The following is a 144,179-nucleotide window of genomic DNA, read 5'->3' on the forward strand; positions in this document are numbered from 1 at the left end:
TGGACGGTAGTGTTTTTGTGTATATGTGTGGGTGTTTTAGCTTGTAGTTTGTTTGGTTTTTGCTTAAGTGGTGAATTTTGTATCTCAAAGACGTGAATTTATGATTAAAAAAATATGCCTAGCTTTGTTTTTTAAAAATGTTTTATTTATTTATTATAGATATCCTTATTTATTTATTGAATTCTGACTGTGCTGGGCTTTTGCTGCTGTGTGTGGCTTTGTCTAGCTGTAGCAGGTGGGGTATAAGGGCTCCTTGCTGTGGTGGCCTCTCTTGTGACAGGTCATGGGCTCCAGGTGTGTGAACTTGGTAATTGTGACTCACGGGGTCAGTAGTTGTGGCTTGGGTGCTCTAGTGCACAGGTTCAGTAGTTGTGGCACGTGAGGTTAGGTGCCCCCATGGCATGTGGGATCTTCCTGGGCCAAACCTGTGTCCTCTGCAGTGATAGGCAGATTCTTAACCACTGGACCACCAGGGAAGTCCAAAAATACACCCAGCTTTGTTATAGTGATTTTTCTAACCAAAAAAAAAAAGATGCATTTTGCCTTTATTTGTCCACTTCAATCACTTGCTGCTCCTAAAATGAGCTGTGGACTTTCTTGCCTCTGTGTCCTTGACATGCCCTTTCTCTGCTGTTGATTCACCTCCCATACTCAGTTCAAATACCACCTTCTCTGAGAAACCCTCACCATTTGGTCAGAGTAAATGATTCTGAGCTCTCAAGCCCCACTGAAGAAATTCTTCCATCTCCAGTGAGCCCCAAGGATCCTCCCAAGGAAACACTTTCCCCTTCGAGACATGTGAGGAAACAGGGGTTGGGCTTCAGACCCACGGTAAGGACAAACCTGAGGGATAAGTTGTGTACCTGTCACACCAGCCTGGAGAGGTCACCCTCTGCTCATCAGGTTGTTATGTCCTAGGGAACCTCTTTCATTGATCAGTGGTGTCCGTTCTCTGCAGATGGATAGAAAGGGTTAAGCAGCCAGGCAATTCCCCAGAGGCTTGGTAATTTCTGGAGAATCCTGGCACAAGTAATTTGCATAATGCAGACTTATCTCCTGGACAATGCAGTGCCCTGCAATCCCAATGCAAACGAACTGCAGCTGTATTAACCTCTGAGGCTTGGGGGGCTGTTTGGACTGTTGCTGGGAGCCCTTGCAGGAGATCACCCTTTCCCATCCAGCCCCAGGGAGAGCAAAGTACAGACAGAACTTCATTTGTCTAGGGTTGGAGTTATGCACAAGGTGATTCTCTGCTCACTTCATCTTATAGTAACATCAGCAGTCAGGCTCAGGAGACTGTCTGAGAGCTTGGCCTATGGGATTAGACAGGCCTGGTTTCAAATCCTGCTTCTGTCGCTTAGTGGCCATGTGACCAAGGTCTAGTTGCTTGGTTCCCCTCTGCCCCAGTTTCTCCATCTATAAAATGGGTCCTCAAAGTATTGCCATGAGGATTGGATGAAATAATATAATATAATGCAAAGTACTTAGCCTAGGGTCTGAAGTCTTGAGTGATTCATGGCTGTGAAGATAAGGAAGAAAAGTACTCTCAGAGATTTCTCCCTGAAGCCTGCTATGAGATCTGATGTTCACCCTGCATAGAAGACCATCCGCAGTGTTCTAGAGACAGCAGAAGATTCTTGAGAGTCCCTTGGATAGGAAGGAGATCAAACCAGTCAATTCTAGAGGAAATCAATCCTGAATATTTACTGGAAGGACTGATGCTGAAGCTCCAATACTTTGACCATCTGATGTGAAGAGCCAACTTGTTGGAAAAGACCCTGATGCTTGGAAAGACTGAGGGCAAGAGAAGAAGGGGGCAAAAGAGGATGAGATGGTTGGATAGCATCATCAGCTCAATGAACATGAGTTTGAGAAATTCCGGGAGATGGTGAAGGATGCAGAAGCCTTAGTGCTGCAGTCCATGGGGTTGCAAAGAGTTGGACACGATTGAGTGACTGAACAACAATAGCAAAAGACAGGTGGCCCCCTCTCACTAAACTCTCAGCTCCATAGGAGGTGGCTAGGAGTCCCTCCTGCAGGGGGGCCCTCATCCACTCTGATGATCTGCTGTTTGTTGAGGGGTGAAAGGCAGCAAAGGATGACACTGAGTCGGAAATCCCACCAGAAGAGTCTTAGGACACTGTACAAACAGAAAACTCAGCCCTGTGACTTGTGCTCTGATCAGAGTCACTTCTCTGCCAGGATGAGCAGAAACTCCCCCAGCTCACACCTGCCAGCAGGGCTCCATCCTAGGGAGTTACAAGAACCTAAACTCTCTGCCCTTGTCAATATCTAGCCTTCTTTTATCTATCTGTAGGATCCTTGCCATCAGAAGCAGGAAGCAGGGAGACCCTGCTGGTCTCTGTGAACAAGGAGACCTAGGATGTGGGCTCACCTTCTTCTCATCTCCAAGGGACTGTTTTCTATTCTTGCCTCTTAAAGGGGGTCAGGGATCAGGACAAGAATCTTGAGCATGGAACTGGGGTGTCCCCAGGGAAGACTCAGTAAATAGGCCAGGGCCCTGGATGGTACGGAAGAGTCTGAAGGGCCCCATGTGACCAGGAGGACTTGGCACCCTGGACAAGGATACCACTGCCCCTTCGAGACTTTACTTCAGGCTAAGTCTGGGACTTTTGGACGCCCTCAGAGCAGCAGAGCCTGCTGGTCCCGGGTTGGACAGCCAAGATTTAAACCTGGATTTGGTCCCCCACCGCAGGCAGGGCTCAGCTCTCCGCCCTTCACTCCTCCCCAGTCCTCTGCCAACACCTGCAGGGTATGGCGCTGTAGAAGTTAATGAGTGATTTATTAAGTCCCACAGATGACACTCCTGCTATTCGCCCCCATACTCAGATGGCTGAAGGAGACTTTCCTTTTAGGATTTAAGAGTTCGGAGAACTTCTTTTCCCGAGGAGGGTGGATTCGGATTTTGTATATCCTGAAGCGTCTCCTTTGCGGAGATGGCTCAGGAGAGACGCTAGTGGGCGCGTGGCGTGGGAGCCGAATTCCGTCTTGTGCGCTCCTTCTCCGGGACGGCCTTTTCACGGAAAAGAGATAAGGCAGGTAGAGTTTCGGTTAATATTTAATCAGGGTACACGGATTCAGCTCTGCAAAGGCCACACTTACGACTTCTGTTTGCAGTTTCTAAGTGCCAGGAAAGTATTAGTCCTTCCTGCGCATTTAGGGCAAGATTACAGAGTTCTTTCTCCCAAAGTCAGCGGCAGGAATTCAGATGAATACGCCATCCGGCATAGCAGCCTCAGACCCCTACCTCGTCAAATCCATGCTGGGATTCTCTGCAGGGCCAGGCTGGGAGGGACTGAGCCCTCTCCTCCTAACGGACCTTTCCCGGCCCCATGGGTTGCCCCCACCGGCCCAGTTGACTTTCTCTGCTCAGCCAGTGCTGAGTGTGGTCAACCGCGTGGTCGCCTCGCAGAAAGGAAGAAATGCTGTCTTTAAGTTTTTCTATTTGACGCTCTTTTTTTTTTAAATTTTATTTTATTTTTAAACTTTACAAATTGTATTAGTTTTGCCAAATATCAAAATGAATCCGCCACAGGTATACATGTGTTCCCCATCCTGAAACCTCCTCCCTCCTCCCTCCCCATACCATCCCTCTGGGTTGTCCCAGTGCACTAGCCCCAAGCATCCAGTATCGTGCATCGAACCTGGACTGGCAACTCATTTCATACATGTTTCAATGCCATTCTCCCAAATCTTCCCACCCTCTCCCTCTCCCACAGAGTCCATAAGACTGTTCTATACATCAGTGTCTCTTTTGCTGTCTCATACACAGGGTTACTGTTAGCATCTTTCTAAATTCCATATATATGCATTAGTATACTGTATTGGTGTTTTTCTTTCTGGCTTACTTCACTCTGTATAATAGGCTCCAGTTTCATCCACCTCATTAGAACTGATTCAAATGTATTCTTTTTAAAGGCTGAGTAATACTCCATTGTGTATATGTACCACAGCTTTCTTATCCATTCATCTGCTGATGGACATCTAGGTTGCTTCCATGTCCTGGCTATTATAAACAGTGCTGCGATGAACATTGGGGTACACGTGTCTCTTTCCCTTCTGGTTTCCTCAGTGTGTATGCCCAGCAGTGGGATTGCTGGATCATAAGGCAGTTCTATTTCCAGTTTTTTAAGGAATCTCCACACTGTTCTCCATAGTGGCTGTACTAGTTTGCATTCCCACCAACAGTGTAAGAGGGTTCCCTTTTCTCCACACCCTCTCCAGCATTTATTGCTTGTAGACTTTTGGATGCTCTTTCCAAATGACTTATTCTAAGGATTTGGTTTCCCTGGTGGTGAACTCCTGTCTTCAGAGCGACAGGAGCCTCCGCGAAGTCAGGGATAGGACGGTGGATGCCCTGCGGCTGAGCCCTTGGGTCCTGCCCTGCTTCCATCAGCATCGGCTGATCTCAACAAACAGATGCGTTCACCTGTTCTCCTCCTAACTCTCCTCTTGGATATCGCTTGCCCTCCCATTTCTTCTCCCACAGGGTGTGTGTCCCTGCCTGTGCCTGTGAGCAGGGTAGGGGAGGGGCATGAGCTCTCGCTGTTTCCCTTAGAAATCTGGACTCTTGATGAGGTATTATTACTTGCCAGCGGATCTCTGTGGAGAAGGCAATGGCACCCCACTCCAGTACTTTGCCTGGAAAATCCCATGGATGGAGGAGCCTGGTAGGCTGCAGTCCATGGGGTCGCTAAGAGTCGGACACGACTGAGCGACTTCACTTTCACTTTTCACTTTCATGCATTGGAGAAGGAAATGGCAACCCACTCCAGTGTTCTTGCCTGGAGAATTCCAGGGACGGGGGAGCCTGGTGGGCTGCCGTCTATGGGGTCACACAGAGTGGGACACGACTGAAGTGACTTAGCAGCAGCAGCAGCGGATCTCTGCCAACTCCAAGGTATAAATCACAGCTCCTCACAGATCTTTTAGTTCAGCTCAGTCGCTCAGTTGTGTCTGACTCTTTGCAACACCATGGACTGCAGTATGCCAGGCCTCCCTGTCCATCACCAACTCCCAGAGTTTACTCAAACTCATGTCCATTTAGTCGGTGATGCCATTCAATCATCTCATCCTGTGTCATCCCCTTCTCCTCCCACCTTCAATCTTTCCCAGCATCAGGGTCTCTTCAAATGAGTCAGTTCTTTGCAGCAGGTGGCTAAAGTCTTGGAGTTTCAGCTTCAACATCAATCCTTCCAATGAATATCTAGGACTGATTTCCTTTAGGATGGACTGGTTGGATCTCCTTGCTATCCAAGGGACTCTCAAGAGTCTTCTCCAACACCAGAGTTCAAAAGCATCAATTCTTTGGTGCTCAGCTTTCCTTATGGTCCAACTCTCACATCCATACATGACTACTGGAAAAACCATAGCTTTGACTAGACGGACCTTTGTTGGCAAAGTAATGTCTCTGCTTTTTAATATGCTGTCTAGGTTGGTCATAGCTTTTCTTCCAAGGAGCAAGTGTCTTTTTATTTCATGGCTGCAGTCACCATCTGCATTGATTTTGGAGCCCCCCAAAATAAAGTTTGTCACTGTTTCCACTGTTTCCCCATCTATTTGCCATGAAGTGATGGGTCCAGATGCCATGACCTTAGTTTTCTGAATGTTGAGCTTCAAGCCAAATTTTTCACTCTCCACTTTCACTTTCATCAAAAGGCTCTTTAGTTCCTCTTCACTTTCTGCCATAAGGGTGGTGTCATCTGCATATCTGAGGTTATTGATATTTCTCCTGGCAATCTTGATTCCAGCTTGTGCTTCCTCCAGCCCAGCATTTCTGATGATGTACTCTGCATGTAAGTTAAATAAGCAGGGTGACAGTATACAGCCTTGACGTACTCCTTTTCCTATTTGGAACCAGCTTGTTGTTCCATGTCCAGTTCTAACTCTTGCTTACTGCCCTGCATACAGATTTCTCAGGAATCAGGTCAGGTGGTTTGGTATTCCCATCTCTTTAAGAACTTACCACAGTTTGTGGTGATCCACACAGTCAAAGGCTTTGGCATAGTTTTCTGGAACTCTCTTGCTTTTTTGATAATCCAATGGATGTTGGCAATTTGGTCTTTGGTTCCTCTGCCTTTTATAAAACCAGCTTGAACATCTGCAAGTTCATTGTTCACATACTATTGAAGCCTGGCTTGGAGAATTTTGAGCATTACTTATTAGCATGTGCTGCTGCTGCTGCTAAGTTGCTTCAGTCGTGTCCGACTCTGTGTGACCCCATAGACCGCAGCCCACCAGGCTCCCTCAATCCCTGGGTTCTCCAGGCAAGAACACTGGAGTGGGTTGCCATTTCCTTCTCCAATGCATAAAAGTGAAAAGTGTAAGTGAAGTCGTTCAGTTGTGTCTGACTCTTAGTGACCCCATGGACTGCAGCGAACCCATGGGATTTTCCAGGCAAGAGTACTGGAGTGGGGACTAGCGTGTGAGATGAGTGCAACTGTGTGGCAGTTTGAGCACTCTTTGGCATTGTCTTTCTTTGGGATTGGAATGAAAACACCCTTTCCAGTCCTGTGGCCACTGCTGAGTTTTCCAAATTTGCTGGCATATTGAGTGCAGCACTTTAATAGCATCATCTTTTAAGATTTGAAATAGCTCAACTGGAATTCCATCACCTCCGCTAGCTTTGTTCATAGTGATGCTTCCCAAGGCCCACTTGACTTCATATTCCAGGGTGTCTGGTTCTAGGTGAGTGATCACACCATCGTGATTATCTGGGTAGTGAAGATCTTTTTTGTATAGTTCTTCTGTGTATTCTTGCCGCCTCTTCTTAATATCTCCTGCTTCTGTTAGGTCCATACAATTTCTGTCCTTTATTGAGCCCATCTTTGCATGAAATGTTCCCTTGGTATCTCTAATTTTCTTGAAGAGATCTCTAGTCTTTCCCATTTTATTGTTTTCCTCTATTTCTTTGCACTGATCACTGAGGAAGGATCACATATCTTTACAAGCAACAAAAGTTGCCTTTAGTGGTTAATCACTATGTATGCACAGGGTTAAGAGCTTTATTCATGACCTCATTTAATCCTTCACTACACCTTCTAAGCTAAGTGTGATTATCAACTTCATTTTATAGCTGAGGATAAAGACACACAGAAAGACCTCAAATAACTTATTTAAGGTCACAGAGCTACTGAGTTGTCAAGCTAGGATAGAAGCCCAGATCTGTCTGTGTCTACTGCACCCTTTACCACCACATGCTATAATTTTTAAATGTAAATATTTAAACCAAGTTTATATTAAATTTACTATAATTGCACAGTAACACATGAATGTTATTCTTGTGGAAAATTAAAACTGCCTAGATAGAGCTGGAATCCTCTTTGATCAAATCCCTTATTTTTTGTTACTTTCCCTCATTCAGTGGATAATTATTCTGTTTGGCTAATATAATTTCAGACCTTTTCCTGTATATTTACATATATCTAGATATATGCTTGAGCTTCTCAGGTGGCTCAGTGGTAAAGGATCCACCTGCCAATGAAGATGATCCCTGGGTCGGGAAGATCCCCTGGAGAAGGAAATGGTAACCCACTCCAGTATTCTTGAGTGGGAAATCCTAAGGGTAGATGAGCCTGGTGGGCTATAGTCCTTGGGGTTGCAAAGAGTCAGGCATGACTTAGTGATTAAAAACAACAAACAAAAACAAATATGTGCATAGAAAACATCAGCAACACTTGCTTTTCAACAACTCATGGAATCATGCTTACAAGCACCATTCTGGAGCTGCTTTCTTTTCACAACAGGTCTTGATTCTCTTTCCATGTAAACGTAGCAGATTCATTCATTCCTGTCACAGCCTAAAATTTCATGTTATGTGTATATACCATAGTTTTCTGTTTTGTTGGTCATTCCCCAATCAGTGAACATTTGAGTTGTTATCAAATTTCCATTATCATAATGTTTCAACCAAGATCCTTGGACATAGCTCCTTGTTCAATTTTGTGAGTATTTTTTTTTAGGGCAGAGGAAGTGGGATTGCTGTGTGATAGAGTTTGAAAATTTTAAATTTCAATAGATACAAGCTAATGATCCTCCACAGTGGCTGTGCCAATAGATAACTTCAACAGTTGTTACACACAAGTTGAAGGAAAAATACTGTCTCTCCAGTGAGGACTGCACAAGAGAAAATGGGCTTAAACAGTAATAGGACACACACACAGGTAACAGGCAGTGAGTGATGTGACTTCACAGACTTCTAGTTGGGCAGGTGACAATTTCTTTGAGCCTCAGTCTTCACATCTGCAAAATGGAAACAGTGATTTCAGTAACTCAGAGGGCTATTGTGAGGATTACTTGAGATGATACATGAAAAATTCATTGGGTATGACAGTACACATACTTGATAAGCTAATGTAGTTATTATTAGCTTCAGGGGAAGGAAAAGAGAATGGAGGAGGGTCAGGACTGCCTTTTTCTAGAAAATCTTTAAGGACAGTAAGCTTATGTCTGGGCTGGACCCAGGAGCTATTCCCTTGAGACAGAAAATTGGGTGACAGTGCACTGATGCTCAGCCAATTTAAAAGTAGAGCTAAAGGCCACAAGCCATGACCTTGAGCTTGACAGGCCCAGGAATGGTTGAAGACCATGCAGCATGAACATTCATTACCTTCTTTTAAAAATTACAAATTCATGGGAAATGCTTTTGTTGTTTTTGCCCTTGAAATATCTTGACTTTTAAATCCTAACTTCCTTGATATTCTGTGTGGCAAATATTCAGGATTTTAGTCCATCACGGCAATGTTAGTAAAGTAATAATGCTTTATTTGGTGAGTTTTATTTTCCTATCAGCATGGCATAATCAGCTTGGCTCTGACCTTCACTTGGGACGGGTAACCCTGAGAAAGTTGTGCAAACATTTTAAGTCCCAATCCTTTGAATAACTGCATGATAATACTATTTATAAGAAAAGCTAATGCTTTTTATGGAACACTTAAAATGTACCAGACATCGTGCTAATTAATCACTTAATGTGTGTTACTGGGTTATTATCTAATTTAATGCTCACAATGAGTAGAAGTAGGTGGTGGTCCCACGAGGCAAATCTGGGTTCAAATCCACTATCATTAACTGAGCCCAAGTGCCAGGCTGGGCCCAGTTCTCTTGGGGTGTAGTCTTCTCTTGGGTCTGGTAGGTGAGAGGCAGTTCTTGGCTTGAGAGGAAGCAAAGGTTGTCACGCACTCCTGACCTGCTTCTTGGAAACCTTCATTGGGATTGAAACCAGAGCTCTTGAACCATCTTGAGCTTCCTATCTGTCTATTTATTTTTGGCTGTTCTGGGTCTTCAGTGCTGTGGGGGCTACTCTCTAGCTGAAGAGGACAGGCTCTAGGGTGTGTGGGCTTTGGTAGTTGGGCTCTAGAGCACTGGCTCAGTGATGGTGGTGTGCTGGCTTAGTTGCCCTAAGGCATGGGGAAACTTCCTAGACCAGGGATCAAACCCCTGCATGGGCACATGGACTCTTCACCACTTAACCACCAGGAAAGCCCCATCTTAAGCTTCTTAAACCACCATCTCCCTTCTCCATCTTTCCCTACACCAAACTCTAGATGCCAAAGCAACAATGCCGAGCCCAGTCCCCCTTTTTCCAGCTTCTGAACCTCTGAAACCCAAGTGGCAGGGGGAATACCACAGGAGGAGCAGTACCTCAGCATCTGGGTGCCTTGGAGCCCATCAGAACTGGCTTCCCATCAGACAGGAGTGCTGAGAACAGGCCGGTGAGGGCACGCCAGAGGTCAGGTGTGGTGGTGAAGTTTGGAGACTTGCGCTATGAGGACAAGCCTATGCTTGGAGCCAAAGAGAGATGGAGACAGAGAAAGAAGGGGCTTCTGAAGAAGTCTATATGCTTTGCTTGGTGATCATCCCCACCCTGGTGACTCAGTTGTTCACCCATCGCCCTGGGACCATGAACTCCCTTCTCGGGAGGTGACAGATGTCTTACTGTCCTCATTGGGCAAACTAGCAGCTCATGTGGGAGCTCTGCATGTTCAGGTGCCTCCTGGAAACTCCTGTTCCCTGAGCGAGCAGGACATGGGGGGAGCCGGTCACAGGAACGTGGGTCTCTCTGGGCTTTAGAGGCTCTTTATCTGTAGGAAACCAGACATCCCAGGGCCCTTTCACGGTCATGTCCAACAGCTCTTGGCTCATCGTCATCTTGAAAGGAAACCCATTTCTGGCGGGGGTATGCCTGGGAGCTGTCCCCTTCAAATTCAGCCCAGAGTTCTGGCCCAGGGTATGGCTGACTGAGCACAGGATTGGGAGCCCCAAGACTAGCTTCGATAGTCGGTGACCCTGGGCAGGTCTCTTTGGTGCTGAGCTTCAGTTTTCTTCTCAGTGGAGTGAAGGGCTGGCTGAGTGGGGAGGTGGTTGCCCCACAGTGGGTGAGGTTGAAGGCAGTGAACCAGCTTCAGCAGAGGAGGCGTGTCTCTTCCTTGGTAAAATTGACAAATAGAACTCTCTTTGCACAAAACTGACCTCCTCAGAGGTCCTAACACAAAGCGAGTGAGTCTGAGGGTCTCATACAGTGTGAGGAGCGTCTGGGTTTCCAGACCTCTGTCTTCTCAGGGGAACTGTTTCTAGGGTGCCTAGCTGTCCCAGTTTTCCCAGGACTAAAGGAGTCCCAGGAGGGTGTCGGGGATGCAACAGGCTAGAGGCCAGAGGAAAAATGAGAACATGAAAAGTGAGGCACAGAGAGGTGAAGTGACTTGCCCAAGGCCACACAGCAGTAAGAAGAGCCAAAATTTGAACCCAGGCAATTTTTTTTTTAATTTTTATTTTTTAAAATATAGATTCATTTATTTTAATTGGAGGCTAATTACTTTACAATATTGTATTGGTTTTGCCATACAATTTTTTGAGTGGTAAAATTGGGAAAGACGGGCAAAACGCGTCAGATTGGTCACCCTGACTCTTCCCCATGCTCGCCTCCTAGAGGCCTAGGGCAGGACCCTTCTGCCTTTGGCCTTGGGCTAAGTTCAAACCCACTTGCCCTTGGCTCTGACCCACTGGAGTCTAGCACTGGACCTTGCTTTTCTTACCCACGGGCTTGGTTTCTTTCTCTCCTCTGTACCTGCTCAGTCTCATCTCCATCACCCACTCGAGTCAGACAGTCCTGGATTTCGACCCTTGGAGAAGTTACTTGACCAGGTATTCTCATCCGTACAGCTTAAAATGACACATATTGTGCTCTCATCAGGTGCCAGGAAAAGTGCTAAGAACTTTCCATATCTTAACTCATTATCCCTCACAGCAGTCTCATGAGTGTTATTATTATTTGTGCTATCAGGCATTATTATTATTATCTGTATTAGTCAGAGTTCCCCAGAGAAACAGAACAGACATCTATTTGTCTGTCTGTCTAACTATCTACCTGTCTATCTATCTACTGGAGAGATTTGCCTTAAGGAATTGGCTCTCATGATTAAGGAGACTGGGAAATCCAAAACCTGTAAGGAGGGGGCCGCATGGAGCAGAAGGCTGGAGTCCAGGAAAGAACTGATGAGCTTGGAAAGTGAGGCACAGAGAGGTGAAGTGACTTGCCCAAGGGCACACAGCAGTGAGAGGAGCCAACATTTGAACCCAGGCAGTTTTTCCTTCAGAGCCTAAGCCCCTAATTACTATTGTAAATGGCCTTTGTAATATGGGGCTATGATTGTAACTATTACCTTGCTGAGTTCTTGGGAGGATTAAAATACATACATTATGTACTTGGTGACTGGCAGAAAGGAGAGTCTCAATACTTGCTACTGGCCTTCTCCCTGAACTTTTCTGTTGCACAAAATGAGGCAGGTGGCCACAGATAGTCTAGTTACTATTGCTATTAGACTCAAAAGGCTCAGCTCCGCTGAGGAGTGGGTTTTTAGCCAGGGGCGCATGTGCATTACACGTGCTTATGATGTTGGATGGCTGGAGGCCGCGGGGCTGCTGAGTCAGTGACCTGCATTCTTCTGTGTGTCTTTAAACCAGAGCAGGGCCAAGCCCTCAACTAGCCAGGAGCCTGGAGAAAGATAACAGGGTGTGAGGCAGTTTGTAAAGCCCAGGGCCCTGCAGCCAGCAGGGAGAGAGGGGCCAGGTGGCTTCAGGGCCCTTTGGGAGCCTGCCCTTTGTCCGGGGCTGTGGCCTTGGTATGCGCCCAGCCTGGTCTCTGCTGCCAGACACCGTGTTCATTGGTAGAATGTGGAACTGGTCAGATGGTGATCCCTAAGGCCACCTCACCTGACCTTCCACCCCAGTTATCGGTCCGTTTGACCTGAGACTCAGGATGAAATGATTGAACTGCTGGCTGTGGTATGTGCAGGTAACATTTACACTCCCATCTGCAAGCTGTCGTGCAGACTTGGAGGGGAAGCCACCCAGGCACAGAGGTGAGCTCTGGCGCCAGCAAGTCTGGGCTCAGATTTTGACTCCATTTACTACCTTTGTGACACTGGTCAAGCCAACTGACCTGTCTAAAGCCTTAGACTCTTCTCTAAAGTAGGGGTAATATGACTGATCTCTGAACTGGTTGTTTCAGTTACAAGGGCTCACACGTGTCAAAGGGCCTGGGCTCCTCTGTTGTCTCTGCTTGGAATCACTCCTCATCTGCTTAAAACGCTGCTCTGGGGCCACCTTCTCTGACTATCTGCTTTGTATTCTTTGAGTCTAGAAGCATCAAGAAGGGCTCATAGCACCTTTGGCTGGCCCCATGCTTGGAGCCTAGGTTTAGAGTGATGGACAAACCCAGGCTGGATTCCTGAAAGGGGGACCAAACTTGGCTGGGACCCAGACAGTGGTGACAGTCTCCCTGCGGGGAGAGCACCCCACGCTGCTGGGGTGGATTCTTGTACATTTCAGTTATATCTCCTGGGAACAAGTCCTGGCTGGTTTTGGTTTTTTTTTTTTTTTTTTTTTGACTTTCAAGATATAGCACATGAATTTCTAAATTTCAAAGCCCTCTAGGCAATATGCAAATGGTTTTAATTTGAGGTGTAACAGACAGGTGGAATTGACTCTAGAAAGCCAGCACTTTTTTGATTCCTGCCATATGATCTCTGAAAAGCAAGATGATTCTTTCAGTTTAAAGAATATTTTTTGGCCTCTTCTGTCCTATGATTTCTCTAGTCTGTGGTGTTGAGGAAAACATTTAAGGAGAAGCTTCTAAGAAAAAGGAAGATTCTCCTTGCATTGGGTTATGGCGCATTGTTTCCTGTGTTGGTTTAGCAGGAGCGGGTTAGGGGCTGTGGTCTGCATGGCAGGGTGTCCATCCTGGATCAGAGAGGAAGATGCCAGGCAACTCCGGGCCTTCCCCTAGGACTTGTTTTGATCCTTTCTTGTCACACTTTCCTTTTTCTTTAACTTCTCATGGTTTTGTATGTGTGGTGGGGGGTGGGGGGCTGGAAGGACCATCTGACCCTACAGAACAGACCTTGGCTGAGTAACTGGAATTAAGATAGTGATTAAAAGCATGAGCTTCCGGGATGGAATTTGTGGATTCAAATCCTGACTTTTCCCACTACCTGTTCTTGTGGCTCTGGGTACTTCATTTAACCACCCTAAGGCTTATACCTGTAAAATGGAAATAAAACCAGCATCTGCTTCATTTTGCCAGGGTGAAATACATTCATTAGGTAACGCATACAGTACAGCACATGATACTTAAAAACTCCCTCACAGAATGTTTCCTTCTTGGTTTCATGTATTATTAACCAACTTGGGAGCTCCAACCCAGCAACAAGTCATGGGTCCTGTTGTGACCCCAAATGGTGCTGAGTGCTCTGTGGGGAGACAAGAGAAAGATCAGCCTCATTTCTTGGCTCTAAGGAGCTCTAGGAGAGACAAGACTTATACAAGAATAGAAAATCATGAGCTAAACAGCTAAGCCAGTGTCTAATAAAATGCTAAGCTGAATGAACCTTAGTGATGGGAGAAGTTGAAATTCAGGGAAGGAGGCCTCTATAGAAGCAAGGAGGTGCCCAGCATTTATTGAGCACTTACTATGTGCTGGCTTCACACAACTGGACCCTATTTTACTCACCAAGGGACACTGAGGCTCAGACACACGAAATAACCCACTTCCAGGTAGAATTGGCTGGAGTTGGCACTGGAGTCTGGATGATGGAGAGTGGACCTGAGCTGACCTGGAGAGAGGGGTGGGGTGCAGAGAGGCAGAGGTTGAAGGGGATCTCTATTCCTCGGTTTGCTGCCTTATTCCTTGGTTGCTCCCCTGAAGCTGTGCCCTGCCCCCAGAAAGACATGAGAAGTGCTGCCTGGGGCCCACTGCTGGTCTAGCCATGCTGGGCAGGCTGTGGGCATTGGTGCCAGCCGGTGCTGGCTGGTGGAGACCACATACGGCTCCTACTGTGCCACAGCCCAGCAGTGAAACCCGACATGCATCTTGGCTCCACAAGGTGCTGGGCATTTGCCTTCTTATCAGGCTGGGCACATTCCTTGACCAAGTGACCACCTGGGTTGCCGGTCAGGGTAGGTCTACTTCCGGCTGTGTGTGGATTCGCATTGCTGCCTGTCCTGCAAGGTTAGCATTTTTGAGAGTCTGGCCTGGTGATGTGGGGGCTGGCATTGGGGGTGTGCTGCCTTGATTGCTGTCATTAGTGTGACTGAGGCATCTGGCATCCTGGGACAAGTGTGGTTCTGGTAGAGAGGACCAGGCTTTGAATCCTGCCCACCTTTCTTGATTGTACAAGCTGGAGCAGATCACCTCACCCCTTTAGGCCTCACCTTCCTTTGCCATAAAATGGAAATGGTAAAAAAAAACCCACTCTCAGTTTCATTTTGAGTATCAAATATTATAAGGAGTTTGACCTATCTTGCTAGGTGCTCCATAAAATTAATAATCATTTTTAACGATAATCACTGCCTCTGGAATATTGAGAGCTCTGAGCTCTAAAATAGTGCTCAGAAGGGATTAATACAAGTATGTGGTATGAGGCTGCCTCTGTGTCTTTCTTGTGCAGACTTGGTAGAGACCCAGCTTCTAATCCTCAAATGGGAGAAGGAATTTGAGCCTGTGGAAATCCTGCGCTCCAGCAGATTGCTCAGGAAGATTGTGTGATTGTAATAAAACTTTGCCCCTACAAAGTCTATATTGGGCTGACATGTGTCTTGAGGAGAGTTTAGCTCGATCGCATCACCCAATAGGGTGCTCTAGCGATCATAATGGGCAAATGCCCACTTCTCATCTGTCATATCTGGGGCTCAGTGGAGAGAGAACACTGTAGGTGTCAGAGCACTGGGGTTTCAACTGTGGCTTGCCATCGGGTGACCCAGGGCATGTTCCTCCACTTCTTTTGGTCCCCTTCTCACGTCAGGAGGTCCTCTGCCCTCTCTCATCCTCGGCATTTACAAGAGCCTTGAGAGGTCAGCATTATGATGATGGTTTGTGTGTGCGTGTGTGCGCACGTGTGCTCGGTCATGTCAGATTCTGTGTGACCCCATGGACTGTATCCTGCCAGGCTCCTCTGTCCCTGGGATTCTCCAGGCAAGGATACTGGAGTGGGTTATCGCCTCCTTCTCCAGGGGATCTTCCCAACTCAGGGATCCAACCCGAGTCGCCCATGTGTCCTGTGGACTGGCAGGTGGATTCTTTACCGCTGAGCCACCTGGGAAGCCCACTGTTAGTGAACAATCAAACTCGGGTCACTTAGTGACTTGCCCAAGCACTCCTGTAAGAAACCCAGAGTGAAAACAAGGTGTTGCACCAGGCTTGAGCTTCGTGTTGAAAACTTTATCCAGATTCCCCGGGATCCTCTGGAAGAAGTTCTGGGCCAGTGGTCCAGTTTGAAACCTTTAGTCCTTCCTTTGGCATCTTAATAACTGTGCTTTTCCGAATGAAATTCCTCTTCTCTGGTAACACTAACTGGCTGTTTGCATAGTGTATCTTTGAGAACAATCTCAGGCCCAAACCCTGTCATTTTATGAGAAGTTGGTTAATTATAAGGCGCTGCCAAGCCTGCAGCATGGAACAGATAGGGCAGACTGACTATTTTCGGGGGTTGTAAAAATTCTCTGGATGGTTATTGCCAAAAAAAATTTCTAAAATGGACTGCACGGTGGTTCTAACAGAGACATTTTTGGGGAGGGAAAGTCCAGCTTTATGGAGTCACTAAGAATAGTGCAGGTTGACCTGGGGTTTTGATTCCAATCAGTTCAGTATGAAATCAGCTTTATTCTCAAAAACCTGGCCGATCAGCCTACAGCCCTGAAGTCCCAGTCATGTGAACTCAAGGCACTTTTGGTGAGAGTGTGGAGGTAGTTCGGGTAGATTTAGGCTTATCTTCTGAGTTTTAATAAGTCGAATGACCCCTTAGGCGGCAGACCCACGAATTAAACATAAATTTCATTTTCCTCCAGGAAACAAACAATTCACAGCAGCCGGAGATTCTGTGCTTTTTGTGGGTGCAGCCTTAGCACCATTTTCTCCACCTGGGCCCTACCCTGGTCAGCAGGAGCTCACGGCAGGGCAGCTGAGCAGGAGTGGGGAGGAAGAGGAGCCTCAGGATGGACTGCACTTATCGGGAGGTGACTCTGAGACCTCTGCTCGATCTGAACTCGCTCAGCTCCCAGCTTGGAGAGACAGGGGCAGACAATCCCGACTCCACACGAGGAGATGAGGTTGGCAAAAGAGGCAGCTAATGGCTGCGCGAGTTAGGCCAAGACTGGAGGCACAGTGGTGTGATTGGCAGGTTTTGAGACTGTAACCTGGGAGCTGGCTGACCTCTTAGCTTCAGCCCTCTGGCCCCTAGGTGGGTACCATTCTCCCCCCACACACACTTCATGGAATGTAAGTGAAGGGAACCAGAGGACCAGGAATACTCCTCAAAGTGTTCCTTGAAGCAAAGGTGGCCGAGTTTTGCCCTTCCCAGTCCCTCAAGCTGACGAACCCATCAGTCTCTCTTTGAGTGTCTACCTCTCCTTCCTGGCTTAGGCAGTGGGTTGTCCCTTTTCCAAGAGGCATCCCACAGGGGATGTTCTAATATCCTCACTCTTGTCTCTTTTTCAGTCTTGGAATAGGGTCCTTGTCTTCTCCTCTCCCTCTCCTCCCCTCACTCTCATCGGTTGCTCTCTTTCTCCTCTTCCTTTAACCTCTGTCCCTCTTCTTCTTTATTCTCTTTCCCCAGCCCTTTCTCCTTCCTTGTTTTGATGTGTTGATTTTGCTTCCTACCCCTGACAGTCTTGCCTCCTTAACAGAACTAGGGGCTCCCTGAGGCCAAGGACCACAACTTGAACTTGCATCCTATCCGGCATATGGAGAGACCCTCTTGAACCAATTGTCAGGGTGGTTCTCAGTGAGTCTGTGTTCCTCCTGGCCTGTGACTCCACTTCAGAGTACTTCCTTCCCTCTCCAAGCCCTCCTGGACTGCTTTCCTGGGCTGTGGCTCCTCTGGGGTAGCTTCAGTAGCCGACAGGGGCTTGCCTCTGCCTTGGCTGGCCTGTCCTATCCTCAGCCCCATTTCCATAGCCAGCTGCTGGTCTCCGCTGCACAGACCCCTTTCAGCAGCCGACGAGCTCTTGGACAGCGACTAGGCAAGGCTGAAGTTCCCCATTCTCTGCCATTTCTTTATTCCTCTGCTGGCAACAAGAATTCTCAGTGACTAGGAACACTAAAAAAGATCTGACCCAGCCTGTCTGAAAAAATAATGCAAACAAAATAAAAACTGAATTTGTTGAACTCTACTTATAAGATATTATTGTAGACAAACATATATCATTATCCAGCTTTAACAGTGAAATCTTGGCTTTTCATGGCTGGAGACTGATGGAGACTGAGGCCAAAATGCAGAAGGTGAGTAGCAGTGGCAGTCAGAAAGTCTCCACAGATGGTTTAGTTGAAACCCTAAGGTAAACAGCTCATTGCCAGGCATCTGGTTAGCTGCTTCATGTGCCTTTTCACTGAGTCCTCCAGCAATCCTAGGAGGCAAGTGAGTGTTAATTTTTTTGCCCATCTTATACACCAACTACTGAAGCTTAGGAAGAGTTAAGCAGTTTATCCAAAGTAATGTGCCTAGAGATTTAAATCTGGGGTGACTCGGGTTGGTGCTTACGTTCATAGCCACTATATGGTACTACCTCCAAAAGCAAGCACAGTATCAAGTTTGGAAAGCTTTCAGGAATCAGGCCCTGGAGTGAGGCAATCCAATCCATAATGAGCTCTCAGATGAATAAATCATCATGTTTGCCTCTGTAGATGTTTATATGTTTGGGTCTATTAGACTAGCCCTAAAAAGTATACTGTTTTTACTTTTAGACACTATTACTACGGTTTGTGTAGCTGCCACAGATGAATCAACATCTCAGTCCCTTGCTACTCAGAGTGTGCTTGAAAGACCAGAATTGTCAGCCTCAGCTGGGAGCCTGCTAGAAATGCAGGGTCTCAGACCCCACCCCAGACCTGCCCAAGCACAATCTCCACTCTAGGAGCCCCCAGGGGCCCATATACACACGGGGTGAGCTGGGCTCACAGCTTTGCCCTGTGGGGGTTACCTACGCAGTTGAAGACAGAGCTAGTTGATTTATGATTCAGTCCACCCAGTTTTCCAAAGGAGCACAACATTTTATTATTTAAAAAATATTAAGCCACTTCTGATATAACTGATAACCCTGACTAGCTCATAAAAACTAACCATTTAAAAACATTTCTGTTAAACAGTGGCGTTTACCTGAATCCAAATACCTGGGCATACCTCAAGTACCTCATTCACTGAACATCACCTGCTCTCTTTCTGACAACTTCTGAGTCACTCGACAGGAAGAAGTCCTTGAAAGTGGCTCATTTTAGCCAGCTGCGCACACTATTAGAGAAAAGAATAAGGATAATTACCACTTACTGAGTACTTTCTACTGGGGGTCTATAGTGCGTTATTTGTAATCCTATTATTTTTAGGGGTGGCATGGGACCTCAACTTTTGCATCTCTTCTGGTTTATTTTGTAGAAGAGAATTTCATATAAAATTGTGAGGTTTTATTGGCAGGGACTATCTTAGTCATCCTTCTACCTGCAGAGTGTTGGGTACAGCATTTTATATACAGAAGTTGCACAGTAAGCATTTTTAAAAAATAAAGGACAGTCCAGCAACTCCAAGCTCCTCCTAAGGACGTTTCTTAAAGAGGCCTTTTGATTTTTCTTTAAGACATTAAAAGTAATTCCATGGTATCATTTGAAACAGAGCTCTACTGGAGCAGTTTCCTCGCAGAGACCATGACAATAGCTGACCAAATTCTCTTTGTTCCCTTTCTGTTCTGCATCAAGTTTTAACCACAGCTTTTCATTTCAGCCTTTTATTTTTGTCAGTCAGAGATGCTTTCATTCTGCTGATGCTGTGTCCATGGATGAAGAGTGGGTTAGTGGTATGAACCTCAGGAGAACTCTGTTCCAGAACTCTGTTCTAAGGCCTTTCCTAGGGCAAGGGGGTCATAGACTATGGGCTTAGACAGATTTAGGTTTGAATTATGTTCCTCTAACTTACTGACCTGGTATTTGACTCAAACTTTCTGAACTTTAGTTTTCTCATCTATAAAATGGGATACCACTGCTGCTAAGTCACTTCAGTCGTGTCTGACTCTGTGTGACCCCATAGATGGCAGCCCACCAGGCTCCGCTGTCCCTGGGATTCTCCAGGCAAGAACACTGGAGTGGATTGCCATTTCCTTCTCCAATGCATGAAAGTGAAAAGTGAAAGTGAAGTCGCTCAGTTGTGTCCAACTCTTAGCGACCCCATGGACTGCAGCCTTCCAGGCTCCTCTGTCCATGGGATTTTCCAGGCAGGAGTACTGGAGTGGGGTGCTATTGCCTTCTTCGAAAATGGGATACTAACTTAGTGGCTGGTTTGGGGGACCAAATGAGCTAGTGGCAGGTAGGTAGCCTAGCAGGCACAAAATAACTGGGAGCTCCATCTGCACAATGACCAGCTGAAGTCAGCTAGACCATGATTTTCCCCTAAAGAAGAGAGAGAACAGAAAAACCAGATAGTTAGAAAAGTCTTTCCCAAAGGAATGGATAAAACTCTTCTCAGACCCTGGCAACAATGACAAAGCTCTCACAATCCCCATTCTCTCCAAAAGAATGGATGGCCTCTTGTCTCAGTGTCTTAGGGCATTTGCAAAGATCTTGGATGCTCTGGTCATGCAATGTGACCGGACTTCCTGAGCCTTTTTTAAAATTTTTAATTGAAGTATAATTGACTTATTATGCTGCCAGTCCCAGGTGTACAAACAGTGAGTCTATATTTCTGTACGTTACACGATGATCACTACAGGAAGTCTAGTCACCATACAAAGTTATTGCAGGGTTATTGACTATATTTCTCACGTTGTACATTGCATCCTGGTGACAAATATGAGCTCCTTTTGATCAACTCAAAAAAAAAAAAAAAAGCATTCCACAAGTTGTTCCCAGGACAAAACCAATTTTGAAGAGTTTTTCTGAACGAGTAGGTTTTACTCCATTGGTTTGTGTGCTTGGGTCACTGAAGCCCAGAGGGGTCAAGGCACTTGTCCAATATCTCAGAGCAAATAGTCGGTAGAAGCAGGAATCAAGCCTAGGTCGTTCTGCTCCAGAGGTCGTAAGTCTGGGCTGTATGGAGTGGGGTCTGGGAAACGGGATTCCCACTCCCCTCCTTGTCCTGCAGGAAGAAGACAGATGGCAATCTCCTTTCTTCCCTTGCACAGGTGGGAGGGAACACGGAGGCTCACGCTCCGCATGGCTACCCAGATCAGCAGGCTCAGTTCTGTCCTGCCCAGGTGGCCTCCTCCAGGCAATCAGCCAGCATCCCTGCACCCCCCTCCCCAGCCCCTCTTGGAACAGGGAGGGAATAGGATGGAGGGGGGTAGATTGGGGGGTTCCTCCTCCAGCCATTCCCATCTCATGGAGAGGAAGCCTCAGGGAAGGACAACCAAGCCCATTGTAGCTTTGATCCTTCCTGCAAAACACTGGGAACACAGAAAACCTCAGCCTTTTCATTTTCGTATTCACAAAGCTCAGTGAGTGAGAGCTTAAAAACTTGTGGAGGAGACCTTTAGAGAGGCCACAGGGAGGACACTCCCCACCCCCTCTGCCACCATCTGAGTCTAGCTCTGCTTGCTAAGCCCGTGGCAGAAACAAGTGGCTCAGACGAGCCTGGCTCCTCAGACCCAGCTCAGACTGGCTGCAGCCGATGTGTGCTGCGCTGGAGGGAGGAGATTGGGATCAGGAGCCCCACAGCTCTCACCTGCCACACCCTTCTGCAGGTCCTCAACCCACTGCACTGCCCTGGGCCCGGACTCCAGTGAAAGGTTAGAAGGATGTCCTTGCTGTGTCTTTCTGTTTCAGGTCGAGGGTGGCAGACAGAGTGGTTTACTCAGGCTAGGGAGATGCTCAGGCTGGAGCCCTCTCACTTGATGGGGCCGCTCTCTATGCCCTCCCCTCGCTGGGCTGTTGGAGCAGTTGGAGGCTTGCGGTGTAGGAGCAGGCTACCGCAGAAAGAAGAAACATTCCTGTGGCTTCCTCAGGCCCAAATGTACATGAAATAGAGACCCAGAGCCCCACAGAGAGTAGGTGGGTGTTCCCACCGCCTGGTTCAGTGCCTCAGTGGAGACGCGAGGAAGGTTACCCAGACAGAGCATGGCAGGAGGTCATCTGAACAAGTCTGATTGCATGTCCCAGCCCCCGAAAGTCTTTTTGCAACATGAAGCAAGGAGCCACACAGAGAGAAGTTCAGAGGAAATGAATGTTCACATGATGTCAGGCCCAGATTCCTTCTGGGTTGAAATTCTCTGATAGTATCAACCAGAGTGGGAGATGTTTACTGTTGGCCAGGATCTGTGCTTTTTATGAAATTTTAAAAAGTGCTTTTCAATAACCTTAGGAGTTTTGAAGGGCTACCAAAGGCTGGATTTTCTATTTGTCCTTTAAGGGGAACTAAACAATTAGGCCCATGTCCCTTCTGCCTCTTGCTCCCCGACCCTCCTGCACCCCAAGTCATCTCTTCCTCAGTAGCTCCTTGTTGACCTGTAATGGCTTTTTGTGCAATAAAGAACTTCTCTGCCAGAAGACAGTCCTGTCCTGGGACAAGTCACTTTGCTGCTCTGGACTCAGTTTCCTCGCCTGTGGAATGAGGGTTGATTGGACAAAACCACTGGTTCTCAACACTGACTCTGCATTAGTATCTTCTTGGGAGGAGTCCCGAGAACATCTGAATGCTTACTTCATAGATACCCATACACCATGACACATAAATGCACACATGTATAAAGGGTGAAAGCTGCATAAGATTTGTAGTCTAGTTAACAGCATTGTACCAATATCACCTTCCTGATTTTGCTATTGTACTGTAATAAAAAGATGTCAGTCACCATTGAGAGAAGCTAGGTGAAGGGTGTATAGGACTCCAAGTATTTAGTATTATTTTTGCAACTTCTTGTACTTTGAAAATACAGAGTTGAAAAAATTCCTAATGCCCAAATTCCACCCCAGAGATTATGATTCATTTGTCCAGGGCTTGGATATCAGTGTTTTTCAAAACCTCCTTGGTGACTGTAATATGCAGCCACAGGGTTCAGAGCTCCTGAAATAGATGATATCTGGAATCCTTTCCAGCCCTAAAATATTATCAGCCAAATTAATCTCAACCCTTCCTCAAACTATTTAAATGTTCAACGCGTAGGGGTCATTTTTATTTTTAAGTTTATTACCCACTGCATAAAGGTGTTCTTTAATTTGTCCTAAAGTTACCCCTTGTCTGAGTGACCTACACTTTCATTCTCAAGCACTGTCATCCTCTAGCTGGATCTTGGAACTGCTGCTTCTAACTGATGTCCTTTCCCCAGGTTTCTTGCCTCTGCCATGGTTGACATTCATGGGCAGCAGTTCATTTCTCATTCACCCTAGACCACAAGCCCCTGCTTAGATGTGGCCAGCTCTGCACAGGTCTCACCAGATAAGGGTGAATTAGGCAGGCCTCCATTTAAATTCTCTTTACTTTATTCTCTGTACTTCCACCCAAACCTCTATGGGGAACCAGACTTTCCTGAACCATTGAGGTTAATCAATAGGAATTATAACATGGGAAATGAAAGATTCAAACCTAATGCTGAATGGGACTGTGCTTGGCATTTGAAAAAGAAACAAAAGCACCTCAAAGTTAAATCTCTCACAGGGAGTCCACTTGAGGATTTGCCCCTGTTCTAATGCTAAATCCCCTGTCCTCTGATGAACAGTCTTTTCAGAGAACACACATTTTTTGCACAACCACAGTGAAATTGTTACCCTGTCCACCTTTAGGGAAGGTGTCATCCACGTACAAATTTATCTCTTTCAGTTATAGGGCAATCCTAGTAATTGAGTAACGCCCAGAAGAGCTCTTCTCAAAATCTGGCTTATTCAACCTCGAGTTACACAGCATGGGAGAGATGTGGGCTTCGCTAGGACAGATCTCTGTGGGCTTTGACAGGTCTAGTCCTGACAGGCTAAAGGCGAATGTTTTCTCTTTGCTCCTGATCACCCAGGTGTAAATAAACAGATGTCTCTCTCTCTCTCTCACATACACATATTTTCCAGGGACCAAGTGCACGTTCTCTATCCATATTAAGCAAGAGAAACTGTTTTCTGAATGGACACAGATTCCTGCCCTCAATGAGTTTAGAACTTTATTATTGTGCGAACCTATCTCCTCTCAGATTTGTTCATCTTCCAGCTCCTACATCTTGCCCAGAGGCCTACCGGGAGTAAGAAATGGGTTACGTTCCCTGCCTTTTAAAGCACAGAGCCGCCTAGCCCTGAATACCCTGCACCCCTGTCTTGCTGCACTAAACTCTAGTCTTTAGGGCTTTGTGATACCACCCCCCTGACCAACTCTTGTTTCTCCAGCAGGGCATCTGTATTCTTCATCCATATGAAGAAGCGAGGAAGTGTGAAGGTTAATTTTCTTGAGCAGCCATGCCAACGTTGTGCAGGCATCACAGAGGGTTTGAGGATTTAGAAATCGTTGTAAGTCCATGTTTATTTTAATCTATAATAGTCAGAGTTTTCATTGGCTTTGATTCTAATTTATTTAACCTTCATCTTTCTAGAATGAATAATCACTTTAAAAACCATTTTCTACTGAAAAGAGGCACTGCATGGCCCCTCTCCTCAGCTCTGCCTGGCTCCATCATTCCAGTTATCTTTAATTGTACCTTGCTCTCTGATGTCTACTTGCAGTCTTAGGCCAGCTAACAAATGTCACTGCTCTGGGCCATTGATCGAGGTAATGGTTTCCAAATGTTTACTCCTTTAAACTTTATCTCATCTCTCTCAGGCTTTAAGGTTTGACCCTAATATAAATTTCCTAAGAATTTGAAAATCAGTTCATGCCCATCCTCCCAGTTTTAAATTTTAAAAATCACATCCTTATTTCTTGTGTGTTTTTAAATTTAATTAAAAATTTTTATTAGAGGATAATTGCTTTACAATGTTGTGGAGGTCTCTGATGTACATCAGTGCAAATCAATTATCATCATATTTATATGCCCTTCCCTCTTAAGCCTTCACCATGATTCCGCACCTCTAGATCATTACAGAGTGCCAAACTGGGCTCCCTGTGTTACATAGCGGTTTCCAACTAGCTATCTATTTTACACATCAGAGTGTATACATGTCAATGCTTCTGCCTCTCTGTGCCCACTAGTCCATTCTCTACGTCTCTCTTTTAAATTTTTGACTGAATTTTGAAGGCATGTAATCAGTCTTGCACATGATAAGCACTTAATCAATATTTTGCTTTATTAATGTTCCTAATGGTTCTGAATGGACTTTCCTGGTGGCTCAGACGGTAAAGCATCTGCCTACAATATGGGAGACTCGGGTTCAACCCCTGGGTTGGGAAGATCTCCTGCAGTAGGAAATGGCAACCCACTCCAGTATTCTTGCCTGGAAAATCTCATGGACGGAGGAACCTGGTAGGCTATAGTCCATGGGGTCGCAAAGGGTCGGACACAGCTGAGTGACTTCATTTTCACTTTCAAGGGTTCTGAATAACAAAATTATTCATTCATTTGAACTTATATTTGTAACCTTATTAAATGTCTCTGTGGTATGAGGAACTGGCTACAAATATTCGTGTCCAGATACACATGCAACTTTTAGGGCAAAGATCAAATTCCAAATAGATTATTCCTCCACGTCTAATGCATGGAATGCATGCTGAGACTATTAGAAGGTCTGACTGTGGCATCAGATAAACAGAATTTGAGGACTCTGTCTTGATTTATAGGTTGTGTGACCATGGGCAAGTTATTTCATCTCTCAAAACAGCAATTTTATCATTGAGAAAAATGAGACCATTATAGTGTCTATCTTGTGTGGTTGTTTGAAGATTAATCGAGATAGGGCCCACTGCATTGGCCCACAGAAAGAACTCAGTCCATATAAGCTATTATTAAAGCTTCTGAATTCTTCCAAGTTACAAGGGAACAATCCAGACACGGAACATCAGTGTTATTTCATTTTATTTTTAATTGGAGGATAATTACTTTACAACATTGGTTTCTGCCATACATCCATATCAGTGTTTTAAGTGTAGACAGAGGACCACCTAAATCAGAATCAACCAACGACTTACTGAATGAAAAAAAAAGAATCAACTTAGATACATTTAAACAGGCAGATGCCTGGGCCCTACCACTGACTTACTGATCATGCTTTCTCACACCGAGGTGCTATTGTTCAGTCACTCAGTCCTGCCCAAACCTTTTCGACACCATGGACTGTAGCACGCCAAACTTCCCTGTCCTTCATTATCTCCTTGAGCTTGCTCAAATTTATTTCCATTGAGTCAGTGATGCCATCCAACCATCTCATTCTCTGTTGCCCTCTTCTCCTCTTGTCCTCAATCTTTCTCAGTATCAGGGCCTCTTCCAAAGAGTCTTCACATCAGGTGACCAAAGTATTGGAGCTTTAGCTTCAACATCAGTCTTTCCATTGAATATTCAGAGTTGATTTCCTTTAGGACTGACTGGTTTAATCTTGCTGTCTCAAGGGGCTCGCAACAGTTTTCTCTAGCACCACATTTTGAAAGCATCAATTCTTCGGTGCTCAGCCTTCTTTATTGTCCAACTCTCACAACTGTATGTGAGTGACTATTGGAAAAACCATAGCTTTGACCACGTGGACCTTTGTTGGCAAGATGATGTCTCTGTTTTTTAATACCCCGTCTAGGTGTGTCATAGCAAGGAGCAGGCGTCCTTTAATTTCGTGGCTGCAATCACATCCACAGTGATTTTGGAGCCCCCCAAAATAGAGTCTGTCACTGTTTCCACTTTTTCCCCATCAATTTGCCATGAAGTGATGGGGGTGGATGCCAGATCTTCGTTTTTTGAATGTTGAGTTTCAAGCCAGCTTTTTCACTCTCCTCTTTCACCTTCATCAAGAGGCTCTTTAGTTCCTCTTTGTTTTCTGCCATAAGGGTGGTGTCATCTGCATATCTGAGGTTATTGATATTTCTCCTGGCAATCTTGATTCCAGTTTGTGCTTCATCCAGCCTGTACTCTGCACAGAAGTTAAACAAGCAGGGTGACAGGTTAAACAAGCCTTGACGTACTCCTTTCCCAATTTTGAACCAATCTGTTGTTCCATGTCCGGTTCTAACTGTTGCTTCTTAACCTGCATACAGACTTTTCAGGAGACAGGTAATATGGTCTGGTACTTCCATTTCTGTAAGAATTTTCCACAGTTTGTTGTGATCCACACAGTCAAAAGCTTTAGCATAATCAATGAAGCAGAAGTAGATGTTTTTCTGGAATTCTCTTGATTTTTTTTTATGATCCAACAGATGTGGGCAATTTGATCTCTGGTTCTCTGCCTTTTCTAAATCCTGCTTGAACATCTAGAATTTCTCAGTTCAAATACTGCTGAAGCCTAGCTTTAAGGGTTTTGAACATAATTTTGATAACAATTGTGAAATGAGTGCAATTGTACAGTAATTTGAGCATTCATTGGTATTGTCTTTGGGATTGGAATGAAAACTGACCTTTTCCTGGGCACCTGTATTTTATCCAGCTTCTTAGGCATCTATTGATGAGAAGCGTTCTGGGCTGTCTCAGAGCTGCTGTGCAGCTCCCATGTCACTGTGTGAGCTGCAGTGGGTAAGAGGCTAGGTGGACTGTGTCCATTGACTTTGTAGCGTGTCAGGTGTTCTGTGGCCCCAAATTTTTGCAAAGATCTTAAGGACCATTTTATATGCTTTGTGCTCAGTCATGTCTGACTCTTTGCAAACCCATGGACTGTATATAGTCTGCCAGGCTCCTCTGCCCGTGGGATTTTCCAGGTAAGAATACTGGAGTGGGGTGCCATTTTCTATTCCAGGGGATCTTCCCAACCCAGGGGATTGAACCTGCATCTCTTGCATCTCCTGCATTGGCAGGCGGATATTTATCCACTAGCACCACCTGTGAAGTCCATTTTAAAGTTGGAGTTATTCATCATAATACACAGTAGAGATTTTAGCTCTTGTCTCACATTTTTAAAAAATGAATCTTTTTCCATGTCAGATTTAGGGGAAAAATTAAAGGACATGTGAAGAAAGAACCAGATACAAGGAAGCAGGAAGTGCTCTCAACGCTGCAAGGTCACCGATTCAGAAAGCAGAGGATAGAAGTGGGGAATGAAAAAAAGAATGGCATCCAGGAAAGAGATTTTGGTGCCAACCACTGGACATCTGTGTGTTCTTTGCTCTTTGTCTCTTTGGGGCAGCTGCTGGGGGTGGGTACAAGGTGTGCAGGGGCTTTGGGCTGTGTGCACAGACATTTGTTGACAATAGACCAGTTTCAGTTTGGTTTGAAACTATTAAAATTTTATTTTTATTGGTGTCTCAGAAAGGCAGTGATTGTTCTGTTCCCCTGGCACATCTATCCCAGAGGCAGGTTGTAACTCGTCCTGTTTGCCCAAGCCTTAGTAGAGTCCCCAGGGAAGGGACAGTCAGATGGTGTCAATTTGAAAGCAAATGTGTCTCCTGATCAAAAGAAACCCACTGAGGTGGAGGCTTGTCACCTTCTTCCCCTCCATCTTCCAGCTCTTGTGCTTGGCACCTTTTTTCCTGTGGACAGTCCGACCCAGCTGGAAAGCTCTGACTATTTGTAGGCAGCTGGGAACACAGTTTTGTGTCAACAGGGAGGTTGGGGTTTAATGGAGAATGATTCCTCAGGCTCCTGAGCAGTCTTTCACAAATGGCAGCTCAAACGTTTCACCAGTGGAGAGTAGGGAGCACTTCTTGGTATTTTTCAGACCCAAGCGCAGCCACTTATTGGCTGCGTGACAGTGGGCAGGTGGCTTAACTTCTCTGAACCTCAGACTTCTCATTTTGCTATCAATGTTATTGTGAAGATTGAGATGATGTGTGAGAAGATCAATAGACAATTCTGGCACATAGGAAGGGCTCGGAAAATGGTAGCTGTGGCCAGTACCAGTGGTACCAGTATTGCTTCCATTGTGCTGAACCTCAGGACATGGAAAATGCCCCCAGACCTCACTGTGAAGATGAAGTCCTGTGCCTTCATGCCCTCAACAAACAGGATTCAACAGTATAGTTTAGGACAGATAGCTTTAGTAGCTCCTCTTCACCTTGAAAGGCAGTTGGCCTTGTTCAAACAGATTAATCAGAGGAAGTTCAATTGTAAATAACATGGTCAATCCTATAAATCAATCTGTAAATAAGTGATGCATATTTAAAGACCTAAAGCAGAAATTCAGAAATAGAAAGTAACAAAGAATTCTAACCTTTGTGGTACATCAACTGCATGGCAGCTCTCAAGAGAAAGATTAAGTATTTGCCCTGGAAGTTTACAAAACAGGATTTGGGGTATGAAAAGAATTATCTACAGTTTAACCCTGCTGTAGGTATGATGTGCTTTTGAGGCATCTTAACCTTCCATTGACCACTGATACACGTGAGGAACTAATGATTCATACACGTCTTTCTCTGATGTTACCCCAAGATGTATACACTCGTCTAGCAGTGGAGGCTGAATGTCCCGCTTCAGCCATCACAGCTGTGTCTACCCTCCATGCCCACGGGAGCCAAGGCACCTCACCACATTAAAATAATTTTCAATCTGTGAACAAGTGGGATTAAATACTAAAGAGTAATTCTTGATTTCCAGAATAACTTGATATTATTCATATCAGTTGGGGAATGACTAGTGGAAAATTTAAAAAACAAGCCAACTTTTAGTAATACAAAATTATTTATTAGTTAAAAAATTATCATTTGTTCGTTACACACAAAAAAGTAAAACAACCGAATGTTCCCTACAAAAATTTTAACCGTTAAGCATACAAAGTAGGAGTGGCAGTATGACTGAGCCTAAGGACTCTGTCTTGATGCCTCAATTAGTGTCAGAAAACCAAAAACGGTGACGTGTAAACTGCACCTGTGATATTTTGTTAGCAGGTTGTATATTTTGAGTTGTCATCTAGAGGTGGTCAAAAAAGAAAAAAAAAAAGATGTACACGTCATGTTCCAAATAGGCGTCATTTCTATTAACTGTAGCAAATGTCCCAATTTGTTTCCCTCTTATAGAAATCACTGCTTGCTGCTGCGGAGGGAGCGAAATTCACATAGTCTGTGCTGGGGTAGGAAAAGCAGTCTGAGGCTCTGAAGGCGTCCAAGCGTTCGGCCTCACAGGAGGCACAGCAGCAGATGGAGGCGGGGGAGAAGCTGTCATACTGGGCGTGCGCGGGCGGGTGAGAGTAGGTGTAATCTTCCGACGGGTGGCCGCAGTTCCTGGTGTCCAGCTGCGGGAGAGCGGTGTGGCTCTCCGCGGTGTATGAAGGCAGCTGAGCAGGACAGTAATTGTAGTCTAAGGAGCCAGAGAGAGTGGAGGAATCCGAAGGCGATTCTGGCGTCTAAAGAGATGAAAACCAAGGACCAAAAAGCGTGATAAATTAGACAGGATTAAAAGAACTGAATAGAGCGGATTTATTAACTCAGAGTAAAAGAACATTAGGGGTAAAAAAAAAAAAGCATAACAAAACCATCCGACCCAACCCAAATCTGCAGAAGTAATTTTATTTGCTGGCTGTGTGATTTCATGACACCACATTCTCTATTTACCTATTTCTTTCCCAACAATAAACTGCCCTGCTTCACTGGCTTTCTTTGTTATAAGCATACTTTACAGGATGCTTTGTTCTTGAAACCACAAAATCCCATTGTGCGTGGTCACCTGCACATCAAATATTGCTTGTGCCTTGATGTAAGGGGCAGGTGGCACCCTGGATGTTTCTCCACACCCTTGACTGTGGAGAAGAAGGTGAATACACAGGGAGAGCTGGGATCCTCACAGAGCCAGTGTCTGGGAGGCTCCAAGACTCCAAACTCCTGTTATAGGCACTAAAGTCTTGTCCTCTGTGGAAAAAGGTACTTTCTGCTCCCTCTTAAGCAGGTCCACGATTGTTACTGAGAAAGCCTAACTTGGGAGCTGGAAGAGAAGTGGATATTTGGGGGGCCCTGTGTGTATATCCTGTAGAGTTAATTTCTTATCCCCTTAAAATTCACTTATTTACATGGACTTTTGACAAACCAAAAGCAAGAAAGAATTTACATTAAAAAAACCTGTTTTTAAGGTTTTTAACAGTATCTAAAAGACATCTTCAACAACTGGTAACTACCAATGGAAGCCTCACTCCATTTAAACTGATAACACATTTTCAATAATTTAAGGTCTGATATGAACAGACAATGTAAATGTTTTCAACTATTAGGGCTTCATTTTTTACCAACCATCTCAGACTAAAATGGGCTCTTATGCCTGTACCAGACCAATATGACCAGTTAGGAGAGCCAATTAAGTGTCAAAATAAAACAGAAATAGCTCCTTATCAGATGACAGTTTGCCTTGTTGACACAGCCTTAATTCCATTTTCTAGAACTCAAAAATCCAAGGGCCATTGTTTAAATCAGTAATTTCCAACAGAGAGAAGTCTGAATTTTACAGTTTAAAAACATTAAATGAATATTGCCAGGAAACCTTTTTATGGCCACACACCAATGTACTCTGGGCATAGCTGACTCAGGAAATCATGATTACACGTGTTTCCAGAGGTTTTTGCCCTTCAATATGTGGCTATTTCTACCTCTGTTGGGTTTTACATCAGTCTTTGCTGGCTTCCTGGATGATTTCCTTGTTGATAGCGTTTGTATGATTTCTCACGAGATGATACAAACTCTCTGCCCCATAGTAGGCAATAACAGGTTTTGTAAAGAACAGAGATAAATTACCAGGCTCTGGTTAAAGCAGAAAGGGGCAGCTTGGAAGCTGTCTGGGAAATAGTGTGGAGTACTTTGCATGGAACTGAGCGAAGGATCCGGGTGTGTCTCTGGCTGAAGGTAGGAATCAAATATCTGGTCCAGAAAGCCTGGGTTTTCTTCACAAGAAACACAACTGGAAAATTCTCGGGGTTGGAAATAATTGGGTGTGGAAGGAATTGGTTCAGGCTCAAAATACAGTCCTAGAAGAAAAAGGAACAGGAGAGGTTTTGGTTTAAAAACCGCACTTACATATTTGAATGGAGTTCTAGTCTATATTCTGAATATTTCCTACATCTAGAGGGAAAAGGGGAAAGTTTGAGAAAAGTAAATAGGCAGGCAATTTGGATTTTTAAAGTTGCCTTAGTTAATTCAAGCCCAGTGGAATGAATCTGATTAATAACTTGGAGATTTATTCAGAAGGTGAAAAGAAAAGAACGGTGATCCAATTTTTGTCCAACTGTCACAGCCAAGCTCAAACTTTCACTGTCCACTTTCTTGGACTATAAGCACCAACATCCAGCCCCTATCTGCAGTCCACATGAACCTCATCTCTCAAAAGTAAACTGTAGAGTTGCTTCAGGCTTTAAGAAAACTGATGCCATGGCAAATAATCCTCTTGATCTAGGGTTAATTGTTTTCTAAAAGTTTTCACACTGAGTGACGAACTGAACTGAACTTATATTTTGAGGAGTATTATAAATGGCAACACAAATCATAAAAGGGAGAAACCAGGAATACAGAATACAAACTAGTATTGTTTTATATTACAAAAGGCAAAAATGTTTCCTTAGTGAACACATTACGTTACACGTGATCAAGGAATTAATCTAAGTGCTTAAATACAAAACAAGAATAGCTCCAAAAACATGACTCCTTTTCCATTTTAGTATTAATAGGCCCCAATTCTGATTATTATCCTGAAATGCTCAAAGAAGATAGGCTTAGAGGAATGACGGAACACTGGAGGTTTTGAAGTCTCAAGGCTCCTTTAAGGTTAAGTTAAAGTGGCACATTCAGTGGGGAGTTCCCATAGCGCAGGTTTCCTTATAGATGACCTCCCTCAACTCTGAGCTGCGAGTGGCATGGGTAAGAGTGTTTATGCAATAGCGTTATTCGTAATGGGCTGAGAAAACACACTTGTTTGAACTGCTTTCTGGGAAGAGAGTAAAGGAGGGGAGGGAAGCCCCTGTCGGCTAGAAACTAAGTGAAACAAGAGCAAAGGCATTATTCTAGGACCTCGGGATGTCCGGTTTTCCACCTAATAGTACACTTAAAAGATAACAGGTTTCAGAAAGCAATTCTGATCTTTTAATCAAGATTAGTTACTTGGAAATGAGGACCTGGAACTAATGTGAGGAACAAGCTCTTGGGACAGAGTAGATAGCAGAGAATACAGTTCAGAAATGAGGACAAAATGTTGCACCTGTTTCCTTGCTGGGCTTATATTTGGAGTCACCATGCCTTTTTTTTCACCTTCTGATTGGTTGGATTCCAATTAAATGGTGGTGCCTATCTTAACCCCTGAATCAAGTACTAAAAGCCTTTCGAGATGGACTTTTGCAAGTGTTTTTGAGGGAATTGTAAGGCTGGCTGTACTGACCTGCAGAAGATGGTGGGACTGGGTCTGAAAGGTGGACACTGTTGCCTCCGGACTGCTGCCAAAGCAAGATGACCACAAAGCAAAGTGAAATAAGAGTTCTTTAAAGGGAAAGCTAAAACATTTTGACATGAACTATGTTGCCTTCTACTTTAAGGTAAGCCAGATCCTTTCTTCTAAAAAAACTTGCCGTTGTGAAATACAACCGATGTTATATCGTATTCATATTCAACTTTTATTTTTGCTTGGGGATTTTTTTCTAATGTCTCCCACTTAAATTTTTATTAATTTTGATAAAAATTAATTTAAATTATTTTTATATTACATAAATGAACAATTCAAGAAAACTCAGTAGAGAGTCTATTAAACTATTTAATTTAAAATTAATAAGGACTAACATTTATTTAATCCCAACTAGCTATAACTCAGTCAATCATTTTCCTCAAAATTTTCTTACACTATCTGTTGGCTTAATCTTGGATAGCTTAAAGTAGTCACATGTTCTTCCTAGCTATGATATAACAGAAAATATTTTCTTAAAGTTGTAGTCAGTAACCTGTAGCTTATCTACATTGTAGTTAATGGTTGGGAAATATTTTACTTCTCTGGACTTTTTATGCTATCTTCTATAAAATTTGCTTTTTTTCACTACAATAGATACCTGAAGTTTACGGGTCTGTTCCTTTTAACTATTCAAAGTAAAGCAGCCTGTGTCTTCTGGTTAAATTAATAACTGTACTAATCGAGTAATTTAGGACTTTTTTATTTTAGGTTTCAGGTGGTGGCTTTAAAGTTTAAAGGGACCAGCCAGCCTTGCTCCGAGAGTCTGTGCCAGGAAGCAGAGCTCCGCATGCCTGTCTCCTGTCTCGCGGGGTACACTCACAGCTGTACACTGAGCCCCTGGGAGCCTGCACACTCAGTCGCTGCTGAAATAGGAGGTGGTGTTAATTTTGAAAACGATCCATGCTGTAATGTCATGAACCAGGAAGCTGGAATCCTTCACCAGCTCTTTATGCAAATATTTGGCTGGAGCTTGAGCTCAAGCACTTGGAAGGAGTGGGTTTTAAAAACTCGGCTTCATTGTAGAGCTCTCGTTAACCCCATTCCTCCCCCGGAATGGTCCCTTTGTAGACCTCCCCAGGTTATCTCCCTCAGGTATGTTTACAATATCCTACGTGATATTATCTCGCTAGTCATGGGTTCACTTTCTACTCTGCTCCAAGAAAACAAAGACAGTCTCCTTTCCCTAGATTTCAAACAGCGCAAAAATCCACAATCTATGATTTATAAAAACACATCATCTGTTTAAAAAAATTAATAGTAGAAAAGGGTAAATTATGTTTTTTGGTAAGTACTAATTCAAGTTTCTCTTTATCCTGTAGGTGAGAGAGTTATGTGTGTGTGTGTGTGTGTGTGTATGTGTGTGTGTGTATATGTGTGTAGGGCTGTTTGTAAACGGATTCTGCTGAAGTAAGTTTTTGAAATTGACAAATCTGACATGCATGTGTGTCTCCTGGCACTACTGGATACCTTAACATTTGTCTCAATCTATAACTTCCATCCAGGATTGCCTTCTTAAAATTTCAAATTGTGGATACTACTCTGTTTTTACAACAAATTATGATAAATTTCTTCCTGCTTTACATATTTGATAAAAAAATCAATTCTTTCCTTGGCTTTATGCTTCCCAAAGGTCTCCTTCAACCACTGAACAAATTGGAGATGATCTCTGTTAAACCAGAAGCAGGCATATATACACTATCCCCTTCTATGTGCCATCCATGTCTACTGACTATACCTCCTAGGCTTCCTAGAATCCCAGATCCTTCTGCTGGTTCCCAGTGAGGAATTTTACATCTGACTCTCATAGTTAAATCATCTCTGTGTTACTCCTCCATGCCTGTGAGGACCTGGGTGGATATCATCTTCCAGAAAGCAAAGTTGGGGCCAGCTCTGTCCTGCATGTTCCTGCAAGGCACTGGTTTAGAAGTACTGCTTGATTATTTTTCAGAGAGGAATTCAGAAAAATTTAGATAAGTCAAACTGCTCTAGGGAATAGATACTGGTCAGATACACAAATGAAATGTTTCAGCCTTGCTTTCATTCCAGCAGCTAGCTAACAGGGAAACAGTGGCCAAACCAACCCTGAAGTGGCCAAGAATAATACAGTAGCCATGTGCAAGTGGTGCTTCTCCAGGTTGCAGCTGGAGCAGAACTGTACAAGGTCCCAAAGCCCCCTAATGAAAGATTACATTTTGTTAGGAACATCCTGATGATTTTTTTTTTCTTTTTTGGCATCACTAGTATATCCTAGTTCCTTTGTTCCTGGTTTTATTAATTTTAAAATAATCTCTGAAATAAAGGAGTTGGTAGTTAAGGCTACAAGACTCCTGCTCAGTACAGCTGGATCTGCAGGAATTTAGGGAGCCAACAGGTGGGAAAGTTTTTTTTTTTTTTTTTTCCAAAGAATAAGCAGGTCTTGGTCCCACTTTTTGCTCTACCATTAGCAACTGTAAGGCTTTGAACTTTAGCTGTAATAGAGGCATACAGATCCCTGATCCACTCACCTCTCCTGGTTATTATAAGAACTAAAAGAAATAGTGAGTGTGCAAAAGTGCTTTAAAAGAACCACTGGAAAGCCCTCTACAAATGGAAGAAAGTTTAAAACTTTAGCATGAGCTGAAGTTCTACATATGGAGGTACTGACTTCGCATGCATGCTCACTGGCTCAGAAGTGTCCGACTCTTTGCAACCCCACGGACTTCGCAACCCGCAGGCTCCTCTGTCCATGGGATTATCCAGGCAAGAATACTGGAGTGGGTTGCTATTTCCTCCTCCAGGGGATCTTCTTGATCCAGGGATTGAACCTACATCTCCCGTGTCTCTTACATTGGCAGGTGGATTTTTTTTTTTTTTTTTTTACCACTGAGCTACCTGGGAAGCCCACTGACTTGACATCCAGCAAATATAAAATTTGTGCTGCCCATGCCATATCACAGCAACCTCTAAACTCTGAGCAAAGGGTGTGAGTGAACACTAGTGAATATCTGGCTTTTAACTTCTGATTCTAATTTTATTTTAGCTACTTTTCACAAATAATAATAATGACAGCTAACATGTATTGAGCACTTTCTAAGTGGAAAGTGTTCTTCTAAGTGTTTATGTGTAATAACCCATTTACTCCTCACAAAATCCCATTATCTCCAGCTTAAAGATGAGGAAACCGAGACATGAGAGACTGAGTAACTTGCTCAAGCCTTCACACAATGGAGGAACTGAGGTCTGAACCCAGTTCACTGGTTTCAGAACCTGTGTTCACCACCGCTACAGCATCTGCATCTTCCCTAAAAGGCCCATTTTATGAACTCAGGCATTGCACACAAACAGCACTGGACACAAACACTGTTGTGGGACAGATGCCAATAAGCTGAAGACAGGACCAGTCTTAACACTGGCAATATGGGCCCATCCTTCGTATCTGAATCTACACCCAAACCAACCCAAAGGCAACTGTGTGATCAAGGGCTCTAATTGCCCTCTCTTGGGGGAACCACCCTATTTATTTGGTTCTGCTGCTGAACATTCTTGCTAGTATCTTCTGCTTTAGGATGCACATAAAGTGGTAGGTACCCTTATGACTGCCCAGGTCTATCTCATAACCCGGAACTGCTTAAGGCTTCATCACATATAAGGAGGTGGTTCTATATCCCAAGCTGTCTCCTCTGAGGCTACACAGCCCCTTTCAGCTAGGTAATTTCAGTGCTTGGGATCAGAAAAATGAGGACAGAGAGTGTGGTGGGGGTGGGGGGGGGGGGTAGTGGGGGGGGTTCCATGGAGAATCGTAGGTTCCATGGAGAAGGGCTTCCTAAAAGGACATTTCTGGGAGAGATTTCCTTTGCCTATGTGAGGGCACATACACTATCTTCCTACAGAATAAGAACCTACTTACCTACTGGCTGCTTCTCTCCCTGCATTGGACCAACACGATTGACTATGATCAGTGAGGGCTGGACTCCCCCAGGTCCTGAGCCCTACAACATGTCTGTTCTCTGTGGTGAAGTGGGATGAAGGTGGGCACAGATGTTGTAAGATCAGCTAAAGAAGGCCAGGTCTGGGGATGGTGATGGGCCCAGGGAGGCCTCCTACACTTTCCCAGACACAGGGCAGAATGAAGCAGAACACCATTTGGGAACAAGTGAAGGGTTTATGCTTACGGTTCCCCCTGAGGCTGCCTGGTGTGCCCTTCTCTGCTGCAGCAGCTCCTTCACTGTGATCTTCACCCGGACACCTTGATACACCTTAGGTTTTTCTGGGGAAAGGCAACTGAGTCAGTGGTCAAGGGTAAGGTCTGCAGTGTCAGGCAAGGGTGTAGGGGTCTTTATAAACTATGGCATCTAACGCCAGATCTCTAGGACTGGATAACACAAAGAGAATGCTAAAAGGCAGATGGGAAAGAAACTCAAATTCCTCAAACTTGAAAGGATGAAGAGATTACCATGGGCAGGTTTCAGGGCCCCAGTGGAAACAGAACCTATGGAAATCTGTGGGCCCACCCGCCCCAGGCTGGGCACAGGTTTTTCTGCTCAGGAACGTGGAGACCAGTCTAGGGAAGCTCTCCTCCTTGGCTCAGTTAGGGAAACCCAGGGTTCTGGTCTGAAAGAGAGACCGGGGGAGGGGCTGGATGCATCAGCACTGACCTAGCCCACCCGACTCCCACTCCAGTGGAAGTTCCGAGTCCCTTCCTTTCCCACGGGACCAGTCGTGGCTTCTGGGGAGCCTCTGACTTCAGTGTGCCCCTGGTCTGGAAGCCAGCCCTGGGGCAAGCAGCGAGCGGGTGGGGTTTGGCCGACCCTGGGCCCTTGGATCGGCGAGGAGCTCATTAGGCTGAGCCCAGTAAAGGCACCAGGCTTGAGAACTGCCCCCCTCCCTCCCGTCTTTTTCTCCTGCCTCCTCTCTCCTTGCCCCCTTTCTGCGCCTTCGCCTCTTTCCCGCCTCCCTCCTTAGGCCCCGCTCCTGCTCGCCCCTTTTCCCGTCTCTCCCCACCCCCTCCCTTTCTGAGGCTGGCATTTCCCGGCGGCGCCCAGACTCCAAGTCGAGTCCGCGCAGCGCGAGCCCTGGGGAAGCGTGCGGGGCGGCCCAGGACCGCGCGCTCTCGGCAGGGAAGCCGCCCTCTAGAAGGGGCCGCCCGGGGCTGCCCGGCTGCCGGGAGAGGCCGAGCGCCCGAGGGGTCGGCGGGGAGGGCGTCCTGCGCGCCGGGAGCTCGGGGCAGCCGCGGCCCCGAGTGGCGGGTGGGGGGACTCGGAGCCGCGGTGAGTTGGTCGGGCCGGGCGAGCGTTCGCGGGGAGGTGGGCGAGGGAGTCCGGGCGCGACCCCGGCCCTGACCTCGACCCCGGAGTGCGCGAGCGCGGGACAGGCGCGCGGGGAGGGGGCGGGCCGCGCAATCGGCGGGAGCGCCCGCGACCGTGTCGGGCCGCCAGCGCCTCGCCTGGTCACTGCTGAGACCGCCGCAGGACTGGTGGGAGCCCCCGGGACCCGGCCCCGGGGGCTAGACGTCTCCCCCCGGAAAAGGAGGTCCTGAGTTCGTCGCCCAGACCCAGGGGATCCGCATCTGGCCCGCGGGGCTGGGTGCCGCACCCTTGCCGCCATCCACCGTCTCCCGGAGACTTCCTCCCCGGGTCCGCGGCCCCAGGAGCAGCGAGTGCGGCCCGGGGTCCGCGCAGGAACCGCCACGGCCCGGCTCTGAGCGGCCGGCGCGCGTCCCGGGCTCATCGCGAGCCTCTAGCTCCCCCCGCCGCCGCTGCTGCGCGCGCAGAGTTCGCTCAGCCGACAAGTCCCAGGGTCACATCTGTGGCCAAGTGAGAGGGCCGGTGGTGGACCGCGGGACGCGGACCGCCACGGCGGCCAACTCGGTCTCTGGGCCTCTGCCCTGGGGACCAGGCGCCGAGTGGGAGCGGCCACAGCGTGGCCCGTGCCCTCTCCAGATCCCGGGCTCCTACTTGCATGCCCTGACTTTGTGCCTCTCTGTTCCATGCAGGAAAAGTCGTGGAAATACACCCGTATCAAAACGCCCCTCGCCCTCGTGACCCTACCCCAGAAGAAGCAGTCGAGTTACCCGACATCGTGGTCAGCAGAAGCTGAGGCGGTGGCTGGATGCTGCAGCTGCAGGGACTCAGCGTGGAGGAGGGCTCCTGTGCAGGGGGAGAAGCAGAGATGCAACATTTTTAAAGTTTCACAAAGCATCCAGCTGCACCCAGGTTCCTGGAGCAGGAGACAAACAGAATTAATGTTTTATACCTTCGGGTATAGGTTTGAGTTTTTTCCCCCTCATGCCAAGTATTTAAAACCTCTAGAAACCCATGATTTGACAATCAATGATTGCGCGATACTTTCAATTTGAATATTCAAAGGCTTAACAAAATGGACTATCTTCTGCAGAAATCCTGCACACAGGCACCCCAGGGAGAGTCCAGAGAAACAGGGAGTGAGACCCCTTTGGGTCCTGACCCTTGCTTTTACTGTATTTTGAGCATTTTGCCCACCTCCCCACAGAGAGAGCAGGAATCCTCAAAGATGCTCTGTGTTTCTGCCTCAAAGGGAGCTCTGGGATCCATGAGTGACCTAGGCTGCCCTTCATGTCCACCTGAGCCAGACTGACTGGGCTGACTGGTTTCCATCTCCTCAGTCTCTGTTTTAAGGGAAAATCTCAGGTTTTGGGGAGTGAACATGGCAGCCAGTAGGTATGGCCTGGCAAGGAGTCACTCTGTGCCCAGGTTGCAGGCTGGAGGCCTGCAGAGGCCTTCGCTCTGTGCCTCATCTCCTTCTGGCCCCGCCTGGCCACGTGCCGGCTTCCCTCCCCTTTTCCCCCGCTCTCTGTCTGTGCCCCAGACACTGGGGTTTCAGTTCAGAATACCTGCACATTAAGACCCTTTGCTCCTCCCCACAGAGCTGGGGATGCCTCTGGGGCCTCACCCTCTGGAGAGTGTCTGAGTCTGGTGGTTTTTCACTATGAAGTTCCCTTTTTGTTTTTTTTCCTCTCCTTTTTCCCCTCTGGAACCACCCCTGCCTTTTGGCCACAGGAGCGTGTGTTGAGAAAGGATGATAAGCTTGGCTTCTGCTCACTTTAGCTGAAAGGATATGGATTTGGGTTCAGGCCTTCACACTTTGGGTGAGAGGTGGGAGGGCTTTGAGGTCAGCTGCCCCTTCGGTCCCAGCCTAATCCCCTCACAAATGACCTGAGATTGCGCTGGGTTATGTTCTCCAACCACCTGCTGTACCTTTTCTCTGTGATTTGGAAGCTTGAGAAGATATGAGTGGCCCAGAGAGCGAGTGGGTGCCAGGCCAGATCCTCTCCTAGCCCCCAAGGGGAGGCAGAGTGGAATTCACTTTCCGGGTAAGCCAAGACATTTCCATGTTGCCAGGACAGGCAACACTTATAGGCTCCTGTTCTTTATTCTCTGAAATGCATAAAGTAGATTTGAGCATAAAAATACCCAGATGCTCTGGGATGTGTTGGTTGCAGGGTGGAGCACACAGAGTGGAGAAAGGAGTTCTCTAAGAGTGACAAGACACCAAGAGTGTGATGGGTAAGTTGCCTGACAAGTGGAGCCATGTCTCCGGGAGGAGATCAGGGCTGGGGACCCTTGAGGTGGCCCCTGGCAGTACATTTGTCACGAGTCCACCCGGAATCTGTCAGCTCTGGAGCTTCTTTCTCCAAAGGCACTGAGCCTGTGTTTTCCTGATGGACCTCAGGACCAGCCTGGTGAGGAGGGGAAAGCCACCGGGAGTTTAGAGAGGAGAGCCCCTGTTTCCTTTCTCCATGCCCTGTTGTGCATGGGCATAGCCCTTCTCAGGAAACAGTGAGTCAAGCAGCGTAGAATTAGGGACAGTCTCTTGTCCATCTAGCTTCTTCCATGACTTCTTTTTTGCCCTCCTTTTTATTTTATACTTATTTTCTTTTGGCTTGCTTTAAATAAAATCTTCTCTTGCACCTTTGTGTTATTATTTTTTTTCTGGGTTTCTTTTTTTTCCATCTCTCTTTTTGTCATCACTTTCCTCCATTCCTTATCTGCACTGCTGTTTTTCTCCTGGGCTTTGTGTGTGTGTCTGTTTTCCCGTGTTCTGGGGCACTGTCTCAGTTTTTCAGGCTTAGTCGCCTTCCTAATTTCTCCTTTTATGTGGAGATGGGCGGGGATGGCAGGAGCCATAGAGTGCCCTTAGCGACATCATGGAAACTGATGGTGGTGACTGGTTGCCCTTTGGAGAAGGCAGGCAGGGCTGGGTGAGAGGTGAGTGGTGTGGAGGCCACAGGCTCTGTAGGGACAGCAGAGACTTCTCTGTCCCTTCCTCCAGAAGCCTCTGCGCAAACCAGAGCAGCAATTCTGGGGGCTTCTGCATTGGCCCCTAGCTGAAGTGATGGATGTTCCAGTGCTGTGGCTGGCTAGCAGCTTTGGAAAACTGATTTCCTTAGGCTGGAGCCTTGATTTGAGAAACAAGGCCCCCCTCCCGCCTCAGTTTGTAGCCTAACATTAAGGAGTTTGGTTTCCACTGTTTCTATAATTGCAAAACCCTAGCACAGATACTTAAGAGCCAGATACCACACCTGTAGAGGTGAGGGAGCGTTCTTTCTAACTTGCGTTCGTAAATTCTCCTTGTGGGGCCATGTGAGTCTTGTGGCCTGGAGCAGTGAGCTCGGTTCTGAGACCCCATAGCCTTCAATGTTCCTCATGGACTTTTTAGAGTTTGTTCTTCACTGAGTGTTTGTTGCATGTTACGCACTAAATGGTAGAACCTCCCCAGATCCAAGACGAGGAAACGGGGTCAGAGGGATGAGCAACACGGTCAAGATTACTGAGCAGGTACATGTAGGATTAGGAATCAAAGTTTCATAAATCCCTTACTCTTAACTATTATAGTTATCTCCCTGATCTTTTATAGCAGACGCTTTCAAACTTTTTAGACTTCAACCTACGACTAAGAAATTCATCTTACACGTTCACAAACTATAACAGTATTTATATGTTTATAGAATAAATTTTCGTGGAACAATGTACACCTATGCGTGTAAGATGTTCTGAAATTTTCTGTTTCATCTTTTCCATCTCATATTATTTAGGAAAAATCTATGTTGATTGGGAGTCGCTGAGATAATATAATGATCCGCTGATGAGTTGTGACTAACATTGGAAAATACTGGCTGTGAGACATGCAGACCCACTGGTCAGAGCTTTGAACAGCACATGCTGTTGCGTGTGGACAGTGTGTGTGCTGTCTGCTGTGCTGTTGGCATGTGTGGGGAGGCTGGGGCAGTGCAGATACTGACTGGAGAGTGGTCTGTAAACACTGGGGTCACCGGAACCGAGAAGAGGCTGCCTGGAGGGGAGGAGGAGCTGCTAATTATGCTAATGACAGCTTGTGTGCCTCGGACTGGGAACTCTTCTTTCTTGCTGGGGGCATGTGCTGTGCTTAGTCATTCAGTCGTGTCCAACTGTGTGTGACCCCATGGACTGTAGCCCTCCAGGCTCCTCTGTCCATGGGGATTCTCTAGGCAAGAATACTGGAATAAGTTGCCATGCCCTCCTCCAGGGGATCTTCCCAACCCAGGGATCAAACTCAGGTGTCCCACACTGCAGGTGGATTCTTTACCATCTGAGCCACCAGGGAAGCCCAAGAATACTGGAGTGGGTAGACTATTGCTTCTCCAGGGGAACTTACCAACCCAGGAATTGAACTGGGGTCTCCTTCATTGCAGATGGATTCTTTACCCACTGAGCTACCCTCATGGTTACCTGCTAAGTGTCTGCCCTGAGGTCCTGATCATCCCTTTGGAGTTTTTAGTAAAAGACTGAAAAATAAAATGTTGTGGACTTTAACAGTTTCTCTTGCCTCAAAATGTAACACAGGGTCCTGATGTTTTGATGTTTAAAGGGATCTCTGAGGTACTGAGACAGACTTGGCGTGTTTTTCAAACATCCCTGCTGGTGGTCGTCTGGCCTAGCTCTTGGGGTCAGCTGTAGGCCTGTAAATGAGTCTTAAGGAAATGGGAGCTCACTGCATGTCAGGCAGCCTGTTCCACTGCTGTAAATATAATGATCACTGGCTGAGCAAAATCCAATGTGTTGTGTTAGTCGAGCACCATTTACATGCTTGGCCTGGTATCAAGCACCAGGAATACAAAGACAGATAGTCCTGCTTTCTGCCATCAACTGCTTGGTGAGTAATGTGGATTACCTGTTCTCCCACTTCCACACTGCTGCTCCTTCATTATGGGTCTGTCCAGTACATTCATTGGTTCATTCATTCATTCAACAAGTGTATAATGATGACCTGCTTTGACCAGGCCCAGAGCTAAGCCTGAAGAAGTTATCACACTTCTTCCACTCCTACTGCAAACCTTTTCTTTTTGAGGTTCACCATCCATAGTTTCTCTAAGTCTTCATGTATTGCAATATTTCAGATCTCTGAGCCACTGATCTTAGAAACTCTTAGTTGGTCCTTGACTGTCTTGAAGTCCTGTAGCACCAAAATAATGGGAATAGCATACATTTCTTTTTAAAGTTTTAAGCTGAATATTTTAACTGAAAAGTTTTGCAGGCTTTTGTATGCAAATGACACTGTAAAGCATTATATTTTCCCCCCAAAGTAGGAGATTTTATTAAATTACACACATTTGACACATGGATATGGAAAGACTTTCAGTATAAGAAAAAGAAGGAGTTTATTCCCTCTAAATTTGACTATGGCTGTAAATTCTCTTTATTAATGCAAAGTTCTTTTGTCATTCTTACTGAGGAACACTGTTACCAAACCTGTGGGTAATATCAAGTTCCAGAAATATGGAGGAAACAAGTACTTACTGGGACCAGTGTGAATGCTTGCTTGGTCTGTATGAAAATGACCAGGAAAACTATTATACGAAGGTTATTTAATGATCTGTGGTAAGTGAAACTCTTTCCATAAAAGAGATTCAAAGTTTTTACTTTTAGAGACTTCCATGGGGATGAGCATTGGATAGTTTATCATTTAGGAAGATACCATCAAATTCTTCTTGAAAAGCTCGTCTTTTACTTAAAACATTTTTATTACGCAACATTTAAGACATACAAAAGCATTGAGATTACCACGATAAAAGCCTATGAATATATTATCAAGGTTAAGAAATATTATCAAGGCTAAGAAATAAGTAATCACTCATTTATGTTTAATTTTTTGGATTTTTCCACCTAAGATATTTGATTGAGAGAAGGCTATCGATTTTCCTAAGGTGAAGAGCTAATTCTTAGATATTATTTGTTTTATCCACATTTTTTCCTTTCAGAACTTGGACATTTTTTACCTCTTTTCCTTGTAATATACTGACAATTGCATATTGCAAACCCACATATCTTATTTATCAGAAATTATGAATAAAGGACACTTTAATATCAAAGATCAAATAAGTCTCATCATTTACAAATAAGTATAAAAGATTTTCTTATTTATTTAATCTGATCTTTAGGGATTCTAATTCTTAATCTATTTATCATATTTGTTTTAATCACACCAGATATAATACCAAACATTGAGTAACTTTTATTTCTAAGAATTCTCAGTAATATTTACAGTCTACATAGATCCTAAATGAATTCATAAAACATTATCTGTGCTACTTCAAAGGTTCAGTAATTTTCCTTGTTAAAGACATTTAAAAATACAAAATCAATCATCTTAAATATATTACCAGTAAAACTCAATATCCAGTACTGCCTGGATTTGCAAAGAGTATGACTAAGTTAAACATTAAACCTGGTGAGGATTTTCTTATACATCAGAACTGTCATCCACGGTGTTGGGATCTAAGTTGTTATTCATCTTTGTGGTATCATTTTTGCTCAATTTAACAAAGACTAACGGAACACCTACAGCCCGTTGGACGCTAAGTCAGCTTCTGAGGACACAGAATTGAAACAATTAGGAGTCTTTTCCTTGATGAGTCTAGTTAGAGAAGCCTCTTTAGCCAGAGGGTACAATTTTGCACTTAACCCCTCAAGAGTCAGCATTTATCGAGTATGGTATATAAGAGGAACAGGGTAATATTGTTTTCAACAGAAGGGCTACCTGATAAAGAACTTAGTGACAGAATATAAAGCATGAGTATAGGGACTTCCTTGGCAGTCCAATGGTTAAGAATTCACTTTGCCATGCAAGGGACATGTGTTTGATCCCTGGCCAGGGAACTAAGATCCCACATGCTGCTGGGCAACTAAGCCAGGGTGCCACAACTGAGCCCGCACGCCTAGAGCCCAGGCTCCGCAACAAGAAAAGCCTTTGCAATGGGAAGCCCATGCGACACAGCTAGAGCAGCCCCACTTGCTGCACCTAGAGAAAGCCCACACGCAGCTAGGAAGACTCAGTGGAGCCAAAATAAAGTGAAGGAGTAAATAAAAAAATTTTTAAAAGAGGATAATTTTAGTAATTTTTTTTTGTGTAGAATGACTATAATGTAATGTGACTTAAACCCTGGACACCAATTGTTATTTCAGTTCTTTAAATATAACTAATGTTTTATTTTTATGAATGTATTATTTAGATTTACATAGTAAAAATGGATCACAGAGAAACTACTAATATCTTTATACACACACACATATAAATATACATGCAAATATTTATTTTACTATTGGGGTTAGTAATTCTTTTCCCTTTGTGGAATTTTCTTACAGTACTCTAGTACTAAAATCTCCGCCTTTTCCACTATAGTGCCATCATATTGTATTAAATATTAACTGAGCTGTAGCAAGTCATAATGCTCATTTACAAGAAGTTATTAAATAAATGAGGTAAAGCTATTGTTTTCTTCTCTCATTCTTTGGGATTTGTATAGTATTATAAGAGAAATACAAACACTTTGAACTACATACTATAATATCTGTATTTAGTGATTTATAGGCAATCGCCTCTATTTTAGTTTTTGCATGGGCAAAGTTTGCTTTCCATTTTTTGCGGACATTATCCTTCTAGGGAGATTTCTTAGCTTGAACTTGATATCACCATCTCTGCTTACTTTGTTTATTTTAAAATTGTCATTGGGGTATAATTTATTTACATCATTGTGTTAGTTTCAGGTGTACAGCAAAGTGAACCAGTTATACATATACATATATGTACTCTTTTTTAGATTATTTTCCCAATAGGTCATTACAGAGTATGGAGTAGAGTTTCCTCTGCTATACAGCAAGTTCCTATTAGTTATTTATTTTATATATAGTAGGGTGTATATGTCAATCCCTCTAATCTCTGCTTATTTCACATCTTAAGGGACCTAAAAGGGATGGTGTTTTGAACCTAAGCTCTTAAATTTTCTCTCACTTCCCCAGGAAAGCTGTGAGTCTGAGAAGAGCAGGTCTAATAAGGAGAGGAAAAGGAGAAGGTGTATTTTTTTTTTTTTTTGACATTGTGCATTATTACAGAAAGCACAGTTAGTCTCTGGAGTGCTCTAGGAAACAGAGAGTACTTGAATGGGAAATGGAATAGGGCAATAGAATTAACTTCCCTGACATAAGTTTATATCTTGGTTTCACTTTTTAACAAGTATTGTAAATTCCCAGAGCAATAAAACAGAATTAAATGAAAATATATGCAGTATAGCAATGCATTGTCAAGCTAAATAGGATTCTTAAAAATTATTTACTGTTTGGAATTATTACTGCCATTCCCCACTCCACTTGGCCTTTTAGACTGGGGAACTGAAAAGGACACTAACCAGCCTATGGGCTGGTGCGTGTCTCCTTTTTTATAAATTAAATTTCCCAAACACTATGAAAGGACTTGTGTGCTCTAAGAAGGATGTAGACACCACTGGTCACTGAGCTCTACTTATCTGAGAGCCAGGTTGTGAGAAGAAGAAGATGACAGGTGAGCAGAAAGCAGCAAACCAAAAGAAATAAGCATGCCTAATATTTAGTGTTATAATCAAATCAAAATTAAAGTTACAGGAACATATATTTATGATGTACACATACATGTATAATATCTGTGTTGCGTGATACTTGGTAACACACATAAGCAGTAGATGACTGTAATTATTATCAATTTTATACAGTCGATCTAGAAAAGTGACTTTAAGACCCTTCCTTGTGAAGGCTCCTGTACCTCCAGGGATGGCCAGATCTTCTCCTGATGAGGGGCTTGTCGTCCAGGTATGAGTGAGGCTGGATGACAGATGGCTCTGCCAAAGATACTGGTAATCAGGACTAAGTTCTCCAGTTTGATCAGACTGCAGAAGGGCAGCTCCCTCTCCCATTGTAGAAGCTACCCCCTTCCACAGTGGCTCAAAGTGAATACTGAGTGAAGTAAAGATTAGGCTGTGGGAAGGAGTGTGGGAGGAAAGAGTAGCCAGGGGACCTGGGAGAGTGCAGTCCAGCAGCTAATGACCACCAGTGCTCCTTCCATCAGTGCCTGGTCCTCTGAGGATGCTCTCCCAGGAGTGGGGTGAAGAGTGTGAATAAAAGAGGCTCCTATTCAAGCATTTCTGTGGGGATGCCGCAAATTAATTGTGTGTTTGCTCAACCAGAATATACTCTTGAATGCCCAGAGAAGGAGGAACATCAATTATTCACTTCTAAGTGTGCACTAATATCTGTTTTTGACTTTCTAGACTTCTAAACAGAGCATGGGACCCTGTCACAGAGGATGCAATGGAAACTGTTTTGAGTGGCTTTGGGCCCCTAGGAGATGGAGATGCAGGGAAAAAACATTGGAATAGGATAAACCAGAAGGGTTAGAAAAATGTGATGAAGGGAATAAAGAAAGGAAGATGGTAAGAAGACAAAAGGAAGATTCTGGGTGTAACCTGCGGAGCTTGAGACAGGCTTTGCCAAGTTAAAGTGTGTGCAGGGTGTTTATGATGGGCTTGGCCTGCAGACAGGCATGGTACATGGTGGGAATTACTGTGAGAGCTTAACTGGCAAAGGAATCCAAACCAATCAGACTTATATGAGACAGATTGAGGCTTCAAATGTCCGTTTCTTCATTTATACAAAGTAAGACCTATATATTTCTGACCAATGAGCCACCAGCAAGGTCTCTCTTTAAATAGGAGGTGTGTGTATACCTGACACTGTCCTTCTTCAGAGCCCCTTTGCTTCTGGTGTTCTTGCCGACAGTCCAGGCCTGCTGTCTGTGTTTTCCTTATAATGCATGCATTCTTATTTGATTATAGAATGTCCATTTTACTAATCCACTCTGAGAACTGTTGGTGTATTCCATCAGAGAAACAATATCTAGCTTAATTGCTCAAAGAGGGCATTGGTCAAAGACAGTTTTTGGCCTTTATTGTTTTTTGGATTAGCCTAATTTTTGGACATCTTGGGCTTTAGTGCAGAGTCAAAACCATGTAGTTATGAAGCCAATAGTGTCCTGGCTTCATCCTACTTTAATGACAATAAAGCATTTTTTTTAATGGCATCACATTTGTTACTTGCAAGTTATTATTTGTAAGTCCCTGTAAGGTGAGAAATGTATGTAATACTTCACACTTTATAAAGTCACATGCTATAAAGTGCATTTTGTTTTTTGTGCCCTAATTGATTTTATACCCTATACATTCTCTTTTATTGAGGAACACACATAGTACATAACTAAGAAAAATTAGACAGGAAAATTAGTATGTTTTATGAGCTGCATAAAGTTTTTAATGTAATTTAAGCAAAACTACCAGTCTTAAAATGATACTTCAAAGATAACAAAAGATTCAAAACATAATGGGTTATTAGGCCCCAAAACCTCACTGTCAGGCTGTCTATCCCTGGCACACTGAATTCACATTGTGGTGTGTTTCAGTGGGGTTATGGTGGGTGGATCACAAATAAATGCCGTCGTCTTGTCTTTTCAGGACGACGACTTGTCCTGAAAACCCACTTCTGAAAGAACTGCCACACCACAAGAGTCTGTGAATACAGAGAACTGACTTAAAGCACAGAAGTCCTCCGGTGCCCTCAGTAGGCTCTGCGGCATTCGTATGTCCCCCACGCCAGGCTCCCGTCTTCTTTGGTCCACGGAGAAGTGTCCTGGAGGGCAGAGGTGTCTGCCCCCTCGTCCTGGGAGAAGGGCCCCACCTTGGGCGGTGGGTCATTGGACATCGTCATGAAAGAGGTGAAAGGGTAGGGGGCCGGGGTGGGGTACCCCTGTGTGTGGTACAAATCCTCCAGCGCATGCAGTGAGTAGGACTGAACCCCGGTGAGGGGGCCCCCCCAGCCAGCGCTCCTGTGCTGGGCCGCACCGCCCGACTCCAGCTGCGAGAGGGAGCCGGTGCTGGGTGCCAAGCTCTGCAGGGTGTCCGCCGGCACGGGGTCTGGCTGGCTGAGGCCTTCGGGCACCGTCTGCTCCCACGAGTCCCTCTGAGGAGGATGGAAAGGTCACTGGGGTTAGTCACTAGGTGATGGTCTGACGGGGACACATTTCCTTCCCGACACAGGGGCCCGTGTCTTCCAAAGCAGGCTTGGGGTCCTCCCTGTGCTGTCCAGCGCCTCCTTACAGGCGGCTCTCTCCTCTGCTGTTGGACACTGAACGTTTTAGTGCCTTTCTCAGTCTAGAATTGGGTGTGTGTGTGTGCGTGTGTGTGTGCGTGCGTGTGTGTAAATAGAGTCCTTTCCCCAGAAAACTTTAAATGAGTAAATGTGAAAATGATAAAATGAACATTTAGGCAGCGTTTCATCTACTCCTGGAAGGAGAAGCCTCTAAATTACAGGGTGGGCTTCTAAGGGGGCTGGGACGGCTACCCTGCCCCCCAGGGAGCAAAGACCTGGAGCCTCATAGGTTGGGGGCTGGAAAGGTTTAGGTATGATTCAATGCTAGGCCACTTACTAGCTTCCTAACTCTGAGTGCCTCACTTTGTTCTTCTGTCAAATGGGGCTTTAATAACTATACCCTGAGTTGTTGCCAGTATTAAATGAACATGTACACGTAATTCCCAATCTCTTGAGGCCTGTTTGGTCTAAAACCCCATGTCCACAGATTTATTCCTTTGTGGTCGCGGGCTTTACAGTTTTGTATAAAAAGGTTATTCGTGCTCTTTCTTATGAACTCATCTCCGGAAGGACTGCGAGAGAAGCAGGTTCTAAAGGGTAGAAATACCGTCGGGGAAAGAGGAACGAAGGGGAAGGTCAGAGGCTTCCTGATGGATATGCCCCGGGGACGGCCTCGCTGGGTCTGCGAGGTAAGACAGTGCTGTTTCCTTAAGCGCTGGCGGAATGATGGGGGACCATCTGGCAAAATCTAGAGTGTTAACACAATGGCTGTACATCCCGTCCTATTTAGTCGTCCCGCCTCAACCCCTGGATACACAGAGCCTCCTCCCACGTGGCTGGCCCGAAGCCCCGAGGAAGGCTCTCTGAACGTGGATTCTGGCTTCTCCCTGGGCGAGTAGACCCTTGGCTGCTGGGCGCACGGGCTGTCCAGGGCCGCGGGAACCCGACCTCGGTGACCCCCCCTAAACTAAACCTCTGAGTACTCACCAGCGCGAAATGTGCGGGGTCGCTGGGGAAGGGCGGCGGCAGGAGCGGCGGCAGGCCCGAAGCGCTGAACAGCGTGCCGCTGTTGGGGGTCAGGGCCGTGGGGCGGTGGTCCCCGTAGGGCTCCGGGAAGTAGGGGTCCAGCAGGGCCCCGTGGCCCTGCCCTGCTGAGGACTCGCAGGCAAAGGGCTTGGCCGCGCTTGACGTGCAGGCGTCGTTGGCAAACTGCTTGGTGTTGTGAAAGTCCGGGTCGGAGAGGAAGGCTCTCCTGACACCATAGTAACCTGACATCACCGGTGAGCCTGTTGCCAAAGGGAAAACAGACGGACAAATGTCTCCTCGGAGGAAGTCAAGGCATGTCTATGGCAGCCCGGTCTTTCCACGTGTGACATGGTGTTTCTAACGCAGGCCTGACGCCAAGGCCAACATTTAAATAGATAGATGGCTTGAAAAGCATTCAGTAGGGTGGCATTATGGCTTTTAACTACTCTGGTCCCCCAAACTGGTATGTTTAAGGTCGAGCTGCCTTAGGTAATGAGCTCACTTTACATGGAGTTATTACTGCCCAGTGCCTCTCACATACACATTTTTTTTGTACACCTTCTGTACGTGAGGCACTGTACTAGGAAGGGGCTGGGCTAAAGAGGACAGGATAAGAATCCCCTGGCATTTGCTGTTATCTAATGAAGCATCTTTTTCACAGCTTCTAAGCCTTGCCCCCATAGATTAAGAGGCTGCTTCTGGGGCATGCTATGTGAGATTCAGTTTCTCTAGATAAGGTGACCTCACCCGGAATCAGCGGCAAGTTGTACTCTTCTTTTAATTTTTGTACACTGACGGTGACTTGCACCTAGCAGGCAACCGAAAATGGTTTGCCTTGCTTTGCTTCTGGGAAGCCAAGTTAGAGGACCACGATAAAGGTTTTCTTGGCTTTGAAGAGTCTGGTGTTATTTGCTGCCCTCTCGTGGCCAATTTGAGTCCCCACTCAGCTCCCCTGGGCCCTGCAAGCTTGAGAAGGGAAAATCTGGCACAGAAAGCCCCCTTGGTGGAAACCTGGAGAGGCTGAAACTAAGAATCTCATTTAAGGTAAGGCCAGCGAAATAGTCCCAGACGAGAAGAGATGTGTTTGCTAAACGTTTTCTGAACCTGCAGTTCAATTGTATCAGGGAACCCTGTATCATTTAGAACGTGTTCAGGAGCACAGACTCAAGGACTGTAAAACAGATTTTTTTTTTTTTTTTCTCCTCCAGCTGGTGTTGGGTGTGATCCAGTTAGCTCAGACCTACTCTCTTAGTCACAAAAGAGTTGATCTGAGAGGAAGTTGCAGGTGCTTGTCTTTCTTACTTTCCACAACCGCAGTGCACTGCTTCTGAGCTTTGTCCCTGCCCACCCTGCCCACTCTCTGGGAGAGAAGACAGACTCATGAAGACCCTCCTCCCTGTTACCCTGACTCAGTCTTACACCACTGTCCAGACACAGCGCTTAGATCCCTGCTACCCAAGGCGGCACATTGCATTGTGCTCAACACTCTCTCATCTGAGCGTAGTCCTCTTTCCAGTTGACCCACCAGCCCTACGCGGGCAGAACTTACATCTTATACATTTTCTGTAAACCCAGTAGTATAATACTATGTGCAACAATTCATGTAAATTTATTCATTCATTCAAATCAAAATTCCTCGCAGAAACTTAACAGCACAATTCCACTCACTCCATTTCCATCTTAAATTCTATAGCCCCTGAATTCTAATCTGCTCATGAATTTGAAAGCTGCAGTTAGAGGTTTCGTCATAAGCATACTTCTCTAGAAAAAAATATCTGTGCCCGTGAAAATCAATATCAACAAATAAGGTTTTGTTTCATGCCATGAATCTGTATCTATCGTAGTGGTTAAGGCTACAAACAGCAAGGAGACTAAGTAAAAAAGGCTACCAGGCTCTCCTGTCTGCATTTCCAATTTCCAAATAAAAAACACAGAGAAAAAAATCCTTTGGTGTTTAAACATGTATTTTTTCTATTTAAAAAGAGGAAGAGCCATTCCAGATGATGAGAGAGGCTGCAGAAATTTTCTTCTGTAGAATGGAGCAGATACAGCCAAATTCCAATGACAGTAAATATGATTGGGAAACACGGTATAGAGACATTCAGACATGCGGGATCTTCTTCTGCTCTAATTTCTTTCCCTTATCCAGCTCGGAAGATGACCCAAATTACTGGGAAACCTATGCCGCTTCTGAGCTTGGAAGTGGAATTCTCCAGGCAAGAATACTGGAGTGGGTTGCCATTCCCTTCTCCAGGCGATCTTCCCAACCCAGGGTTTGAACCGGGGTCTCCTGCATTGCAGGCAGGTTCTTTACCATCTGAGTCACTGGGGAAGCTGTACAAACTGTATAAAGGGCCTAATTGCTCTTGCTTTTGCCCAATAAGCTTATACTAGACAAAATGCATTCCAAATTCAGGAACGGCTGCATGAGGTCTGCCTTTACTGATTTTACAGTGATGTATAGAACAGTCTTATGGACTCTGTGGGAGAGGGAGAGGGTGGGAAGATTTGGGAGAATGGCTTTGAAACATGTAAAATATCGTGTATGAAACGAGATGCCAGTCCAGGTTCGATGCACGATACTGGATGCTTGGGGCTAGTGCACTGCGACGACCCAGAGGGATGGTATGGGGAGGGAGGAGGGAGGAGGGCTCAGGATGGGGAACACATGTATACCTGTGGTGGATTCATTTTGATATTTGGCAAAACTAATACAATTTGTAAAGTTTAAAAATAAAATAAAATTAAAAAAAAAGATAAGTAAAGAATACATTTTAAAAACAAGTATTTTAAAGCAGCAAAACGTTCAAAGTCTTGTAAGGCATCTTTGAAAGAATGGAAGCCTAAATGCCTGATTTACTTCAAAAGGGAAGGAATTGACCCCTGTGAACTGCAATACTTACCTGGCACTGGGCCAAATGGAGACTGAGCGGAACCAACACTGCCCTGAAAGATAGAGAGGCATGCGTGTTTTATTCTTTTAAAAAATTTTTAATTGGTGGATAATTGCTTCACAATATTTTGATGGTTTTTGCCATATGTGAGAATGAATTGGCCATAGGCATACACGTGTACCCTCCCTCCGAACCCTCCTCTCTCTTCCTTCCCCCTTTTTTTTCCCTCTACTGTTTGTGTTAATGAAAGTGAAAGCTGCTTAGTCATGTCCAACTCTTTGCAACCCCATGGACTATACAGTTTATGGAATTCTCCAGGCCAGGATACTGGAGTGGGTAGCCTTTCCCTTCTCCAGGGGATCTTCCCAACCCAGGGATCGAACCCACGGTCTCCCACATTGAAGGCGGATTCTTTACCAGCTGAGCCACAATATCCTTTTTCAAATATGTATCAGTGATTTATATAAATGGGTTATGGGCTTCCCAGGTGGCGCTAGTGGTAAACAACCCACCTGCCAATGTGAAGGACATGGGAGATGCAGGTTTGATCCCTGGGTTGGGAAGATCCCCTGGAGGAGGGCATGAAAACCCACTCTAGTATTCTTGCCTGGAGAATTCCATGGAGAGAGGAGCCTGGTGGGCTACAGTCCATGGGGTCTCAAAGAGTTGGACACGACTGAAGCAACTAGGCACGCATGCACCTATGCCAGAAGCTAGGAAGAGGCAAAGAAGGGGGTACCCCTAAAGCCTTCAGAGAACCTGGCTCTCCTGACAACTCGATTTTGGACTTCTAGCCTCCAGATCTGTAAGAAAATAAATAATTATTTTAAGCTGCTTGTTTGCGGTAATTTGTTACTGCAGCCTTAGGACATGCCCTAATACAGAGTGTGATTGATGATGAAACAGAATTCACCTCAGTGTGAGAAGTGGCACTGTAGTAGTAAGATGGGGTGAGGTGGACCTAAGCTGGTGTCCCCCCATTAAGGATGGGGTGGGGAACACATCCTGGAAGAGGAGATGCTCAAGCTGACCGCTGAAGGAAGGGTATCCAGGTGTGTCGAGTCTTAAAATGCAAATTCTGACTCCAAGAGGCCCAGGAACAAACTAAGTGGAAAATGTAGCTGTTGTAAAAGTGAAGAGGTATCAACATCCACGTTTTCGGATTTGAGTTCTTAGTTCTGTCCTGACCCTGATAATCCTACAGACTCTCAAGAGTTGGAGGGATTTTATAGAGTCTTATTCAACCAGCACTCAATGCTGAAATCCTCTCCACTGTTATTAACCCTGGGTGCATTCAGCTTCTAGTGATGGAGAACTCTGCACTCTCTGAGAAAGCCAATTTATTCTTTGGCAACCTCTGTTACAAATGTACTTATTTCTAATCTCCTTGGTCTATACTGAAAAAGTTAAACCCTTCTTCCATAAATAGCTCTTCAAATATCTGAGAGTAACCCATCATTTCCCAACTGTCTTAATCAGACTGGGCTGATATTACAAATACCATAGACTTGGTGGCTTAAACAAAAAACATTTCTCCCAGTTATGGAGGCTGGAAGTTTGAAATCAGGGTGCTAGCATGGTTGGGTCCTTTGAGGGGCTTTCATCCTGACTTGCAGATGGCTGTTTCCTTGCAGTGTCTTCATGCGGCACAAAGAGAGATCATCTTTTCCATATGTCTCTTCTTATGGGAGCACCAGTCCCATTCATATGACTTAACTTTCATGACTTCATTACCACCCCAAAGGCCCCAACTTAAAATACCATCATACTGGGACCAAGGCTTTAACATATGAATTACAAAAGAAGTAGGTGAGGTATACAAACTTTCCATCCATAGGACTAAATTGGAATTCTATCTTCTCTAGGGAAATATCCACCAATTGGCAGATTTTAGTTTTGGAGGCTCCAAAATCCCCGAGAATAGTGATTGCAGCCATGAAACTAAAAGATCCTTCCTCCTTGGAAGGAAAGCTATGAGAAACCTAGACAGCATATTAAAAAGCAGAGACACCACTTTGCCAATAAAGGTCTGGATAGCCAAAACTATGGTTTTTCCAGTAGTCATGTATGGATGTGAGAGTTGGACTATAAAGAAAGCTGAGCACTGAAGAATTTTGAACTCTGGTGCTGGAGAAGAATCTTGAGAGTCCCTTGGACTGCAAGGAGATCCAATCAACCAATACTAAAAAAGAAATCACCCCTGAATGTTTGTTGGAAGGACTGAAGCTGAAGCTCCAATTTTTTGGCCACCTGATGCGAAGAACTGACTCATTGGAAAAGACCCTGTTGCTGGGAAAGATTGAAGGCAGGAGAAGGGGACAACAGAGAATGAGATGGTTGGATGGCATCACTGACTCAATGGACATGAGTTTGAGCAAACTGTGGGAGATAGTGGAGGACAGGGAAGCCTGGCGTGCTGCAGTCCATGGGGTCTCAAAGAGTGGGACGTAACTGAGCATCAGACATGGCTTAGCGACTGAACAACAGCCACTCAGAGGTAGCATGGTATTTGAAAGAGAAGACTCTGGAATGAGTGTCTATATTTGAATCCCAGCTCTGCCTCTTGTTTGCTGTGTGATCTTAGGCACATGAAGATTAAATATGATCTTATATGTCATGCACTGAGAATAGTTCCTAGTTTTGAGTAAGGAAGGCGTAAGTATTAGCTATTATCACTCAGGTGCATTTTTACATTTCTTAAAGTCCATGGTTTATTCCTATAAACATGTCACCGTGTTTGATGTTAAAATTCTTTAAAAAATTATTTTACTGATGTATAGTTGATTTACAATGTTGTGTTAGTTTCTGCTATAGAGCAAAATGATTCAGTTATACACATTCTTTTTCATATTCTTTTCCATTATGGTTTATTACAGGATACTGAATATGATTCCCTGTGCTATACAGTAGGATTTTTTTTTTTTATTTTTACAAAACATCCATTCTACTTATAGTGGTTTGCCTCTGTTAATCCTAAACTTCTTAGTAGGTAAACAGTGTGTGTGGGGTCCAAGGTCAGGATGCTGTGATGTCTTGTACGGGAAGCAAAGGAGGTAATGATTAATTAGAGAAGAGCTTGTGTTCAGGCACATTTTCCCATGTTGCCAGGGCCCATGGTATCTAGTGTTCCCCTCTGCTTTCCATCTCTTTCTTCAAAGGCCTGTGCCAGGGCCCATTCCCCCTGCCTCTTGCCTCAGCCTCCTTCCCTGGGGAAGCAGAGTGTGGCAGGATGGTGGCCATCCCTGGCGCTGCCTTGGGGGGTGTCCTGTTGCCCTCTTGCCTCCTTTTCTCTGCTTGCTCCTCTTTAACTGCTCTGGCCAAGGCTGGAGCCTGGAGTGAGGCTTCCTGTGAAAGGCAGGGTGCACGTCCAGCTGGACAGACAGAATTATGAGCATCTCTCCGTAATGCACCGGTTCATCAGCTGGCCCGGCCCTCCCTGGCCTCTGCCTGAAGCATGAGCAAAGGCTACTCTGGGCTCACACAGTCCCTGCAGCGTCTGCCACCACCAGGGCCACCAACAATCTTCTTCCATTCCTTTTCCTTCTGCCCACTTTTACTTATTACTGTGGAATTGCCAGCCCTGTACTCCCAATCCAGTTTTAATACCTGAGGAACTTTCATAATGACTAGGCTAGTTGATTTTATTTGTTATTTGATGAAAAGAAGCCTCTTGTGTTCATTTCCCCTGTATAATTTTGCCCTTTACCTGCTGTGGAAATTAAACACTCCATTTCCATGCTTTATGATTAGTCATAAAATTTTACCTTGTGTATTTAACAAAGCCTACAAAGAGTATCTTAAGCCTCCCACTGACAGACACGACCCTTAGGACGTTAACTCTTTTGCTCCTCTCCTAATTTACATCAGGGCTTCCCTGGTGGCTCAGGCGGTAAAGCGTCTGCCGCAATGCGGGAGACCTGGGTTCGATCCCTGGGTTGGGAAGATCCCCTGGAGAAGGAAATGGCAACCCACTCCAGTACTCTTGCCTGGAAAATCCCATGGATGGAGGAGCCAGGTAGACTACAGAACACGGGGTCACAAAGAGTCGGACATGGCTGAGCGACCTCACTAATTTACATGAGTATGTATTTTCTTGAATTTTAGCTTAAACCTCCACAAATTAAACATCATGATTATTTTCATCATCATTTTGCCAAGTAAATATGTATTAGACTTACTACATGTTTATCATTTTCTTTTCTTATCTGTCCTCCAAACTTTTTTCTAGGTTCATTTTCCTCCTTCTGAAAGAACCCTTTAGAAAATTCCTTTCCTGTAGGCGGTGGTTTAGCTGCTAAGTTGTGTCTGACTCTTTGTGACCCTATGGACTGCAGCCCACCAGGCTCCTCTATCCATGAGATTTCCCAAGCAAGAATACTGGAGTGGGTTGCCATTTCCTTCCCCAGGGGATCTTCCCAACCCAAGGATCGAACCCACGTCTCTTGCATTGCAGGCGAGTTCTTTACTGACTGAGTCACCTGGGAAGTCAATTTCTAGTCACCTGGGTGGCAATTTCTAGCTTTTATGTAAATAAAAATATAATTCCTTTTGCCTTTGTACTTAAAAGATACTATTTCTGGATTCATAATTGTAATTTTATAAGTATTCTTCTCTCAGCACTTTAAAGATTTCATTTCACTGTCTTGTGGCTTCCATGATTGCTGTTGAGAAGTTTGCTATTAAACTTACAGATATTCTATACAACAATCTTTCTTTCTTTTCTGACTACCCTTTAAAGTATACTCCTTTTGGCTTTAAGAGTTTTCAGCTTCACCTCCTTTTATCTTGAGATAGATTTTTAAAATGTATTCAGCTTGTATAGGATGTACTTCATGTGACTGGGGATGCATGTCTTTTGGAAAAGTTTCAACCATCTTTTTCTTAAATATTATCTTGGCTGTATTATCTGAATTCTCTCCTTCTGAGTCTTTGATATTTGTTAAATCTTTTACTTTTATCCCCAATAAATTCTCAACTTCTTGTTACTTTTCCTCTATCCATGATTCTATGTTCTATATTTTGGAACAGATTGGTATAGATTTCTTCAGCTCTACATCCAGTTCACTAATTCCTTCTTCAACTGTAGCTTATTTGCTATTTAACTCATGCGTTGATTTTTTTTTTTTCAGTATCAATGATTAGATATTTTCTCAGTCCTATAAATTCTGTTTGATCTATTAAAAATATTGGTTGGTCTTTTGTTGAGTGTACACTATTTATTTTTATTATTATTGTTATTTTAAAAAATTTTGTATTTGGTTATGCTAATACCAAAATTCCCGAAAGTCCTGGGAATTTAACTTTATTGTTCATGCTAGGACTCTCATTCCTAGTTATTTGTTTCCTTATGCATTTGGTGATCTCTGATTGAAACATGTATCTGGGTTGATCTTAATCTGTGAAAATCTGAGTTCCTAACGTTGTGTTTCTCCTGAAGATTTATGCTTATATTTCTTGGGAAGAAGCTCCCTTCCAGGTTCCCGAGTCCCAGGTTGAGCTACCCCAAACTTAGCAAAACTAGCTCAAGGACCAGTCAGTCTTCACATAGAAAGCTAGTTTGGACCCCTGTCCTTAGGGGAATCTGCCTTTCTGGGGTGATCATCTTCTCATCATTCAGTGTCTTTACTTCTGCTCAAACATTTCCCCTCCCTTCCATGTCACCCCTCAAATCACCCCACCAAACTGCCTAGCTTTATTGATTTCCCTTACATCCTACCAGCTCAACAAATCAGCAAAAAAATTTTTATGCAGGATCCAGTTTTGTTGTGGGTATAATCTCCCTACCTCCAGACCATTGACTCTGCCTGAAACAAAATCACATCCCCAAGGATTAGAAATAGGAGTATATGCTGTCTTGTCTTTCAAACACCAGATTAAAACATTTTTTTTCTATGACTTCCAACATGTTCCAGCAGAGATATGAATTATAATAAAATTCATAGGCACATACTTGTAGAAATTTTATAAGCACACTATTAGGCACATGACCAAATATGTTATATTGCTATCTCATTAATTATCAAACCACCCCAGAAGGTAAGTAATATTATTTTTATCTTAATGATGAGGAAATTGAAATAGAGAACAACTCAGGTTTCTCTGCAGGTAGGGTTGTTGCTGGTGGTAATGGTGTGATTTCAGGGTCTGTTTCTTTTATTTTTTAAAAAAATTTTTATTGGAGTGTAGTTGATTTATAATGTTATGTTACTTTCAGGTATACAGCAAAGGGAATCAGTTATAGATATACATATATCCACTCTTTTTAAGATTCTTTTCTCATATAGGCCATTATGGAGTATTGAGTAGAATTCCTTGTGCTATACAGTATGTTCTTATTAGTTATCTATTTTATATTTGTAGTATGTATATGTCAATCCCAATCTCCCAATTTATCCCTCCCCCATCCCCTGTGAACCGTAAGTTTGTTTTCTACATCTGTGACTCTACTTCTGTTCAAAACTTATCTCATAACTACCACACCAGACTGCCTTCCCAGAGTTTTAATACCTTGAAAATAAAAGTGGGAAAACGTCATAGTTTAAAAATTTAGTAAAAAAGGAGACTTAGGATATTCAGCGTTACTGACTCAGTGGACCTGAGTTTGAGCAAGCTCTGGGAGCTGGTGATGGACACGGAAGCCTGGTGTGCTGCAGTCTGCTGCTGCTGCTGCTGCTGCTAAGTCGCTTCAGTCGTGTCCGACTCTATGAGACCCATAGATGGCAGCCCACCAGGCTCCCCCGTCCCTGGGATTCTCCAGGCAAGAACACTGGAGTGGGTTGCCATTTCCTTCTCCAATGCATGAAAGTGAAAAGTGAAAGTGAAGTCACTCTTCGAGACCCCATGGACTGCAGCCTACCAGGCTCCTCCATCCATGGGATTTGCCAGGCAAGAATACTGGAGTGGGGTGCCATTGCCTTCTCTGGTGCTGCAGTCTACGGGGTTGCAAAGAATCGGAAACAACTGAGTGACTGAACTGAACTGAACTGACGACATTCAGAGAAACCATATAATTAAATAAATGCTCACAAAGAAGATTCAGTGGGAGGTATATTTCCCTGTGTGTGTGTGTGTGTGTATATATATATATACTTCCATATCTATATGTATATATCTATACATTTTTAGCCTTCAGTAAGTATTCCATTTTGGGGGGAGGAGGTTCAAATTTGATAAAGCATAATTTATGTACAATACAATTTCCAACTTGTAAGCATATAATTTGATCAATTTTGACCATTTCAAAAAACTCCTACATGATCTCCCCCATTGTGATATAAAACATTTCCACATAATTAATTATTTATAGCTATAATCAGTGCTTATGGTGACCTGGGAAATATTTAGATTGGATAAGTCATATAAAAGGCAATGATAGCACACAACTTCTGTTCATCTCACAGAACATAGAAGAGTTCTAAAAGGCCTATTCTGGGACCAGGAGGGGTTTCACTGGACTGATTTCAGAGCTGGTATTCCAGATTCATATGTTGAGAAAGAACAACCTAAGACATGAGCCTTCAACATGCGCACTAAGTATCTTTGCTCATGTGAAGGGAAAACACATTTCTTTTTACCTTGTTCAAGACATTATATTCATTCAGTTGCATCTCACCATATGAATTCTTTAGAAATAATATTGAAATTAATATTGAAAAGCCCATAACTTTTGACCAAACAAGATGGTATATAATTTTTATTTTGCATACAGCAAACAACAGGATCTTGCAATGCCAGGTAGCCAAATTTAGAGGTTTACATTTGAATGAAATTTGCCAGTGTGCAACTTCCTGTAGCTAACACAGCAGCCTCACAGCTGCCCCGAAAGCCCCTCCATGAAAATGAGTTAATTTGAACTAATAGGTCACCATGATAGTAAAGTGATAAGATCAGGAGTTTCCCTTCACTACATTTATTGTCATTTTTATGACCCTATAATATTTTTAGGTGCCAGCCTGAAAACTGAAAGACCATGTGAAGTGTACTAAAGAAGAGGACTGCAAGGAGTGTAAGATTTTTCATGATATATTTAAAAAATTCCAACTATATAGTCTGAAAGTGTCCCTTTAAACTTGAAGATATTGCTGCTAATGCTTAAATAAAAATCATAGCCCCTTCTGAATGGCTGGGATTCCTTTTCAAGGAATTCACAGCATATTTAATTTCTCACGGTCATCATATCTATGATTGGGAGAGAGGTGGAGATGATGATATACTGAACATTTTAAAACCATGTTTTAATATCTGAATTGAGAACAACCATTAGTCAAACAATTTTCTTCCAACTTTGAAATGAATGTAAAGTCAGTGCCAGGTATAATGTTGTTATCCTTTAAATAGGTACCTGTGTTAGGATGGAATACCTTCTTCCTCCACAAGAAAATGGGCATAGAGAATTAGATGCTTAGCTAATGTGACAAGTATATAGTAGAACTGGGGCGTTCTGATTGGTGTGAACTCTTATGCAGTGACTCAGCTATAACAAACCTGTTCTAATAAGTCTTATTAATTTTGCAAAGTTTGAAAAAGGTTTTAATTTATGGACCAGTTATCTGAGTTACCTAGTAATTCAGTCATAAATATGGATAAGAGAAATGCTCCATAATGAATAGGAACTAGAGTTCTAAGCATCTACCATGTGCCAGATGCTTTATGTAATGCTATCTTATTATAAAGTAGATATTATCACCTCAAGTTTATAAAAGAGGAAACCAAGCATCAGAGAAGTTAAGTGATGTGTCCCAAATTGTCTATCTTATAAATTGCAGGACTAGGATTTAAACCCAAACTCTCTAAGATTTATTCCCCCTCAAGCTCTCAGTGACATAACCAGTAGGTTCTGTGCCCTAGCCCTTCCATCAAACCAAAGATATCTCCTGGCACCTCTGATGTGCTAGGCACAATGTTGAATGTCTCAGGTGCTAGAAAAAATGCAACCAAAGGGCTTTGATTAGGATCTACTTAGGGACATAAGCCATTTGCTATAGATTAAATATGGCCACAATTACTTTGCAGCTCTTCCCATCAATAAGTGGCATCTATACTTCTACCTCGGAGAAGGGAATGGCACCCCACTCCAGTAGTCTTGCCTGGAAAATCCCATGGACGGAGGAGCCTGGTGGGCTGCAGTCCATGGGGTCGCTAAGAGTCGGACACGACTGAGCGACTTCACTTTCACTTTTCACTTTTCATGCATTGGAGAAGGAAATGGCAACCCACTCCAGTGTTCTTGCCTGGAGAATCCCAGGGACGGCAGAGCCTGGTGGGCTGCTGTTTATGGGGTCACACAGAATCGGACACAACTGAAGCGACTTAGCAGCAGCAGCAGCAGCATACTTCTACCGTCTTGAATCTGGGATGGTTTTGTGACTTGATTTGGCTAGTAGAATGTGGACTAGCATTTTATGAATACCTGCTTCATGCCAGACTCTGTGCCATGCACTGTATATATATTAGTGTGTTTCATCACTTTTAGTAATTAACATTTGTGTACTTTATATACTCTACATAATGCTAAGTGATTCACATTGTTCCACTAAAGCCTTGCCATTAACCGATGAAATAGACTGCTGTAAGTAATTATCTTTAGATTACAGATCAGAAAATTTATAGGCAGTGTAAAGACTGTCAAGGTCACAGAACTAGTGAGTGACGAGGCCGGATTCTACTAGACCTGCTCGGGCTGTGCACGTAGAGAGGGGAGGTTGGGGTAAGGATGAGAGTAGCAGTGGCCATGAGCTGCTGTCCTGAGGAAGGTGACTGAACACATCACGCTGGAGGCGATATAGGAGTCCTGTTTTGAAGGATGACAGGAAATCAGTAAGCAGATAGGATAAGGGGTCTCGTCGTTGAGAGGCAAAGCAAAGGCTCAAATGTGTGGACAGCATGTCACAGATGTGGAAATATGCAGACAGGAAAGCTGGAGGAAGGAGCAAGGGCCAGGTTATAAAGAGCATTTTTTGAGCCAGGCTGAAGGAACCTGGACTTTGTCCACTAACAGGAAGTGGTTCTTTAGATGGCTATTAGCAGTGTAGATGTATTAAAAGTGGCATTCTAGGAAATTTAATCAGGGGCTGAAAATGATGGTCGGAAATGGTTGGTGTGGTGAGTGTATGGGCTGCTGGAGCTTCCCAGATCCACGATACAGGTCTGATGGGCTCTCGGTGGGGTGGGGTTGGGGAGGCTAGCAGGTGACATTTATATCCACCTCTATTTGGCTTTGTGTTGGAGCCTGGTGAAGGCTGATACCTGCCCTGTGGGTACTAAGGGCTGCTGGCCACCTGTCCTGGTTGTACCGATTCCCAGGGCTCCTTCTCTCTTTTCTTCTTTATCGCCAGCCTCCTCGTTGATACCCATGTGTAAAGAGGGGCCTGGCATGTCTCCCTCATAAGGCCCTATTTACAAAGGAAAAAAACCCTATGTCCTTAAATGATTTAAGAGGTCATTGTATAGGTTCAATCCTAAAGCCTGTAAGAATTTGTGAGGAAGCAATATTGAAACATATATCTTTAAAAACATTTGGCTTGCTTCTATAAAGCCTAGATTATAGAGTATTTATTTCACAAAGAAAGAGTTGATTTGGGGCACCTTAGCTCCAATATCACCATCTCAGGTGGAAGTAGGGACTATGTGATTGATATAAGATGGAGATATGATAGTATGAAGTGCTTTGACTGATGCCTTCAAACATAGAGAGGTAAAATGAAGACTAAAAGAGACCTGTTTAAATTTTCTCTTGGGAGAAGGGAATTCACCACGAGCACACCATGTATTTTTGTAATAGTGCATGTAAATAACATAGATTTTGATATTGATTACCTTGGTGCAACAACTTAATTTCTTTATAATAAAATGTCATAGAGAAATTCTGGAAGATTGCACATGACCCTGGGAAGTAGAACAAGTAGGAAGGGAAGGTCAGTAGACTTAAAAAAAATTTATGCTGTTTTATTAAGCTTGAAATTTTACCATGTGTTATTTTTGTAATTGAAACTAGTTAATATAAATTAAAAACCAGAATTTAGGTCTTCTTATATCTTTATTGTAGATTTCAAAATTAAAAAAAAAATCTGTGGTTCCAACTGTCTTACATTTCTGGTCTATGAACTATTTTATGCCCTTTGGAAAGTAACACTGTTATAGAATTCCAAACTTCTGACAGTTTCTTAAAATTTTACTGTTAAAACTTTCCTGCTTGGCACAAAATTATGTCCAGGCTGCCTCTGTGAGAAAGTTATTTCTGTTGCCTGAGTTACAAAATGAAACATATTTTTTTTTCACCCATGGGTCTTGGCGCGCCTTTGGAATGCTATTTGTATTTATGTAGATCGATAGCTAAGTTAGAATGACAGGAGCTACTGGGATGCACATTAATAAATGGTATTGTACATTTTGGCCAGAACGAAATGTGCAGAACTTCAGCTCTGCCAGATGGACTTGCCATGGCTTGTTTCACTGAAAAACTTGATTACTTTTGCAAGCTGAGTAAAAGAATTCACCACCCGGAAATATTTTAAATTTCATGACATTAGAAACAACCACTACAGAACCAATAAGACAGCTGAAAAAAATAAGGTGCTTGCAAAATGTTTGCCTTTATTAATATTATTTTTTAAAAAGTTTCTGCAATTGTGAAAGAGCAGGTGGTTGGGTGGGGAACATGGACAGCCCTGGAAATCTGGTTCAGTTCTCCGAACAGGCAGGACTGTGGGCTAATTAAAGTCAGACAATGGGCCATTTTGTAATCTTTAGATAAAACATTCATTCAAATGAATGTCAGGGATATAATACGTACTTCTATATTCAAACATTGGCGTTTTGAGTTTACAGGGCAGGCATTGCCTGCTCCGAAAATGTTTCTTTCTTTCTTTTTAAGTTCTTTCTGGGCTCAGAAGGGGGTTAGTTGGCAATGTTAACAAACAATATGCAAAGCACTGTGCTATGAGAGTGAGCGAAAGGTGTGGGGGAGCATTCCCAGGGTAGACACTGATTCCCTTTATCGATAACCATACAAACATTACAAATGAATGGATCCTTTTGCGGGCAACTCAGAAAAAAGTAACAAGGGCAAGTGAGATGTACTCCTTAAGGAAAAAAACCATATTTTCCTCTAAGAATTTAATATTCAAACATGACAAGAACAGGTACTTCTAAAAAAATTTTTTTTTTAAGTAAGAAAAATAAAACATTAGCAAAGCAGGAAGATACACACTGGGCCATCTGATGACCAATTGCAGTGCCTAGGAAAGCATGAAATTCTTACTAAAGCCAGACTACATTATAGGATGGGTTTATAAGAGTTGAAGAGATGAAAACTAATTTTTATGGTAAATTTTTTGAAATCATAGAAGAGCATGAAGATTTCTTGTAATAGCACTGGTCCAGATAATTTGCACTTGTGTTTAGTCATTCAGTCATGTCTGACTCTTTGCAACCTCATGGACTGTAGCCCACCAGGCACCTCTGTCTGTGGGGATTCTGCAGGCAAGAATACTGGAGTGGGTTGCCACGCCCTCCTCCAGGGGATCTATCCAATCCAGGGACTGAACCCAGGTCTCCTGCATTGCAGGTGGATTCTTTACTGTCTGAGCCACCAGGGAAGTCCAGTTTGCACTTACATGTCTTCAAAGCTTGAGATGCCTCTGACCAGAACATGGAATCAACAGATTATGCCTATTCTCTGCTCTTGACTTGACAAGTCCAGAGAGGGCTGCAATGGCTGTGGTGTCTTCCTTGAATTTATGTGTGGCTTCCTTGAATTTATAAATTTAAATTTATATTTAAAGCATGGAGGAGGATAGGTGGGCATGGCAACCCAATATTCCTGTCTGGAGAACCCCATGGATAGAGGAGCCTTAAGGGCTGCAGTCCATAGGGTCGTACAGACTCGGACAGGACTGAAGAGACTTAGCCTACATGCACAAATCAGTTTGTGGGCTTATTCACACTCTGTCTCTTCCTTTCACTTAGAATTTTCATTGTTATTTAATACCACCATTAGAATATCAAAGAGAAATAGCACAATATATATAAATTGCCCAAGTTTTAGAAAAGTTGGGAAATTATATCTTGATTATATCTGTCTTCAGCATGGAATTCTAAGACCCACGCAGGAAATGAGATTCTTGGTAGTCTGTCTCTCTCCATCTTTTACCATATATTCATAAGAAGATAAGAGCAGAAGGAAATTACCCTCCCCTTTCCTTACTAGCTATTTTATTTGTTCAGTGTATGCATATGATTCTTGAGTGTGTACAACTGTGAGAGAGTGCTGGAACACCATGTAGGTTGGCAGAGCATCTAAGAGGTGGATGACCAGAGTGAACTGGTAAGCTCGGCATTTCCCTGAGCCTGGGGTCTCTTCCAGCCTGCAGAAAGGAGCTGAGATGGGTCTCCTCCTCCTTGGGTGGGAGAGTGGCATATTACATCTTGTCCCAGGAGCGAGTCATGTGCTACCAGCCTCTCAGGTCAGGTCAGCAACTTTCAGAAAAAAATCAGACTTCAGCTGAAGGCAGAGCAGAGAAGCAAGCTTCAGGCAAGAAGAGGAGGTCAGAGTGAAATGGGTTGGCTGAGGCAGACCTAGAGAGCTCAAGAAGAGCTGGAGAGAGGCTTCTGTGTGGTCTGTGTGGTGTTCTTGGACTCTGGCTCTGGAAATGCTTTCCTCTTTTACAGGGAGGGCCAGGTGCCATGCAGAGCCCAGGGGAACAAGAGTCCAGGAGAGGTGAGGGATGGCTGAGAGGAATGACACTCGGGTAGCAGGTTCTGGGATGCAGCTAGAGATAGGTTCTATAAGGAAATTAAGTCCAGTTTCTTCCAAGATGTCTGGGTGTCAAAGGAGAGGAAGGTCCTGGCTCTGGTTTGGACTGGGTATGGCATCATCTGAGCAGTATACAGAATCACTGCAGGGACAGGCCGGGAGACAGACTTGTGGCTGAGAAGGGGTGAAAGATACGATGGGCCACGGCCTGTGTGGAGTGTGGAGGGTGGGCGCAGGACTGAGCGAGGACCCGAAGCAAAGTGGTTATTTATTCCCAAAGCTCGTCCTTCCTTGGACCAGAAATGTAAACTTAAGGAGGCAATATGGTGGGTAAAATAAAGACTGTGAAGTCCAACAAACCTGGTTTCAAATCTATGCTCCACTGATTCCTACCCCATTCTTAGTTTCCTCATCTGAAAAATAGATATGAGCATCACCCTCTTAAAGCTATTGTGCTCCTTGTTGATAAGTGACATTTACTCTAAAATGAATAAATTAAAATATTTGTGACGTCTTTACTTTGGAGCCTAGAAGAAATGTTAGCTATTATTATTAAGAATTCTTATTTACCCCAAAGAAAAATTGAGAGGACAGAAGAGGACTCAGGCCCAGAAGTCACCTCAACTGTTCTATCCATGCCAGTCTTTGACTAGATATTTAAGCTAGTGTAGAACATTTGCACTCCATGTAATTGTTCTTGCGCCTCATGTGATTTTTCTATTGCCTATTTCCCTTGCAAACTCAATTTGCAACTCTAGCTGAACTAGAAGAAAGGAGATTTATCTTTCTCAAAATAAAGACGGGATTACAGCTTGGCTTTGGTAGACCCATCAGGTTGGGGGTAGGGTGGAACACATTCTGAGGTCGGGAAAATCTAGCAAAGCAGAAAGATAAACAGCTGTATACCCAGTGGGGAGAAGGGGGACACATCAGAAACACTATGAGTACTGGTCCCCTCCCCACCCGTACCATTCATATGATTATATGATCCTTTGTAATTGAGGAATTGTAGACTCTTGCCTGGAAAATCCCATGGATGGAGGAGCCTGGTAGGCTGCAGTTCATGGGGTTACAAAGAGCTGGACATGGCTAAGTGACTAAGCACATGTATAAGGGAGGAGTGAGTGGTGTAAGGCTGGTGTTGCTGAGTCAGAATAAAAGTAATGTTGCTGACTGTTGCTTCCATTGTTTTGTCGTTTCATTTGCTCACAGTGAATCAATTTTTCGAATCTACAAAAGGCATCCCATGGCCTTTCTAGTAGCCAGTTTATTTATACAGTATTAGGATTTGTAGGAATGATGACAGAAGTGTCTATTCACCCAGGTTGCTGTTCAGAGCTCACCACCACCTATGGATATCTTCCTTTTCACAGCACACTAACATGACAGATAACATTTATCAAATGCTACCATGCTCCAGATACTAGGAAAACCATAAAAGCTGCCATTTTCTGAGCACTTAGAACATACCATGCACCATGTACCAGCCAACCAGAGGCTATGGGCATAGAGGGGAGTGTCTGGGAGTCCTCTGCAGGCAAGACTAGAACTAAATTTTGAAAGGTCACACACCACTTCACTTCTCCACCGTTTGGACCAAGAGGGTCCACCCACTGCATATCACAGAGTCTCTCCTCTCCCTCCGGATGGTCACCCCTCCTCGCGTTCTTTTGAACTCTGCCGCTCCTCACTGCCTATCTAGTTTTCTTCTCTCCCAGCTCAGCTCAAGGCTCACGCTCCTCCAAGAAGTCTTTCACCTACCCTGACCATGGCTTGCTCACCCTCTTTGCAACCTCTGTCCTGCTCTCCAATGGTCACTGTCATGTTTGGCACTTGGATACCAAAGCTGTCTTTTAATTTTTAATCATTTATTTCATGCGTAATTCCTTCTCTCAGCTGGACTGTACATTTCTTCAGTTCAGTGAATTTCTTATATCATTTGAATACTAATGTTCATTAGATGAAGTATTTGATGCTCTAGCATTGATTGAACACATACTATGTGCAAAGCCCTTGACACATGTTAAATCTAACACTTACAATAACTTTGGGAGGCAGATATTATCATCTTCCTTTGACACTAAGATTAAAGTACCTTTACAGTCATCATACAGTTGGCAAATGGCAGTGCTGGGATTTGCATTCAGGTCATCTGGATCCAGAGTCCAAACTCTTCATCATGCTATGCTGCCTGTGCCTCAGATGAGAAACCCCTACGAATCTAAGCACTGAGGGTTCTCAGATGACAGAGTGATCTGAAACTTCAGCTCAAGGATGCTGGAATTGGAATATGAGCTGGTTCTCAGAGATTGAGATATATTTCAAACCATAGCGAGATAGGAACATTTGAAATACAAATAGTAAAGAAGTAAGGGGATGGGATAAACTGTTAAAAATTTGAGTATTAAAATTGAATACTGAAATAGGACCAACCAAATTCTGCTTTTATTGACAAGGACAGAGGCCCAGAGAGGAGAGAGGAATTCCTGGAGACCACTGATGGCCAGAAGGAGGGGATTCAAACAGACCGAGGAGGGAGCAATTTCTTTTTTAACACCAAAGAGAAGTCTCAGATGTGTTTTCCAAAGTTTCAGGGAAATCAAAGAAACTTTGAGATGCTATAACATGCAATTTTTAATTGCCTATTTTCATTTTTTAATACTTCATGAGAAACTCAAATGCAAATCACAGATACGAACATCATGTTTACATTTGGTGGTAACCGAAATGCGCATGTGACTGGTGCCACAAAACAGCAGCTGGGAATAGAACAAAACAAATCTCTAACTAGCAGTCCTGATGGAGAGACAGTTGTTACAGATGGAGCTGGACAATGTGCATCTGTTCTACAGTTAGAGGTCACCGACCTCTTAAGGAAGATCAAACACTTTCATATAATCTATGTCATAAACGTATTATATGACTTCCATTCACCTTCTGTTCTTCCAGTTTTTTCCATCAGTATCTACTATTGTCATGCTTCTTTTTGTGTTTACAATGTTTTACTTTCAAAAATAATCAGGAAAGGGTGATTAACCAAGATACCCAGCTGACAGTGCAGCCTTATCCTGTATGTTCTTGATGTAGAGATTTTAGTAGCTAATTTAAGTGTAAGGATTCAGGAACATATAGAAAAAGAAAATAACTGTAACTATTGATGCTTACTATTTGGAAAGCAGATACTTGAGTTTAATATAAAAAGGATCATGTCGAGTGGAAATAGATTTTGGTCTATGTATGTATATGATATATAATTCAAGGCTGGTCTAATCCAAATATCTTTCTCACTTGGGATATAGCTCCTCAACATTTTTCTCAGTTTGGGTCTTCTAAAAACCACCAGGAGTCATCATTTGTTTTTCCTCTGGTTTATGTAGAATATTAACTTAAAATCACTTTCATATCTATTTCCTTATTGTTCATCACTATAGCATTTTGATGAATGAGCAGAACAGGATAACTACTAGGATGTCCATAAACCAATAAAATAGAGTAAACATCAGACCCTGATTACGAAGCCCATTCATAAACCCCCATACTGCACCATATTCCCCCATTCCACTACTCAGGTTTAACTCCAAGCTGAGCTCCGTTTCCTACTTATCAAGTTTAGAATTTTTCCCCTCATGCAACTTTTGTATATTCAATAATTTTAAATGAATCCTAATCATAGTTTGAGGAAAAATTGATTAGACAGTTCAATAGCCTGCAAACTGTTCAGTGGAGTTCAAAATGAAATGAAAAATTGTGGCTATTAGATTTACTGCCTCTTCTTTTTTAAAAAATATTTGATTATTTTGGTTTTATTTATTTATTTTAGCCAGGTGTACTTTTAAAATTTGATTAATTTTTAATTGGAGGATAATTATTTGCAATGTTGCGTTGGTTTCTGCATATATCAACATGAATCAGCCATAGGTATACATAATATCCGCACGCTCATGAATCTCCCTCCCACCTCCCACCCCATCCTACCCCTCTGGGTTGTCACAGAGCACAGCTTTGAGCTTCCTGTGTCATACAACAAATCCCCACTGGCTCTCTAATTTAAATATGGTAATGTATATGTTTCCATGTTGCTCTCTCAATTCGTCTCACCCTCTCCTTCCCCCGCTGTGTCCACAGTTGGTTCTGTATGTCTGCGTCTCTATTCTGGCCCTGCACATAGGTTCATCAGGGCCATCTTTCTAGATTCCATATATATGCATTAATACACTATATTTGTTTTTCTCTTTCTGGCATTTCATTCTGTATAATCGTCTCTAGGTTCATCCACCTCATTATTATGGCTGAGTATTATTCCATTGTGTATATGTACCACAGTTTCTTTATCCATTCATCTATTGATTCTTCTTCTTCTTTTAAATTTTACTAACGATAACTGAGAGTTACTGAAATTTGTTGATATTGTTAAAAATTTTCAATGAACAGTTTTTATGAAATGTCATTGAAATAGTGTAATTGAAAACAGTGCAATATAAACTTGGTGCTAGGAGGTAGTGAGTGGCTCCTATTTTGAGTGTTCTAGTCGAAAATCTAGTAGTGTAGTAAGGAGTAATCCAGAAAAAATTTGGAAAAAAAAAAAAGGAAGCAATTACTTAAAAACAGATATACATGATAATAGTTATGAAACCACAGGATTATGGCTAAAATGAACAGAAGGGGTTTTAAGTTCAATCTTTGGTGAAAGTCTCTTTTGAGGCAAGAGATTTTTTTTCCTCTTTGATTCCTACTGCAAAAATGTGAAAATATTTCATGGTATCAAAAACAGATGTTCGTGAAGGAAACTGTGGTAAAGATGAGTCAACATAACCCATGTGAACTTATCCAAGGGCTGTCACAGAGAGCAGAAAAGCAATTTGGGCATCAAATAGATGCCTCCTAGAGAGTACTTATCTGAGGGACACAGTTTTCGTATCTGTGTACTAGTTTCCTAGAGTTCCTGGAACAGATTATCACTACCTGGGTGGCTTAAAAACACCAAAATTTATTCTTTCATACTCTGGGGGCCGGAAGTCCAAATCGAGGTCTTGCTGGGACTTGCTTCTTACAGGGCCTCGAGGGGAGCACCCACTCTGGGTCTTCCAGCTTTGGTGTCTGCCTGCCTTCCTTGCTACGTGATCACATGGCTCCAACTCTGCCTACTTGGTCACAAGCCACTTCTTCTCCTGTGTCTCTTCTCTTCTGAGTGTTCCTCGCAAATCTCCCTTCTGTAGAGTACATGGGGTTGCATTTAGGGATCACCTCTTTCCTAAGAGGATAAGTGCCTTCACTCAAGATCCTTTACTTAATCCCATATTTTGCCACTTAAGTGAGCATTCACAGGTTCCACAGGATTTGCTGTAGAATCTTTTGGGTCTGTCTTCTGGCCTGCATGTGTGCTAAGTCACTTCAGTTACATCTGATTCTTTGCAACCCTATGGGCTGTAGCTCACCAGGCTCCTCTGTCCATGGGATTCTGCATGCAAGAATACTGGAGTGGGTTGCTGTGCCCTCATCCAGGGGATCTTCCCAATTCAGGTATGAAACCCACATTTCTTAGATCGCCTGCACTGGCAAGTGGGTTCTTTACCACTATTGACACCTGCAAAGCCCTGTTTTTTGATCTTGGATGATATATACAGTAAAACAGTATGGTAGGGCCCCTGATCTCCTCAAGTTAACCTTTGGTTATTACCCACATTATCAGTAGCAAATTTTGAACACATGTAAGGATGACTTTCCTATCTGAACTTATCTAAGATATCAGACTCATTGTCACCTAGTGAACTGGGATGAAAAAGAGGTTGGAGTGTCAGTATTACTCAAGCCATTAGAGCCCCATAGGTGCTGTCAGTAATGTGATTCTCCATGTTTCCTGCTCATTGAGTTGTGTTTACCACAGGGACAGAAAAAGTTAAGAGTCGGTGATTAATTGTTATGCTATCTTTCTTGGAATATACAGATATTTTGGAAGAGTGATTGAGATGAAATGTGAGCAAGTAGATGGTAAAATTAATTCATGGAGATACCTAAAGTCCAAATAGTCACATATTAGAACTGTGTGCATTTAATTATCCACGTGTAAAATATTTTTGAAATGAAGATGAGAGTAAGTTACTAGCAGTGAGACACTGAGTAATATATGACAACAGGAAATTAGGGCTGAGTTCATAATGCCTGTGTACCTGATGCTTGAGAAGAATGACCAGAGTCAGAGCTGTTTTTGCCCCTTTCCAGTCCTTTCTATATGATATATTCTCTTACGCTTTGATTTCCTTTGCATGTGCTATGGTCTGAATGTTTGTGTCCTCCCCAAACTCACTTTGAAATCCTAAGGTCCCACGTGATTGTATTGTATTAGGAGGTGGGGCCTTTGGGAAGCGACTGCGTCATGAGGGTGGAGCTCTTATGAATAGGATTAGTGCCCTTATAAAAGGGCTCTAAAGTGCTCCCTGTGCTCTTCCACCAAGTGGGGACACAGTGAGAAGTCTGCAACCTGGAAAAGGGATAGGGCCTTCACCAGAGCCTGACCATGCTGCAACCAAAACTTGGACCTCCAGCCTCCAGAACTGTGAGAAATGTTTTCTGTTCATAAGCTTGGCTTCCCAGGTGGCTCAGTGGTAAAGAATTTACCTGCAATGAGGAGATTCAGGTTCAATCCTTGGGTTGGGACGGTCCCTTGGAGGAGGAAATGGCAACCCACTCCAGTAGTCTTGTCTGGAAAATCTCCTGGGCAGAGGAGCCTGGTGTGCTACAGTCCATGGGGTTCCAAAGAGTTGGACACAACTGAGTACATATGCACACAAGCTACCCCATCTCATCTATGGTATTTTGGGATGACAGTCCAAATGGATGAAAACTTCATGAATCAGAAATGATTCTACTCCAGTCCACATTGGTTTTTCCCTTTAAAAATGGTGTGGAATTGAGTATCAGAAGATTTGCCACTTGCTAACTGTAACCTGCAAATAATCCCTTCCCTTCTTTTGTCCTCAACGTTTTCAGCTATAAAATGGAAAACCATGTCAATATCAGTCTCGCAGTGCTAGTGTGTCTGTCAAATAAGATAACACACAGGAAGTGCACTTTAAACTGTGCTTATGTAAATAGTGTCCCAGTCTTCATATCACGTGGCAATGCTGCCTGATCTTTTGTCTTGAGCATTCAGTGTAGTGCTTGGTTATATGGTCTTATATTGTTTAAATATATACACATTTTTCCTTTCCACCAGGTTATTTGATGTTTAATGGCACAGACCATGTATCACGTGGTTCCTATACCCACTTCTGTATAACATTCACAGTGTCACCGGGCCAGTGACAATAGCTCGGAAAATTCTTATCTGGGTAGAGATAAGAAACTTGGCTGGGGGGAGGGGGTTTGATAGTTGCTCTTTGCTCTGTGGTGAAGTTCTTATACTGTGATGTGCAAAGAAATCACTCAAGGAGCTTGTTAAAAATGACCGTTCCCTGGCCCCAGCCCTGTAATAAATCTATGTTCATAGACATGGTACAAGGACAAGGAGTCTGAATTTTAAAATTACAATATAATATGACTTATTATTGTTTATATTATGTCTTTTAAAAAAGCTAACGCATCAAAAAAAAATGAAGAAAACACAGTCACAGAACTTAAAAAAATCATGTTAGGGAATTTTTAAAAAAAATATATTTACCTCCACCATTTGAATAGGAACCTTTTTGTCTTGTTATATAATTCTGTCTGGTACAGCACCTTATCGTTGTGTGTGTGTATCCGTGACGATGTCGAGGAGGGAGTCATGCCCTGACTCATGGGGTAGACACACTATCAGCTCCTTGTCTATGGCATCATGCTCATTTTACTCTTATCTTCCCAACTGACCGGACACCTGGAACTTTAGCAAGTTTCACAACCCTGGCGGTAGCAGTGGCCAAGCACTCCAAATTGCATCCATGCAGCTGTGGTTCACTCAGAGTAGACTCTGAATTCTCTCTGTCTCTCAAAAGACTTGATTCATAGGGACACTTTTAACTCACATCCCAGATGATCCTGAGGAAGTTCTAGAAGAAACATGGTACTAGGAGCAGACGAGAAGCCAATTATTCAGATTTCTGTTTATCAACTAAGCTCCATTTGTTGAACTAGAAGATAAGAGGAGGTTCCAAAGAAATGAAGACCTCAAAATAAAAGGGGTTCTTAGATGGCAGGAAATTGAATCTGGAGTCAGTTCACTTGAAACATGTCCCAGAAGTTTCACTCTGCAGCAGTGTTGAAGCTGGTGCTGATGTTCGGAGTAGAACACGCTGGAAGAACCAGTTTGCACTGCGTCTCAGCTCCTGTGCTTGGTGCTGTATGTGGACCCTCCTTTATTCTTGGTCATCTGTTCCCATGTCCTGACCCTAGCAATGCCCTGGGGGATGTCTGATATTCATGTTGTTATGTTTCACCCAATAAGGTGAGTGATTATACACCCAACTGCTATCTCCATTCAAGAATCATTGTTGGAGATTTGGGTGTAACTAACTTAAACATTGTAGGTATAGAGCAGAGCTATTTATGAAGACAAGGGTGACAGACAGAGATTTTAGACTTAAGACAATTCCTACCAGGATTTTAAAATCTGATTTTGCATGTTACAGAGAAGTTGTTTGTTCATAAGTTGCCTCTATCAGATTTAGAATAACATGGGGGTGAAGGTCTGCCTGCAGTGTGGGAGACCTGGGTTCAATCCCTGGGTCAGGAAGATCCCCTGGAGAAGGAAATGGCAACCCACTCCAGTCTTCTTGCCTGTAAAATCCCATGGACGGAGGAACCTGGCAGGCTACAGTCCATGAAGTTGCAGAGTTGGACACGAATGAGTGACTTCCCCTGCTGTGGGTGAAGGTCAGCATTATTTCTACCAAATGAACCTTTGCTAGTTCCTGACTGGAGTAAATGGAAATGTCAGGATACATCATCCTTTCATGTCCATGAGCTGAAGTGGGCAACCTATAGATTCATAGAGCTCTTGGATTCTTTGCTCATAGACTGACAGATGTGCCATAATGTTAATAATAGTCATTATATAGTGTGTGCCAGTTCAATGGAGACCCCATGGACTGTAGCCCACCAGGCTCCTCTGTCCATGGAATTCTCCAGACAAGAATACTGGAGTGGGTAGTCATTCCCTTTTCCAGGGAATCTTCCTGATCCAGGGATCGAACCCAGGTCACCTGCATTACAGGCAGATTCTTTACCTTGTGAATCACCAGGGAAACCCTGGCTAACACTTGCTATGGAGAATATCAGACTCAGGAGGTGAGAGACTGGTGTGAAGAAGATAAAAGGAAGGGGAGATAACTAACCGTAATAGAGGACTTAGTTCCCAAGGACTTTAGAACATATTTGACTGAGACTTACATTAAATCTTGAGTTACTTGTCTGCCTGGATCGTTTTTCTGCCAGTAGGTCTTTCACTGTGTGCTTCACTCTCACTCCTTGATACACTCGTTTGCTGTAGTCTCCTGGGACTTAAGCAAATGGAATAGTAAGAATCAAATGTAGATGGTATAATTAGGTTAACCTCCCTAGGGATGTATTCAAGGGCTAATTTTTGTGATGTTATTTTCTTATTAGAATGGTAGACTTGAATTTGAAGTGGTTTCAACAGAGGTCATTTATTTAGTCCTATTGCCTGGTCTCTGATAGAAACCGATCCAAGATTTGCTTAAGTGAAAGAAACACTTCTCCTTCCTTTATACAACAGCTCCTCAAAGTGTCCTCTTTTTTGTATTCTTAATTTGCCAAGATTTACTCCTGAAAGATTATAATTTATGCTCTAATTACAAGATCAGGGATTGGATGCAACTTGAAATAATGCTTAGCATATGATGCAGAAGTTGGATTTGCATAATTCAGATTATAGAGTGACATTCTTGCTGCATCATCTTCCTACCTGATGTGGGTGAACAGGTCAATTGAACTGTTTTAAGAAGATAATGTTCTAAAGAAGGAAGTTATTTTTAATCTCTTCACGGTGCTAATCCTTAATGTATTTTTATTTTTTTAAATTAATTTATTTATTTAGTTGCAACTAGTCTTAGTTGCAGCCTGTGAGATCTACTTCCCTGATCAGGGATCGAACCTTGGCTCACCTGCATAGGAAGTGTGGAGCTTTAGCCACTGGACAACCAGGGAAGTCCCCTACTTAATGTATTTTTAATTTCTGAAGTTAAATACAAGGCTACTTGTGTTATTTCATTTGATTCACTTCACAGATGAAGAAACTGAGGTCTGGGGCTAAATTATTTGAAAGGCTTCATAGCTGCTAGTAAACTGAGCTAGGATCCAGATTTAGGTCATATTGTAGCTCGAATTACCAAAAAATCTTCACTTTTCACCGCGATGAAACGACAGAGAGATAACAGACAATAGACAAAAATATCCCCCCGATGTTCTGAAATTGGCGCCACTGTTGCTGTAAGCAGTGACTTCATTGTCACTGAGGGTGGTCAGGCAGGGACAGAAGCACCTTTCGTCTGGAGTGTTATAGAAAGCATTTAAGCACTGAATTAGCAGTTGGACTACAGGAATTACAAGATGTTTTCTAACTCTGAACTCCTTGTTCTATAGTAGGTTGGTTGGTTTCAATTCATTTTAGTTGAGGTGTTGCTGGCTTACCAGCACTTTCAGCAGGCACAGAACTCCGCATTAGTCTGTACGGCATAGAACCAAAAAATCTTCTCTAGTCTAGGATTGACTTATGAGTCAAATCTTATTACAAAAAGAATAAAAAGAAGGAAAGAAAGAAGAAACCCAAATCAAAATGAGAGGTAGAGTGGACCGTTGGGTGAAAGAGGCTGCTGACCTGGCGATCAGTGCTTGCTGACTTCGTATGAGCCACTGACTTGGGAAAATTACAATTTCTCAGCCCTGTTTTTTTTTCATCTGTATAATGGGTATAATAATCTCTCTAAAACTGACTGCAAAATTTTATAAGATATGCATATGAAAATGTTACAAAAAGTACCAAAGTAAATACAAAATGTCTGTACACAATGAGGGAGACAAAAAAAAAAAAAAAAAAAAACTAGGTTCCAAGACAATTTATCATTCAATTCAAATAAAGTTCACATGCAATCTGATTTTGGCAAAACAAAGTTATTTAACTGATCCTTTGGGTCTTATTTTGACAGGATTTTGTCTATGTATCTTTTAATTAAAGAGGCTTGGAGTATCTCTTTCAAATCAGCCTCAAATTGAAAGCTTAAGGATTTTATGTTTGTTCCAAAGGAATCTAAGTATTGCTCTTAGAATTGTGTCTGAGGCCTTATTTTGGGGGAAAACTCTAAGGGTACATTTATTCATCAATAATTTATTGAGTATTTTTTATGTGTCAGGCATTGTGTTAGAGCTGGGAATACAAAAGAACATGCTATCTTGTGGGAGGCAGGAAATACTCAATTATAAGGCAAATGTGCTAAGTACAAGTACAGAAATACGCACGAACAGAATACTCAGAAAAACAGAGCGTGTCAGTTCTTCATGAGTATGGGGACGGATTTAGGGAAGGCAAGGCGATAGTAGAGGTGGGTATGATGATAATGGGCAAGAACAATCCAGGTATGGAGGGCAGCAGGACAAAGGCCTGGAGGCAAGACCAGAAGGAGGGAGAAAATGAGGTTGGGGAAAGGAAATGAATGGGCCTCAGTCATAAAGTTTCTCGTGGGTAAAGGAGTTCGGGCTTCATCCTGTCGGCAGTGAGCCATTGGAGGCCTCTGAGTATGGGGGTAGTGTGGTTAGATTTGCATTTGAGATAGACTTTTCTAACAGCTGTATGAAGGGTGGATTCAGATTTAAGAATCACAGAGCCACAGGGAGAACAGTCAGCAGGACTCCAGGATAATTCAGCCAAGAGATTGTGGGGTCTGAGTAAGGGTTGATACGAGGGCAAGGAGAGGACAGCTTTGGAAATTATTATTTAGATGTAGGAGGGAAAGGGGAGGGAACATTCAAGGGTGATTCTCAGGCTTCCACCATGGGATTGGTCTGGGTATACAAGCTTCAGAGCCATCATAATGCCAGTAGTAATGAAACCAAGAAAGAGAATAAACTTTCTTGGAGTGTTTGCAAATTAGAACCATACCATTGTGCATGGGCTTCCCAGGTGGCCCTAGTGGTAAAGAACTCAGCTGCCAATGCAGGAGACAATCCCTAGGTAGGGAAGATCCCCTGGAGGAGGGCATGGCAATCCATGCCAATATTCTTGCCTGGAGAATCCCATGGACAGAGGAGCCTGGAGGGCTACAGGTCACAGTCAGACACGACTGAAGCAATTTAGCACATGTGCACCATTCATGACATGAATCAGCCAACCAGAGGGATGGGTGGGGAGGGAGGTGGAAGAGGTGTTCAGGAGGATCACTATTTTGGGAACTCCTACAATGATGATTCCCGACACACTGTTTGGGAAGCTGTAGACCAAATGATCAAAAATAGAAGCCTGGGGAATATCCACATTTGAAGAGTTGTCAGAGGAGATGAAGGGGATCCTAGTGAAAAAGAAATGGTCAGAGAAGAACCAGAAAAACAACAAGAAGAAGAGAATAAGACATCACAGAATTTGAGGGAAGGAATTTTGAGAAAGAAGGAAAAAGAATGAGATATAGAAGAATTGTCCAGGAAGATAAGAACTGCAAAACATCCATTGCTTTCACTCCAGTGGTTGGTGTTGACTTAGTAAGATCAATTTTGGGAGGGTGAGGCCACCAGAAGCCAGGTACTAATGTCAAAGGCAGAGGGGGAGATAGGGAGACTACTTCTTGAAGTTTGAAGTAGAAAGGGAAACAAGAGGTTGGATGATCAGTGGAGAGAACTACAGGGTCAAGGAGAGGTTTGCGTATGTTTTTTATCCATTTAGTGAGTTCCTGGATAGGAGATATTTGAGAATTTGAACAGGAAGAGAGAGGGACTGAAAATTTAGGAAAGGGGAAAAATGATGGAAGGAGATCTTCAAGAGGAAGCAAGAAATTGGGGTCAAGGGCACAAACTGGCTTTCAATCTTTGAGCCTGGAATAAAGAAGGGCAGGGGAGGGGTGGTGGTTGGAGCATGTGGTCAGTAACTAAGACGCCTCTGGTGCCCATCTAGCAGCCTGGTATATGAGAGTGATTCAAGCACTAAAATTTAGAACAAAACAGGAGTCAAAGCAAGACAGAGAAGTCCAAGTGAGAGTACACACCAGTGATCCTCAGAGTGTGAACCTTGGGTCAGGAACAGTAGCATTAGCTAAGAATGTGTTAAAAATGCAGGTTCTCAGGTCCTGCTTCAGATATACTGAATCAGAAACTATAGGGGCGGGCCCAGCAATTGTGTTTTAACAAGCCCTTCGGGTGATTCTGATGTTCTCTGAAGTCTGAGAACCAAAGATATACAAATGAGTAGGGATTTTATGGAGAAGGCAATGGCACCCCACTCCAGTACTGTTGCCTGGAAAATCCCATGGACGGAGGAGCCTGGTGGGCTGCAGTCCATGGGGTCGCTAAGAGTCGGGCACGACTGAAAGACTTCACTTTCACTTTTCACTTTCCTGCATTGGGGAAGGAAATGGCAATCCACTCCAGTGTTCTTGCCTGGAGAATCCCAGGGATGGAGGAGCCTGGTGGGCTGCTGTCTGTGGGATCTCACAGAGTCGGACATGACTGAAGCGACTTAGCAGCAGCAGCAGGGGTTTTATAAGTTTTCTGTGGAGGCGGGGGCCAGCTCTAACCTAGGCATTCCTAGCTGAGCAAAAAGGGGGAATGTCTGGCTGATTGATGGAAGTGTGGACTTGGGTCTGAGAAGTTTGGGGTGAATGTTGAAGAGGTCGAGGCTGACCCTTTGTGTGTTTGCAGACTCTCTTGTTTTTACTTTTTTTGGGAAGGGCTTTTTAATTGATGGGTTCAATCTAAATTATTTATTTATGTTTTATATGTATGCCAAAAAGCCTAGAGGAAATATACCTACTCTAAATAAGTTTAACAAATAACCACATGGAGACTAATAGAGGGATAAAATTCACGAGATGACAAACAAACAGATCAAAACGTCTGAAGTTTTGCCATAAAAAAATCAGTCTTATGTGCTGGTTGGCACTGACTTTAGTGCAAAATATGGGGCTATATGCCACAGGGGATGCAAAATAAATTTAGAACTTATAACAGATGTCCTCAAAGACATCTTATTTTAGTGAGAGAAATAGACATTCACTTGTGAGGGATTAAGGGAGGGGGAAGAATGTGTTTTGGTTTGTTGATGAAAACTTTGTGGGAAGGGGTGGGACTTAAGCTCGATTCAGACTGATGTGGATAGGTTAGGAGGAGGCAGAAGGGTCTTGTATATTAGACTTGGCATGAGCAAAGCAGAGGCAGGCGGGAAAGAGAAAGGCATGTGGAAATAAAGGGAACAAACTAAGGTCACTGGAATTAGTGGATTTAAATGCCATCAATATGTAGATGAAGTTCAAATGGGTACCCTTAGCCCAGACCTATCCTGGACTTTAGACCTCGATGTCCATCTTTTCTCAGATGTATAGTAGACATTTCAAACTCCAGATACCCACCTCTGAACTTTGTTCTTCCCTCTATATTTGCTTATCTGAAACCTTCCTGTCTCGGTGGTGGTGGTGGTGCTGGGCTCAGTTGTGTCTGACTCTTTGCAGCCCCATGGACTGTAGCCTGTTAGGCTCCTCTGTCCATGGAATTTTCCAAGCAAGAATATTGGAGTGGGTTGCCATTTCCTACTCCAGGGATTCTTTGCAACCTCAGGATCAAACCTGCATCTCTTGCATATTCTGCATTGGCAGGTGGATTCTTCATCACTGTGCCACCTGGGAAGACCCCTTCCTATCTCAGTTGATTGGCAACTCCATTCTTCTGATTGCCCAGAAGCTATAGAATCACTCTTGATTCCTCTCTTTTCTCTCACAGCCCACAATCCATCCTTTAGGAGTTTCTGATGGTGCCACCTATGAAACAGACCAGAATCTGCAGATTTTCCTCCAGCTCTACTGGTAATCTGTTTGTTAGTCACTCAGTTGTGTCTGACTCTTTGCAACCCCATGGAGCCCATGAGGCTCCTCTGTCCATGGAATTTTCCAGGCAAGAATACTGGTGTGGTTAGCCATTCCTTTCTCCAGGAGATCTTCTAATCCAGGGATTGAACCCAGGTCTCCTGCATTGCAGGCAGATTCTTTACCATCTGAGCCACAGGGAAGTGCCTCCCCCGGCTCCCTGCCACCACCTGCTGCTAATATCCAGGTACAAGTGACTGTCATCTCTCATAAAGATACGGCAGTAGCCTTCCAACCCATCTCTTTGCTTGTATTCTTCCTCCATCCCCAGTCTATCTCAACACAGCAGCCAAAGTGATTCTTTCTAAAACAAATTCCAGTTGCCTCAGTTCTCTTCTTAAAACCACACAATGGCTCTCCATTTTACTCAGAGTAAAAGCCAAGGTCCTCACGATAGCCCAACATAAACTTGTGCCCCCACACCTCTGATCTCAGCTCGTGATACTATATGTACTCCAGACAATTTCTGAAACACATCAACCACACCACTTCTGCCTTAGGACCTTTGCATTAGAGGCTGTCCCCTCTAGCTGGAATATTCTTCCCTCTGTTACCCACATGACTAAATGCCCTTGTTTCCCTCAAGATTTGGCTCAAATGTCATTTTCTCAAGGAGAACATATTTAATTTAAAGTTGCAATTACCCTCTTCCACTTTTTCTATGTGGCACTTGTCACTTTTTAAATATCCTATGTACTTTCCTTATTTATTAAGTTTATTGTTAATTGTCTTCCTTTTCCTTGCTAAAGTGTAAGTTCCGCAAGGATGGGAATCTTTGCTTGTTTTAACTCATTGGAACATTTTAAGTGCCATTGCCTAGAACAGTACTTGGCACTTAGTAAAGTGAAAGTTGCTCAGTTGTGTCAAACTCTTTGCAATCCCATGGACTATACAGTTCACGGAATTCTCCAGGCAGAGTAATGGAAAGGCAATTAGTAGCCCTCCAGTAAATATCTGTTGAAAGTATATATACATTTTTTTGGTTGAGAATAATGGAAATATTGAATATCTTGAAAATCAGGCTGTAAAATTCTATTCTTTAGGTTGTAGATGGTGAACATCACTAATCCTTTTGAATAGGGGAGTATTATGACTTTACCATATTTAGAAAGAATTGGAATTCTTGGGGGAAGATTAATCTAAGGGCACACCTCAGGATGGGTTATGATGCAGATGCAGAGAGGATGGGAAATGATAACACAGTGACAGGCTAGCCAGAAACTTTGGAAATGAACAGGAAAGGGCAGGTTTAAGGAATCTTAAACGTCTTTTTCAAAAGAACACACACACACACACACACAAACACATGTACAGACACATATTACTATGATTAAGAAGAGAACCCAAGAAGCCAGGGAAGATTGGTTCTGACATGGAAAAAAGAGTTCCATTTTGAATATGCTGACTCTGAGGTTGTGGTGGCTTAATAAAGTGAAATTATCCTTTGAATAGATGAGAACTTTGACCAGGGTTAGAATTGTATATCTAAGAAACCTCTCTAAAACTATGCTAACTAGAACTATGGAAATAAAGTTCTTCAAGAAGACTTTTTAGCAAAAGGAGTAGAAATCCAAGCCCTGGGAAAAGGTGATAGTTCTGATGCCCAGGGAAAGGTAGGGGATGGGGATGGTCAAGGCAGATGCGGGTGGGGGACAGGGCAGATATGTAGGTATGTGATGCTGTGGCATGGTAGCAACAGGGGCATGATGGAAAGAGGAAGTGTAGAGAAAGAGGAATAATCAGTGGTGTCAAGTATCTGGCACCTGCTGCTGCTGCTGCTAAGTCACTTCAGTCGTGTCTGACTTTGTGCGACCCCATAGACGACAGCCCACCAGGCTCACCCGTCCCTGGGAGTCTCCAGGCAAGAACACTGGAGTGGGTTGCCATTTCCTTCTCCAATGCATGAAAGTGAAAAGTGAAAGTGAAGTTGCTCAGTCGTGTCCGACTCCTGGCGACCCCATCGACTGCAGCCTACTAGGCTTCCCCATCCATGGGATTTTCCAGGCAAGAGTACTTGGTAGGTGTTTAATAACTATTTGTGGAGTAAATAAAATGCCTTAGAGAATCTGAGGAAAATGGGGGCACAGAAAGAAGGCTGGAGATCTTTAGAATGTGGGGGCAGATCAGTTTCATCTGGAGCATGGGTGTTAAGAAAACAAGGACAATGGGGATAAACCAGGCTCTGAGGGGATACAAAAAAGGTTAATTAAAATACATCTTATTAAAACATGGAAACTTTAACAATTCTTTAAACTTATTACCTAGATTATTTTTCCTGTTTTGGGGAATTCTGAAAGTTCCTTAACCTACCCTATCCTTTTTAAAAGAGGAATGATATTTAGAGTTTAAAAATATTGCCAATATTCCTACTTCCAAATCATTTTCCCCTTGTATACTGTGTCTATTTAAAGAATGCACACCTGTATAAACCAGGAGATGCTGAAGAGTTTTTATTCAAATATTCTAGATACATTCAGATCAGTTGTTGAGAAAACAAAGACGTGTTTCCAGAGAGAAAGCACAAGCAAATTTGTTAATAAGAATCCATGCATCCTTTCGAATTTTGGGGAAAAATCTCTGCATTATTATTGTGACTATGTATACTTAGCAAATTGTCTCAGTCACGCCTTTTCCTAATTCCTGTTCACTTTGAAGAAGAACTTGGTCCATAGTAGATTTAATGATGTTATTGCTTTAATATTGTTTCTGAAAATTTAAGTTTTTTTTTCTGTCAAATCAAACTCATACATTCTGCAACTTGTTATTAAAAATGTAGGATATTCCTCAATTGTTTTTAGTTATGAAATATAAAATACATTTATGACATTTGAAGCACCTTATTTTACTACTTTTGATGACAGTCTCTGGAATACATTTTCTTGCTTTTAAATTCTTTAGAGTCTCTAAGCAGGTGTGTGTTACATAAGGTAAGGGAATAAAAAGAGAGTTTGAAACAAAATGAGGATGAAACAAAAAACCATTCCATAACTTTAGAAGACAATTCATATTTTGAGTTACAGCATTAGACAATGGTAAAGTTAAGATAATAGATGATGTCTCTCTGAATTGTAGTTCCTGATGGTATGAAACGCAGGTACACTCTCACTCAAGTAGAACAGAATAAACATCCTGAATGATGGATTACTGGTGAACAGCATCCACAGTGGTTCCATTTCTCTGCTTGTCAGGGAAGTGCCAAGAGTGAGGTCTTGGACAGGCCAGTGGCAATACAGTGAGTGGGCCCACAGTCTGGCTCAGGTGCCAGTTCTGGGGCTGTGGGTACCCCTCTCAGTCCCCACCAACCTCAGCCTGTCTTGCTCAGGACAAGAGCCCTCTCCCCAAGAGGAGGCAGATCCCCATGTAGGAATACAGTGCTACCTCCATGCCCACTCAAGGCTCAGTGTCTGTGGTTCTGCTCCTGGTCTGGGGAAATGATACTATACTAGTTTATTATGGGAAGCCTCCAGGAGAACACAAGGAAAAACAAGTTCAGCAACTAATCGGGAAATGTTCAGTATATTAATTTATATATACTGCTTATGAAATTTCACTCTGAAATAAAGATGAAAACTTTTAAGGAAGTGGAGCTAAATTAGTTAACATGTGAGGATTTTGTAGAAGTTTGGTTTACCCTTTACCGTAGGCACCCACGAGCCCCTCCCAGTAGTCACCCCCTGGCACTTTTTAAGCCTCAGAACTGGATCCAAAAACTTAAAACTTCCATTTATAACCAGTTCTGTACTGCAGGAGACAGATGCTCTTAAGGCTTTTAAAAAATATTTTGGGATCAGTCTTTGAGGAGCTGTAGAATTTAAAAAAATATTAGTTTTTCTTTCAAGTTACTTTACAAAGTGTTTAGAGAATATTTCTTCTATTATCATTTATTAACATTTACAATGCTAACTTTTAAATCTCAAGTTTGTGTCTGAAACACAAGCTTGACACTAATATTAGACTAATATTGTTATGTTGACACTAATATCTGTATCCTCAGAGTGAACAATCTGGGAAAGATCTATATACAGCTTGAATTCGTGTAATAACAGCTCTTCCTTACCATGTGTACGTGGAAAGCCCTTCATCCTTAATTTTAAAAGCAAGATGCATGAATAAAAGATATTTCAAGCTGTCCATAAATGTGGATTCTTCTCCTTCATTTTCCTTACAGTTGAAAACTTGCTAGAAGTTGTTTTATCTGATATACTATATGGCTATACTGGAAAAGAATGCTTTAATATCCAGGTTCTTATTTTATAAAAGTAATGTTCAGCATAATTGATCTTTCAGAAAACATACTCTCATGTACTTGATACAGCAAAATAAATCCGACAATTAGTAATTAAATGTGAACAGAATTGTGAAAATATTATCAAGAGTTTTAAGTTGTTGATCTCTGGTCTGTGTTTTGATAGCTTTTCATGCTCTAGCTAGAGTTAGGGATATTTCTTCTTGTCCTTTGCTTTCTGTTACAGCTTTGTGATGTCAAAAATAAACACTAGGATTCTCAAGTTTTAAAAAAAGTTTTAGATAATCGATATTGACTCACCACTTTCCATTCTGGATGGTTCTGGTAAATTTCTTTCTTAATGGCAACGTAGGATTTCAGGTGAATGGTGGATTTTCCTTGACAAGGGAGCCAGTCTCCTGGAAAGGTCAGCCTGATTCTGATGGGAAAGGCTTCTGTACATGGTAATGATGCTTCTGAAATGACTTGCTTTAGATTTGATTAAATGCAAATCCTTTGGTGTCTGTTTCTCTACAATTTGCATCCCCTGTGTAGATTATATATGAAGGTACTTTTTCCCTCCCCAAGTAGATTTTTATTCAGTAACAATGAGTTTCCATTAGGAACAAACTCTCTTAAACATTTATTATGGAAACAAGGAATCTATTATTTGTTTTATGAATAGCTGTGGGATTTTTTATCCTTTTTACATAGAGTTCGGTTTTGAAAAATACTGTACATGAAAAAAACCTATTTCCCAGTAGGGAATATAGTTATTATACTGTTAATTCTGTAATTATGAATACATGATGTTTATAAGCTAGGTATCTTTTAGATATAGATAGAATTCAGAAAGGAAGTTGTTTTTGTTTAGGAATAAAAAGAAAAATGAATGTCACTTTAATACAGTGGGATAGCCTTTTTATTATATATAAAGCATAAATATCTATATTAGAGGTTTCTAAAACCTGGCAGTAATACAGAATCACTAGTGGAGCTTTTTACAAATACTTTCGCCACATGTATACCTGTGGCGGATTCATGTTGATATATGGCAAAACCAATACAATATTGTAAAGTTTAAAAATAAAACAAAAACAAACAAACAAACAACAACAACAAAATACTTTTGCCCAACCACACAGCCAATTCTAATTCAGAATCATTTGAACTAGGGCTCAGAGAGCTATATTTTGAAACAAATTTTTTTGAGTTTAAAAAAGTTTTTTTTTTTTTTTTTTTTAATGCACAGTCAGCATAAAATCTTCTAGATCAAAATTTAAAGAAACCAAATTTGAGGTCCTTTCTGATATTTTCATTATTTTTACCCACTGTTGTAGCTTAATTTTGGTCTCCCAGGCCTGGACAAAGATAGTTCCTGGTTGTTCTGGATTTGTATAACACTTGGTGTTTCAAGACTTCAGGCTTCCCTGGCAGCTCAGACAGTAAAGAATCTGCCTGCAATACAGGAGACCAGCATTTGATCCATGGGTCAGGAAGATCCCCTGGAAGAGGCCTTGGCAACCCACTCCAGTATTCTTGCCTGGAGAATCCCCGTGGACAGAGGAGCCTGGAGGGCTACGATCCATAGGATTGCAAAGAGTCAGACATGACTAAGCGACCAACACTTCATGCCTTCAAATAGGTGACAACAAGTGGTTCTCCAGCTCTGCATCACATGTGCATTTCAGACAGATGGAATCCAGACAACAGTGGTTGTGTTTTAGTCAAAGTGTGTTCGGGACATCTTCCGAGGTCCTGGAGACTGGTTCAGGAGATCAGCATAGTTGAAATTGATTTCATAATAAAACAAAAAATTAGCTGCCCTTTATTCTCTCATTCTCTCATGACTGCCCAGAGGAGTTTTCTAGAAGCTACATGAACTGTGATACTATAGCATATTGAATGGAGAAGCAGATAGAGTCCAGCTGTTTTTCTGAAGCCAGGCAGTCAGGCCATTTGTAAAATTGTAAAACAGTGCTTACCCTTTTCAATAAATTTGTTTGCGGTTTGGAAATCATAGCTATTTTAATTAAAAGTTATTTATGTTGACATGTTATGGTTTATCACAACTATTTTAAATGAATAATAAATATTTTAAATACTATACATTGTATAGGAGACAGGGATCAAGACCATCCCCATGGAAAAGAAATGCAAAAAAGCAAAATGGCTGTCTGGGGAGGCCTTACAAATAGCTGTGAAAAGAAGAGAAGCAAAAAGCAAAGGAGAAAAGGAAAGATATAAGCATCTGAATGCAGAGTTCCAAAGAATAGCAAGGAGAGATAAGAAAGCCTTCCTCAGTGATCAATGCAAAGAAATAGAGGAAAACAACAGAATGGGAAAGACTAGAGATTGCTTCAAGAAAATTAGAGATACCAAGGGAAACTTTCATGCAAAGATGGGCTCAATAAAGGACAGAAATGGTATGGACCTAACAGAAGCAGAAGATATTAAGAAGAGGTGGCAAGAATACACAGAAGAACTGTACAGAAAAGATCTTCATGACCAAGATAATCACAATGGTGTGATCACTCACCTAGAGCCAGACATCCTGGACTGTGAAGACAAGTGGGCCTTAGAAAGCATCACTACGAACAAAGCTAGTGGTGGTGAGGGAATTCCAGTTGAGCTATTTCAAATCCTGAAAGATGATGCTGTGAAAGTGCTGCACTCAATATGCCAGCAAATTTGGAAAACTCAGCAGTGGCCACAGGACTGGAAAAGGTCAGTTTCATTCCAATGCCAAAGATAGGCAATGCCAAAGAATGCTCAAACTACCGGATAATTGCTCTCATCTCACACGCTAGTAAAGTAATACTCAAAATTCTCCAAGCCAAGCTTCAGCAATACGTGAACCATGAAATTCCAGATGTTCAAGCTAGTTTTAGAAAAGGCAGAGGAACCAGAGATCAAATTGCCAACATCTGCTGGATCATCAAAAAAGCAAGAGAGTTCCAGAAAAACATCTATTTCTGCTTTATTGACTATGCCAAAGCCTTTGACTGTGTGGGTCACAATAAACCGTGGAAAATTCTGAAAGAGATGGGAATACCAGACCACCTGACTTGCCTCTTGAGAAACCTATATGCAGGTCAGGAAGCAACAGTTAGAACTGGACATGGAACAAAAGACTGGTTCCAAATAGGAAAAGGAGTATGTTAAGGCTGTATATAGTCACCCAGCTTATTTAACTTCTATGCAGAGTACATCATGAGAAACACTGGGCTGGAAGAAACACAAGCTGGAATCAAGATTGTCGGAAGAAATATCAATAACCTCAGATATGCAGACGACACCACCCTTATGGCAGAAAGTGAAGAGGAACTCAAAAGCCTCTTGATGAAAGTGAAAGAGGAGGGTGAAAAAGTTGGCTTAAAGCTCAACATTCAGAAAACGAAGATCATGGCATCTGGTCCCATCACTTCATGGGAAATAGATGGGGAAACAGTGGAAACAATGTCAGACTTTATTTTTTTGGGCTCCAAAATCACTGCAGATGGTGATTGCAGCCATGAAATTAAAAGACGCTTACTCCTTGGAAGGAAAGTTATGACCAACCTAGATAGCATATTAAAAAGCAGAGACACTACTTTGCCAACAAAGGTCCGTCTAGTCAAGGCTATGGTTTTTCCAGTGGTCATGTATGGCTGTGAGAGTTGGACTGTGAAGAAAGCTGAGTGCCGAAAAATTGATGCTTTTGAACTGGAGAAGACTCTTGAGAGTCCCTTGGACTGCAAGGAGATCCAACCAGTCCATTCTAAAGGAAATCAGTCCTGGATGTTCTTTGGAAGGAATGATGCTAAAGCTGAAACTCCAGTACTTTGGCCACCTCATGCGAAGAGTTGACTCATTGGAAAAGACTGATGCTGGGAGGGATTGGGGGCAGGAGGAGAAGGGGACAACAGAGGATGAGATGGCTGGATGGCATCACCGACTCGATGGATGTAAGTCTGAGTGAGCTCTGGGAGTTGGTGATGGACAGGGAGGCCTGGCGTGCTGCAATTCATGGGGTTGCAAAGAGTTGGACACGACTGAGCGAGTGAACTGAACTGAACTGAGTTTTAATTTACAATGTAATATATATATGTGATTATAAGTCCTATAAAAAGCTGGTTGATGTCCTCAACAGTGTATAAAAAAGTAAGGGGTTCTGAGACTGAATAGCTTGAAAACTCTCCTCTGGAAGAACATCTGTAGTTCAAATGAGTTTCTGGAATGTTCTAACTCACAGTAGATTTAAGAACCTTGTGTCTGCGTTTCTCTTACTGATAGAAAACCCCTTTGTGGTCTCCACATTTCTATAAGAAAACCAAAATGACAAAATTTATTTCAATTTTCCAGTTTCCTGCACCTGTTTTCTTTACTCTTTTAAGCAAATGAGAGGACACAGAGAGAGGATAACCACATTGGTCCTAGAGCCTGTGATTTGGATCCTATTTTAAGCAGGAGTGCCCTGGTGGGCGTCCAAATTCATTCTTGCTTACTCTTTGAACCAATAGCTCTATATTAAAATAAAATATAAAAATTTAAGCCAAAGCTAATCCTTTAACGTGTATATTCTTCTCAATGCTATAGTTTTAAAAGAGCTGGAACATTATAAAACTTTCAAGTAGAATGGAACCTTTTACAAACATAGATACAGCACCCGCTGCTGAAAGAAAAGAGCTCAACCTCCTCAGCATGGCACTTCTATGGTCTGGCCCATTCTATCTTTCTTCCTGTCTACCATTTCTTCCCTCAGCACAACCTCCACCCTAGTGCACAGTGTGGGCCTTGACCTGCCTCAGAATTACCTGCAACACTCAATCAATGCAGTCCATCTTAGATTTACTGAATCTAGGATAAATCTGGCCATCCTGTCAGATAATCTGCATTGTACATTATAATTGTGGTTCTTAATAAATACTGAAGGTTAAGGCTTGCTCTAGCTAGAACTGACCACTCAGTGGTTTTCAAGATTCAGCAGAAATGCTACCTTCTCCAGGCAATTTGCCTGTATACTCATCAAGATGGATTCAGTGGCCCATTTCATGGTGCTTCTTGCTTGAGTCTCTAATGGCACTGATTTCATGCTGCTTTCTATTCTGGTCAATGGTTTTGGCGTAGCCACCCCCCATCCCCAGGCAGAATGCCTCTCCCTTCTGCTCTGTATTCTGCTCTTAACTGTGTTGATGGTGCTGTGCACCTAGAAGTCCCCAGCGAGTGCCTGCCATGCTGAACCCTGCTACAGAATGCATCAGAGATGACAGTTACTGGGTAGAAGTAGCAATAAGAAATAAAGCATAGCAGAGGGAATTCCATTATTTTTCATGGTAGAGAAACATTATCACAAGTACTGAGTTAGCCAGAAAGTTCATAAGATGTTGCAGAAAAACCTGGATGAAGTTTCTGGCCAACCCTATATAACCTTTCTCTTTCCACAAACTGAACACAACTGAACACAACACCAAAGAGTTTGTAACCATCTTCCTGTAGGCTGCTCCTGCATCTATAGCTCAAAGTCATGATGATTTTCTAGAATTTTAATGCAGAAATGTCTAGTACACTGCAGAAGTATTTCAGAGATTAGACATCATTGGGAGACCTGAGATGCACTGAAGTTGAGAAATTGATTTGCAATCGATACAAGCTTGAGCTTTAAAAGTACGCTGTAGTACACTTGCTGTATTTGCATAGAACTCCAGAATTGTTTACATAGAATTAGATACATTTAAAAAGAAATCCCCTGGAGAGAACAAGATGGCGGAGGAGTAGGTGAACGTGGAGTACTTCTCTCTCCACTGGCACATCAGGAATACACCTTCAGACACAGAAGTGCATGCAGAACAACAGCTGAGAGTGGACAGGAGTACCTCACCAGAGGAAAATAATATATAGAACCATGCAAAACTCAGTAGAATGAAGGAACTAGGGGGAAAAACAGGAGTGTTAGTAGGACTGGACCTGCCCTCCGGGAACTGAAGCAGGGATCCAATCCCCACATCAGGGCAATTGTCTGAGTCAGAGGAGAAACATTTAAGGCTGAGAGGGTAACAGCTGATCTGTGGCAGCCTAAACGGAATGAGAACCAGACAGTCCTCGCCACAGCCATACGTACCCTGGACAGGGATGCAGGTCCCCTGGAAGGCACAGTGGCTGGGAGCTAGAATTTAGGGATTGCGTAGCAATCCCAGGGTGAGGGCTGCTGTCGACTGCAGAGAGATGAATTGAGAGGATATGAGGGAGGAGGCTGTGGTGGGAATGACTGTGGAGGAAAGCCAGGCAGCCATGGAAGCAAGGTGATACTGTTGAGTCACATGTAGGGGGTGGAGCCATCACCATAGCCTCTCTCTCCCCACACACCAGCATCAGCAGCTGAACAATAGAGAAGCTGGCTCATCAAATGCCTGATGCACTGAACTACAGAACAGGACCCCAGCCAGGATGCTCCCTTAAGTGCTTGGTGCACTGAACTACAGAGTAGGACCCCAGGCAAGGGGGCCCTCTAAGTGCTTGAATGGGTGGAGCTACAGAGAAAGACTGGCCAAAGAGGCCTTCTGATTGCCATCTACAAGAGGCTTGAAAAAAGACTCTGAGAGGACCATAACTCCTGCGGCAGAAGCAGTCCATATCCCAGCACACTTGGTGCTGCCAGAGTCCCCACAAACCAAGCAGCTGCACCATCTTAACGCTCAACTCTCACTGGGGCAGAGCTGCCACAGGCTAAAAAAGTCTTGCATCTATGCTCTCAGGGTCACTTCAGTAGTGTCCAACTCTTTGGGACCCTGTAGACTGGCACACCAGGCTTCTCTGTCAGGGAGGGGGGGGTCTCCAGGCAACAATACTGAAGCATATTGGCCAATAGTGGTTTCCATACCCTTCTAGAGCACTGTATTTCCTGCTACCCTAGCCACCAACTCCCCTGAGTACCTCGTGCTGCCAGAACCCCTGCAACCCAAGCAGCTGCACCACCTCCATACCTGGCCCTCACAGGGGCAAACCCAAGTCCTCCAGGGCAGCCTCAGGAGCAAACCCAGTGCATGACCCATATGCAGAGGTGGATATAAAACCACAATTGAAACCAGGGGCAGTGTGGCTAAGGAAGAAGATCTAAAACCTTCCCACCAGCTGTGCAAGCTGCAGATTAAATCCACACAACCAACTAACCAGACTCTGTGTCTATAGGTTATATAAAAGGTTATTTAGAGCTCCCACAAAAGAAAACACACTACTTTTGATAGCTGTAGACATTGGAGGCAAGAACACATAGGAATAGGACCAGATTAGAATCTGAGCTGCCCCCACAGCAGGTCCAGAGATCAGCACAGTGTTGGAGGGCATCCTAGGGAGGCAAGGTGTACTGTGACTCCCAGGGAGGGAAAGGACTCTGACAGCAGTGACTTAGAAAAACATTTATTATTCTTATGTTTTGACTTGTTCTGTAGATTCTTTTGGATTTTTTTCTTTTTCTTCCTTTCCTCCCACTCTGTTGTAGTTGTTCATTTTATTGGCGCTATGAAATCTAATTAAGCTTTTGAGCTTTTATTTTCCTCAGTCATATTTTTTATTGTTGTTATAAACCTCTGCCACTTTTGCAGTTATGTGGAGTCCCCCCCTTTTTTCTTTTAAAATTTTTTAAACCTATTATTATTTTTCTACATTTATTCCTTTGTTTTCTTTCCCTACTGTTCTTTTCCCCTTGCAGTTAATCTTTAATGTATATAAATCTTCTTTATCTACCTCTATTTAACTTTGCCTATCTATTCTTTCTTTCTTTTATTTCCTCTCAATATGTTTGTTAGTTTTATTTTCATTGCTTTATTCCCCAGTAGGCACCTTGCTTTAGTTTTGTTTTCCAGTTTTTGCTTTAGTTAGTTTTGTTCTGGTAGATATCATTTTTGGTTTCCTTTGTTAGCTGGGTCAATCTATTGTATTTTATTTTTGTTGGACTGTTTTGATTTTGCTTATGGGTATATGTGTATATTCAGTCACATTTTTCATTGTTGTTATAAACCTCTGCCTCTACATTGGGCTTTTGCGTTATGTAGAGTTTTCCTTTTCCCCCCTTTTTTCTTTCTTTTTCCATTTTTTTTCTTTTCTCTTTTTATAATTTTTAAAGACCTATTATTTTTTTCTACATTTATTCCTTTGTTTGCCTTCCCTTCTGTTTTTCCCTCTTGCAGTTAATCTTTAATGTATATAAATCTTCTTCATCTACTTCTATTTAACTTTGCATGTCTATTCTGTCTATTCTTTATTTCTTTCCTTTCCTCTCAACATATTTGTTAGTTTTGTTTTCATTGCTTTATTCCCCACTTGGCACCTTGCTCTAGTTTTGTTTTCCAGTTTGTGCTTTAGTCAGTTTTGTTCTTAATTGGTAAATATAATTTTTGATTTCCTTTGATTGCCTGGTCAATCTACTGTACTTTATTTTTGTTGGACAGTTTTGACTTTGCTCATAGATGTATATGTATATATTCCATTATTTTAATTATTATTTGTCTGATTTTGTAACATCCATTTGCCTGGGGTTCATCTTTGTTTCTTGTTTCTGGATATTTGTTTAAATCTCACAATACAATAACAAACCACTTCTGGAATCTTCGTTCTTGACCAGAGGTCAAGCCCTGAGCCTTTGGAGTGGGAGCACTGACTCCAAGACCCTAGACTACCAGAGAGCTAACCCTAGGGAGTATCAAGTAGTGAGAACTCACACAAAGGAAGCCATTTGAATATAAGACCCAGCATCACCCAACCACCAGTAGCACCCTGTGTAGAATGCCTCATTTAAACAACAAAAAGAACAACAACAACAACAAATCATCAACAAATAGGATTACCACCTCGCTCAGCCTTGCCCATCAGAGGAAAAACAAATAAACAAACAAAATCTCAGCACAAATCTCACCTTATATTAAGTTTACACAAACCACTGGATCAAACTTAGGAGGACAGAAACCAAAAGGAAGAAAGAATTCAATCTTGAAGCCTGGGAAAAGGAGACCTCAAACACAATAAGTTAAAAAAAAATAATGAAAATGCAGAGAAATACTACACAAATGAAGGAGCAAACTAGAAACATAGAAGTCCAAAATAAATGAAGAGGAAATAAGCAAACTACCTGAAAAAGAATTCAGAATAATGGTAGTAAAGATGATCAAAAACCTTGAAAACAAAATGGAGAAAATGCAAGAATCAATGAACCAAGACCTGGAAGAATTAAAGAATAAACATACAGAGACAAACAATACAATTACTGAAATTAAAAATACTCTAGAAGGAATCAATAGCAGAATATCTGAGGCAGAAGAACGAATCAGTGAGCTAGAAGATAAAATGGTGGAAATAACTTCTGAAGAGCAGAATACAGTAAAAAAGAATGAAAACAACTGAGGATAGTCTTGGAGACCTCTGGGACAAGATCAAATGCACCAATATTCAAATTATAGGGGTCCCAGAAGAAGAAGAGAAAAAGAAAGGCTATGAGAAAAATTTTGAAGAGCTGAACATTTCCCCAATATGGAAAAGGAAATTGTAAATCAAGCTCAAGAGGCACAAAGAGTCCCATTCAGGATAGACCCTTGAGAAACAAGTCTTCTGATAAACTCTTCAGAAAGAAGCCAAGATGCTAATCAAACTAACATAGAGTAAACACAAAGAAAGAATATTAAAAGCAGCAAGTGAGAAGCAACAAGTAACATACAAGGGAAACCCCATATGCTTAACAGCTGATCTTTCAGTAGAAATTCTGCAGACCAGAAGGGAGTGGCAGGATATATTTAAAGTACTGAAAGGGGAAAATCTACAACCAAAATTACTGTATCCAGCAAGGATCTCATTCAAAATTGATGGAGACATTAAAAGCTTTTCAGGCAAGCAAAAGTTAAGAGAGTCCAGTACCACCAAATCAGCTTTACAACAAATGTTAAAGGGATTTATATAGTCAAGAAATACAAGAGAAGAAAAAGATCTATAAAAACAAACCCCAAACAATTAATAAAATGGCAATAGGAACATATATATCAATAATTACTTTAAGTGTAAATGGATTAAATGCTCTAACCAAAAGACACAGACTGGCTGAATAGGTACAAAAACATGACCTATATATATATTGCCTACAAGAAGCCCACTTCAGACCTCAAGACAAATATAGACTGAAAGTGAGAGGATGGAAAAATATATTCCATGCAAATGGGAAGCAAGAGAGCTGGAGTAGCAATCCTCATATCAGACAAGATAGACCTTAAAATAAAGAAGATTACAAGAGATAAGAAAGGACACTACATAATGATCAAGGGATCAATCCAAGAGGAAGACTCAACAATTGTAAATATCTGTGCACCCAACATAGGTGTACCTCAATGCATAAGACAAACACTAATAGGCATAAAAGGAGAAATTGACAGTAACATAATAATAGTAGGAGACTTTAACATCCCACTCAGACCAATGGACAGATCATGGAAACAGAAAATTAGTAGGGAAACATGAGTCTTAAATGATACATTAGATAAGGTGGATTTCATTGATATTTTCAGGACATTCCATTCAAATGCAGAAGAATACACTTTCTTTTCAAGTGCACATGGAACATTCTCCAAGATAGACCACATCTTGGGTCACAAATCAAACCTCAGTAAATTTAAGAAAATGGAAATCATATCAAGCCTCTTCTCTAACAACAATGCTATGAGACTAGTTATCAACTACAAGAAAAAAACTACAAAACACACAAACACATGGAGATTAAACAACACGTTTCTAAACAACCAACAGGTTATTGAAGAAATCAAAAGGGAAATTAAAAAAATGTATAGAAACAAATGACAATGAAAATACGACAACTCAAAACCTATGGGATGCAGCAAAAACGGTTCTAAGAGGGAAGTTTATAGCAATACAATCCTACCTCAAGAAACAAAAAAACATAGAATAGACAACCTAACTTTACACCTAAAACAACTGGAAATAGGAGAACAAAAAACCCCCAAAATTGATAGAAGGAAAGAAATCTTAAAGATCTGAGCAAAAATAAATGAAAAATAAATGAAAGAAATAAGAGTAAAGATTAATCAAACTAAAAGCTGGTTCTTTGAGATGACAAACAAAACTGACAAGCCTTTAGCCAGACTCATCAAGAAAAAAAGGGAGAAGAATCAAATCAACAAAATTAGAAACGAAAAAGGAGAGGTTACAACAAACAATGCATAAATACAAAGGAGTGTAAGAGACTATTATGAACAAATATATGGCAATACAATGGATAACTTGGAAGAAATGGACAGATTCTTGGAAAAGTTCAATCTCTGAAGAGTGAACCAGGAAGACATAGAAATTATGAACAACCCAATCAAGCACTGAAATTAAAGCTGTAATCAAAAATCTCCCAATAAACAAAAGCCCAGGACTAGGTGGCTTCACAGGAGAATTCCATCAAACATTTAACAAAGAGTTAATGCCTATCCTTCTAAAACTCTTTCAAAAAATTTCAGAGGAAGGAACACTTCCAAACTCATTATATGAGGCCACCATCACTCTGATACCAAAAGCAGACAAAGACAACACAAAAAAAGAAAACCACAGGCCAATATCACTGATTAACATAGATGCAAAAATCCTCAACAAAATTTTAACAAACAGAATTCAGCAACACATCAAAAAGCTCATACAGCACGATAGAGTTGGGTTTATTCCAGGAATGCAAGGATTCTTCAATATATGCAAATCAATCAATGTGATACATCAGATTAATAAATTGAAAGATAAAAACCATATGATAATCTCAGTAGATGCAGAAAAACCTTTGACAAATTCAACACCCATTTAAGATTAAAACTCTTCAAAAAATGGGCATAGAAGGAGCCTACCTGAACATAGTAAAGGCCATATATGATAGGCCTAGAGCAAACATTATTCTCAATGATGAAAAACTGAAGGTATTACCCTTTTAATCAGGAACAAGACAAGGGTGTCCACTTTCACCACTATTATTCAATCTAGTCCTGGAAGAAGTAGCTACAACAATCAGAGAAGAAAAAGGAATAAAAGGAATCCAGATCAGAAAAGAAGTAAAGCTCTCACTGTTTGCAGATGACATGATACTGTATATAGAAAACTCTAAGGATAGTATAAAAAAATTACTAAAGCTAATCAGTGAATTTAGCAAAATCACAGGCTACAAAATCAATACACAGAAATCACTTGCATTTATATAACAATAATCAATACACAGAAATCACTTGCATATATAGTAACTTAAAAATAAGAAAGAGAAATTAAGGAATCAATCCCATTCACCATTGCAACATAAAGCATTAAATATTTGGAATAAACTTACCTAAAGAGACAAAAGAACTGTATACAGAAAATTGTAAGACACTAATGAAAGGAATCAAAGATGACATAAACAGATGGAGAGATATTCCATGTTCCTGGGTAGGAAGAATCAATATTGTGAAAATGACTATACTACCAAATGCAATCTACGGATTTAATGCGATCCCTATCAAATTACCAATGGCATTTTCCACAGAACTAGAACAAAAAATTTCACAATTCATATGGAAACACAGAAGACCCCAAATAGGCAAGCAGTCTTGAGAAAGAAGAATGGAGCTGGAGGAATCAACCTTCCTGACTTCAGACTATACTACAAAGCTACAGTCATCAAGACAGTATGGTAGTGGCACTAAAACAGAAATATAGACCAACGGAACAAGAAAGAAAGTCAGAAATAAAGCCATGCATTTATGGGTACCTTAATTTTTACAAAGGAGGAAAGAATATACAATGGGACAAAAACAGCCTCTTAAATAAACGGTACTGGGAAAACTGGACAGCTACATGTAAAAGAATGAAATTAGAACACTTCCTAACACCATACACAAAGATAAACTCAAAATGGATTAAAGACCTAAATGTAAGACCAGAAACTATAAAACTCTTAGAGAAAAATATAGGCAGAACACTCGATGACATAAATTAAAGCAAGATCCTCTATGACCCACCTTCTAGAGTAATGGAAATAAAAAGAGTAAACAAATGGGACCTGATTAAACTTAAAAGCTTCTGCACAGCAAAGGAAACAACCTTCATAATGGGAGAAAATAATAGCAAATGAAACAACTGACAAAGGATTAATTTCCAAAATATATAAGCAGCTCATACAACTCAATGCCAGAAAAACAAACAACCCAATCAAAAAAGTGGGAAAAAGACCTAAACAGACATTTCTCCAAAGAAGACATATAGATGGCTAACAAACACTTGAAAAGATGCTCAACATTGCTTATTATTAGAGAAATACAAAAAAAAAAAAAAAAAAAACAGCCACCATAAGATATCTCCTCACACCAGTCAGAATGGCCATCATCAAAAGTTTACAAACAATAAATGCTGGAGAGGGTGTAGAGAAAAGGGAATGTTCTCGCACTGTCGGTGGGAATGTGAATTGATACAGCTACTATGGAAGGTGGTATGGAGATTCGTTAAAAAAAACTAGGAATACAATCACCATATGACCCAGCAATCCCACCCCTAGGCATATACCCCAAGGAAACCAAAATTGAAAAAGACACATGTATCCTATTGTTCATTGCTGCACTTTTTTCAATAGCTAGAACATGGAAGTAACCTAGATGTCCATCGACAGATGAATGGATAAAGAAGTTGTGGTACATATACACAGTGGAATATTACTCAGCCATAAAAGGGAATGCATTTGAGTCAGTTCTCATGAGGTGGATGAACCTAGAACCTATTATACATAGTGAAGTGAGTCAGAAAGAGAAAGGTAAATATTGTATTCTAACGCATATATACAGAAGCTAGAAAAATGGTACTGAAGAATTTATTTACAGGGCAGCAATGGAGAAACAGACATAGAGAATAGACTTATGGACATTGGGAGAGGAGAGGGGAGGGTGAGATGTATGGAAAGAGTAACATGGAAACTTACATTACCATATGTAAAATACATAGCCAATAGGAATTTGCTGTACATCTCAGGAAACTCAAACAGGGGCTCTGTATCAATCTAGAGAGGTGGGATGTGGAGGGATATGGGAGGGAAGTTCAAAAGGGAGGGCATATATGTATACCTATGGCTGTGAGGTTTGACAAAAAATTCTGTACAGCAATTATCCTTCAATTAAAAAATTAATTAAAAAAAAAAGAAATCCCCAACTGTCAGTTTTCTTACTCTAAGGAAACAAGTCTTCTGCACATGTGAGTGGATGGTTGTTGCAGATGGATGTGGTTTTTGCCTGTGTTTGCTTCAGTTGCTGGTGGGTTCAGAAACACGGCACATGTCCTGTCATGCAGATTGTTGGGCTGAAGTAAGGTCTGCTTATGGTCTGGAGCAGCCCATTCAGAAGGAAGGGAAAAACAAGGGTAAGTTTAGGTAGAATAAACACAAACCAACATAACACAGGCACCATGAGTATTTGTCTCCTTTATCTTGTATGGGGAACACCCATCAGATACTCCCAACCACAACATTTCTAAATCAGCTTCCCCGTTCTTTCCAGGACTGGGCACCTGCTGCATGGGTTGGGTATCTCCTGACAACTTGGCAGGGGCTTCAATGACTAACATGCTGTAAGGTGGTCAGGGTGGAGGTGAGGGTGCAGAAGGCAAGTGGGAGGGACCCCAGAGCAGGCCTGCCAAGGTGGGAAGCATGGCACACTCTGCTCCAAGCCGTTCTTATTTCCATGTCTGTTTATGAGTGAGGGCTGCAAGGAGAAGTTAAGGCCACCTGGTGGTTTGAGCCCCACTGCACAGTACACAGGGGGCCAGGGACACGCTAACTCTAGGTGAAGGAGGAAAGGAAGAGGATTCTATGGGGAGGCAGAGGTGAAATGTGCTACGTGAGCTGCCTATTAAATGGAGAAAAGAATGAGCATGATGACATAGTAAATATATACTTGGCATCTGTCCTTGATTCTTGACACAGAGCTTCTAAAATCTTTGTGATTTCCTCAGTGTTCAGGGTGCCAGGAGAATTTTTTTTTTCTTGTATTTATAAGCCCAGCAAATTTTCTTTCTAATATTTGGTCTTTGACCCTGGTTCCTGGCACAGAACTTCTAAATCTGTTAGAATTTTCTGGATGCTGATTGTCTTTTGCTCTAAGGAAGTGACATTTGATGGGCTCTTGGATAACTTCAGAATGGGTGCTGGTCATCAGAAAGACCGATCCATGAGTGAAAACTTTCAGCCTTACTCCTAATCTTCTAGGGAGGGGAGAGGATCCAGGGTTTTGAACATATTGAAGGGTTGTGAACATATTGAAGTGTTAGGAGGGTGCTGCCCCAAAGAAGGTGTGGGAACTTCCTTCTCCTTGCTCTGTGCATCTCTTCCATTTGGGTGTGTCTGAGCTGAATCCTTTACAACTGTTTCCCTGGGTTCTAGGAGACATTCTAGCAAATTATTAAATCCAAGAAGGGCTCATAGTAACTCTTGATTTATTACCTGTTGGTCAGATGTACAGGTGAGTACCTGGGACTTGTGATGGGCCTCTGAAGTGAGGGCAGTCTAATGAGACTGAGCCCTTAACCTACAGAGTCTGCATGAACTCCAGGAAGTTAGTGTAAAAACTGAATGAAACTCTATGACATCCAGTTGGTGTCTGCCAAAACTGGAAAATTGCTTGGTGTCTGAAAACCCACATATCTGGCATCAGAAGTGTTGTGAGTAGGGAAAGCTGTTGTTTTTCGTTGCTGTTTAGTCACCAAGTTGTGTCTAATTCTTTGCCACTCCATGGACTGCAGCATGCCAGGCTTCCCTGTCCTTTCCTATCCCCCAGAATTTGCTCAAACTCATGTCCGTTGTGATCCACACAGTCAAAGGCTTTGGCATCAGTAAAACAGAAGTAGGTATTTTTCTGGAACTCTTTTGCTTTTTTTATGATTCAACGGATGTTGGAACTTTGATTTCTGGTTCCTCTGCCTTTTCTAAATCCAGTTTGAACATCCGGAAGTTCATGATTCACATACTGTTGGAGCCTTGCTTGGAGAATTTTGAGCATTACTTTGCTAGTGTGTGAGATGAGTGCAGTTGTGTGGTAGTTTCTCGGCCTTTTGGCTAAGATCAAGTGTAATGTAGATAATCTTGGACATCCATGATTTCATCTGCATGCAAGTACATCTATAGAGTAGATTCTCAAAGTGAAATGGCTGGGTCACAGGTAATGTGTATTTATTTATTTATTTAAATTTTTACTTCTATTAAATTTTTTCCAGTTTTATTAAAATAGAATTTGCATATTATGTTCTATTTTTTTAAATTTATTTATTTTAATTGGAGGCTAATTACAGTATTGTATTGGTTTTGCCATACATTGACATGGATCTGCCACGGGTGTACATGTGTTCCCCATCTTGAACCCCCCTCCCACATCCCTCCCCATATCATCCCTCTGGATCATCCCAGTGCACCACTCCCGAGCATCCTGTATCATGCATCGAACCTGGACTGACGATTTATTTCACATATGATAATATACATGTTTCAATGCCATTCTCCCATATCATCCCACCCTCACCCTCTCCTACAGAGTCCAAAAGACTGTTCTATACATCTGTGTCTCTTTTGCTGTCTCGCATACAGTGTTATCATTACCATGTTCCTAAATTCCGTATATATGCATTAGTATACTGTATTGGTGTTTTTCTTTCTGGCTTACTTCACTCTGTGTAATAGGCTCCAGTTTCATCCATCTCATTAGAACTGATTCAAATGTATTCTTTTTAATGGCTGAGTAATACTCCATTGTGTATATGTACCACAGCTTTCTTATCCATTCATCTGCTGATGGACATCTAGGTTGCTTCCATGTCCTGGCTATTATAAACAGTGCTGTGATGAACATTGGGGTACATGTGTCTCTTTCAATTCTGGTCTCCTTGGTGTGTATGCCCAGCAGTGGGATTGCTGGGTCATAAGGCAGTTCTATTTCCAATTTTTGAAGGAATCTCCACACTGTTCTCCATAGTGGCTGTACTAGTTTGCATTCCCACCAACAGTGTAAGAGGGTTCCCTTTTCTCCACACCCTCTCCAGCATTTATTGCTTGTAGACTTTTGGATTGCAGCCATTCTGACTGGTGTGAAATGGTACCTCATTGTGGCTCTGATTTGCATTTCTCTGATAATGAGTGATGTTGAGCATCTTTTCATGTGTTTGTTAGACATTGGAGAAATGTCTATTTAGATCTTTGGCCCATTTTTTGATTGGGTCATTTATTTTTCTGGAGTTGAGCTGTAGGAGTTGCTTGTATATTTTTGAGATTAATTCTTTGTCAGTTGCTTCATTTGCTATTATTTTCTCCCATTCTGAAGGCTGTCTTGTCACCTTGCTTATAGTTTCCTTTGTTGTGCAGAAGCTTTTAATTTTAATTAGGTCTCATTTGTTTATTTTTGCTTTTATTTTCAATATTCTGGGAGGTGGGTCATGGAGGAGCCTGCTGTGATTTATGTCGGAGAGTGTTTTGCCTATGTTCTCCTCTAGGAGTTTTATAGTTTCTGGTCTTACATTTAGATCCGTAATCCATTTTGAGTGTATTTTTGTGTATGGTGTTAGAAAGTGTTCTGGTTTCATTCTTTTATAAGTGGTTGACCAGTTTTCCCAGCACCACTTGTTAAAGAGATTGTCTTTTCTCTATTGTACATTCTTGCCTCCTTTGTTGAAGAAAAGGTGTCCATAAGTGCATGGATTTATCTCTGGGCTTTCTATTTTGTTCCATTGATCAATATTTCTATCTTTGTGCCAGTACCATACTGTTTTGATGACTGTGGCTTTGTAGTAGAGCCTGAAGTCAGGCAGGTTGATTCCTCCAGTTCCATTGTTCTTTCTCAAGATTGCTTTGGCTATTCGAGGTTTTTGGTATTTCCATACAAATTGTGAAATTATTTTTTCTAGCTCTGTGAAGAATACTGTTGGTAGCTTGATAGGGATTGCATTGAATCTATAGTTTGCTTTGGGTAGTATACTTATTTGCACTATATTGATTCTTCCGATCCATGAACACGGTATAGTTCTCCATCTATTAGTGTCCTCTTTGATTTCTTTCACCAGTGTTTTATAGTTTTCTATATACAGGTCTTTTGTTTCTTTAGGTAGATATATTCCTAAGTATTTTATTCTTTTTGTTGCAATGGTGAACGGAATTTTTTCCTTAATTTCTCTTTCTATTTTCTCATTATTAGTGTATAGGAATGCAAGGGATTTCTGTGCGTTGATTTTATATCCTGAAACTTTACTATATTAATTGATTAGCTCTAGTAATTTTCTGGTGGAGTCTTTAGGGTTTTCTATGTAGAGGATCATGTCATCAGCAAACAGTGGGAGTTTTACTTCTTCTTTTCCAATTTGGATTCCTTTTATTTCTTTTTCTGCTTTGATTGCTGTGAACTTCCAAAACTATGTTGAATAGTAGTGGCGAGAGCGGGCACTCTTGTCTTGTTCCTGACTTTAGGGGAAATGCTTTCAATTTTTCACCATTGAAGATAATGCTTGCTGTGGGTTTGTCATATATAGCTTTAATTATGCTGAGGTATATTCCTTCTTTTCCTGCTTTCTGGAGGGTTTTTTTTATCATAAATGGATGTTGAATTTTGTCAAAGGCTTTCTCTGCATCGATTGAGGTAATCATATGGCTTTTATTTTTCAATTTGTTAATGTGGTGTATTACATTGATTGACTTGCAGATATTGAATAATCCTTGCATCCCTGGGATAAAAGCCCATGATGTATGATCTTATTAACGTGTTGTTGGATTCTGCTTGCTAGAATTTTGTTAAGGATTTTTCTTCTATGTTCATCAGTGATATTAGCCTGTAGTTTTATTTATTTATTTTTTTTGTGTGGCATCTTTGTCAGGTTTTGGTATTAGGGTAATGGTGGCCTCATAGAATGAGTTTGGAAGTTTATCTTCCTCTGCAATTTTCTGGGAGAGTTTGAGTAGGATAGGTGTTAGCTCTTCTCTAAATTTTTGGTAGAACTCAGCTGTGAAGCCATCTGGACCTGGGCTTTTGTTTGTGGGAAGATTTCTGATTACAGTTTCAATTTCCGTGCTTGTGATGGGTCTGTTAAGATTTTCTATTTCTTCCTGGTTCAGTTTTGGGTAGTTGTACTTTTCTAAGAATTTGTGCATTTCTTCCAAGTTGTCCATTTTATTGGCATATAATTGCTGATAGTAGTCTCTTACGATCCTTTGTATTTCTGTGTTTTCTGTTGTGATTTCTCCATTTTCACTTCTAATTTTATTGATTTTATTTTTCTCCCTTTGTTTCTTGATGAGTCTGGCTAGTGGTTTGTCAATTTTACCTTCTCAAAGAACCAGCTTTTGGCTTTGTTGATTTTTGCTATGGTCTCTTTTGTTTCTTTTGCATTTATTTCTTCCCTAATTTTTAAGATTTATTTCCTTCTACTAACCCTGGGCTTCTTCATTTCTTCCTTTTTCAGTTGCTTTAGGTGTAGAGTTAGGTTATTTATTTGACTTTTTTCTTGTTTCTTGAGGTATGCCTGTATTGCTATGAACCTTCCCTTTAGCACTACTTTTACAGTTTCCCACAGGTTTTAGGTTGTTGTGTTTTCATGTTCATTCATTTCTATGCAAATTTTGATTTCTTTTTGATTTCTTCTGTGATTTGTTGGTTATTCAGCAGCGTGTTGTTCAGCCTCCATATGTTGGAATTTTTAATAGTCTTTTTTTTTTTTTCCTGTAATTGAGATCTAAACTTACTGCATTGTGGTCAGAAAAGATTCTTGGAATGATTTCAATTTTTTTTGAATTTACTAAGGCTAGATTTATGGCCCAGGATGTGATCTATCCTGGAGAACGTTCTATGTGTGCTTGAGAAAAAGGTGAGATTCATTGTTTTGGGGTGAAATGTCCTATAGATATCAATTAGGTCTAAGTGGTCTATTGTATCATTTAAAGTTTGTGTTTCCTTGTTAATTTTCTGATTAGTTGATCTATCCGTAGGTGTGAGTGGGGGTATTAAAGTCTCCCACTATTATTGTGTTATTGTTAACTTCCCTTTTTATACTTGTTAGCATTTGTCTTACATATTCCAGTGCTCCTATATTGGGCACATATATATTTATAATTGTTATATCTTCTTGTACTGATCCTTTGATCATTATGTAGTGCCCTTCTTTGTCTCTTTTCAAAGCCTTTGTTTTAAAGTCTATTTTATTTGATATGAGTATTGCTACTCCTGCTTTCTTTTGGTCTCTATTTATGTGGGAGTATCTTTTTCCAGCCTTTCACTTTCAGTCTGTATGTGTCCCTTGTTTCAAGGTGGGTCTCTTGTAGACAACATAAATAGGGTCTTGTTTTTGTATCCATTCAGCCAGTCTTTGTCTTTTGGTTGGGGTGTTCAACCCATTTACATTTAAAGTAATTATTGATAAGTATGATCCTGTTGCCATTTACTTTATTGTTTTGGGTTCGAGTTTATACACCCTTTCTGTGTTTCCTGTCTCGAGAAGATCCTTTAGCATTTGTTGGAGAGCTGGTTTGGTGGTGCTGAATTCTCTCAGCTTTTGCTTGTCTGTAAAGACTTTGATTTCTCTTTCATATTTGAATGAGATCCTTGCTGGGTACAGTAATCTGGGCTGTAGGCTATTTTCTTTCATCCCTTTAAGTATGTCCTGCCATTCTCTCCTGGCTTGAAGAGTTTCTATTGAAAGATTAGGTGTTATCCTGATGGGAATCCCCTTGTGTGTTATTTGTTGTTTTCCCTTGCTGCTTTTAATATTTGTTCTTTGTGTTTTATCTTTGTTAATTTGATTAATATGTGTCTTGGGGTATTTTGCCTTGGGTTTATCCTATTTGGGACTCTCTGGGTTTCTTGGACTTGGGTGATTATTTCCTTCCCCATTTTAGGGAAGTTTTCAACTATATCTCCTCAAGTATTTTCTCATGGTCTTTCTTTTTGTCTTCTTCTTTTGGAACTCCTATGATTCGAATGTTGGGGGGTTTAACATTGTCCCAGAGGTCTCTGAGATTGTCCTCATTTCTTTTAATTCATTTTTCTTGTTTCCTCTCTGATTCATTTATTTCTACCATTCTATCTTCTACCTCACTAATCCTATCGTCTGCCTCTGTTATTCAACTATTTGTTTCCCTCCAGAGTCCCCTAATCCTCCCAGCATCAGAGTCTTCCAATGAGTCAACTCTTTGCATGAGGTGGCCAAAGTACTGGAGTTTCAGCTTTAGCATCATTCCTTCCAAAGAAATCCCAGGGCTGATCTCCTTCAGAATGGACTGCTGGATCTCCTTGCAGTCCAAGGGACTCTCAAGAGTCTTCTCCAACACCACAGTTCAAAAGCATCAATTCTTTGGTGCTCAGCTTTCTTCACAGTCCAACTCTCACATCCATACATGACCACTGACTAGATGGACCTTTGTTGGCAAAGTAATGTCTCTGCTTTTGAATATGCTATCTAGGTTGGTCATAACTTTCCTTCCAAGGAGTAAGCTATTTCCAGTTTTTGAAGGAATCTCCACACTGTTCTCCATAGTGGCTGTACTAGTTTGCATTCCCACCAACAGTGTAAGAGGGTTCCTTTCTCCACACCCTCTCCAGCATTTATTATTTGTAGACTTTGGATTGCAGCCATTCTGACTGGTGTGAAATGGTACTCATAGTGGTTTTGATTTGCATTTTCTGATAATGAGTGATGTTGAGCATCTTTTCATGTGTTTGTTAGCCATCTGTATGTCTTCTTTGGAGAAATGTCTATTTAGTTCTTTTGGCCCATTTTTTGATTGGGTCATTTATTTTTCTGGAGTTGAGCTGTAGGAGTTGCTTGTATATTTTTGAGATTAGTTGTTTGTCAGTTGCTTCATTTGCTATTATTTTCTCCCATTCTGAAGGCTGTCTTTTTCACCTTGCTTATAGTTTCCTTTGTTGTGCAGAAGCTTTTAGTTTAATTAGGTCCCATTTGTTTATTTTTTGCTTTTATTTTCAATATTCTGGGAGGTGGGTCATAGAGGATCCTGCTGTGATTTATGTCGGAGAGTGTTTTTGCCTATGTTCTCCTCTAGGAGTTTTATAGTTTCTGGTCTTACATTTAGATCTTTAATCCATTTTGAGTTTATTTTTGTGTATGGTGTTAGAAAGTGTTCTAGTTTCATTTTTTTTACAAGTGGTTGACCAGTTTTCCCAGCACCACTTGTTAAAGAGATTGTCTTTAATCCATTGTATATTCTTGCCTCCTTTGTCAAAGATAAGGTGTCCATAGGTGTGTGGATTTATCTCTGGGCTTTCTATTTTGTTCCATTGATCAATATTTCTGTCTTTGTGCCAGTACCATACTGTCTTGATGACTGTGGCTTTGTAGTAGAGCCTGAAGTCAGGCAGGTTGATTCCTCCAGTTCCATTCTTCTTTCTCAAGATTGCTTTGGCTATTCGAGGTTTTTTGTATTTCCATACAAATTGTGAAATTATTTGTTCTAGCTCTGTGAAGAATACTGTTGGTAGCTTGATAGGGATTGCATTGAATCTATAAATTGCTTTGGGTAGTATACTTATTTTCACTATATTGATTCTTCCAATCCATGAACATGGTATATTTCTCCATCTATTAGTGTCCTCTTTGATTTCTTTCACCAGTGTTTTATAGTTTTCTATATATAGGTCTTTAGTTTTTTAGGTAGATATATTCCTAAGTATTTTATTCTTTTTTGTTGCAATGGTGAATGGAATTGTTTCCTTAATTTCTCTTCTGTTTTTCTCATTATTAGTGTATAGGAATGCAAGGGATTTCTGTGTGTTGATTTTATATCCTGCAACTTTACTATATTCATTGATTAGTTCTAGTAATTTTCTGGTGAGTCTTTAGGTTTTCTATGTAGAGGATCATGTCATCTGCAAACAGTGAGAGTTTTACTTCTTCTTTTCCAATTTGATTCCTTTTATTTCTTTTTCTGCTCTGATTGCTGTGGCAAAAACTTCCAAAACTATGTTGAATAGTAATGGTGAAAGTGGGCACCTTGTCTTGTTCCTGACTTTAGGAAATGCTTTCAATTTTTCACCATTGAAGATAATGTTTGCTGTGGGTTTGTCATATATAGCTTTTTAATTATGTTGAGGTATATTCCTTCTTTTCCTGCTTTCTGGAGGGTTTTTTTTTATCATAAATGGATGTTGAATTTGTCAAAGGCTTTCTCTGCATCTATTGAGATAATCATATGGCTTTTATTTTTCAATTTGTTAATGTGGTGTATTACATTGATTGACTTGCAGATATTGAATAATCCTTGCATCCCTGGGCCCAAAAGGTCATGATGTATGATCTTATTAACGTGTTGTTGATTCTGCTTGCTAGAATTTTGTTAAGGATTTTTCTTCTATGTTCATCAGTGATATTAGCCTGTAGTTTTATTTTTTATTTTTTTTGTGTGGCATCTTTGTCAGGTTTTGGTATTAGGTGATGGTGGCCTCAGAGACACGTGTACCCCAATGTTCATCGCAGCACTGTTTATAATAGCCAGGACATGGAAGCAACCTAGATGTCCATCAGCAGATGAATGGATGAGAAAGCTGTGGTACATATGCACAATGGAGTATTACTCAGCCATTAAAAAGAATACATTTGAATCAGTTCTAATGAGGTGGATGAAACTGAGACTATTATACAGAGTGAAGTAAGCCAGAAGGAAAAACATAAATACAGTATACTAACGCATCTATATGGAATTTAGAAAGATGGTAACGATAACCCTGTGTACGAGACAGCAAAAGAGACACTGATGTATAGAACAGTCTTATGGACTCTGTGGGAGAGGGTGGGAAGATTTGGGAGAATGTCATTGAAACATGTGAAATGTCATGTATGAAACGAGATGCCAGTCCAGGTTCAGTGCACGATGCTGGATGCTTGGGCTAGCGCTGGGAAGGCCCAGGGGATGGTAGGGGGAGGTTGGGAGGAGGAGAGGGTTCAGGATGGGGAGCATGTGATTTTTTTAAAAAAAAAATAAAAAAAAAAAAAAAAAAAAAAAAAAAAAAAAAAAAAAGAATGAGTTTGAAGTTTATCTTCCTCTGCAATTTTCTGGGAGAGTTTGAGTAGGATAGGTGTTAGCTCTTTCTCTAAATTTTTGGTAGAACTCAGCTGTGAAGCCATCTGGACCTGGGCTTTTGTTTGTGGAAGATTTCTGATTACAGTTTCAATTTCGTGCTTGTGATGGGTCTGTTAAGATTTTCTATTTCTTCCTGGTTCAGTTTTGGGTAGTTGTACTTTTCTAAGAATTTGTGCATTTCTTCCAAGTTGTCCATTTTATTGGCATATAATTGCTGATAGTAGTCTCTTACGATCCTTTGTATTTCTGTGTTTTCTGTTGTGATTTCTCCATTTTCACTTCTAATTTTATTGATTTTATTTTTCTCCCTTTGTTTCTTGATGAGTCTGGCTAGTGGTTTGTCAATTTTACCTTCTCAAAGAACCAGCTTTTGGCTTTGTTGATTTTTGCTATGGTCTCTTTTTGTTTCTTTTGCATTTATTTCTTCCCTAATTTTTAAGATTTATTTCCTTCTACTAACCCTGGGCTTCTTCATTTCTTCCTTTTTCAGTTGCTTTAGGTGTAGAGTTAGGTTATTTATTTGACTTTTTTCTTGTTTCTTGAGGTATGCCTGTATTGCTATGAACCTTCCCTTTAGCACTACTTTTACAGTTTCCCACAGGTTTTAGGTTGTTGTGTTTTCATGTTCATTCATTTCTATGCAAATTTTGATTTCTTTTTTGATTTCTTCTGTGATTTGTTGGTTATTCAGCAGCGTGTTGTTCAGCCTCCATATGTTGGAATTTTTAATAGTCTTTTTTTTTTTTTTTCCTGTAATTGAGATCTAAACTTACTGCATTGTGGTCAGAAAAGATTCTTGGAATGATTTCAATTTTTTTTGAATTTACTAAGGCTAGATTTATGGCCCAGGATGTGATCTATCCTGGAGAACGTTCTATGTGTGCTTGAGAAAAAGGTGAGATTCATTGTTTTGGGGTGAAATGTCCTATAGATATCAATTAGGTCTAAGTGGTCTATTGTATCATTTAAAGTTTGTGTTTCCTTGTTAATTTTCTGATTAGTTGATCTATCCGTAGGTGTGAGTGGGGTATTAAAGTCTCCCACTATTATTGTGTTATTGTTAACTTCCCTTTTTATACTTGTTAGCATTTGTCTTACATATTCCAGTGCTCCTATATTGGGCACATATATATTTATAATTGTTATATCTTCTTGTACTGATCCTTTGATCATTATGTAGTGCCCTTCTTTGTCTCTTTTCAAAGCCTTTGTTTTAAAGTCTATTTTATTTGATATGAGTATTGCTACTCCTGCTTTCTTTTGGTCTCTATTTGCGTGGAGTATCTTTTTCCAGCCTTTCACTTTCAGTCTGTATGTGTCCCTTGTTTCAAGGTGGGTCTCTTGTAGACAACATAAATAGGGGTCTTGTTTTTGTATCCATTCAGCCAGTCTTTGTCTTTTGGTTGGGGTGTTCAACCCATTTACATTTAAAGTAATTATTGATAAGTATGATCCTGTTGCCATTTACTTTATTGTTTTGGGTTCGAGTTTATACACCCTTTCTGTGTTTCCTGTCTCGAGAAGATCCTTTAGCATTTGTTGGAGAGCTGGTTTGGTGGTGCTGAATTCTCTCAGCTTTTGCTTGTCTGTAAAGACTTTGATTTCTCCTTCATATTTGAATGAGATCCTTGCTGGGTACAGTAATCTGGGCTGTAGGCTATTTTCTTTCATCCCTTTAAGTATGTCCTGCCATTCTCTCCTGGCTTGAAGAGTTTCTATTGAAAGATTAGGTGTTATCCTGATGGGAATCCCCTTTGTGTGTTATTTGTTGTTTTCCCTTGCTGCTTTTAATATTTGTTCTTTGTGTTTTATCTTTGTTAATTTGATTAATATGTGTCTTGGGGTATTTTGCCTTGGGTTTATCCTATTTGGGACTCTCTGGGTTTCTTGGACTTGGGTGATTATTTCCTTCCCCATTTTAGGAAGTTTTCAACTATATCTCCTCAAGTATTTTCTCATGGTCTTTCTTTTTGTCTTCTTCTTTTGGAACTCCTATGATTCGAATGTTGGGGGGTTTAACATTGTCCCAGAGGTCTCTGAGATTGTCCTCATTTCTTTTAATTCATTTTTCTTGTTTCCTCTCTGATTCATTTATTTCTACCATTCTATCTTCTACCTCACTAATCCTATCGTCTGCCTCTGTTATTCAACTATTTGTTCCCTCCAGAGTGTTTTTGATCTCATTTATTGCATTATTTATTATATATTGACTCTTTTTTATTTATTCTCAGTTCAGTTCAGTTCACTCACTCAGTCGTGTCTGACTCTTTGTGACCCCATGAATTGCAGCACACCAGGCCTCCCTGTCCATCACCAACTCCTGGAGTTCACTCAAACTCACGTCCATCGAGTCAGTGATGCCATCCAGCCGTCTCATCCTCTGTTTTCCCCTTCTCCTCCTGCCCCCAATCCCTCCCAGCATCAGAGTCTTCTCCAATGAGTCAACTCTTTGCATAAGGTGGCCAAAGTACTGGAGTTTCAGCTTTAGCATCATTCCTTCCAAAGAACACAGGACCGATCTCCTTTAGAATGGACTGGTTGGATCTCCTTGCAGTCTAAGGGACTCTCAAGAGTCTTCTCCAACACCACATTTCAAAAGCATCAATTCTTCGGCGCTCAGCTTTCTTCACAGTCCAGCTCTCACAGCCATACATGACCACCATAGCCTTGACTAGACAGACCTTTAATGGCAAAGTGATGTCTCTGCTTTTGAATATGCTATCTAGGTTGGTCATAACTTTCCTTCCAAGGAGTAAGCGTCTTTTAATTTCATGGCTGCACTCACCATCTGCAGTGATTTTGGAGCCCCCCAAAATAAAGTCTGACACTGTTTCCACTGTTTCCCATCTATTTCCCATGAAGTGATGGGACCAGATGCCATGATCTTCGTTTTCTGAATGTTGAGCTTTAAACCAACTTTTTCACCCTCCTCTTTCACTTTCATCAAGAGGGTTTTGAGTTCCTCTTCACTTTCTGCCATAAGGGTGGTGTCGTCTGCATATCTGAGGTTATTAATATTTCTCCCAGCAATCTTGATTCCAGCCTGTGCTTCTTCCAGCCCAGCGTTTCTCATGATGTACTCTGCATATAAATTAAATAAGCAGGGTGACTATATACAGCCTTGATGTACTCCTTTTCCTATTTGGAACCAGTCTGTTGTTCCGTGTCCAGTTCTACCTGTTGCTTCCTGACCTGCATATAGGTTTCTCAAGAGGCAGGTCAGGTGGTCTGGTATTCCCATCTCTTTCAGAATTTTTCACAGTTTATTGTGATCCACACAGTCAAAGGCTTTGGCATAGTCAATAAAGCAGAAATAGATGTTTTTCTGAAACTCTCTTGCTTTTTTGATGATCCAGTGGATGTTGGCAATTTGATCTCTGGTTCCTCTGCCTTTTCTAAAACCAGCTTGAACATCTGGAAGTTCGCGGTTCATGTACTGCTAAAGCCTGGCCTGCAGAATTTTGAGTATTACTTTACTAGTGTGTGAGATGAGTGCAATTGTGTGGTAGTTTGAGCATTCTTTGGCATTGCCTTTCTTTGGGATTGGAATGAAAACTGACCTTTTCCAGTCCTGTGGCCACTGCTGAGTTTTCCAAATTTGCTGGCATATTGAGTGCAATACTTTCACAGCATCATCTTTCAGGATTTGAAATAGCTCAACTGGAATTCCATCACCTCCACTAGCTGTGTTCGTAGTGATGCTTTCTAAGGCCCACTTGTCTTCACATTCCAGGATGTCTGGCTTTAGGTAAGTGATCACATAGGTCCTTGTTAAACCTCTTGCATCTCTTCATCCTTGTCTCCAGGCTATTTATCTGTAAGTCCATTTTCCTTTCAAGATTTTGGATCATTTTCACTATCATTATTCAGAATTCATTATCAGGTAGATTCCCTAGCTCTTCCTCTTTTATTTGGGTTGTTGGGCATTTATTCTGTTCCTTTACCTGCTGGGTATGTCTCTGCCTGTTCATCTTGCTTATATTGCTGTGTTTGGGGTGGCCTTTCTATATTCTGGCATCTTGTGGAGTTCTCTTTATTGTGGAGTTTCTTCACTGTGGGTGGGGTTCAATGGGTGGCTTGTAAAGGTTTCCTTGTTAGGGAAGCTTGTGTCGGTGTTCTGGTGGGCGGAGCTGGATTTCTTCTCTCTGAAGTGCAGTGAAGTGTCCAGTAATGAGTTATGAGATGTCAGTGGGTTTGGAGTGACTTTGGGCAGCCTGTATATTGAAGCTCAGGGCTATGTTCCTGTATTGCTGGAGAATTTGTGTGGTATGTCTTGCTCTGGAACTTGTTGGTCCTTGGGTTGTGCTTAGTTTCAATGTAGGTATGGGGCATTTGATGAGTTCCTATCAATTAATGTTCCCTGGAGTTAGGAGTTCTCTGGTGTTCTCAGGATTTGGACTTAAGCCTCCTGCCTCTGGTTTTCAGTCTTGTTCTTACAGTAGCCTCAAGACTTCTCTATCTGTCACTTAGAAGGAGGTTCCCTCTGTTTTAGCTTCTTCTGTTTGCTGGTCTCTTCAGTGTCTAATTTCCGCCCTGGCACAAGGGGGTGGTGGTGGACACATTTTTGGGCTCACTTGTTCAGTCGTGCTGTGGGGAGGGAGGGATGCTGCAAACAAATAACACTGTTGTGTGCTCACAGTGTCTCAGCCACACTGGGTTTGCCCCTGCTCATGGCGTGTGTGCTTTCCCTGTCTACACTGCTTAGGCTCTAGGTTGCTCTGCCAGGAACTGTCTGAGACCAGCCTTGGGTTGTATGCACTTCCCTGGTCTAAGCCACTCAGTTTCAGGTACTCGGGTAGTCCTCAGAGGCACAGACTCGGTTGGGCCTGCGTTTTGTGCCCTTCCCAGGTCTGAGCAGCTCAGGTGACCAGGTGTTTGGTGAGCGTGGTCACTGAGACTTATCACCTCCCCCATCCCTGCCATTTCTGGGTGCACAACTGGCACACCTTCTCAGGTGGATGTCAACCATCCAGAATCCCAAGAAGTCTTGGTTAGCAATGAAGCCTGCTTGCAGTTTGGTAGAGGATGCCTCTCTGGGGCTGTGATTGCCCCCTTCTGGCTCTGGCTGCCCTTGCCTGCCTGTCTCCAGCAGGGGATGGGCCAGTCTGCAGCCGGCTAGCTCTGCTCAGTCCTTTGTTCTGTGAGCAGGCCTGGCGATGTCTTAGGTTAGGGCTTTTCGCCTTTTCGTGGGGTAGCTATCCCACAGTCTGCTTTGCTATCTCATGTAATTTCCCTCAGATTGCCTTCGGGACATTCAGGCCCAGTCCTTACTCTAAGCAATGCAGCCCGCGCCTCCCTGCCCAGCCCCGGCTTGCTAGCGGCGGGTGTAGGCATCTGCCCTGCTTCTCTGCTGGGGGAGTTACCGTTGGGCACGTAATCTGTGGGCTTTAATTATTTATTTATTTTTCCTCCCAGTTATGTTTCCCTCTGTGGTTCCAAGGCTCGCCACAGACTCAGCAGTGAGAGTGTTTGCTGGTGTTTGGAAACTTCTCTCTTTTTTAAGACTCCCTTCCCCAGATGGATCTCCATCTCTACCTCTTTTGTCTCTCTTTTTATCTTTTATATTTTTTCCTACCTTCTTTTGAAGACAATGGACTGCTTTTCTGGGTGCCTGATGTCCTCTGCCGGCATTCAGAAGTTGTTTTGTGGAATTTACTCAGTGTTCAAATGTTCTTCTGATGAATTTGTGGGGGAGAAAGTGGTCTCCCCGTCCTATCCCTCTGCCATCTTAGGACCGCCTCCCTTGCATATTACGTTTTATAACTAAGGTATACACTATAATGATTTGATGTGTGTATATATTAGAAGGTTATATGCATTTTAAATCTCGAGACACATTGTCAAATTACATAGTTCTTGTACCAATTTTCCTTCTGCCAGTGTTTATGGGAGTGCTTGTTTCCCACATTCTAATTGTAGTGTGTGTAGTAGAGAAATAATCCTTGGAACCCATGACTATGTTAAGTAACAAAGAAGAATAAAAGTTGTTAATTAGCAGACCTCAAGATAGGGAAATTTTTCTGGATTATCTAGGTGGGTCTAATGTAATCACAAAGGACCTTAAAAGTAGAAGAGAGGGGCAGAAGAGTCTGCCAGAGAAGAAAGTCAGAAAGAGATACAATGTTGCTGGCTTTGCAGATCCTGACTTGAGACCACCAGCCAAAGACTGTTGGCAGCTCTGGAAGCTGGAAAGAGCAAGAACATGGATTCTTTCCTGGAGCCTCCAGAAAGAAAAGCAGCCTGCTGACATCTTCATTTTAGCCCAGTAAGACCCATGCTGGACCTATGAAACTAACCCATGAAACCATAAGATATTAATTTGTGTCGCTCAAGTCAAGTTTGTGTAATTTGCCACAATAGCAACAGAAAATATACATTGTGCTGTCAAATTTATAGATCTTTGCTAATCAAAAGTGATAAATATTATCTCAGCACAGTTTTAATGTATATTTCCCTGATTATGAATAAAATCGAGCTGCTTTTTATGTATTTATTTTATTTTCTGTGACTGGTGTACTTTTATGTTGATTGTTTTCATTTTATCAAAATCTAGGAGTATTTTATGAGTTGAGATCAGTTTTTTTCTGTGACATGAGTTGTAAATGATTTTCCCCAAATTATCATTGTCTTTGACTTTGTTATGGCTTTAATTTTTGTAGTTTTTTTTCCCTATAGGATTTTAATTTTTATTTAGCAGGATGTATCAATCTTCTCTAAATCTTCTAGTTTTCAAATGAAAAAGGCCTTTTTAAATAACAGGTCTATAAATGAATTTTTCCATATTTTCCTTTAGTATTTTAATTAATTATTTTTAATCACTTTAATCTTGGATCCATCTGGAATTCAGATGGCAAAGCTATTATTTGGAAAGCTTGTTTTTCCTATGCTGATTTGGGATGGCTCTTATTATAATCTAAATTCCTGTATGTATTTTAATGTATTTCTTGACTTCCTATTCTGTTCCATTAGTCTATATACCAAAGCAGCACTTTTTAAATTATTGAGACTTATGTTTTAATGTCTAATAGGGGTATTTGCTCCTCTTTTCACAGAGCTTCCTTAACTTTTCTAATTTTGTTTTTCTCCATGTGAACTTTATAATTAGCCTAAGTTAAAAAAAAAAAAAAAAAAAAAGAGAGAGAGAGAGAGAGAAAAGGAGAAAACTCTTCTGGTATATTTACCAATTGGGTTCATATTAGTTACACTTACAAATTAATGTTTTTTCATTTGTTCAATAAAAATATTTTATTTGATGTTTTTCTTTATTGTTTAATTTTTGTTTATGTTTAAACAGTTCTCATGAAGTTTATTCCAGATACTTTATCTACTTTCTTGATCTTGAAAATGGACTCTTTTCTTCTATTATACTCTGGATCATTATCATCTGCATATATGAAAGTTGTTGATTTCTACATATGCATTCAGCACCTCTCTATGTTACCAAATGTCTTATCGTGGTTTTACAGTTAGTTGTATTGTTTTTTTTTCAAATAAACAATCATATCATCTGGGGTATTTTATTAAATTATATATTCATAGAAAATTATACTTTTAGTCTGGATTTTCAAGTTTATTTGTATAGAGTTGAGTGGAGTAGACTGTTATGATTATTTTAATTTCTTATTTATGTGTGATGGTTTCTCATAAAAAGTTATTTCTTTTTATGAGAACTGAAACATGTAAAATATTATGTAAGAAACGAGTTGCCAGTCCAGGTTCGATGCACGATACTGGATGCTTGGGGCTAGTGCACTGGGACGACCCAGAGGGATGGTATGGGGAGGGAGGAGGGAGGAGGGTTCAGGATGGGGAACACATGTATACCTGTGGCGGATTCATTTTGATATTTGGCAAAACTAATACAATTATGTAAAGTTTTAAAATAAAATAAAATTAGAAAAAAAAATAAAAAAAGGAAAAAAAAAAGTTATTTCTTTCTATGTATGCTGGTGCTTTACCTTTTTCTTAACTAAGTTAGCTGCTAGTTTATTCATTTTTAAGGCACACTTTTTGTATTCATTTATTAGTTCTGCTTTCCAGCTCATTAATTTCTTCTTTATCAATTCTTCTTTAATTTTAATTTCATCAGAATATAATTGATTTACAATGTTGTGTGAGTTTCAGGTGTACAGCAAAGTGATTCAGTTACACATATGCATGTACAGTATTCATTCTTTTCTAGATTCTTTTCTCATATCGGTTAGCCCAGAATATTGAGTAGAGTTCCCTGTGCTATACATGTACAGTAGGTCCTTGTTGATTATCTGTCTTACATACAGTAGTGCATGTATGTTCATTCCAAACTCCTGATTTATCCTCCCCCCCAATATTTTATTAATTCTTGACATCTACTTTCCTTTGGTTTATTATGTTTTTTCGTTCCTAACATCCTGTGTTCTTTTCCTAACTTTCCTAACTCACTGTATAACACATTTGTTTTTTAGTTTTCTCAGTTTATTGAGATACTATCCTTAAAGTTATACGTAAACATTAATTATCAGGTTGAATGACCTTCCTCCATTTGGGTCATCTTGGAGTTCTCTTTGTCTTGGACATATTTGCCCTTTGTTGAGAATCTTTTCCTTTTTCTCCCAGGACACTGAGCACTTGCTTTTCGGGTAAGTTTTCTTTTTTTTCCCCCTGAAGTTTCTTCCTTATATGTGTGGGTTTTCTAAAGTCCTGCCTATGTCCTTGTTTCAGCCAAGGTTGGCTAATCTGCATTCTCTTAACCTCTAGGTCTCTTTCTCTACCAACTGCTTTACATCCATATCATTTACTAGAAATAACTATTGCCTCAGTTTCAGGCTTACATTTTGAGCTCTTTTTGGAAATGTTTCTCTAGGTTTTCTAAGAATGTAAGCTTAATATTTGAAGCTAAACTCTACCCCACCATCTGCATCCAGTCTCTTTTGTGCTGTGACTTCCATATCTCAGAAGCATCACCATTGCTTGAGGAGCTAAACCTTGACAACTCTGAGTTTTGTGTTATTACTCCTTTTCACTTCCATCATTCAACCAGTTGTCAAATCCTGTGAGTCCTGTCTCCATTGTGATTTTCCTTTTGGGTTTCTCTCAGTATCTGTAACTTGATTCCAGCCTGTGCTTTTTTCTCCTTGACTATGGTAGTAATTTTCTATTAATTTATCTATTTCCAGCTTTCCCCTTCAGTCCAGCTATCAGGATCAGCTTCAGAGTTCTGACCATTCATTGTCCAACTTGAAATATCAGAAATTATCCATGACCTGCAAGTGAAGGATTGGTTCCTCATCTGGTCCTCTGCAATGAGGCTCTGATCTCCCCCTAGAATCTTGTTCAGCAATACCCTATGTACTCGTATGCTCATTGTTTCCTAGATTTCCTGATTTTATTGTCTTCAACTTTGGCTCATAGTGCTTTTTTTTCTGCTGGTAACAATTTATTATCTTATTTTTCTACTGAAATTGTGTTTATTCTTCAAATTCCGTCTCATAAACAGCTTACTCTGTGAAGACTTTCCTGCTGCCTCTGGTCTAAAGCCATTCCTCCCCCATTTCATCCCTACAGACTCTATTGTGCTGGATTTTCTTCTCTGAACACATCTACTCATTTACTTGCTTTATCTTTCCCTTAGATCTTGAGTTCCAATAAGACTGAGACTGTCTCTCCTGAGGAATGTAACCTGGAACCTATTTTGAAACAGTCTTTACTTAATTTGTTAATATACTGCTTCTATTTTATGATTTGTATTTTTGGTTGAGAGGCATGTGGGATCTTAAGGGATTAAACCTGCACCCTCCTGCATTGTAAGGTGACGTCTCAACCACTGGACCCCCAGGGAAGAATCCCCATCACCTTTTAAATAGTAAGTGCTCAAGTATATATTGAACATAGGAAAATTATCTAAAGCATGGTGAGGAAATAAAGCAGAAGAGCCCCTGAAGGACTATGATCAGCCAACAGCTTGTGACTTTTCTTAACTATAGCATGAAAGAGAAAGAAACTTCATTTTTAAGCCACTGTAATTCAAGGTCTCTTTGTTACGATAGATTAGTCTTTCAAAGCAGGTACATATAAAGGGCTCAGACAGTGAAGAATCTGCCTGCAGGGCAGGAGACTCTGGTTCGATCCCAGGGCCAGGAAGATCCCCTGGAGAAAGGAATGGCAAACCACTCCAGTATTCTTGCCTGAGTCTGCAGTCTATGGGATCACAAAGAGTTGGACATGACGGAACAACTAACAGTTCCCCACCCCGCCAAGGGGAACATAAGTAGTTGATGCCATTAACTTCTACAGAGGAATGCTCATTCATTCATTCATTTCAGGGGGTTATAATCAACTCTGTCTGACAAATACCTAGGGACCTAACGTGACCCTTCCAGACTGACTGAGCCTTTGCAGTAGGGGAAGAGAGCAGTCTGGCAGCCTGGGAATGACCTGACATGAAGTGAGTCTCATGTCATAATGACTATATGAACAGGAGGTGGAAGAAGTCACACTTCATCCAAGGATAGAAGCAACATCGAAAAGTAAAAATATAGGTGAGCAAAAATAGACAAGAGAGAAAGAGTCGGGGGAGCCAGAAACTTCAGGTACTTGATTGTAGAGACTCATAGGAAGTGATGGGGTGGGATGCGTTGCCAGTCCAGACCTGCCTGAAGGGCAAGAATTCTTGAGGCTCAAATAAGAGAGGTACCATCTTCTGCCTTAGTCAGGATACTGGGGGCTTACAGGGGTTGGAGTGCCTGCAGAGTATGTACAACAAAGCCTGGGGACAGAAAGGAACACCTGGAGGCTCATTCTTAGAAAATGTACCAGCATCCCGGTTCCAACAGGTTCAAGGGTCTATCACACCTGGCATTACGCTAACCTAAACTGACTTGGGACCAAGTTTGTGTAGATTGAAAAAATGATCTGATGTTGGTTTACACTACATTTGACTGCTGCCTGAATCAACTTTTGTCTGTCCAGACCTATTCTGATTCTTTGAATGCTTGTGTCAAATGAAAAAGAAAACAAAAAACAAAAACAAAAAAACGCACAATGAGAGCTTAGAGTTAAGTTTTACTCGAGAACTTACTGAGGACTATAGCCCAGGAGATAGTCTTTCATATAGCTCTGAGGAGCTGCTCTGAACAGGTAGTGTGGGAGTCAGTATATGTATGGTTTTGTGAAGGGGTATGTGAAATCAAGCAAATATCTTGAATCTTGGTAGAATGTTGCTGCTCGTCACAAAGAGCAGATGTCCCTGTTAATTATTTTAATGCTTTTCTAGGTATGAGAATATGTAGGAAATTGGGTTCATAATATTTTCTCCTGAAAATACATAATAATCTGAAGGCTTGTTATGCCAGGGAACAGAGTGCCTGATTGCTGATCTCCACCCTGAACTCCTCTCAGGCTGTATCAAAGGTCAGTGATCACAGTGGCTAGTGACTTCATTCTTGAAAACCAGATGGCAAGTTTATAGTTGGAGTTTCTCCAACTCCCGAGGTTTCTAGAAGTGGGTGGGGGAGCCCAGCCTGTTGCCTGGTTTTCTGAGTTGGGCCCTGCCACAGACCCTTCTTAACAACCACCCTGACTTGACTGTACCTGACACTAGGGCATGACCATTGCTCAGAATTCTAGAAGCTATTATTACCTTACCTTCCCCTCTTAGCTGTCCCTACTTCCTATGACTCTCCACTGTCATATACCCCAGCTAGCTAAGTTCTGCTGGGGGTATTGACCTGACCCATCAACTTCTCTCCTATGGAGGTGGCTGACACTTGTCTCAGGTGGACTGCCTTGCTCTTGCTTGGTCTGGTCCCCTTTGGCTTGTCCTTAACATGTCCCTTAGCAAGGAACAAGGGATAGAGATCCACGAACAGTTGCTGAAACTGCAAGGAAGATGGGGGTACAGCCTACATCAGTGCAGTCTGTAGCCCTTCCCTCTATTATTCTGAGGTTTCTGGACAAGTTCAGGGGAAACATTTTGAGAAGAATCACTTCTTTCCTATTTTCTTTCCTTCCCTGCTCCTTCATTACCAGTACCTTCTCTCTTGAGTTTTCCCCATATGTTGAATAAGACCTACAGATAGATATCTAAGTGTTAGTAGTTCAGTAGTGTCTACTCTTTGGGACCTCATGGGCTGTAGTCTGCCAGACTCCTCTGTCCATGGAATTCTCCAGGCAGGGATACTGAAGTGGGTTACCATTCCTTTCTCCAGAGGATCTTCCCGACCCAGAACCTGGGCCATGGACAGAGGAGCCTGGTGGGCTAGAGCCCATGGGGTTGCGTAGAGTCAGACCCGACTGATTAAGACTTTCATTTTCACAGATACCTAAGATGGTTCCTAAACCTGGGGAGACATTTCAGGAGGCAGAGTTTTTCAGTCTGTTGTAGAGTAAGTGACTGAGGGCTGCGGTTATGTCTCCAGGATTCTAGCCCTTGTTTTGTTCCTGATACGCTGGGTAAATCCTTGAGTGGGCTGACATGGAAAAAAAAAAGATATATTTTAATGATGTGTGGCTGCAAGCTACAGAGGATACAGAAAGGCTTTGAGCATGGGTAGTTTTTGCTTTCAGTTCCCTTTTCCTGCCTTCAACGAATCTTTGCTTCTGCTTCTCCAAGGACATCTTCTGCGCGTATTTTCAGTTTAAGCCACTAGGTGGGGCTTTGACCCTATCAGTCACTCACCAAAACCGCTCCCTCTGACAACTGGGTTAAGAGCATAGATTTCTCAGGAACTGCAGACAGGGAAGGAATGTATTCTTTTCTTCCTGAAAACCTTGCAAGTCAACCCAGATGCTTTCTCCTTGGCTGCATGAGGAAAGGGAGGCCATTTCCCCAACTTCACTGCTCCTTCCTCTGACTCCTCCCCCTGCCCTTTGCTGATAGTGATGTAGGTTATGGCACCGGGAGGAGAAGGACCTTTAGGTGATGCTGGGGTGTGAAGGCCTTTCTTGTTCACCAGAGGAAGCAAAGCCAAGTGGTTAAGTGCACAGGCACTAGATCTGTTGTGTCATATCCGAACCTGGCTCTACTCATAAACTACATAAATGTGAGCAAGTCACATAAATCTCTCCGTGCCTCAGTTTCCTTATCTATAAAATGGGAATAAGGAGGGGACTTCCCTGGCAGTCCAGAAGTTAAGACTTCACTTTTCATTGCATGGTGTGTATGAGTTTGATCCATGGTTGGGGAGCTAAGATACCACATGCCTTGTGGCCAATAAAACAAAACAAAACAAAACAAAACAAAAGCAATATTGTAACAAAGTCAACAAATACTTTAAAAATGGCGCACATCAAACATTTTTTTTTTAAATGGGGATGAGAAAAGTGACCTGATTTGGGATGGTTACATTGTGGTAATGTAGCTATGATTTATTGGCACTGTCCAGGCTAGATGCTAGATCAAACCAAGTGAACTTTAGACCTTGGTGGGACCAAACTGCCATCTCACTGGTGTTGGTGAGAAGATACTGGTTCATGTCTTTTCTAGTCTTTTTTTTTTTTTTCAAGAAGAAACTTTGATATGTCCCCTTATCCTAGCACTAGAAGAATACTACCTCTGACCAAAAGTTGGTAGAAGACCATTAGCCCCTCCTGGTCTTGAACTTCTTCCAGCTGACTATCCCTCTGGAGGAAAAGCCTCCAGATCACACATCAGTGTTCCAACTCAAGTCTAGCTGCCTCCCCACCATTGGTTTGCTCTTGGCACTTTCTCCCTTTGTAACCATTGGCATCTAACTTTGCATTTTGTTTTTACATCTCTGAGTCCTCAGCTAGACATAAAACGTTTGAAATCAGTTTGGTTCAAAAATATTAATTCCAGTAGCTCTTATGGCCAGATACTGTGTTAGGATGCTTTGTACCTGTTGAGGTATTATTACTGGAGTGTGTATGGTCAGTCCCAGCAGCTGAGCAGTAAGAACCAGCTCCCTTCTCATGGCAAACAGTAGGAATGTAAAGTCATGAGTTCCTTGAGTGACTACTGAGGATGCAGAGCTGTGAAGGGAGAGAATAGAGTCCTCCAGATACACCAGCCCTCTATTCTCAATATCAAGTTACAAAATTCAATTCACATCTCTTCAGGGTTCTCAGACAATCACAGAGGGATAACCTGTATTCTATTGATTATAACGTTTTTTTGCTGCTGCTGCTGCTAAGTTGCTTCAGTCATGTCTGACTCTGTGCGACCCCATAGAAGGAAGCCCACCAGGCTCCCCTGTCACCTCTTAGGTTTTTCCTAATTATCTACACTCCATATTCTTCAGACTTCTTCTCCAAGTAGTGACTTGTTGACTGATTTTAGGATTAAGTGAGGGCTAAATGGCAATCCACTCCAGCACGCTTGCCTGGAAAATCCCATGGATGGAGGAGCCTGATAGGCTACAGTCCATGGGGTCGCACAGAGTCGGACACGACTCAGCAACTTCACTTTTAGAGGATGAGAGGAAGCTGAATCCATTATGGGCTCGGGAATTTCAGGCACAATCCTGTATAGGTATCAGAGAAGGCATGGGAGGTTTCTGAAGACTTGAATATCTACTCCCTGTTCCCAAACAGCTGACTGGTTCTCTCAGCTTTGTAAATTGTCCTTTTCTTGATTGGCTCAAGATGAATGCTTTGAATACGAGGGGATTTCTGTGCCTACACGCACACACACACACACACACACACACACACAAGGACAGTTTCACTCATTCCTGACAGATTTGTGCTTTGAATTCTGTGATGAAAATATTGTGTCTATTTTCTTTAAAGCTTGTAAATTTTTCTGTGGAAGGCTGCTAAACTATGTGAAGGGATATTTCTCCTAATACCCCAGAATGAGTACTAGATCCCACAGCTGAAAACATCAGACAAGAACTACCTACCATTATGGAGCGTTAATCGCTCAGTCATATCTGACTCTTTGTGACTCCAAGGAAAGTAGCTCATCAGACTTCTCTGTCCATGAAATTCTCCAGGCAAGAATACTGGAGTGGGTAGCCATTCCCCTCTCCAGGAGATCTTCCCAATCTAGGATCAAACATGGGTCTCCTGCATCGCAGGCAGATTCTTTACCCTCTAAGCCATCATGGAACCCCTACTGTGGAGACAACTATTGATTCATAGAGGACCCTGAAAGCATCTACTCCAGGTTTATTAGGACTTAATGAGTAGTTTCTTCTACCACCAGGCACTTCCCCAGTGGCTCAGATGGTAAAGAATCTGCCTGCAATGCAGGAGACCTGGGTTTGATCCTTGGGTTGGGAAGATCCCCTGCAGAAGGGAATGGCAACCTGTTCCAGTATTCTGGCCTAGAGAATTCCATGGATGGAAGAATCTGGTGGGCCTCAGTCCATGAGGTCGCACAGATTCAGACACACATGAGAGACTAAAATGTCACACTACTAGCCACTCCTCCCCTTGTCCCCCTCCACTCCAAGTCTATGCATGAAAATTGGGGGAGAGAGGAGGGAGTTAGGAAAAATGCCAATGAGGTGTGGTATTTGTGTTAAGGAGTTAATGCTTCCTTGGGAGAGGAGTGAGTTATATGCCACTGCCCTTCCCCAAACCCAGTGATAGGGAGGGTCCCAAAATATTATCTGTAGCAATTGGGGAAGGGGAAATGGGCAGCTTGACCTCCAGTTGGATGACCTGCTTATCTGTCTTGAAAGATCCCATTTCATCTCATGTGAGCATGGGAAGGAGGGCTGGGAGATGGTGGGGCTGAGAGAGTTGTGGCCAGCATGAGGATACCCTTATCTCTTGTAAGTCTGAAGGATGCAGTGGAAGGCATCTGGGCTTGCATCACTTACAAGAGCTTCCCACTGAGGGGGCCTGGGTGATGGGCTGCCATGGTGCTTATGGCTCATTCCTTTGAAAGTGGAAGCTTGGAGAGTGAAGGAGGTAGAACCAGTTAGATCTCCTGAGTTACGAAATGTGCTGGGCATGGGCCAAGGAGCCACAGCAAGAGCTCCCACAGTGAAGTGAAAGTTGCTCTTTTGTGTCCAACTCTTTGCGACCCCATGAACTATACAGTCCATGGAATTCTCCAAGCCAGAATACTGGAGTGGGTAGCCTATCCCTTCTCCAGCGGATCTTCCTGACCCAGAAATCAAACCAGGGTCTCCTGCATTGCAGGTGGATTCTTTACCAACTGAACTATCAGGAGATCCAAGAGCTCCTACAGGGCTCTTTGAAAGCAAATATTTGAAAAGCAACGATATGGTGTGCTGCAGTTCATGGGGTCCTAAACAGTCAGATGTGACTTAGCAACTAAATCACAGCAACATGGGGGTGTTTCTATAGCTATTAGTGTTATCTTGAAAAGCAAAGCAACCAATGGGAAGAGGAACCACAGGGAATGGTTAAATAGGCATCATCTCTCTCTACCTCCTTTCCTGTGAACGTAGTGGAGGGACTAGACCGCAAATGTAGGTAAAACGAAGGCAGCTTGCAGCTTTCTGAGCTCCCTTCCTCTCTGGACTCCACAAAGGTCTGGGTCAAAACTGTGCTAATGGGAGGAGAAGATGTGATATGCAAATCAAGTCTGAGCTTCAGTTGGACTAAGTGTTAATAATAGAAAATAACCAGAAAAGTTCTGAAATATGCCTAGGATGTCACCAAGGAATGCAAAAGTCGGATTTGATTAAGCTTGTGAAGGCAATATTCAGAGACTAGTTAAACTACATCATGTTGTGGGTGTTGTGTTCATACAACACTTAGTTGAGTCAGAACAATATACTCGTTATAAGCACACCTTTTGAAAATGATTTGTCCCAAAAGGGACACAGATATCGCTAAAAGAAGTATTTATAGTATAAATTAGAGATGCTTGTATAGGAATGAATTCATAAAAATTTTCTGGTATAAAACACAAGTATTTCCTAACACCAACATCTTAACCAAAAACAAGTAATAAAAAGCCACTTGGTGTTAAGTTTTAACAGATTTCCATGCAGTGTGAGGTGAGTGTTGGGAATTAACATTAAGGATTATTGGCCTAAACTTACCTTGTTAGCCCACTTAGAGTAAACTCAAAATCCACCAAAGATTCTAAAAAGCATGTTGATTTGCATTTCTCTAATGATTAGAGATGCTGAGCTTCTTTTTATGTGACTGTTGGCCATCTGTATGTCTTCTTTGGAAAAATGTCTATTCGGTCTTCTGCCCATTTTTTAATTGGGCTGTTTTTGTTTCTTGATATTGAGTTGTGTGAGACGTTTATGTATTTTAGACATTAACCCATTGTTGGTGATATCGTTTACAAATATTTTCTTCTATCCAGCAGAATATCTTTCCATTTTGTCAATGGTTTCCTTTACTATGCAAAAGCTTTAAAGTTTACTTAGGTCCCATTTGTTTATTTTTTCTTTTGTTTCTTTTGCCTTAGGCAATAGAAATGAAAAATATCGCTATGATTTGTGTCAAAGAGTGTTCTGCATCTGTTGTCTTGGAATTTTATTGTTTCAGATCTTACATTTAGATTTTAATCTATTTTGAGCTTATTTTGTATATGGTATAAGGAAATGTTTTAAAGTCATTATTTTACAGGTAGCTGTCCAGTTTTCCCAGCACTGCTTATTAAAGAGACTATCTTTTCTCCATTGTCATAAACATTTCTCTGAGCAGGCTTATGTACTAGAACATCTTTGGAGCTTTTATAGAATCTATACCTGTATTAACTGATTCTGTTCAAATACTCAGCAACTAGGAGCTGCAGTTCATTCTTTAGAAGTAACGGGTCCCTACAGAGCTTTAGCAACCACTCTCTACTCCTCAACTCCATCACTAAGTCAATAAAAATGCTCCTACCTAGTGTGGGTCACCACTTTTGCCTGGACACCAGGCATGGCTTCTCTTGGTCTATGCTTATTTTCCTTGTCTGTTCATTGGCCATCAATTGTAACAGTTGCCTAAGATTCCCTTCACATTATCCCTATGACTTAAACGTAGCCTTACTTATTAAATTCTCTTCTTTGGTCATGACATTTGCTCTGTCTGTTAGGCTCTGCACTCTCTCTTGGTTAAACATTTTCAAACTGCGTCACTTCTTGTTTTTAAACTATTTTGCTTTGAAAACGTACAACATGGGAGATGAATAAGGAGAGCAGTTTTGTGAAGAAGAAAGGATGATGATTGAAAAGCATTTATGACAGGGCCATAATCAGTTCAGTTCAGTCACTCAGTCGTGTCTGACTCTTTGCAACCCCATTAATCGCAGCACGCCAGGCCTCCCTGTCCATCACCAACTCCTGGAGTTCACTCAGACTCATATCCATTGAGTCAGTGATGCCATCCAGCCATCTCATCCTCTGTCGTCCCCTTCTCCTCCTGCCCCCAATCCCAGCATCAGAATCTTTTCCAATGAGTCAACTCTTCGCGTGAGGTGGCCAAAGTACTGGAGTTTCAGCTTTAGCATCATTCCTTCCAAAGAAATCCCAGGGCTGATCTTTAGAATGGACTGGTTGGATCTCCTTGCAGTCCAAGGGACTCTCAAGAGTCTTCTCCAACACCACAGTTCAAAAGCATCAATTCTTTGGCACTCAGCCTTCTTCACAGTCCAACTCTCACATCCATACATGACCACAGGAAAAACCATAGCCTTACTTAGGATCAAATCTGTATGTTTTCTGACATAGTAGTACTAGTGTTAGTTGCTCAGTCATGTCTGACTCTTTGTGACCCCACAAACTGTAACCCGCCAGGTTTCTCTGTCCATGGGATTCTCCAGGCAAGAACACTGGAGTGGATTGCCATGCCCTTCTCCAGAGGATCTTCCCTACCCAGGGATTGAACCCGGGTCTCCTGCATTGCGGGCAGATTCTTTACCATATTTCTCTCCCTCCCAGTATATCTCGCTCTCTCACTGGTGCCCAAGGGCTTCCCCTTCCCAGCCCACATAGAAGCAGAGACAAAGACAGTAAAGGAGCTGCTGGCCTAACACAGGAGGAGAAAACTCTAATACATGCTTATGTTTGTCAGTTTTTCCATCCCCAAAGAAGAAGTAAGGCTGGAGCTCATAGAAAGAGAAGAGGAGGAGAAGGGACAACAGACAGGAGTGTTTGAAGTGGGCAGGAGAAGACACCCAAGCTTGGTGAGGATTTGGGAAGGAGTGAGTGGTTGGTCTTCAGCACCACCACCGTTGAATGGTTGGTGAGTGATTGGTCTTCATCCCTTGTGTGACCATTGTCCCATGCTCGTAGATCCATACATGCCTCTGAACAGAGGGTGAGGAATGTGGGACACCTTGTGTGAGAAGTGGTTATAAAATGGAAACTTTATCCCTGCTCAATGAGGAACAGTTCAGAGCCAGTCAGAATTTCCTTTGACCCAAAGGAGCCATGCACATACTCCCGGTGTTCATACTTCACAGTGAACTGAGCTGGCTTGCTGGCTTGTGGGTAAGATTGCTGCATTTACTTGAATTTTAAGTTCTGTGTCTGATAGTTCTAGACAGTCTAATTTCTCAATGGAAAGTGTTGTTAATTTTACAGATTCAAATAAATTACCAGGTACACAATATTTTCTCTGGGTAATGTGTTGTGATAGCAATTTGGATGTTCAGTTTGATCTGAATGCAACATTGCTTTTCAGGATTGGCTGTTTAATCTGGATCCTTCTGTGCACAGTGATAGTGGTAATAACCAGTGCCAGTTTTTCAAGTGGTCAACTAGTGATATAAATGGAAACCCAGAAGTCCAAGTCTGGTTCCAAGTTATGTTCCAAATTATGTCCTAACCTCAGAGTCATGCTTGACTATCTTTGTAAAATTAGGTATACACAGATACACACCATCAACAGATCAGCAACCAGCATTTACTGAGTCAATTTGGGGGTTAAAAATTATGTTTCTTATATGTGTGTGTGAGTGTGTGTATGAGTATGTGTGTGTATGCTTTGCAAAGAAGTAGAAGCTATGATTATAGCATTTGAGGAGTTTATAATCTAGTGAAGTAACATATAAAGTTAGTAGGTTTATATTTAGAAGTTTTATGACTGAATATTTCTTGGTTCCAGAATATGTGCTTATATACATAAATATTTCTTGGTCCCTGAATATGTGTTTGCACATATTTATAACAAGGCATCGAAGCTGAAGTTTCAGCTGAGGCATTGAGATACAAAAGAAGTTGTTTACCAAAATTATATGAGACAAAAAAATGTGATTGTAATCATGTACTGAATAGCTTTCTCAGACAGGTTTCTTTCACTTAGCAATATTCATTTATGATTTATCCACGTCTTTTGTGTCTTGATAGTTCAATTCTTTTTATCATTGAATACTGTTTCATTATATGAATGTTCCAAAATATGTTTATATGTTCATCTATTGGAGGACATCTTGGTTACTTCCAGTTTTTGGCAATTACAAATAAAATTGCTATAAACATTTGTGTGCAGTTTTGTGTAAACGTAAATTTTCAAGTCAGTTGGGTAAATACCCAAGAGTGTATGATAAACCCATATTTAACTTTCTAAGAAACTATGAAACTGTCTTTCTAATGTGGCTGCATAAGTTTGCATTCCATTTATCAATGAACAGAGTTACTTTTTCTTCATCCTTGCTAGAAATTAGTGTTTTGAATTTTAGCCATTTTATTAGGTGTATGGTGAAATCTCTTTTTAAAAGATTTTTGATTTCCTAATGGTAAACTATACTGAGCATATTTTCATATGTTTATTTGTTATCCATATGTCTTCATTGGTAAGATATCTGTTCAGATATTTTGTCCATTTTTTATTTCAGTTGTTTGTTTTCTTATTGATGAATATTAAGAGGTTTTTTTTTTTTGAAATAAGTCTTTTTATTACATAAGTGTTTTACAAAGACTTTTGCCCAGTATGGCTTGTTTTTTTCATTCTCTTAGCAATGTTTTTCACAGAGCAGAAGTTTTCTAATCTTAGTAAATTCTACTTGCCATCAATTTTTTTTTTCCTTCATGGATTTTGCTTTTTGTGTTGTATTTAAAAGTTCATTTTTGAACCCAATGTCACCTAGGTTTTATACTATATTTTCTTCTAGAAATTAAGTGCTTTGCATTTTACATTTAGATCTGTTCTTGAGGAGTTAATTTTTGTAAAAGGTGTAAGTTCTGTGTCTCGGTTGACTTTTCTTTTTTTGCTTATGGACATCCAGGTGTTCCAGTGCCATTTGTTGAGAAGACTATTTTTTTCCCCAATGGGTTTCCACTCCTACTTCAAGAATCAGTTGAATGTCTTTGCTTGGGTCTATTTTTGGGCTCCTTGTTCTGGTCAATTCCAATGCATGTTTCTCTTCTTTTACTCCATCATGCTGTTTTAATTACTGTCATTTTTCAGAGTGCTTTTTAAAGCAAAATACATAAAATCATACCTGCCCTTAGTAAGACCTTACACTCATAAGTAAGATTGACTGGAGAGTGAAGGATTGATTAATGTCCTGAACCAGTGCTTAATTTTTGAAATGAGATTGTATTTTGTTACTTAAAGTAACCATGGCAATAGCCACTACCTTAAAATTTGGGGCTTCCCTGGCGGCTCAGATGGTAAAGCATCCTCCCTCAATGCAGGAGACCTGGGTTCCATCCTGGGTTGGGAAGATCCCCTGGAGAAGGAAATGGCAACCCACTCCAGTATTCTTGCCTGGAGAATCCCATGGACAGAGGACCCTGATAGGCTACAGGCCATGGTGTCGCAAAGAGTCGGACACGACTGAGCGACTTCACTTTCACTTAAAATTAAGAGAAAAGTCAGGAAACTGGCTGAATTCTTATCTAGTGCAGGGGCAAAGCTTCTTTCACTGAATAGCTTCACAGGCATTGAGGAGATGGATTGCAAGTTGTTTTAATGAAATCCCGCTCAATAGACTTATTCAATATATCTGTCCAATATACAAGTATGTTACAACTCATATAGCATTTAAATAGCTATTTCATGGACTTGGGATAACATGAATCAAATCATTTGCCTTTAACATTTTAGCTGTATCTAGCAAGCAAATACTTGATATGTATCATAAAATATGACAGCTAAATTATAAGTATTAATTCCATTTTCTGATACCACATTTCTGTTGTATTTTCTTTCCTTAATATAATAATATATTGATATAACCAAGATAAAAATGTGCGTTTGGATAATGTTTATGATCTGCTTTATTAAAAAATATAAACTTTGGGTTGCCTTAATAACTTATTCAGTACTCCAAACTGTGGGTCTAGCACCATATCAATTATGCATTATGTTATGTAGCAATTATTATTTAAGGTATTTTCCATCTCTTATCTAATTTTATGTCTCAGACAAAATTTTTTTTCTTTTAAAAATTAATTTATTTATTTTAATTGAAGGCTAATTGCTTTACAATATTGTATTGGTTTTGCCATACACTGACATGAATCTGCCATGGGTGTACATGTGTTCCCCATCCTGAACCCCCACCCTCTTCCCTCCCCATCCCATCCCTCAGGATCATCCCAGTGCACCAGCCCTGAGCACCCTGTCTCATGATTCGAACCTGGACTGGCAATCTATTTCACATATGATAATATACATGTTTCAACGCTAGTCTCTCAAATCATCCCACCCTCGCCTTTTCCCACAGAGTCCAAAAGTCTGTTCTTTATATCTGTGTCTTTTTTGCTGTCTTGTATATAGGGTCACTGTTACCATCTTTCTAAATTCCATATATATGCATTAATATACTGTATTGGTATTTTTCTTTCTGACTCACTTCACTCTGTATGTGTGAAAATTCCAGTTTCATCCACCTCATTAGAACTGATTCAAATGCATTCTTTTTAATAGCAGAGTAATACTCCATTGTGTACATGTACCACAGTTTTCTTATCCATTCATCTGCTGATGGACATCTAGGTTGCTTCCATGTCCTGGTTATTGTAAACAGTGCTGTGATGAACATTGGGGTACACGTGCTGAGACAAAATTATAATGCACTTTTGCTACACTTAAAGCATGTGGTATTCTTGTGAGTTGCTTATTTAAACACCACTGTTGTCTATAACTGCTCTTGTCCAGTGGTAATGATTTCAAGCTGCTAAGAATTGACAAATATATTAAAGTAGCTCAGAAACTACGAACCACTTTCCTAGTAATCTGTCTAATTATTTTCCATTTTTTCCATGTTTACATTTTGAAAAAGAAAGATGTTGCTGGAGTTCACCTCCTTCAAGAAGTAAACCTTTTTAGGTAAGACTGACTAGTTAGACTAAATTAAGGGCAGGTTATCTTTTTATATAAACTTTTTAAGCTTTCTGGACCATTTATTTTCTGTCTCAGCCACTTTGCCACTGCAGCATGACAGCCATCATAGATAACATGAATTCTGACAAAACTGTTTATAAAAGTACCATCATTTGGCCTGTAGGCTATAGTTAGTTTATTGACCACTGACATAGAATAGGGGTCCCCATGGGCTGGTAGATACCTCCTGCTGATCAGCAGCGGCATTAGATATTAAGTATACAACAAATGGGGCTTCCCTGGTGGCTCAGTGGTAAAAAACAAACAAGCAAACAAACAAAAACTTGCCAATGCAGGATACACAGATTTGATTTCTGGTCCAGGAAGATTTCCTGGAGAAGGAAATGGCAATCCACTCCAGTGTTCTTGCCCAAGAAATACCATGGACTGAGGAGCCTGGCTGGCTACAGTCCATGGCATAGCAAAAAGTCAGATATGACTTAGCAACAGAACAACAATGATACAATACATGAAATGCACTTAAATCATCCTGAAACCATCCCTCCCATCCATCCTGTGAAAAACTTCCACAAAACTAGTCCCTGGTGCCAAAAGGATTGGGGACCACTGGTATAGAGAATAGAATGTTCACTTCAAACTTTGATTGGAAGTAAAGTGAAATTAAATAAATGCTAGCAGGAAATATAAACAAATTCTGGCACAGAGTAGTAATTACAGTGGAAGTTCTGCTGTCTATTTGTAAGGAGTCCTTTAAGAAAATGCAGAGCTCAACAAATAATTTCACAATTTGTATGGATATACAAAAAACCTCAAATAGCCAAAGCAATCTTGAGAAAGAAGAATGGAACTGGAGGAATCAATCTGCCTGACTTCAGGCTCTACTACAAAGCCACAGTCATCAAGACAGTATGGAACTGGCACAAAGACAGAAATATAGATCAATGGAACAAAATAGAAAGCCCAGAGATAAATCCACTCACCTATGGACACCTTATCTTTGACAAAGGAGGCAAGAACATACAATGGAGAAAAGACAATCTCTTTAACAAGTGATGCTGGGAAAAGTGGTCAACCACTTGTAAAAGAATGAAACTAGAACACTTTCTAACACCATACACAAAAATAAACTCAAAATGGATTAAAGATCTAAATGTAAGACCAGAAACTATAAAACTCTTAGAGGAGAACATAGGCAAAACACTCTCCGACATCAATCACAGCAGGATCCTCTATGACCCACCTCCCAGAATATTGGAAATAAAAGCAAAAATAAACAAATGAGACCTAATTAAAATCTTCTGCACAACAAAGGAAACTCTAAGCAAGGTGACAAGACAGCCTTCAGAATGGGAGAAAATAATAGCAAATGAAGCAACTGACAAAGAATTAATCTCAAAAATATACAAGCAAATCTTGCAGCTCAATTCCAGAAAAATAAACGACCAATCTAAAAATGGGCCAAAGAACTAAACAGACATTTCTCCAATGTCTAACAAACACATAGAAAAGATGCTCAACATCACTTATTATCAGAGAAATGCAAATCAAAACCACAATGAGGTACAATTTCACACGAGTCAGAATGGCTGCAATCCAAAAGTCTACAAGGAATAAATGCTGGAAAGGGTGTGGAGAAAAGGGAACCCTCTTACACTGTTGGTGGGAATGCAAACTAGTACAGCCACTATGGAGAACAGTGTGGAGATTCCTTCAAAAACTGGAAATAGAACTGCCATATGACCCAGAAATCCCACCTCTGGGCATACACAGCGAGGAAACGAGACTTGAAAGAGACACGTGTACCCCAATGTTCATTGCAGCACTGTTTATAATAGCCAGGACATAGAAGCAACCTAGATGTCCATCAGCAGATGAATGGGTAAGAAAGCTGTGGTACATATACACTGCTGCTGCTGCTGCTGCTAAGTCGCTTCAGTCGTTGTGCGACCCCGTAGACGGCAGCCCACTAGGCTTCCCCGTCCCTGGGAGTCTCCAGGCAAGAACACTGGAGTGGGTTGCCATTTCCTTCTCCAATGCATGAAAGTGAAAAGTGAAAGTGGAGTTGCTCAGTTGTGTCCAATTCTTAGCGACCCCATGGACTGCAGCCTACCAGGCTCCTCCGTCCATGGGATTTTCCAGGCAAGAGTACTGGAGTGGGGTGCCATTGCCTTCTCCATACATATACACAATGGAGTATTACTCAGCCATTAAAAAGAATACATTTGAATCAGTTCTAATGAGGTGGATGAAACTGGAGCCTATTATACAGAGTGAAGTAAGCCAGAAAGAAAAATACCAATACAGTATACTAATGCATATATATGGAATTTAGAAAGATGGCAATGATAACCTTGTATGTGAGACAGCAAAAGAGACACAGATGTATAGAACAATCTTTTGGACTCTGTGGGAGAGGGAGAGGATGGGATGATTTGGGGGAATGTCATAGAAACATGTATAATATCATATAAGAAACGAATTGCCAGTCCAGGTTTGATACAGGATGCTTGGGGCTGGTGCACTGGGATGACCCGGAGGTATAGTATGGGGAGGGAGGTGGGAGGAGGGTTCAGGATGGAGAACACGTGTATGCCCGTGGTGGATTCATGTTGATGTGTGGCAGAACCAATACAATATTGTAAAGTAATTAACCTCCAATTAAAAGAAATAAATTTAAATTAAAAAAAAAAAAAGAAAATGCCCCAAGAACAGGAAATTTGTCTAAAAATGTTCAATCCTGAGAAAGAATTAGTATCATATGCCAATTTGTCTGTTCAAAGGAGGAATTTAAAAAAGGACAAGTTCTAGAATGGTGCAATCGACCCACTGGAATGGCCTCACGTCTGTGTTGCCACAGTAGTCCCATGCTGATGGAGGGAGCCCCTGGGGCCTGAGTTATCTGGGGCATTGCAGAGGAGAAGGAAATAGACACACAAGAAGAGCTAAAAAAATGGTTCCTGTGCCCAACTCTACACACTTAACCTCATAGGAAAGACTCTAGCCTGCCAGTAACAGCATATTTATTCTTTTCAAAAATTTATAAATTTTTGTTTTTGTTTTAGTCACTAATTCGTGTCTGACTCTTGCGATCCGATGGATTGTAGCCCGCCCGGCACCTCTGTCCATGGGATGTCTCAGCAAGAATAATGGAGTGGGTTGAATAAGAAAACTGCTGCTGGAGGCTGGCAACCTGAGAGTAAGGAGAGTATAGGCTAAAAACAGACACAACAATTTTAAATCCCCAGCCTTGTAGTCACATACTGCTGGGATAAACAGTCCTTATGTACAGATTATTGCTACTGATCTTTGTGAAGAAAATTATGAAGTATGGACCCAATCAACCAGAAGCATGGTGAAAATAAAGGGGCCCTGACAACTGTGTGTTTATGAGTAGATGTTGCTCAAGTTCAGTGAGATAGACAGAAGAATAGCTTAAACAAACAGGGAAAAGAGTAATTTTCTGGAGACACATTCACCAATTGTTTAGCTGTCCAAAGTACACAAGGAACTACTACTATTAATACATATATTTCCTGGAGACAAAGGTCCTTTGGAATTAAGACAGAATGAAATTATGAGCCTACTTACTCTTGACCCCAAGTCAGTGTGAGAATCTTAATCAACTCTGTCTATTGTCTTAAAAAAAGAAAGAAAAACATCCAAATGTTCTTTCCAAAAGTGATTCCAATACAAGTGGTTAAAATTATTAATAAAAAAAGTATTGGCACTTAAAGGCATAAAAGTATTTGAAACACATCATTTCATAGTGATGTTGAATAAATAAAGCATTACTTTCCTTAAGTAAGGCCAGGTGTAGAAACAAATGACAGTTTTTTTTTTTTTTTTTTTTTTTTTGCTGAACATTTTGGAGTTTTGTACTCACAAAAGATTGTTTCCATATAGTACAAACTGTTGTGGGGATTTGACTGTTATTTGGTAATTATGATCAATATTAAATACTTAAGAATAATTTATTCCTCACAAGTTAATTTCATGCAAATTTTAAGTTTAGATGTGTGATACCAAAACGATTAACTGAATAACTGCCAAACATCTTTCTTTTTTCCTATGTAGATATCATTTATATTGCTTGGAGATAGTTTGAAATTCTTAAGTTAGCTAAGGTTTCCCATCTTGTTGCCAAGAAGAAATGACTGAACACTTTTTTCATTAAAAAAAAAAATGTATCTGTTATTCTGGTTTCACTCTTTTGCCTTATTACATGTTTTTAATCTCTCCTTTTTAATGTAATAAATAAAATATAGTAATACATAGAAATGAAGACCCATTTTTACCCATCCCCAGTCCCACTATCCTCTTTCTTACCCCAGAGATAACCTTTATCCAAATTCATGTTTTTATTTTTTGTATATGTACTTTAATTGCTATGTACTATTTCAGTGTGTGAATAAACCACAACTATTTCTCCACTTATCTGTTGATAGTCATTTGAATTGTTATACTGGTATGAACAATAAGGAAATCAACTTTACAGTTGTTTCCTTGTGCATGTGTCTAGAAGTAGTATTTCTAATTTGACTTCTATTACAAAATCTCTCTCTTCTGTGACTGTACCAATGTACATTACCAATTGTGTGTAAGAATTATCATGAATCCACATCTACAGCAAACTCAATATTATCTGGCTTGTAATTTTAAAATTTGCCCATCTTATAGTATAGTGTCAATACTAATGGGTTTTTGTTTTCATTTGCATTTGCCTGATTACTAGTCTCATTGAACATCTTGCATGTATTTTTGCTTCCTTCATGTGTTTGTTAAAGATAATATAAGATGAAAGAGAATGACAATGAGTTGGGGTGCCAAAAGTTTCCATGGCTGAGAGTGGAATTCTTCAAAAACTGAGAGACATGATTACAAGTTGAGATGTCAACAGGGAGGAAAGGGGAAGGAGTCAAGGACGTCTCAGGATCAAGGGCATGTGAATGATGGTTTGGAAGTGGCACTGGGAACCCAAAGATCCCCAGTGGAAGAACATGGGGCTGCCTCCAGAAGGCTGAAAGGGCGTGGTCCAGGAGAGAGCCAGGTTTAAATTTAGGAGATGAAAAGAAGTAGCCAATACAAGGGGAGGAGTTGTTCACTGGGAGGCCCAAGGACCCATGTGAAATATTTGTAAAGAAAGGAATCGGTCAGAATTAGGCATAGAGGGAGCAGTGTGGAGATGGGGATCATGGGTATGAGGCATGATGGGGCTGGCCTTGACATGCCTTCAAAGGAGGGTGGAAACCTGTGTAGTGGGATGGTCTTCCCTCAGTGGTAGGACAGCTCCTAGGACAGGGGTTTGGCTTGTTGCTCTTACTCGTTGTGGATCCCAAGAACCTAATGTGGTGTCTTCATCTGAGTCCACAGTTTCCTGTTCTTTAAGAGACCTAGCTAAATGCAACCAGAGCCAGAAGCACTTGGTAATTTCTGTTTCTAGAGCAGGGTTCTCAAAAGGAATTCAGAATTTAGAAATAAAATTTACTAAGCAGCTACCCTAAAAAGTACTTAAAAATATTTCTGCTTTAGCTATATAAATACAAGTTATTTTCTTTTCAGTTTAGCCTTTATAAAAACATCACAGGAAAATATTTTTATTATTTAAAACACGGCTTTCCACTGGGATTGCATTCAATGCAAACACCAGTCCTGAATGAACTGTGGATTATGTGGCTTCATATACTACATATTATGTGTTTACTTTATACACAATGAACCACCATTAAAGGGATATATTTGGGGAACATTTGTTACTAGAAGTACTTTTGATGCTTAAAAAATAAAATTTTACACATTTTACTAAAATTTGGTGCTTGTGAAAAAATATTTTCTTTTGTCATGTTGCATCAAATTTGTAAGAGCAAAGCAATTGCATCATTAAAAAAGTACCAAATCATAAACCATCTAAATCAAAGTTCAGTTCAGTCTCTCAGTCATGTCTGACTCTTTGCGACCCCATGGACTGCAGCATGCCAGGCTTCCCTGTCCATCACCAATTCCCGGAGTTTACCCAAACTCATGTCCATAGAGTCAGTGATGCCATCCAACCATCTCATCCCTCTGTCGTCCCCTTCTCCTCCTGCCTTCAGTCTTTCCCAGCATCAGGATCTTTTCCAGTGAGTCAGTTCTTAACGTCAGTTCTTCGCATCTGAATCAATGTAGTAATCATAATTTCTTGAAAACTTGTGAAGACTTTTCAAATTTGCCAAGAGTCAGCAGTGAGGCTAGACAGAGCAATTAAGGCTGAAACCTCCTTGGTGAGTGTCCTATGTCACGTCAGAAGGTGGGGAGCCATATCCTGCTCCTGGAGTTTGCATGTCACCAGGGGGTCTCTTGTCTTTGCCTTTTGCCCAGATTGAGACAACACATTTCTTGTAACTTTCATTTAAATATTTAAATGTGAACTTAAATATCTATTTAAATAATCAAATTTTTGGTTTAATAAAAACCTATTGTTAGAAACAAGAGAAGCAACATTCAAGAACAGTAGGTCTTACTCCAGTTTATCTTCCATTCTGCCCTTTAATTTTCCTACATTTCCAACCTGAAACTGGTTTTTCAGTTCACAATGTTTCGATGAAATGGAATTATCCATTGAAGTAAGAATGCATCTAGCTCATCCCTTCAGGTCAAGTCAGTCAGTCTGTACTTAAGCTTGGACAGTGAGCCAGAGACAAGTTTGCAAGCTTCTCAAAGGCTCCAACTTGCTAGCATTCTTTCATTCAGCAAACATCCAGTGAGTGCCTAGTATGTGCCAGCACTGTAGAAACTCTGGGGAGACAGAGGGAATAAAATACTCATGAAGGCCTGTCACCAAGCTTATATTTGGCATGGAGCATTGTCGAGCAGAGAACCTGCCTCCTCTGGGAAGAGGAAGCAGGTCATCTCTAGTGCCTTCAGGTCTCCTCTCTAGCTACAAGTTTGACACAAAGGAGGAAGAAACACTTTCACTTCATTTCCCCAAGAGTCCTTGTCTTTTAAAGAATCCCTAAAGAGTCAAATAAAGCCTGGTTGAGTTGCAGATGTCATGGGGAATTTGGCTGATGTAGCATACAGACTTGGAGAAGGCAATGGCACCCCACTCCAGTACTCTTGCCTGGAAAATCCCATGGATGGAGGAGCCTGGTAGGCTGTAGTCCATGGGGTTGCTAAGAGTCGGACACGACTGAGCGACTTCACTTTCACTTTTCACTTTCATGCATTGGAGAAGGAAATGGGAACCCACTCCAGTGTTCTTGCCTGGAGAATCCCAGGGACAGGGAAGCCTGGTGGGCTGCGGTCTATGGGGTCACACAGAGTCGGACACGACTGAAGTGACTTAGCAGTAGTAGCAGTAGCATACAGACTTAATTGTCAGAGATAACCTCCTTCTTCTCAAGAACATGCTCCACCTTTGAAAGCTTCCCCACAGCCATTTCTCTCAGTAACCCTAGACCCTCAATGTCCTGTCTCCAATCTCTAGTCCCTCTGTCCTGTCTCATCCAGGCACATCACTCCTTAACTATACTGCAGTGTTTCTCCCATCTGTGTGCAGAGATTTAAAAAAGGAGATCTTAATACAGTTTCTGCCTTCTAATAACTTAGTTTTACAGAATATTTAAGGCATTTGAGATGTGATCATAAACAGTGTGTCTGAAAAAAAAATGTTTTCAGTAACACCATCATAAAAGTAGAAATATATCAACATAACAGATATTATTTTTTTCCTTCAAAGTGACTACATTTGGTTAGATCCATAAATTCTGATATGTTTTAAAAAATTAATTATATTGTAATTGGGAATGCAATGGGCTGTAAAAATCAGATTACTAAATTGCTGTATTTTAACATATAGAACAAAGGACGATGTGAAGAAAGATGATCAGGTGGTATAAAGAATGTCATGGATTGTGGTAACGGTAACATAAGTGTGGCTTCTAGTCATGGGGAAAGACCCCCGCAGATGTTTGGAGTCCTATGTTTGGCCTTGAAGGAAGGAGGAGTTCTGGATTGGGAGGAAGGTAGGACAGAGTGGTAGGGATGTGTTACAATGCTGAGTGGTATGTCCAATGGCTGGTTCTGTACCACTCCATTCTGGCGAGAGGAAGAGTGATCCCTTCACACAGTCATTCCTAACCAAGGTGGATAGGGACTGGATCTACTTTCGGGTGTGGATTGGTTGAACCAACCAATCTATGAACCAACCAAGAGGATTGGTTCTTGTAGAACTGAAGCCCTCCAGGTTTTCTACCTGGAGGTTGGGAGGTTGCCAGTTTCTGTAATCCAGGAAGTAGGTTTTTAATATCTGTGTGGAGTTAGACAGTGAGTCTTTGGTCTAAACTAGAATGGAGAGTGAGTTGGACCCAAGGCTCCTGCATAGAGATGAGATACTCAAAGGTTCATACCAACAATAAAAGTATAAATTAAGAAAACAATTAATTGATACAGGGAGGCAACCAAGAAACCTGTCTGTCATGGATGGAGAAAAGTTCCTAAGAAGTGTTAAGGACAAGCTTGTGCTTTATGTTTGCTTGGGGTTTGAATTTATGCTATCTGCTAAGAAATTAACATAAAATTTGTTCTGAACCAATAATACCCTGGCAAGAGGGAGTGCAAAAGGACCCTGGAGGGGCAAATCCTTAGTTTATCATCAGTAGGTGCCTCCTAAAGATGAACTCACAATCCATATTTGTCTAGCAGCATGTTCAATTCAATATTTCTTGTGGTCTTGGAATTTTGACTGGAGCCCCAAAGGCTGAGAACAACACAGGCTAGATCACTTACAAAGAACAAGTGAAACTTGTTGACTTTCTTTTGACCTGCCTTCAGAATAGGTAAGGATAGGCCTAAATATTGTTTAAGAGGAATTTCAGAGTGAGAATTTCTTCAGAGAGAGAGCGAGCGCTGTAGTTGAACTAGGTGTTCCCTCCTACTCTCCCAGTCAAATTCGGGTGGGGTGAGGTGTCAAATATATACAAATAGGTCATGCTTAGATTAATGATGAATATGATGAGTGTGTCATGGACAAAGAATAATAGTTGACCCAGTTCTGTGAACCTGGGGTCCAAAGGCTTGGTGGGAAGTAGTGGTACAATGGCATTGGTGCTTTCAGGTGATAATAGAATGATGAATGTTCCTTTGCTCTCCTAAAACGCCCAGGGTGCTCCTCAGAGATTCCCCTCTTCTGAGAATCTACATCTGCATATTTCCAGTGTGGGCAATTCTTCACTAGGGGCCACTCTGGAACACCCCAAATCCTTGGCTTCTTGGTTCTGCATTCAAAATATTCCTGCTGTAATTATCCCATCCCTCTAGGTGAACCCTTTCCTCAATCTCCCATCCAACAGGTACATATCTGGCTCACAGGAAATACTCATTTTTACCCCCCCTCAATGGAAATGTGGCTTCTTTTCATGGTGGTCTTCTAGCCTCATTTCCTCAGGTCATCTGGCCAGCCTCTTGCTGTTATACATTTCCAAGCATAAATGAAGGAAAAAAGAACAGTTTCTACATCTCCTAAATCCCACAGATACAAAAAATACTGAGTGATTATCTTGTCAAAAATTATCTTTTTAATCTAATAAGAACCCATGAAATAACTACCCCAAACAAAGCCAAGATTTTGGTAATAGTCTGAACCTAATGGTGTGCTTCTCCCATCTCATTCCCCTGCCTCCCTCAACTCTAAGTAGTCATCATTTTGAATCCTGTGTTCAAAATTCCTTGGTCTCATTTTTCCATAAAATTATTTTTTGAGGTATAATAAACATACTTAAAATTGTACAAATCTTAATACTACCACTCAATAAAATAATTAAAAACATTAATGTGTTCACTTGCTCAGTTGTGTTTGACTCTTCATGACCCCATGGACTGTAGCCTGCCAGGCTCCTCTGTCCATGGAATTTTCCAGGAAAGAATACTGGAGTGTGTTGCAAAAACATTAATATGATAGACAAAATTCTGGCAAAACTTATTAAGAAAAAAATAGGAGGTAAGACAAACAGACAATAATAAGAATAAAAGGGAACAACACTAGAGATCCACTGAATATATAAAAAAACAAACATCTGTGAACAATTTTATGCCAATAAATTTTAAATATAAAATAGAAATTTGTCTGGAAAAATATAATTTAATAAAACTGACAAGAAAAAAGAGAAAACACGACTGGATAAATTATTACTAAAGGAATTGAATCAGCAGTTAAAACTATAACACCTACCTTTCCCAAACAGACAAACAACAAACTAAAATCCATGAGACTCAGATAACTGATTGAAAAATTGAAACATACACATTTCCTGTGATTCTGTGTTTTGATTTTGGAAATCATCTTGCTTTGTGGATGAAGTTGATCCACAGCCATATGAACTTAGACATGGTATTTAAAAAATTTTCAATCCTTCAAAAAAAATCACAGGATTTAAAGAGATGTACATGAATTTTTGGCATCTTAAGAATTTCATAAATAAGTAATTGAGCCACAGTTTTAGTAAAAATCAGTACTTCGAAGGAACATTTTCCTTGGTTTAAAAACATCAAGTGTTTTAGACAAATGTGTCCTTTTACAGCTAACTTTGCTAATCAATTCATACCACTGGCTTCAGAAGCAAAATATTTACAAACTGTATAGGAATTACTGGAAATCCATC

General features: G+C 41.7%; 2 protein-coding genes and 1 long non-coding RNA gene across 3 annotated transcripts; 1 reads left to right on the forward strand and 2 right to left on the reverse strand.

Annotated features, from left to right (window-relative positions):
• Positions 1-29,233: 29,233 nt before the first annotated feature.
• Positions 29,234-39,049, reverse strand: POU2AF3 (POU class 2 homeobox associating factor 3). The gene is made up of 5 exons (XM_005901544.3): positions 38,978-39,049; positions 37,080-37,174; positions 32,869-32,923; positions 31,239-31,468; positions 29,234-29,863 (listed from the first exon to the last, which is right to left on the reverse strand). The coding sequence occupies exons 1-5, from the start codon at positions 38,982-38,984 to the stop codon at positions 29,498-29,500; spliced, it is 753 nt and encodes a 250-aa protein (XP_005901606.1). The 5' UTR covers positions 38,985-39,049; the 3' UTR covers positions 29,234-29,497.
• Positions 32,367-38,991, forward strand: LOC138991020 (uncharacterized). The gene is made up of 3 exons (XR_011467069.1): positions 32,367-33,022; positions 33,637-34,020; positions 38,900-38,991. It is a non-coding gene; the product is annotated as an uncharacterized lncRNA (long non-coding RNA).
• A 9,484-nt stretch (positions 39,050-48,533) lies between the features above and the next one.
• Positions 48,534-86,759, reverse strand: POU2AF2 (POU class 2 homeobox associating factor 2). The gene is made up of 5 exons (XM_070383216.1): positions 86,637-86,759; positions 76,404-76,513; positions 53,297-53,339; positions 50,355-50,653; positions 48,534-49,238 (listed from the first exon to the last, which is right to left on the reverse strand). The coding sequence occupies exons 1-5, from the start codon at positions 86,644-86,646 to the stop codon at positions 48,837-48,839; spliced, it is 864 nt and encodes a 287-aa protein (XP_070239317.1). The 5' UTR covers positions 86,647-86,759; the 3' UTR covers positions 48,534-48,836.
• Between the last annotated feature and the right edge of the window lie 57,420 nt (positions 86,760-144,179).

Source organism: Bos mutus, chromosome 15 (genome assembly GCF_027580195.1).
Source record: "Bos mutus isolate GX-2022 chromosome 15, NWIPB_WYAK_1.1, whole genome shotgun sequence".
Classification (NCBI taxonomy): domain Eukaryota; kingdom Metazoa; phylum Chordata; class Mammalia; order Artiodactyla; family Bovidae; genus Bos; species Bos mutus.

Coding starts and splice junctions, on each gene's coding strand:
- POU2AF3 (XM_005901544.3), bottom strand. Junction 32,924..37,079: donor AGGCAGCCTCAGGGGGAACC/GTAAGCATAAAC, acceptor TTGCTTTGGCAG/CAGTCCGGAGGCAACAGTGT. Junction 31,469..32,868: donor AGTCCCACCATCTTCTGCAG/GTCAGTACAGCC, acceptor TTTTTCTTCTAG/GACTGTATTTTGAGCCTGAA.
- POU2AF2 (XM_070383216.1), bottom strand. Junction 53,340..76,403: donor CAAGTAACTCAAGATTTAAT/GTAAGTCTCAGT, acceptor TCTATCTTTCAG/GGCAGTGTTGGTTCCGCTCA. Junction 50,654..53,296: donor TCCATTTGGCCCAGTGCCAG/GTAAGTATTGCA, acceptor CTTTGGCAACAG/GCTCACCGGTGATGTCAGGT.